This window comes from Boleophthalmus pectinirostris, unplaced genomic scaffold, assembly GCF_026225935.1.
Source record: "Boleophthalmus pectinirostris isolate CB_2022bp ecotype Guang Dong unplaced genomic scaffold, ASM2622593v1 HiC_scaffold_4, whole genome shotgun sequence".
NCBI classification, from domain to species: Eukaryota; Metazoa; Chordata; class Actinopteri; order Gobiiformes; family Gobiidae; genus Boleophthalmus; species Boleophthalmus pectinirostris.
In genome coordinates this window covers 3,186,104-3,307,001 of record NW_026571353.1, presented here as the reverse complement: position 1 = coordinate 3,307,001, position 120,898 = coordinate 3,186,104, and the positions used below count along the sequence as shown (strand labels likewise).

The following is a 120,898-nucleotide window of genomic DNA, read 5'->3' as shown; positions in this document are numbered from 1 at the left end:
AAATGTATTCCCCTACAGATTACAGATTACATACCCCAAAATGTAGTTTGTAACGTAATCCATTAAATTACTTAAAGTGAGTAACGTAATCTGATTACTTTGGATTATTTGATATTGTCCTGCTTTTTAAAACTACATGAATGTAACAACCACATCCTGAAAATTCTTGTTTGTTTTCTTCAAATTGTCTGTTGAGCCCAAGTCTCCATGAATAAGCAACTGTTTGTTGTAGAGAAGCAAAGACCAGGAAATCTTAACATAAGATGTTTTGTTTTGTCTGCTAAAAGAAAATATAAAGTCCAGTCTTTACTTAAGCATATAAAAAAAATATTATTGATAGAGAAATGATTTCTATATGAGATCACTGCTGCTTTAAATTATGTCCACCAACTGTTAGTGTCATATTGTTTAGTCTTGGTTTAGTCCTGGTTTAGTCCTGGATTTAGACCTGGTTTTAGACCTGGATTTAGTCCTAGTTTAGTCCTAGATTTAGTCCTAGTTTAGTCTTAGTTTAGTCCTGCTTTTAGCCCTGGTTTAGCCCTGGTTTAGTCCTGATTTAGCCCAAAATGTGAAAACAGGAAAATACCGCTGTGTAATCCATTTATTTCAACAAAGTAACTGTAATCTAATTACCACTCACTGAAACAGTAACTGTAACTGAATACAGTTACTCATAATTTGTACTCTGATTACGTAACTCCGTTACATGTAATCTGTTACTCCCCAACACTGTCCACAAATAAATCTAAACTATCCTCCCCATCTCTGTTGCACAGCAGCTGTGCTCAATGCAACAACACAGTCAAAATGGACCACTTTTTTCACCCTCACACTGGTAAGAAATTTCCCATAAAAAGTGTCATCACATGTGCATCTACACATGTAATCTACATGTGGAAAGGTCCATACGGCCTAGTTTATATTGGCAAGACCACAAGAAAACTCAAACAAAGAAAAGTGAGCACAAGAGCTCCATCAGAAGGAGCGACCGGGACTATCCAGTAGCAGTACATTTTAATGATCAGAGACACGATATTAGTTCTCTCTGTTTCTGTGGCATTGAGCATGTCCCCCCTCCACTCAGAGAAGGGGACCGTGACCGTATACTTAAACAAAGGGAAGCATTTTGGATTCACACTCTCCAAACTTTAGCTCCAAAAGGACTCAATGACAATTTTAATCTTAGCATTTTTTTGTAGACATTTGTTACATCATGAGGTCTAGAGCCATGCGTTGGTTCTGAACAAAATTTGAGCACAGAACAAGTCGACGATGAACAAACGAGCTTTAAAAACTGCGCAGGATGTCTGGAGTTTTGACTATGACGACACAATCCAGATAAAATGCAAACCGAGCATTTCCAAGAGCTCAGAGAAGACGGATGAGGACGGATGAACGAGCGTGGATGAAACAAAATACAACTCCAGGTTTGTTTTTGATGAAGTAACAGTGATATCTACAATTCAATCTTCAATTCAATCCAAACCAGACCAAGTTACAGGTCAGATCTGTGGAGAGGCAACCCCGCTCACAGTCAGAATGTCTGTTTTTCTAGGGATTTTTGAGTTATAAAACCTTAACGGGGTATAAACTGGGACTTAAACCAGGATTTAAACCAGAACAAAACCAGGACTAGACCAGAATTAAACTGAGAGCAACATGTGTCTAAACCAGAACCAAACTAGGACTAAACCTGGTCTAAACTGGGACTAAATTAGGACTAGACCAGAACTAAACTAGAACTGCACCTGGTCTAAACGGGGTCTAAACAGGGACTAAACTAGGACTAAACCAGAATTTAAACCAGGATTTAAACCAGGGCTAAACCAAAAGCAGGACTAGACCAGAATTAAACTGAGAGCAACCTGTGTCTAAACCAGAACCAAACTAGGACTAAACCTGGTCTAAACTGGGACTAGACCAGAACTATGCCAATTTTTTTGTTTTTGGTTTTGTTTTTTTGTTGTTGTTTTTTTTGTTTTTTTGAGCTATAAAAAAACACCTGGTCTAAACCGGGTCTAAACAGAATCTAAACGGGGACTAAACCAGGACTGAAGTAGGATTTAAACTAGGACTAGACCAAAACTAAACTAGGAGTAAGCCACATCAAAACCAGATCTAAACTAGAACTACACCTGGTCTAAACGGGATCTAAACCAGGACTAAACCAGGACTAACCCTACATTAAAACTAAACTAAATTATAGCATCACAATCAGAATGCAGAAGCAGGATTTAAACCAGGATTTAAATCAGGACTAAACCAGAACCAAACTAGGACTAAACCTGGTCTAAACTGGGACTAAACTAGGACTAGACCAAAACTAAACCAGAACTAAACTAGAACTACACCTGGTCTAAACGGGGACTAACCCAGGACTAAACCAGGACTAACCCTACATTAAAACTAAACGACACTATAACATAGATCAGAAAATAGTGTAGTACGACCCTTTAAAAGCAAACTAGACCAAGTTACAGGTCAGATCTGTGGAGAAGCGACCCCCCCAAACAGAAATGTTACATAGTGCAGCTTTAAACACGCATTATTTCCCTCTAAAATGAATCTAAGCAGCACTTTGCCCTCGGATGACTCTGCTCTGACTTGTGAACAGCAGACTTGTGGTTGCCGAGGGCCCCTGGCTTCGGTCCAGTGTTCAGACTCTTAAACACGGGGTAATTTAAAGTCTCTGTGTACACATGTTATAGGCCCAGTTCAAATCACTGTACTTATCTCGGCTCTAATCGTCTTATGTTCACTTGAATTTGCGTCACGTTTGTAGTAAAGCTGTTGATTCTGTGTAATGTAAAGCGGAGATATTGTTCCTTCTAAATGTATATTTGAGAAAAAAAAAGTGGTTTGATTGCGAAAACGTCTCTGTAAAGATGTTGTAATGTGCAATGTTGACCACACGAGGGGAGTGTTGCGTCAGAGCTGAAGTTCAAATTAGGTACTGAGAGATTGGGATTATATATGTATAAGGTTATGTTTTAATTACATATTACATAATTTTATGATCTGTTATAATGTTGTTTCCTCATCAAAAACAGACCCGGACATGAGTTTTGTTTTATTCACACGTTTAACACAAAAATTTCCACATATTTAGACTGAGTTCACTCTGTTCCACCTTGTGATGTCATGTGGTAATCTGGACCCATTTGTACTCGAAAACCCACAAATAAATAAAATAACCCCAAAATTCAAAAAAGCTGAATAGAAATTTGAATGAATTCTGTCCGTTTGCCTCATTCCAAGTCCCTGATTCTCATGTTTACTGAGATCATGTTTACTGAGATCATGTTTACTGAGATCATGTTTACTGAGATCATGTTTACTGAGATCATGTTTACTGAAATCTCCTTCAGCTGTGACCCAGTAAATGCTCTGTCGACGTCTCTCAAATCATCGACAGGGACACCACCGATTTTCTTACATTTACCCCCCAAAATTTTAGCTCGGCTGGCGTCACCTGGGGCCTCCGCTCAATTTCATTTCTCTCCAGTGATTAGGTCAGGAATCAAAATACACAAGACCAGGGGTGTCAAACTCATTTTGGTCCGGGGGCCGTATCCAACCGGATCAGAAATCTCATGTCATATAAACCCCAAAAATAACAATAAATTCAAATATTTGTGCAGAGAAACACAAATCTATTACAGAAATCTTTTTTAATTGATGAACTCTTTCTTTTACAAAATATTATAAAATTATGAAAAACCTGAAACTAAGAAAAATACAATTTCAATACAAAGTTTTAACATTAACTTGTATGTAAAGGAATAAGTGAATTTTTGTTGTAAAATCCTGCACTCGGCTCCACTTTTCTCATGTTGGACATTTTTCTGATGAGGGTGTCACGGTCAACAGTCAAAACGATCGTCCTTTAAGAGCGTTTGGAAAGAGACAAGTCTTCATTTGTGCTGCTCTGGTGGGAGGGGCCACGTACAGAGACACTGGAGACGCTGCTGTGATAAACACCACAGAAAATTACCAATATTTTAATAGAAAATATAATTAAAATATTTTAGTAGAAAATCAGCCGAGGGCCAGATTAAAGGTCTTGGAGGGCCGGATCCAGCCCCCGGGCCGTATGTTTGACACCCCTGCACTAGACGGTTTGCAAGAACCCTGGAAGTTGTAGACTGCACACCGGCCAATCAGCTGTGAGCTGTGAAGTCATAATGTCAAACTCGTGGCGTCTGTCTGTGTCCCTTTTGTGGAACAGCACAACAGTAAACAAAGCGTCGAGATGAATGTAGATGAAGAGAGACATTCTGTGTTGGCAACAATTCCCGAGATCAAAGATTTAAAGCCAGAACAAAGAGAATGTTTGGTGAATTTTATCAAGGGGAAAGACGTTATTGCCCTTCTTCCTGCAGGATTTGGTGCATTACATACGTCACCACCAAACAGCAGCGATTGGTTAGATTAAAAAAGTATCCGCCTACTGTCGAGCGAACAAATCCTAACACTGCGTGGTCAGACGGTTTGTACGAGGTGAAACCAGCTGATGAATCTGACTTTCCTTTGTGTAGAGCTTGTTCCACTTAGAAGTATAGTAAAGACAATTCGAGGACAACAGAGGCCAAATGTACAGAGCCTCAACTTCAGAGTCCAGCCATTCATCTGAGCTCCAGAAAGTTCACAAACAGATGCAGTTTGAATGGAGTCATCTTAGTCAGGCATTTTAGAAAAAATTGGCAGAAAAGATGAAGGGTTTTTAAAATGTAGACAGGCTAATAGTGCTGGATTACTCAAACATGTGTGAATGAAACAAAACACAACTCCAGGTCTGTTTTTGAGGAGATAACAACATTCCAACATGACTTAAAGCTCACAAGAGTCAACTTTGTGTAATGCAGGAACATTTTTAAAAAGACCAGAGACATCATTGCTCCATAGCTTTATTCCTCACTTCAAGTATAAAGAATATAATAAAAAGTACTGGCCCTCAGAAAACAGAGGGCCAGCTCCATAGCACCAGTAAAACATACAACAGATTCACAACAAATGTACAATTTGAACATTTATTTTTCAAATCACGTTTTGAAAGGTTTTGGCTCCTTGTGGAGTGAAGTGCCTTCCACAAATCGACTAGTTTCAAATTATTATATTTAAATATTATTCTAAAATGTGTTTACAATTACAAAATACTATGAAAGGCCCATAACATGAACTGACTGGTGGAAATGTGAAAGTGTCCATCTTGAAAACAAAAACACACGTGTGTCAGTTTGTCCGAGCGTAAGAACAGTTATGAACAGGAGCAAAAGCAGAAGCTGGTTTCATCAAAAAGGTCAAGTTTAAAGGTGCACTATGTCACTTTTCTGCTGGAGGGTTTGTCTTTACATAAATGTTTTGCTTTGCCTGAAATGTTCCACAGTATTGCTTTAAAACTACCATCTGTAAATTTATTAGATTTTTGTTTTTTCACCAGTAGATGTCAGATGTAAAAGCTTTTCCCTTTCCCCTCACCCTCCTCCTCTCCCCTCACCTGGCCCCTCCTCTCTCCTCACCTGGCCCCTCCTCCTCTCCCCTCACCTGGCCCCTCCTCTCTCCTCACCTGGCCCTCCTCCTCTCCCCTCACCTGGCCCCCTCCTCTCTCACCTGGCCCTCTCCTCTCCCTCACCTGGCCCCTCCTCCTCTCCCTCACCTGGCCCCTCCTCCTCTCCCCTCACCTGGCCCCTCCTCCTCTCCCCTCACCTGGCCCCTCCTCCTCTCCCCTCACCTGGCCTGACCTTTTTCCAGCCACATTTACATAAGAATAGTATTCATGTCTGAGCTGGAATCACAGGTTAATAAACACTGAGGCTACATCCACACAACAATGCTCCTGGATTTTTTTCCTTTGTAGGTTGAAAAAAATGTGCATCCACACACACGTGCCGGATCAGTAAATATTCACGTCCACACGACAATGGAGCACAGAGTGAAAACGATGTAATACATGTGCCACACCTGTATGTGGCGCTGTTAACAGTGATAATAATATTTAATAATGCAAATCTCATCACTGATTTTTAAAACTTTAAGGTAATTTAGCTGATGTTTAGATGTATCCCAGAAATACAGCTGTTTTGTTTTGCAAAAGTTAAACGTAAGTCACAGAAAGAACCCATATAATCCACTGAGTCGTGTCCTTTAGTCCGACAGAAGCTGAACTGCATCAGCGACACAACAGTGAACTGCTTTTTGAACGATTAGTTTATGCAAATTAGCCATGTGGTTTTATGTTTCGTTTCTGTAAAACATAAACAAATATGCTCAAAGCTGAAGATCATTTCTGATAAGCAGTGTTGGGGAGTAACAGATTACATGTACTGGAGTTACGTAATCAGAGTACAAATTATGAGTAACTGTATTCAGTTACAGTTACTGTTTCAATGAGTGGTAATTGGATTACAGTTACTTAGTTTTGTTTTTTTTCCTTGGTAATTCCACTCATTGCTTGAAACTAAACCAGAACTAAACCAGGTCTAAACCAGGACTAAACCAGGACTAAACCAGGACTAAAACAGGACTAAAACAGGATTTAACAGGACTAAATCCTGCTGCGCAGACGTGTCTCTTCTTCTATCAATAATATTTTAAATTTGGTTCTGTAAAGTCTGGGCTTTTTATTTTTTTTAGCAGACAAAACATCTTATGTGAAGATATCCTCGTCTTTGCTTCTCTACAGCAAATCGAGTAATCCAAAGTATTCAGATTACATTACTCACCTAAAGTAACTTAATGGATTCCCATTACAAACTACATTTTGGTGTATGTAATCTGTAATCTGCAGGGGGATACATTTGAAAAATAACCTTCCCAACACTGACGTAATCTGTGGTGTGTGTTGTTAGTGTGTCTCAGATGCTGGGTGACAGGAGCAGCTCTGTAGGCTACACCTGTCCCATTTTGACAAAGCTCTTGTGGTCTGTGGAGGAGAGTTCGAGGGCTGGGGGCTTCGCTGCATTGGAGGACTCTGGCGATGACGGGATCGTGACGTCATCGTTTTCCAAAAGCTGCGGTTTGCTCGTCCACACAACAACATCAGATTTCTCCACTCTGGAACCCGTTCTCAAAAAACTCTGGCTCCGTGTGGACGAAAGGCCAAAACGAATACAAACTTCTCCGTTTTGACCGTTTTGTCGCGTGGACGGCCCCTGATAATGATCTAGTGGAGCTATGTGAGAATGCGACAGGGGCGGGTCAGCCAGTTTAACTCCACATGGTGCCTTTAAACTGTTCTGATCTCCGATAAAACACCCGCAAATAAATAAGTGCTAGATGGCTACGTTTAATGCCGTACTGTGGAACCTCTACATGAGAACATACTGTACATAGTGCACCACAAACCTACTTTATTCAGACGTAAGTATCATTACTACATCTCTGCTTTGGTATTTACCTAAGAAGAATGACTCACGGTTTTATAAGAGTAAAATATTAAAATGCCAGAAGGGGGCGCCAGAATGCAATAAGCAAAAACATTCCATTCCTTTCCCTATTCACTATGCAACGTTTTGGAGTGAAAAAAAATCTGAGCTCAGCCAGAATCAATTGTACGAGTTTTATGAGTACTTTTAAATCACTTCTATTTTCTATCATGATTAATTTAACTGTAAAAGAGTGCTGACATGAGAACAAAGAGTATTTTTCTGGCCCGAACGACGCAGATTAAAACCGTGGACCTGAGGTAAGGCGAGAATGGCGACGTAGCAGCGTTTTGTCAGAGGAAGAAAAGTATGAATGCAGATAGACACACGTGAGGGGCTTTTCAAACTGCACTGAAAACATCTTAAGTTATCCACGATCTCCACGGCGACGAAAGGGTCTAATAATAACCCAGTCTCTTTGCAACAGGCAGGAAACCCAAATGAAGTCCAGTGAGAAGAGAGTGAAGTGTAGCTGTTGGTTTGTTTTGTTCTGTTGGAGTCCCCCTTTAAGTTGCTTCAGATGCTTCAGTCCTGGGTTCTGGAGACTTGGACCCAGCAGATTCCTCTCCTCTCCGGTCCGGTTCTGTGGTTCTCTGGGTCCATGGATGTGTGGATCTGGTTGAGTTCTGCTGTGGTCTTTACCTGTGTGTGACCTGGTTATTGAGGAGACCGGGGAATGTCTGCTCGGTCTCCTCGCTCAAGGAACCGCCTGCAAAAAAGATTAAGAATAAAATAAATAAAATTAGAACCTAAACCTGACTAACATCCCACTCGGCTAATGGGCTGAAATGTCTTGCCCAAGGACACAAGGTAGTATCTGAGCAAACATGACAAAACTCTGACAGGTGAGACTACTCATTTAACTAACACAAATTTCGTTATATTTAAGATTTATGCAAAAACATTCACACTGGTTTTCCCAATTTGGCGTTTTTAGAGATTTTAAATTTTACATCCTGGTTTGGGAATCGTGAAATCACACTAGGGAAATTAATAATTATCTAACAAAGATAAGAAAACACCTTTATTTTGTTTAAATCGTGTTAAAAATGTGTTTCTTGTGTGTAAACTGTGCCGAACTTTAGGACAAAATTCTCCTAGTGTGATGTCAGGGATTCTCTGAAATAGAACTCTCTTCTTCCTGTAGTTTTCAACATTTTTTTGTTTGTTTTTTTTGTTAACTAACTAAAATGTATTTGTACAATGGTTATTATCTACGGTGACCAGCAAGTGCAAAACCCTTTTACTTTATTTCACAACACACATTAACAAGTTTGAAAACAAAATTACATTTAAAATACACAGTTACATCTTGAAAACAAATTCCAAGTTTCATAAAACACATTTGCAAATGAGTAAACACATTTACAAAACACTAAACATTTGTACAAGTGCCGAGACAAATTTACATGTGGCAAAAACACAAATACAAACCCCCGAAACAAATTAACAAGAAAGTTCTGGACGGAAAAGGAATGTCCTAAAGCGAATGCCGGAAATAACGAACGACTGTGATGTTAGTTTTGCTCAGTAGTTCACAAATGTGTCGTCGTTGTTCTCTTTTACGTTTTTCTTCCCTTGATAGTTGTGGATAAATTCTTCATGAACAGAATGTTTATCCTTTGTGGATCTTGTTGGATGAGGATTTGGTGATGGGGCAGATTTATGAAGCTGGTGGAAAATACCCCAGACAATTGCACAGATATTTTGCCAAAGAAAAGCATTAACCTGAAGTGATGTTTACCCGACATCGCGGCACTTCCGGCCGTTGGGAAAAAGGTCTATGTGTTTCGGGGGTTTGGATTTGTGTTTTGGCCACATGTAAATTTGTCTCTGTGCTTGTACAAATGTTTCGTGTTTTGTAAATGTGTTTGCTCATTTGCAAAAGTGTTTATGAAACGTAAATTTATTTTCAAGATGTAAATGCATATTTTAAATGTAATTTTGTTTTCAAACTTGTTAATGTGTGTTGTCATATGTAAAAGGGTTTTGCACTTGCTGGTAAACGGAATGGTCCAACCAAATTAAGCAGAAATGAGAGAATCATAAAAAACGTAAAGACGCATTATGTAACTTTTTTGTTGGGGTTCTGTCACCTGCTTGTTTCTATGGTTACATCATTGCTCTGTCTGGAATGTTCCAAAGTATGACTTAAAACAGCTCTACTTTACATTTATTCAATTACAGGTGGTTTTATTACTCAAGGATATCTTAAAAATCATACATTCTGACTGAGAGAGGGGTCGCCTCTCCACAGATCTGACCTCTAACTTCTGGTTTGGTTTAGAAAGGTTTAATGCCATATTGCAAAACATCCAGACAAAATAATAACAAATCCACAGAGAAAAGTGTTTGACGGAGCCTCCACCAGAAAAGTTACACAGTGCACCTGTAAATAAAGGTCAGTAATAATAATCCCTGTAGCCTAGAGTTACATTTCTAGAAGATTCTGTCTCACCGTTGTGACAGTTGTACATCCAGATCCTATGTCCGTCATATCGACACCTGCACTTCACGATGTTATTGGAGTAATCTGACTCGGGAACCTCGTAGTTTGGGTTTATCACGATCTATAAAAGAAAAAAAGAGACAATAATTTACACCAAAAAAGTACACAGTGAAATACTTGAAATACTAAAAGAGAAAAACAGTGAGAGATACAAGACTACATCCATATCCTGTAACAGATAATACTCCCTACAACTGTAAAACTCACCCTTATGTAACAGATAATACTCCCTACAACTGTACAACAACTCACCCTGATGTAACAGATAATACTCCCTACAACTATACAACAACTCACCCTGATGGAAAAGATAATACTCCCTACAACTGTACAACAACTCACCCTGTTGTAACAGATAATACTCCCTACAACTGTACAACAACCCGCCCTCATGTAACAGATAATACTCCCTACAACTGTACAACAACTCACCTTTATGTAACAGATAATACTCCCTACAACTGTTCAACAACTCACCTCTATGTAACAGATAATACTCCCTACAACTGTACAACAACTCACCCTGATGGAAAAGATAATACTCCTGTAACCCTAAAATGTTGTTGTTACCAGTCTCTTAAGGCTGTGGGTGTGTCGGGTTACACTGAGATGTTATAATTGTAAGTTCTTGTAGGTTTCCTTGCTACAAAAAACCAACACGGCAGGACAGTGTCCTATATGCTTTATTGAGCAACACTTCTCTCTCTCTGCGCGCAGTGCACGTTCTCTTCTATCCACACCGGTGCGCTCCCCAAAAACGCTCCACTGAAACAACTAAACAACATAAAAGAACCCAACACAATGCAACAATGAACTGTTAATAAAATAAATGCTAAATAATATTAATTAATTATCCAAGCAATATATAAAATAATAATCACACAAATTTATATTAATAAATAAAATAATATGCATCAAAATAAATCAAAGGTTACACTCCCTACAACTATACAACAACTCACCCTGATGGAAAAGATAATACTCCCTACAACTGTACAACAACTCACCCTGATGGAAAAGATAATACTCCCTACAACTGTACAACAACTCACCCTGATGGAAAAGATAATACTCCCTACAACTGTACAACAACTCACCCTGATGGAACAGATAATACTCCCTACAACTGTACAACAACTGACCCTTCATTCAGTCGGGTTGTGTCCAGTTAAACACCTGTCGCCGTACGCCGTTGTTTTCCCAACTCTCCCAGTGCATTGTGGGAAATTTTGAGTGCACTACTTTTTCACCAACTGGACATTTAGACACCCCTGAAAATGTTGTCACCCCTAAACTGTGCACTAAGTAGAGAGTAGTGTGAATATTCGGACACACCCTCAGTCTAAGTGTAAAAACAGCGCAGTCCAAGTGAGATTACCTGGAAGATGTAGTCTCCGGGTTTGACGTCAGTGATGTCCACCCACTGACAGTCGATATCGTGTCTGTACGTGTCCCAGCAGCCCACCGTGATCCCCTGGTCCCCGAAGTTTGCACATTCATAGCGCTTCTCAATACCTGGAACATGCAACAAGCAACAGAGCTACAGTTAACAATTGAACACAAATGCAGTGTTCCCTCATTTATCACGGGGGTTACATTCTAAAAATAACCCATGATAAGTGAAAACATCAAAGTAGTCAATTTAATATTTTACAATGATTATATCTGTGTTAAGTCTGTAAAAGCCCTCAGCACAAACTTTATACACTTTGAAATTCATACACAACTTTATACACAATTGAAATTCATTGTGTGTATAGTGAGTGTGTTGTGTGTATAGTGTGTGTGTTGTATGTACAGTGTGTGTGTTGTGTGTATAGTGTGTGTGTGTATGTGTGTGTATGTATAGTGTGTGTTGTGTGTATAGTGTGTGTGTTGTGTGTATAGTGTGTGTGTTGTGTGTATAGTGTGTGTTGTGTGTATAGTGTGTGTGTGTGTATGTGTATAGTGTGTGTGTTGTGTGTATAGTGTGTGTGTTGTGTGTGTGTGTGTGTGTGTGTGTGTGTGTGTATAGTGTGTGTTGTGTGTGTATAGTGTGTGTGTTGTGTGTATAGTGTGTGTGTTGTATGTACAGTGTGTGTGTTGTGTGTATAGTGTATGTGTGTGTGTGTATGTGTGTGTGTGTGTGATGTGTGTGTGTGTGTGTATGTATAGTGTGTGTGTGTGTATGTATAGTGTGTGTGTTGTGTGTATAGTGTGTGTGTGTTGTGTGTGTATGTGTGTGAGTGTGTGTTGTGTGTATAGTGTGTGTGTGTGTGTATGTATAGTGTGTGTGTGTGTGTATAGTGTGTGTGTTGTATGTATAGTGTGTGTGTTGTATGTATAGTGTGTGTTGTGTGTATAGTGTGTGTGTTGTGTGTATAGTGTGTGTTGTGTGTATAGTGATGTAGTGTGTGTGTTGTGTATGTATAGTGTGTGTGTTGTATGTATAGTGTGTGTTGTTGTATGTATAGTGTGTGTGTTGTATGTATAGTGTGTGTGTTGTGTGTATATGTGTGTGTGTTGTGTGTATAGTGTGTGTTGTGTGTATAGTGAGTGTGTTGTGTGTATAGTGTGTGTGTTGTATGTATAGTGTGTGTGTTGTGTGTATAGTGTGTGTGTGTTGTGTGTATAGTGTGTGTGTTGTGTGTATAGTGTGTGTGTTGTGTGTATAGTGTGTGTGTTGTGTGTATAGTGTGTGTGTTGTGTGTATAGTGTGTGTGTGTTGTGTGTATAGTGTGTGTGTTGTGTGTATAGTGTGTGTGTTGTGTGTATAGTGTGTGTGTTGTGTGTGTATAGTGTGTGTGTGTTGTGTGTGTATACAGTGTGTGTGTTGTGTGTACAGTGTGTGTGTTGTGTGTACAGTGTGTGTGTTGTGTGTACAGTGTGTGTGTTGTGTGTATAGTGTGTGTGTTGTGTGTATAGTGTGTGTGCTGTGTGTACAGTGTGTGTGTTGTGTGTATAGTGTGTGTGCTGTGTGTATAGTGTGTGTGTTGTATGTATAGTGTGTGTGTTGTGTGTACAGTGTGTGTGTTGTATGTATAGAAGTGTACTGGTGTTGTGTACTTTTGTGTGATTGTTGCTGTACTTTTCCTTGTCCTATAGATGATTTTACTCAACCTGCCGAGGGACTGAAGATGGAAATTAGCCACGCTGACTATAATCTTTATGTTCATTAATATGTACTGTCCCTTTACAAATACATAAGTAAGAAATAAGAAATATTCTGTAATGAAACCCTACAGCGCAGAGTCCTGCATGGGTCCATTTTTGGAGACCGGGTCCATTTCTGGAACTGATGCTGAGTCTGAAGACAGAGACACAGAAGAGGAAGCGGAGCTCTGTTTACCTCCAGAGGCTGAGGCAGAGTTGTTCAGAAGTGACACCGAGGATGAAGAATTCAATGGATTTAGAGATTTGGAGTGAGATGGAGAGTTTGGTAAACTTATATTGTTTATGCTATAATTATTATATTATAATTATCAGAATAACTGTTAATAACTATTCAGTCTGTTGTTCTCTGTTCTGTTGTTATTACTAGAACTTGCCTTTCAAGATGAAATGTCAGTTCATGGTTTCTGATTTTATAAAATACATTTCCCCAAAAAGTGCGACTTATAGTCCAGTGCAACTTTTGTTTTTTTCTTCTTCGTTGTGCATTTTTTGGCTTGTGCGACTTTTACTCCAGAGTCACTTATAATCCTGAAAATACAGTATTTTTATTTTGTGTATAGTTCCCTTGTCTTTCTTTGTGTGTTTCTGTGTGTCCTGAAAAGAACAATACATGTAGCTATTTCAGCACTTCTCCTTTTACTACATAATTCCATACAGCTTACTTTATATGTTTGATCTCTTCTGTTTGTATATCGACTGTAGATATACAGACATTGAATGAGTCCAAACTTTTGACTGGTAGTGTATGCATTATAAATTATGAGAAAATCTGTTCTCATCTCGTGTCTCATTGTCAGGTTTGGTTTGTACCTTCGTCGCACTCGGAGTCCTCCAGGCAGAAGCTGGCCTTGTGTCCCTCAGCCACTTTGGTCCCGTTGAGGCTGTACAGGTCGTAGAGCGTGAACACCTCCATGCTGTGGTAGTGTCTGCACACACACAAAAACACATCTTTAGATCTGCACACAAACACAACTACAGGATTAGACACCACACTCTGATTAGGCATGAATGGATGAACCTTTCTTCGACCAGGAGAGTCTCAGTGAGGTTTCTGGTCCAGAGGAGAGGAGCCTTCTGGACATGTTTTTAGTGGAAAGGGAAACCGGAGCACTGAGGTAAATCCTTAAGAGAAATAACATTGCATATATGTATATACAAAACAAATAGCGAGGAATTTCCAACTAATTTCCAAGCAATTTCTGGATACCAATTCTCTCTGCACATTTTATTGTTCTCTAAAAACTATAAATACCTTCAAAACTGCATTAAAATCCCTATCAGTGCTTCAAAAAAGAGAAATAAGAGTAATCCACAAAGTTGGATATTTGGCTGTCGCAGTTAGGGAATTTCTCCTGTGGTGTGGTTTAGTGGATCAACAGTGCGGTATGAGGTGATCATCTATCCTCTTCACCACAACGGTCCAGTACAGTGACTGCTGCACACCGCTGCACTGATCCACTTGTCAATCCTATATATCCTGGGAGGTATTCCGGGCACGTCCCACCGGAAGGAGACCCTGGAAAGACCCAGGACACGCTGGAGGGACTATGTCTCTGGGCTGACCTGGGAATGCCCTGGGGTCCCCCCGGAGGAGCTGGAGGAAGTGTCCAGGGTGTAGCATGTCTGGGAGTCCCTGCTTAGACTGCTGTCTCCATGACCCGGCTCCGGATAAGCAGAAGAAAATGGATGGATGGACAGTTCTTTATACTGAATTAAACTGAATGGTCTTCTCCAATTTTCCACAGCCAAACTCAACTCAATACACATAAAACTGAAATAAACACATAACTTCTTCTGTTTAATTGAACTTATAAACTGACAGTTGAATAAAATTGTACAGAGCAGTTTTCAGACATCATTATTTTACTGCTTCTTCTGTAATATATTTGACAATGTAACAGTAGTGCTACTCGAGTAAAGGTTTTGTTTTTCTCACACCGCTCCTTCAGATATGATCTAATTTACTATTTTTGAGAAATTTCTTGGACCATGACTTCATATACATATACTTTAAAATGTGCATTGTATAACTTCTCCGAGGAGATGTTATTGCTTTGACTGGAATGTTTCACAGTATGGACCAAGTTACCGGTCAGATCTGTGGAGAGGCGACCCCGCACACAGTCAGAATGTTGTTTTTCCTAGGTATTTTTGAGCTCTAAACCATCTGTAATTGAATAAATGTAAAGTAGAGCTGTTTAATGCCATACTGTGGAACATTCCAGACAGAGCAAAGACAAATCCATAGAAACAAGGAGGTGACGAACCCCCAAACCGAAAAGCTACACAATGCACACCTGCTTTTGGCGTCTGGATTTTCATTTCCTTAGTTGGACATGATAAGACCACAAACCAAATTATTGTTTTATTGTTGCATAACTAAACTTAAAACATCGTAAAGAAGCATTGTTCTCGCTCTGAACATTTGTGAGCTTGTTTAGTCTGCGTCTGCTGCCATTCCAATCATATAAAGAGCTCCGGTTGCTATAGTAACCTGCCAAACCTCACTTAATCTCCATCCTTGACCCAGACCACAGACGCAAGGGAGGTGATTACAGCCCGGCCAAATGAATGGAGCCTCTTCAGGAGCGGGCGGAGTCAGCAAATCTTAAATTATATCTTAGGTTAAAAAAGAAATTCAAAAAGGGGAAAGCACTAATAATCTGGAAATAATACTTTTATCATTCTCCACACGAGCACATTTGGTTTGTGAGTGCATGGGATAAAACACCTCTTTATAATAATTGAGTTACACCTCGTGAGAAGTTCCAAAATGCAGTGGTACAATTTGAGCAGTACTGGATAAGTTCTGATGACTTTTCTGGACCAATACATGCGTCACGAATTTTGGACTATGGTCATTGTGCAATACATACTGGGATGGATTTTCCAAAAAAGTGAGTATCAAACTGCCATGTTTGTTTTCCCAGTGGGATGCGTCTATTGACGAAAGCCAGTCTTTTCAAGACTTTTGAACCATATCACGTTTGTTTCTGGTTCTGATATTGTCATAGTTTAGTTTTTGGATTTGGACATCGTAATTGTGTGGTTGTTGGATGTTGGAACAGCTGAAAACAGCTCGAGAAATTTGTTTGCGAACTCCATAAATGCAAAAGGGAATTAGATGTGTGTGACTCAAACCTCTGTTTAAACTGTTTCCCTTCCCAATGGAATTGAAAAATAGTGAAAGGTGAAGGTGATGGGCAGGGCTTAAATCATCCCGAGTTTACAGTGAACATTTTGTATGTTTAACATTATGACAATGTCTTTTTATACTTTATAAATGAAAGAAATAGTGGAGAGTTTCATCCACTTTTATTCTCTGGCTTTTAACACCACATGAGATGTGTGCTCCTCTGTGTTTTTTATTTCATTTTTATGTTTTTTTACCTTTTTATTATTTATTGGTGTTCTTATTTGATTTTATTAGTTTTAGTTTTATTAGCTTTTAACGAGGTCTAGTGGAGTTAAGTAGAGCTTTGTTTTATACTTCTATTGGATATGTTTTATTTCTATTGTGCAGCACTTTGGAAATGGTTTTGTTAAATGTGCTATAGAAATAAAGTGGATTGGACTGGATAAATAAACAAATAAAATAAAGTAAATACAATTTACAGCCCCCTCTCTCTAGGTACATGTAGCAGCTTTAGCAGAGCCCCTCACCTGTGACAGTCGTGCCAGACCCAGCTCTCGCGGTGGGCTTTGGGCCTGAAGTCGGACTGTCCGTTGTTGTGGATCTGTGAGGAGAACCGTAGCAGGCGGCGGTAGGAGTTGGCGGGCACAGAGCTGGAGGTGGAGGCCAGGCAGTTCTCCTCATAGGCACACTGCAGCATGAACATGGGTCTGTCCTCCATGTACGTGCTCTGCTCCACCACCTGAGGGTTAAGCACCAGGTCTGGGGCCGCTGGGCACAGAGAGAGAGAGAGGGCACCGTTAACATGACACTGTTAATGGAGAGAGTAGAACATTTATTATTTGTATATTGAGTAAGTCAGTACACAAGTACACAGTTTCAAAGGCACAGTTGTTTCCACACTGTCACTAGTTCAGGAGATGTAAAAGAGCAGCGTGAACATGTCAGTCACATTCTGATTCACATTAAAGAGCTGCACTGAGAGAGCTTCTAACACAAGGTCTCAGAGTGGCTCCTCTCACTCTCTGGAGCGGGGTGAGTGCAGTGTGAACGTGGTTGAATCGGGCCAATCTATGCAGTCTGTGCTGACAGTAACAGTGCTTGGAATTAGATCAAATAAAGCTTGGTTCATGTATATTTGAATGAATGAGAACTGCAGAGCTGCTGTTTGACATGTTCGTCTAACAAGAAAATGATGAGTTTGTCTGTGCAGATGAGTCTGGTTCTGTCTGAGCAGGTGAGTCTGTCTGAGCAGGTGAGTCTGACTGCGCAGGTGAGTCTGACTGCGCAGGTGAGTCTGTGTCTGTCTGCGTGTCTTTAAAAAGCTTTCCTCTGCTGTCATGTGTAGAGTTCTCATGGTGTATTTAGCCAGAAATGAAAGAAAGGACCCTGGTGTAGGCTCGAGGGGAAGTGTGCGTGTGCATATTCACAGGGCTCTGCTTACTTGAAGCACATTGTCATGGAGATACGTTCTGCAGTCAGCTGATGGCTTCTCATGTGGCTCACGGTGCGTGTTTGGGGTGAATGATGCACCGTGTATGTGAACAAGACTGATCCAAAAGTAAAGTAAACAGAACTAAACCTAGTGCCACTGGAGTCAGTCCAGACATGTGTGATAATGACCTTAGACGGACTGGCTCGTCAGTGCTCAGTCTGTAATTGTCACAGGTGAAAATGTTGATTATAAAACATTTTTAACACTTGCCTGATAAAAAAACACAAACCAATCAGAGTAAAGCTACTGAGCCCACATCACCCCAGTTTATTTGTATTATTTTAAAAATGTGATAAAAGGAAAGTTGGCTTCTTCAAGACAACCTTGTGTGTCTTACTCTCTGAGCAGGAGACCCCGGCTGAATAGCGCCCCCCTCCTCTGGGACACTGCAGGTGCGCTCCGTGGTGCAGACAGTGGGACAGGGACATCTCTGTACCGGAGCATTTGACTCCACTCATCACCACAGCGTCTGCGCTCACCTGCCCCGCCCAGTACCACGTCTCCTGTGGAACCAAAAGCACATATCAGCCTCAGGCCCGGGCACAAACACGATCTAACTGTGGCTGTACGAGAGCAGTTAGATTCTCCTCAGGGCAAGTCAATGTTTCCCCACTGTTGTCTTTGTATATGAACTAAATTAACTTAAAGGTGCTGCCACAGACCAAGTTACATGCCTGATCTGTGGAGAGGTGATCCCACTGTGAGAAGGCACATTTTTAGGGTATTTTTGGGCAATAAAACACAGATATATGATGTAGATATATAGTTAACTAATGACATGTCCAGGCAAATGTTCTCAAAACTATTATGGTACTTATCTCTATGTATCTGACCCAAACTGCACTCACAAGACTACCCCCTGTGATCTTTTTTTTAACATATATCTTTTTTTTTTTACATTTAAATACATACCAAATCTTCATCTAACTCTCTGACCAGCTTCTCCTTTCTGATGTTGTCTCATAAATCCTTTAATACATTTGACTTGCTTCATGAATTGAGGTTAAAACATGAAAGCCCAACTCCAGATGTTTTACAGTTTATGGTTAAAAAATAGGACCATTAATCATTCATCTCATCCAATTTCACTTTTCACTGTCCAGGTTCACCCGCAGAATTGCAGTAAAAGTCCCTGTGCTCCTATAAACAGCAGTCTGGGCCTGTGGGCAGAACATCACTGTCATCAGAAGAACCATGATTTCCTGTACAAGACCCACTATTACCACACAGTTTAAGGTGCACTGTGAAACTTTTCTGGTGGAGGGTCCGTCAAATGCTTTTCTCCATGGAGATGTTATTGCTTTGTCTGGAATGTTGCACACTATGGCATTAAACCTTTCTATCTTTATGGAAACCAAGCCAGACCACGTTACAGGTCAGATTTGTTTAGAAGCAACGCCGTTCACAATCAGAATGTCTGTTTTTCTAGGTACCGTATTTTCTGGACTATCAAGCGCAGCTGAATATAAGCCGCAGCTGTCCACGTCTTCAAGAACGTTATGAAGTTTGGGCCGTCTGCTTTTATCGCCTCAAAGCTTTGGTCGTCTTTTTGAGTTGATTCAGTTCATCACGCTGTTGTCGCCAAAATCTCACCATCGAATCACTAATGTCGAGCTCACGTGCAGCAGCTCTGCTTCCTTCTTCGACAGACACATCATTCGCCTTTAACTTAAAAGCTGCATCATCTTCATTTGTGTGTTTTCCATGAGGAGGGTGTGTGCATGAAACACAAAATAACTGTTCAAAACCAGTGTTGAGAGTAACACGTTATAAAAGTAACAAATTACTGTAATGCATTACTTTTTGCTGTAAAGCAGTAATGTGGCATTACAGGGATAAAAATTGTAATATTGTCACCAATGCAAGTTACACTGCTGTGGTGAAACGCCAGAGACACGCCCGCTTAGACCGTCAGGTAACCGTGGGCGAAAGGACCAACGTAGAACTCCACACTGTTTAGCCCTAGTTTAGTCCTGGGTCAGTTCTGGTTTAGTCCTGGTTTAGTCCTGGTTCAGTCCATATACGGTGTAAGAGTTCAGCATCTTTACAGTTATTTTGGTGAGAGTAACTTAAAAGTAATGCAATAGTAATGTAATGTTTTACATTTTAAACACAGTGAAATTGTAATGTAACGAATGACTCTGAAATGACAGTAACAAGTCATAAATAACACATTACAGTTTTAAAGTCACTTGCCCAACAGTGTTCAAAACACAATCAAACAAGCATCTTCCTTTGCGCATCACCCCCGTCTCTCCCTGCGCTCTACTGCGCATGTCTCCTGCTCGAGCCGCTGTCCTGTCTGTATCATGACAGAGTCTCTCAGCAGATTTCAGGCTCTCCTGGGGGCGGGGCTAGTTGTGTCGATCAGGTGTGAGTGGATGTTCGGCTACTGAAGTTTCTTCTCGTCATTTACGCTCACGGGTAAAACGTATCCCCCTCACTAATGCTAAATAATCTATTTGAGTGCACTGACAATATCACTAGCTAGTGTAGCAACTTCATGTGAACCCTAGATCCCTGTGTTACCTGCACAAACAGTGACGTTTTCTGCACCATAGACCGTTTATATGAATGTGCCAAACAAAGAATCTGTCCATATATTTGCCACATTGTTTTATTAACTGCAGGGTTCTAAATGTGAGAAAAAAAGTAGCGGCTTGGACTTTAAGGTATTTTTGAGCAGTAAAATCACTTGTGATTTGTGTAAAGTCATATCGTGGAACATTCCAGGCAGAGCAATGACATATCTACAGAAACAAGCAGGTGACAGAACCCCAAATTAAAAGTGACCACTTTAAGTTTATTGCCATATTGTGTAAAGTGATACTGACATCTCCATGGATACAAGAAGGTGATGTTAGTAGTGCAACTTTAATTTAAAATATTCATTAATGCCATCTTTTGTAATGTTTTGGTTATAAAAATAGTTCTCAGTAGCCACATTTTTTTAAACCTCATAATATTGTTTTCTCTTCAAAAACATACCTGGGCTTTTGTGTTCTTTCATTTGGAGTTCATTTGGGGTGCAGATGGAATCCTTGGACTCTCTGCTTGTATTTTAAGATACTAAGACCAAAGCCAAGTACTAAAAGCCAGAATATTGCATAATATATTGTATTTTGCATTCTTGTCTTTTTTAAAGGTCCTATATTATGCAAAGTTGACTCTTGTGAGCTTTAAGCCACGTTAGAAACACCCAAAGTTGTGCTCTGTTTCATTCAAACATATGTAATGAGACTGAACATGCATCTCTATGGGAGAATGTTCAGCAGTTACCATGGAGACACAATGTCCACCTAAGCAAACACTGTCAAAAAGTTTTAAAGGGACAGTTCAGAATTTTGGACATAGGGCCTCATTTCCTAGTGAGCCACAGTGTTGGAGACGTGTGGAGACACTTTTTAATATTCCATCCAGTCCTTGTATTTGCAGAGGTCACTGGTGCTAGACTAGTGCATGTCAATGGTCATAGTCCTGCCACTAAAAACAGTTTTACCCACTCCACAAAACACCCAAAGAAAATCTATTATTACTCCAGACTGTCCATGTGAATGTCTGAGTCAACAGAATAATTTTAGAAGTAAAACCAAACTTGTATTTGAAGGATTTCTGTGTGAGCAGCAGTGAGTTGTACTTCCTGATAGAAAGTTTGGCAGAGGCGGACTAATATCACCTAACACCAACTGGCTCTGGAATAGTTTGTTTACCTGCAGTTGCAATAGCGACACATAAAGCACAGGAAGAAGCCTGTTCCAGATATGGCCATGTTCATATATCACAGCTCACTAGAGCAAAAGAGTAAAACTCAGCTGCTGCTGAGAGAATAGTCCCTCAATGTGCAAAGATTCATGCAATACAAGGTTAGTTTTACTTCTAAAATGATTCTATCGACACAGACATTTACATGGACAGTTTGATGTAATAATAGATTTGTTGTTCAAAAAAGTTGAGTGACTAAGCTAACACTAGGCTAAGACTAAATAGTTTTGTGTGAGAGAGTTGTTTCACATGACCTGATGAAGATCCACTGATCAAAACACTGTCATTCATTAAAAGCAATTTGGGAGTAAGTGTGCAGGCTTTGTCTCACTTTCTAAACTTGTTTAACAGCACAAACCATCTCACCTGTTGTAGTTCCAACTAAGTCAGCTCTTTCTCAGATAAAAGTCTAACCTGAGTAACAGAGCTCCAGACAGAGTAATACCTTCAGTTAACATCACACCTGCAGGAAGTGAGTGAGTGAGTGCACCCTCACCTGGAAGGCGTTGCTGGCGAAGCCCAGTCCGAGCTGTCTGCAGACCACCATGGCCTCCATGACTCCCCAGCCCTGACTGCACACTGTGCCCCAGACCAGAGAGCCGTTCTTCTCCGTCAGCACCTCCACCCGGCCCTCGTACGGAGACCGGCCCCCGCTCAGACGCAGCTGCAACACACACAAGGCTTCCCATTTCATTTGCAGTTTAGACACAGGCCGTAGAGTTATTGGTGGTTTTCAGAAAGTGTAACATCGCATACACAAGCTTAGAAACAGGATAAATGCACTGTGGATCTGGCCCCTGTAACCTTACACTCCAATGAGTTTAAAAAGCCCTTTGTGTAAATCTGCCTAAGTCTTTTGTTTGGAGTACAGTGTGCACAGCCCCAGTGGCCTAATGGATAAGGCACTGGCCTCCTAAGCCAGGGATTGTGGGTTCGAGTCCCATCTGGGGTGTCTTTCAGCAGAGTGGCGCAGCGGAAGCGTGCTGGGCCCATAACCCAGAGGTCGATGGAAACCATCCTCTGCTAAACTCAGTTTGTAAAGGCTAATTTAAGTTTATTTTTACTGCAATGAGGTGATCACAGCCCCAGTTGCCTCAGGGATAATGCATCTCATTTCATTTGCAGTTTAGACACTGGCTGTAGAGTTATTGGTGGTTTTCAGATTCTCTTCATCCAGTTTTTCCTACTGATTACATGCTACTTTCATGACAAATATCTAAAAAAGTATATTTACAAATGTTAAACCTGATTATTTCTATTAGTGACTAGACCCAAGAACTCACTGTATGACAACAAAAATCTGTACTGTGTTTTTTGGACTATAAGTCAGGCTGTTTTTCATGGTTTAGGTGTTTCCTGCAACTTATACTCCGAAACGACTTATATATTAACATTTTCAGACTGACAGCAGCGAGAGGCTCTAGGCTCGTGTGTCAGTATCTAGTACTACTATTACTCCTGTACCACTGTCACTTCACTCTCTACTGTGCATGTCTCCTGTAGAAATAGCTGCTGTCTCACTGCAATTAGTGAAATATTCACCTGAAAACGGTAATCGAGCAACAGAAAGAAAGTTTGGAGTGAGCGAGAAACTTCTGATTGACTGGCGGAAAGCGGGAATGGAGAACACAGCTTCATGGGAAACAGGAGGATGCGCCATGTAACTTTTCTGAAGTCATTGGATGAATGGATAAAGCCTGGACTTCAGTGACACCGAAACCATCCTGTCGGGATTCAGAAAGGCCGGAAGAATTCTAACTGGAACTGATGCTGAGTCTGACAACAGCGACACAGAAGAGGAAGCGGCGCTCTGTTTACCTCATGGATCTGTGGTTTATCTCAAGAGGTCGAGCAGAAGTGACACCGAGGATGAAGAATTGAATGGATTTAGTGATTTGGAGCGTGATCGTGAGTTTGGTAAACTTATAATCTGTTGTTTATGTTATAATTATCTGAAGAACTGTTCATATGTTACGTTAACATATTAATTTCTGTTCAGTCTGTTGTTCTCTGTTCTGTTGTTATTACTAGAACTTGACTTTCAAGATGAAATGTCGGTTCTTGGTCTCTGATTTTACAAAATACATTTCCCCAAAAAGTGTGACTTATAGTCTGGTGTGACTTATATATGTTTTTTCTTCTTCATTGTGCATTTTTTGGCTGATGTGACTTATACTCCGGAGCGACTTATAGTCCGGAAAATACAATAATTTAATAATAATAATTTTAGCTACCCCATCTCTAGTACATATTATTAACCTATAGACCATTATTCAGAGAAATGCAGCAAAAACAAGCATGGCGTCTTATGTGCATGTTAGAAATGTTAGAAAAAGGACAACATGACTAACAGTGTGGGCTTGTGTGGACTTCTGTAGTTAATCAGGTGAGGGAAGTTATTAAAAACTTCTGAAAAACATGAAAAACTGTTCATTTTAATTCCTAGTTCTAGTCAGACAAGCAGCAAATATTCCAAAGCAGAATACCAGTCCACTGCAATAAAAAACTGGAATATTGTGAAAAAGTTCCTTATTTTTTGTCACTCATTTCATAAAGTCAAACACATTATCAGTGTTCAGATTACATGTACTAGAGTTAGGTAATCAGAGTACAAATTATGAGTAACTGTATTCAGTTACAGTTACTGTTTCAATGAGTGGTAATTGGATTACAGTTACTTTGTTGAAATAAATGGATTACATTTTTTTTTTTTTTTCGGTAATTCCACTCATTGCTGGAAACTAAACCAGGTCTAAACTAGATTTAAACAAGGTCTAAACTAGATCTAAACCAGGTCTAAACTAGATCTAAACTAGTTCTGAACCAGGTCTAAAACCATGTCTAAACCAGGTCTAAACCAGGACTAAACCAGGTCTAAAACTGGACTAAAACAGGATTTAACAGGACTAAATCCTGCTGTGTGGACGTGTCTTCTCTTCTATCAGTAATATTTTTAACATGATTCAGTAAAGTCTGGGCTTTTTTATTTTCTTTTAACAGATACAAGATCTTATGTTACGATTTCCTCGTCTTTGCTTCTCTACAGCAAATCAAGTAATCCAAAGTATTCAGATTACATTACTCACTTTAAGTAATTTAATGGATTACGTTACAAACTACATTTTGGAGTATGTAATCTGTAATCTGTAGGGGAATACATTTTAAAAGTCACCTTCCCAACACTGCACATTATTATAGAGACCCGTGACACATAGAGTGACATATTTTTAGATGTTTTATGATTGTGGTTAATAGATAATGAAAAAATTAAATTCTGTATCTCAGAATATTACATAAAATGAATTTAAAAAGATATTTTAAACAGAAATGTTGCGCTTCTGAAAACTATGTTCATTTCTATGTACTCAGTACTTGGCTGGGTCTCTTTTGGAATGAATTACTAAATTAGACTAGTACACACAGCCCCCCCTTGTACGATAGGTGTTACTGACCCTCTCCTGAAAGCCCATGTGCGGTACGTTACAGCGGACTCCTGCGTCCTCCTCGTGGCTGCAGTCGGCCGTCTCTTTGTTAAAGGCACATTCTGTGATGGACTTTTCAAAGCCGGAGCACTGGACCTCGTTCATGTGCACCGGACCCATACCTGAAGACACACAATAAGACTGTTTTTAATACTCTTGAATAGCCCGCAAACAAAAAAGTAATGTATGTTTTGAGCAAAATCCATAGAATTACACTAGCCAGAATTACATTAAAAAAACAACTAAAGGGAAAATGGAACAACTCTTCTGGCTTAATGTGAGTAAATACATGTCATACACTTTAGGGCTGTCATTGACTAAACTAATTCTTGGTCAACTAAAAACATGTCCCACTGAACTGTATGTGTGGGGACGCTGGCCAAAGTGGTCAAAGTAGGAGGCAGATGCAACAACAAAAAAAGTGTCTTTACTCAGACAAAATTTATTTTAAATCTGACTTCTGGAGTTCACCAATAGACAAAAAATAAGTAACTCAAAGCAAAAACACCAAACACCTGCACAGAAATGACACCTGCTTTGCTTTTATACCCCGCCCCGCAGGAAATACCTCCCCCAGGTGAGTATCCAGGTAACTCCCAAAGCAAAGCAAGTCTCCTTTCAAAATAAAAATGGTTAACATAAACTAACGTGAATTTAAAATGAGACAAAGGCCCCACTTTGTCACACACCCCCTCTTAAAAACCATTACTCCTAGAGTCACGGGACAGGAAGTTCATCAATTTTCACAATAAATTTTAACAATACAAAACCCTCTTTCCCAATGAGACAATAGTCTACTTCAAAGTGTCCGAAACTCCTCTTGTTTCAAGAGCATCTTCTTCAATGACGGTACCTTCCTCTCAAAAGAGTTCAGTTCCACCCGGCTCCCAGTCTCACCAGCAGCCCATCACCGGTACTGCCACACCTCGAGCTGGTATCTTACCCACAGCGGGTTTCTGGAACTCCAACACTGACCAAAGATCCTCCAAACTTACGTTAACATATTCATTTCTATTCAGTCTGTTGTTCTCTGTTCTTTTGTTTTTACTAGAACTTGCCTTTCAAGATGAAATGTTGGTTCCTGGTCTCACATTTTATAAATACATTTCCCCAAACATTGCGACTTATAATCCGTTGCAACTTATAGATGTTTTTTTCTTCTTCATTGCACATTTTTTGGCTGGTATGACCAATACTCCAGAGCGACTTTTAGTCCAGAAAATACGGTTCTACTATTCCATGTGCTCTTTAGATTGATTTCTGTCCTGTGAAAGTGACTTTTTTAGTATCGAACCCTGCTCAAATAAGGATCTAGTTTCAGTAGTACTTTTGACAACCCTAACTTTCTGTGACACTGCACCTCAACCGGAACATTAGAACACACGGGGGATCTGTGTGGAGATCAGAGAGACAGCTCATGTTAGACATTTACAAAATAGAGTTTCCAAATGTACTGAGACGATGAGAGGGGACAGGTAGAGAATATACAGTCCAAAGCTCTGTGGGAACGACTCAAGATTTAAAATGTATTATGTAAGAAAGGAATCCAACCCAAAGATAACAAGAGGCCCCTGGAACATGATTTAGTACTAAGATGTAATAGAATCTACAGCCTAGTACTTCCAGATGTAAATGTCTTTTCTTTTCATTTCATGCTTCCTGCAAATTAGACCACTAAGTTAGATCAACCATTTTCTAATTTACAACCAAGTGATTCAGATTTTTGACTTTTATGGTTGGACTTTTATGATGTCGTGTGTTTATTACATATATACTGGCGACAGTAGCTCAGTTGGTAAGAGTTATGGGAGGGACGAAGCGCAATGTTCACAAGACGATACACACCCAGAGATCAGGTCCACGAGAACAAGACGAGATGACATTTTGATATAATTTGTAACAAATAAATCTTTATCTACTGTATTTTTTGGACTATAAGTTGCAGTTTTTTTCATGGTTTGGGTGTTTCCTGTGACTTATACTCCGGTGCGACTTATATATATATTAAAATGTTGACAGTGAAGTGGTGAGAGGTTCTAGTCTTGTGTGTGAGTATCTGCTGCTCCTGTTCCTCCTGTACCACTGTCACTTCACTCTACTGCACATGTCTCCTGCAGAAAGAGCCTCTGTTCTGCTGCAAGTCGTGAAATATTCAGCTGAAAATGGTAAACGAGCAGCAGAAAGCAAGTTTGGAGTGAGGGAGAAATTTGTGAGGGACTGGTGGAAAGCGGGGATGGAGAACACAACTTTGTGGCAACAGGGAGGATGCAGCATGCAACTTTCCTGAAGTCACTGGATGAATGGACAAGGCCTAAACTTTACTGACGACCGAAACCATCCTGTCGAGATTCAGAAAGGCCGGAATAATTGTAACTGGAACTGATGCTGAGTCTGACGACAGCGACACAGAAGAGGAAGCGACGCTCTGTTTACCTCCGGAGGTCACGCAGAAGTGACACCGAGGATGAAGAATTCAATGGATTTAGTGATTTGGAGTGAGATGGAGAGTTTCATATGTTCATATGTGACGTTAACTGCCTGTTGTTCTCTGTTCTGTTGTTATTAGTATAACTCACCTTTTAAGAGGAAATGTCTGTTCTTGGTCTCTGATTTCATTAAAAAAATTTCCCCCAAAAAGTGCAACTTATAGTCCGGTGCGACTTATATATGTTTTTTTCTCCTTTGTTACACATTTTTTGGATGGTGCGACTTATACTCTGGAGCGACTTACAGTGTGGGGAAGTAACAGATTACATGTACCAGAGTTACGTAATCAGAGTACAAATTATGAGTAACTGTATTCAGTTACAGTTACTGTTTCAGTGAGTGGTAATTAGATTACAGTTACTTTGTTGAAATAAATGGATTACACGGCAGGATTTTACTGTTTTCCTATTTTTTTTTATTTTTATTTTTTTTTTGGTAATTCCACTCATTGTCGGAAACTAAACCAGTTCTAAACCAGGTGTAAAACCACGTCTAAACCAGGACTAAACCAGGACTAAACCAGGACTAAACCAGGACTAAACCAGGACTAAACCAGGACTAAAACCAGGACTAAACCAAGACTAAAACAGGACTAAAACAGGACTAAAATAGGACTAAACCAGGACTGAAACAGGATTTAACAGGACTAAACTGTGCTCTGTGGACGTGTCTCCTCCTCTTCTATCAATAATATTTTTAATTTGGTTCAGTAAAGTCTGGTCTTTTTATTTCCTTTTAACAGACAAAACATCTTATGTGAAGATTTCCTCATCTTTGCTTCTCTACAGCAAATCAAGTAATCCAAAGTATTCAGATTACATTACTCATTTTAAGTAACTTAATGGATTTTGTTACAAACTACATTCTGGGGTATGTAATCTGTAATCTAGGGGAATACATTTTAAAAGTCACCTTCCCAACACTGGCGATTTATAATCTGAAAAATACAGTAACTCTTTAGTGGTCTTGTTCTACTGCGTTTTGGAACTACAGCTTCTTAAAGTGTATAACTCACCAGCTCTTAACTCCCTTTTTATTCAAGAGAAAGGTAAGTTCAGCAGGAAAAAATATACAAATTCTTGTGGCAATTTTGTCTCGTGAGATCTTGTCTCCCATCCCTAGTAATAAGAGTGTTTGTCCGCTGATCAGAAGGTTGGCGGTACGAATCCCACTCCCACAGATGAATGCTGTCGTTGTGAACTTGGGCAAGACACTTAACCCTCCCTTGCCCCTAGTGTCTCTATAAACTGTTGTACGAATGTGTGAGTGAATGTGTGAGTGGTTCCTTGTTGTAAAACACCTGAAGATGGAAAAGTGCTGTATAAAAATGTGACTATTCACCTTTTATAACATTAGCCAAAAATTACACTATTGGCCATTCTTAGACTATTGATTGATATTAGAATATTCTTTGATACCGAAACTCTGCCAAATTTCACACTAAACTTGTTAAAAACCCCAATCAAAATGATAGAATAACCTCGTAAAATGTCCGTATCAACCTCAACCACCATTTTTCCTGTTTTGTTAATATTTTAATATGAAAATCTGGTAACACTTTATAATAACTACACCTTATTTAGCCTTAATAAAGCATGAACAAAGACTTAATTAATAATGATTCACGCTTAGTAACTACTTAATTACTATCTGAATTAGCACTTAACTTGCACTTAATTCGCCTGTGCTGTAAATAGTTACTCAATACTTCTTAATTACTCATAAACTAACCATTTGCATGTTTACAAATGTATATTTATATGTAAAATGTATATTTAAGTACACATTTGAGCATTTATTAATGATTAGTAAGCCATGAGAGAATGATTTACTAATAATACAATACAATGATCATTCAGGCAGCTGTTATCTGTTGGTTAAGTCTTTCTGAGAGCTTTTCTAAAGTGAAGACGAATGATGCTTTATTAAGCATTTGTTAAGGTTGGTCAAATTCCAGAGAAACAATAATGCATTACTAGTAAATCATTCTTTCATGGCTTATTAATCATTAATAAATGCTCAAATTTGTACTTAAATATACATTTACAAATGCACACACAAATGGTTAGTTCATGAGTAATTAAGTAAGAAATACTTATGAGTAACTATTTACAGCAGAGGTGAATTAAGTGCAAGTTAAGTGCTAATTCAGGTAGTAATTAAGTAGTTACTAAGCGTAAATCATTATTAATTAAGTCTTTGTTCATGCTTTATTAAGGCTAAATAAGGTGTAGTTATTATAAAGGCTTACCAAAAATCTCAATAAATACATTGTTTAAAAAAACGAATATTGTTTGATAGTGCTAGTACAACCAGGCCTTCACTACAGGCTAGATTAAGGTCTAAAATATAAAAAACAATACATCTAAGAGACTAAACCAGGTCCAAACCGAGACTAAACCAGGTCTAGACAGGACGAAACCAGGACCGACCACAATGAAAGTCCATATGACAGGTTAGATCACTCGTTTCACAAAAATATAGTTATCATCCTTTAAGTCTTGTCTAGGTCTTTCCACCTTTTTAATTTGCGACCACCAACGAGCAGAAGATATGAGGCAGACAATTCCAGAACTTTTATCGATAAAACCATAACGTTAATGACCAAACATTAACCTGGGATCCAGAATACACTTCTTCAACACTTAAAAGGTGCACTGTGTTACTTTTTGCTGCTTGTTTCTATGGATATGTCATTGCACCACCTAGAATGTTCCACAGTATGACATTAAACAGCTCTACCTTATATTTATTCAAATACAGGTGGTTTTAAAGATGAAAATATCTAGAAAAACATGTATTGTCTGGTGAATCTCCCTAAATTCAGATGGACGTGATTGACAGGTGGATTAGCCAGTCAGTTATACGCACGGTTCATTTGTATTGGAAAATAAATATGAGCTCCTTCTTTTCACATGTCAGTGAAAAAAAAAAATGTGATTGGACAGTGGGGTTTGGCCACGTTTGAGATGCAGCAGAGGGAGTGGGGAGCAGACTGATCCCAATCTGTATAAAAAAACAGAGATATATCAGTCTGGATTTGCCTAGTAACCAAAACATGTCAAAGTTACACAAGATATTAGACTATCTAGACAAAACAAGAGCTTTATTCTGTTATCGCTGCACTGTGTAACTTTGGATACGCCATCGTGCTGCCTGGAATGTTCCACAGTATGACATTAAACAAATCTACTTTACATTTATTCAGTTACAAGTGGTTTTATAGCTCAAAAATACCTAGAAAAACAGACATTCTGACTGTGAGCGGGGTCGCCTCTCCACAGATCTGAACTGTCCTTGGTCTGGTTTGGTCTCCATGATGATAGAAATTCCTAGTCTGAAACCGTCTGACCTCGCAGCATTAGATTTTGTTCGCTCGACGGTAGGTGGGTACTTTTTTTATTTAACAAATCGCTGCTATTTGGTCGTGTCCAGTGTTGGGAAGGTGACTTTTAAAATTTATTCCCCTACAGATTACAGATTACATACACCAAAATGTAGTTTATAACGTAATCCATTAAATTACTTAAGGTGAGTAACGTAATCTGAATACTTTGGATTACTTGATATTGTCATGCTTTTTAAAACTACATGAATGTAACATGTCTCAGGTCAATATAGAACAGTAGTGCAGACATCATGAGTCTATGCAGGTTGTTTTCATCAGCGCCAGTAGCTCCAGTTTGACATTTAACTTGTAGGCGATTTTATATTTGTTATTTTTATATACAGTGTTGGGGAGTAACAGATTACATGTACCAGAGTTATGTAATCAGAGTTCAAATTATGAGTAACTGTATTCAGTTACAGTTACTGTTTCAGTGAGTGGTAATTGGATTACAGTTACTTTGTTGAAATAAATGGATTACACAGAGGTATTTTCCTGTTTTCACATTTTGGGCTATATCCCTTTTTTTTTTCCTGTAATTCCACTCATTGCCGGACACTAAACCAGGTCTAAACCAAGTCTAAAACCAAGTCTAAAACCAGGTCTAAACCAGGTCTAAAACCAGGACTAAACCAAGACAAAAAATATGTATAAACTATGTCTCAAACAGGATTTAACTGGACTAAATCCTGCTGTGTGGACGTGTCTCCTCGTCTTCTATCAATAATATTTTTAATTTGGTTCAGTAAAGTCTGGGCTTTTTATTTTCTTTTAGCAGACAAAACTTCTCATGTGAAGATTTCCTCGTCTTTGTTTCTCTACAGCAAATCAAGTAATCCAAAGTATTCAGATTACGTTACAAACTACATTTTGATGTATGTAATCTGTAAACTGTAGGGGAATACATTTTAAAAGTCACCTTCCCAACACTGTTTATATCTCACCTTTGGAGAAGTGGATGGATGGTGAACACCCGCTTATCGCGCCCACCACACCGTCCCTCTCTTCTTTAAATACAAAGTGATGTCTGAATTTACAAGATACAAATGTGTTTTTGCCCGTGCACTGCTGCCTCTGTTCTACTGACTCCTCGACCTCGTCCACTGTGTGACTGACGCCACCAACAAGACGTTTACACAGCTCTGTTTGTGCACGTTCTGTTTTGGTTTCTGGCAGGGAGTGGAATTAAAAATGGGATATAGCTCAAAATGTGAAAACAGGAAAATACCGCCATGTAATTCATTTATTTCAACAAAGTAACTGTATTCCAATTACCACTCATTGAAACATAATTTCTAGTCTGATTATGTAAATCCGGTACATGTAATCCGTTACTCCCCAATACCGGTCGTGACATATGTAATGCACCAAATCCTGTAGGAAGAAGGACAATAACGTCTTTCCCCCTAAAATTCACCAAACATTCTCTTTGTCTGTCTTCGTCTACATCCATCTCAACACTTTGTTTACTTTAACTTCTTGGGTTCTTTTTTAAAGACAATGTGTATTTACCTTGTTGACATGTTTCAGCTGCTGCTGCATCTTCAGAACTTTCCCCGGTGTTGGTGGTGACGTGTCGTATATCAGCTGTTGTTACTTCCTGTAGGCGTGGTCAGACTCAGACTGACCACGCCTCCCGTCGCCCGGTGTTCTCTGGAGGAGGGTGTCCCAGGTGTGTGAAAGGAGGAACGCGCCGTCATCACGGTTAATGCTGTCTGTGCCTCGTTTCCTGATTTCACCGTCCTCCTTGATCCAGAGTTTGAACTTGTTGTTCTCTGATCCAATGACCCGAGCCCCGTCCCAATCCAGAATGTGGTTGTTCCTTTTACAGTGTCTGATATGGAGGATTTTAGGTTTTCCTGATCTGCTTTATCTTTTTAACCACGTCTACAGGAAGTAACAACAGCTGATATACGACATGTCACCACCAACACCAGGTGACAGTTCTGAAGATGCAGCAGCAGCCCAAACATGTCAACAAGGTAAATACACTTTACTGCATTGTCTTTAAAAAGAACAAGAAGTTAAAGTATATAAGAAGACAAAATGAACATCTTTTGCTTTGTTTACTGTTGTGCTGTTCCACAAAAGGGACCCAGACAGACGTGACGAGTTTGACGTCATGACTTCACAGCTCACAGCTGATTGGTCGATGTGCGGTCTACAACTTCCAGGGTTCTTGCAAACCGTCTAGTGTATTCTGATTCCTGACCTAGTCACTCGAGAGAAATGAAATTGAGTGGAGGAACTAGGTGGCGCCAGCTTGGTTAAGAAGTTACACAATACACTTTTAAATACTGGCTGCCCTTCCGTGTAAATTGAATAGAACTTTGTTAAATACGTAGGTAGAGTGATTCCATTATAAAACCCAGTGTGACTTCCTGTATTTATGTACTTTTCTTCTCAACCTTTATCCACAAATTGCCACTTACCTGATATAAAACTATTATAAATATTTATTACAGCTACTACACCATCAAACCAATTGTAATAATTAGAAAATATTTCTGTCATATACACTTTAAGTACTAGAAAAATGTAAAATAACAATGTAGCAATAACACAATAAGAACTTAAAAGTGAATTGTGTAACTTTTCTGGAGGAGGGTCTGTCAAATGCTTTTCTTCATGGAGATGTTATCGCTTTGTCTGAAATGTTTCACAGTACGACATTAAACCTTTCAATCTTCAGACCAACCCAAAGAAGTTACAGGCCAGATCTGTGGAGAGGCGACCCCGCTCACAGTCAGAATATCTGTTTTTGTAGGTATTTTTGAGTTATAAAACCACCTGTAATTGAATAAATGTAAGTTAGAGGTGTTTAATGTCACACTGTGGAGCATTCCAGGCAGAGCAATGACATTTTCAACCCAAAAAGTTACACAATGCACCTTAAAACTGCAAAAGGTTCCAAAGTTTCACAGAGATTCATAAAGTTTCAAGTTTTAGCAGGCCTCTCAGACAGGACAGCGCTCAGACCTGGCCTCGCTTGGGTCACTGAGGTCGGTTAATTTTAGGTGAAATTGCTGGATAAAATGTTTAGATGTGCAATTCTGCTGGACAGTTATAATTTCGTAGAGTTGTGCAGACATTACCAGAGCTACAAGGCCAGTCTATCATTACAGAGAGCTCATTCACAAGGCTATTCCCGGTTCATCGAGCTGCTCCGTACCACAGATATGGACTTAAAGAGCATATGACAGGTTTTCATGTTTTTCTAATTATGACTTGGTTTGGTGAGGTAGTACCTGTGGTAAATATTTATCATAGTTGTACAGCAGTTTAAAAAGTGGCAGTTTGTGGGGAATAAAGTGGAGAAGAAAAGTACAGAAATACAGGAAGCAGTGGTGAGTTCTAAAACAGAATCCCTCTACCTACAGTATGTCATCAGCACAGAAAATTCCATCCTACGCACAAGGAAGACATTTTTCAGGTCAGTTTAAACACTGATTTAACAAAATATACAATTTGGAAAAATATTGGCCCTTGTTTGACCCACATTATGGTCGCTAGGTAACAGTTATGGAATCAACTCTACATATCTATGGGATGTAACGATATCCAAATTTCCTGGTATGATATTTTCACAGTTTGCATCTCATGGTACAATACTGATCGCGATAAAAAATTGTGAATATGCTACTTTGCCCTTTAAAAATGCCTTGATAAGCCTTTGGTTCTGTCATAAACCAAAGAGTTAAGATTTAAAAGTGCTTAAAAGATTATTTCATCACATAAATACATGCATCACGAATGTCGGACTTCCGGTCACGGCGCAATCCATACTGCGAAGGATTTTCCGAAAAAGGGAGCATCAAACCGCCATGTTTGTTTTCCCAGTGGGATGCGTCTATTGACAAAGTCGATCTTTTCTAGTCTTTTGAACCATATCACTTTTGTTTCTGGTTCTGATATTGTCATATTTTAGTTTTGAGATTCGGACATCGTTAATTGTGTGGTTGTTGGATCCTAACAGCAAAAAATGGCTCGAGAAATTTGTTTGTGAACTCGATAAATGCAAAAGGGAATCAGATGTGTGTGACTGCAAACCTTCATTCAAGCTGTTTCTCTTAACAATGGAATTGCAAAATAGTGAAAAGCAAAGGCAATGGGGAGGACCAAAAAGGAAATCTTTAGCTGCCTAAGAAATCATCCTGAGTTTGCAGCGAACATTTTGTATGTGCACATGTATATGTATATGTATATGTATATGTATATGTATATGTATATGTATATGTATATGTATGGGCGGCAGTAGCTCAGTTGGTAGAGCATTTGCCCACTCATCTGAAGGTTGGCGGTTTGAATCCAGCTCTTGACATAAACATCACAGGTTGACTGGTCAGATCCACTGACCCACAGGTTGGCTGGTGTGATTCCAGCTCCCACAGATGTTGTGTCCTTGGGCAAGACACTTGCTCAAAGTGTCCGCGTACACTGGTGTGTGAATGCCTGTGTGAATGGGTGAGTGTTTCCTTGTTGTAAAGTGCTTTGAGTGCCTTGAAGGTGGAAAAGCACTATAGAAAAATGTGGCTGATGTCCAAAAGCTTTTTTTTCAAATCACATTTTGGCAAAAAGGCCTTCATCAGATCATTTTTCTTGTTTTGGAGCACAGTATATCTCGAATAAACTTAACCATCTGTTAGTTGATTTGTTTGTGAACGCCTCTGGAGGTGAGTGGAGCCCTGTGCAAGTTGAGTATTTGTTTTATTTAGAAACAAATGTATTAATTTTAGGATACTCGCTGAACTCAAAGCGACGGCATGTACTTGTAGGTGACATGTCATCTTGAGTCCATGGAAATAGAAAGTTAAAACCATATTTATATTTGATCAGCTCCAATTTCAATACACATGAGTTTAAACAACTTTCAGTCAGAATCATCAATCGTCATCTTGTAAACCAGACAACATTCTAAATAAATCCGATCTTCCTGTGCCCCTGGTTGAACGACACAAAGCTAAAGCACAAACACAGCCCTGGTCCTGACCTTGTCCCAGCCTCCCTCCGGACAGGGCCTCTTTGGCGGTGCCGTAGCCCAGCTCTCTGCACACCACAGTGGCGGAGCTCAGGTCCCAGCGGTCGTCACAGATGGTGCCCCACTCCCCGTTCTTCAGCACCTCCACGCGGCCCTCTCCCACGATGGCCCCTCCTCGCAGACGTACCAGGGGCTGCTGATGGAGAGAACACAGATACAGCACGTGAGAAACTAGGAACATTTCTAAACTCCGTGAGTTTGTTTACTTCAGGTCTTAAAAGAGGGACTTGCGTAATTTGCTTATTTGTCCCAAACCTTCTGTTCTCCATGGAGATGTTATTCTATCCAAAAACAAGTTCATGTCATTTTGTTTGTATTTGAGACCTTCTTTACCATGTGAATAAATATCATGAGAAATATTGAGTCCAAAATTTATCTTTGACCCTTATTTGTCAGTTCCCGTGCTCTGCCTTTGTATCATGAGCCAAAAATAAGGAGTCGTGCAAAGACAAAAGCAGTAACAGTGTAGGTTTTGTTTGTGATTTAGTTCATAAATATATTTTATTTTAAAATCTAACCTCTCGCTAGAGCCATGCACACACAAAACAGGATTAAAACCAGGACAAAAGCAGGACTAAAACCAGGACTACAACAGGACTAAAAGATTAAAACCCGGACCACCCACCGCGCCTCCTCCCATATGCAGCCACAACCCCCCAACTCCTTCCGGTCAGCGAAATATTGTCTGATATAAACCGATCTGTGGTGCAAAAAAGGTTAGGGACCACTGTTTTAGACAATTTCTTTCCACTTCTCCATGTTTGATAGAGCTTAAGAAAGTGAAGATCCCCATCTTGCGGGACTTACAGGTGGGAGAGGGACCAAATATCGCAGATGCGGGCGGGAGCGGGACTGAAAATTACAATTCTTTGCAGGAGCAGGACTGCACAGTGCGGGAACTGAAAATTCTGTCCCGTGCAGACCTCTACCTCTCACCTCCTTTTTGTTGCGGCCTTGACACAGGGTCTTAACACATTAAATAAATCTTAACACATTCAATAAATATACCTTTGTATTCAATTTTACTTAAATGATCTTTAATATGTAAGTATTTGGTGTATTTCTTCATACTGTACACGCAACGTGGGTCGCAAGAGATGTTTTTTGAGTCGCCTTGTCACGATCTGCATGTAGGCTGAAATGTTAAGACATGTTTGGAATAATTTTTAATCTTTTTGTAAATATTTTACTGACTATTTTGTTCCAATATTGCTGGTTCAATTGTTGAAAAGATTTTATCCCTCTCCAGGCAGGCGTTGCAGATTTGCAACAGCTAAATGCCAATTACCTACTTACTCCAAATGCATATTTTATGAGCTTTTTTTACTCAGGAGCCTTTTTTCCCATCCATGCTGATAAACGTGGACGATGCAGACTGTGCAAGAATAACTACACACAAACGGCCTGCCAGAAGTGCAAAGTACTTTTGTTGTTTACAAAGGATAACAATTGTTTCTTGGAGAACCACATGAAAAAGTGATGTTGTTCTGCCACAGTAAAGCTGTTACACTGTGCTTTATGTTTTCATTGTTATGAAAACTGGCATACACATAAAGTTAGCGTTCATATTAGGGACGGGCATTCGATGATCATTAACATTTTTATATTAAAATGATCATCATTATTATTATTATCTGCACTACTAATCTGCATAAATAAATTCAACTTTACGACATATAAACCGTAACCACTCTAGAGCCACATCAGCCCATTTTAGATTATAATATTAATTCAGTTTTGCGCAGCTCTCACAGAAACGAAACTTAAAACCGCATCGCTAATTTGCATAAAATAAGCGAAGATAAAAAAAACAGCTCTTGCGCGCTGATGTGGTTCAATTTCTATCGGATTAAAAGACATGACTCAGGTGAATACAGGTTAGTGTGACCAGATTTGTGTTTGTTAAAACCAGGACACCGTACGGGGGGAGGGAGGCGGGGACTCGTCATCGACATTGCACTACTCTCACCTGGCAAAACTTTTTCCCTCTGGACACCGAAACACTGTGCGCATGGCCTCCCGCTTGTCCCGAACGGAACGAAAAGCGTGTAATTTCTTGTACAAATCATCGTTGCACATCGTTCGCATTTGCACTTCAGTACGTTGCAGACTGACCCACTGTTTGTGTCTCACTCCTTCTGAGTGCAGAGACACATGTACACACCTGTTTGGTCACGACACACACAGCAACCTACATTCGGTTTGTCGATTAAAATTAACGTAATCGATGAAATTCTTAATGATCAATTATCGATTAATCGACTAATCATGCCCATCCCTAGTTCATATCATTTTCAGTCTTCAGTGTTAATTTATCACACCGGGCCAATGCTGCAAATCTGCAACATCCCAGAACACACTGGATGTGAAGGTCTCTCTCAAAAAAAAAGTCAGGATTGTATATTATTAACCCATATGATCATTTTCCCCATATATCAGATTTTTTCATGTTACTAAAATTTTATTTGAGCCTGAGAGGGTTAATGTCCAAATTCTTATAATGGATGGAAGTCTGGGGAAAATCAAGCAAATAATGATCATTTCAGTTTCTGCCTTTTGCCTTTTGTCTTTGCACGACTCCTTATTTTTGACTCATGATACAAAGGCAGAGCACAGGAACTGACAAATAAGAGTCAAATTTGAGTTCAATATTCTGTTCTACCAAAATCTAATCTCTAAACCTGTCCCAAAGCCCTCAGAGATATTGTATAAGCAGCTCTTGGTATGTGCTCTGTACGGTCTGCAGTACCACTTGAATCGTAAAGTGGTACGGCAAAACTCCATTCTGGTCTGTAGGGATTTTGAAAAGCGCTTATAAACTCATCACGGTGTTTTATTAGGACGCTCTGAATGCATAAGGTAAGCAGCGTTGGGAAGGTTACTTTTAAAATGTATTCCCCTACAGATTACAGATTACAGACCCCAAAATGTAGTTTGTAACATAATCCATTAAATTACTTAAAGTGAGTAACGTAATCTGAATACTTTGGATTACTTGGTTTGCTGTAGAGAAGCAAAGACGAGGAAATCCTAACATAAGATGTTTTGTCTGCTAAAAGAAAATAAAAAGTCCAGTCTTTACTTAACCAAATTTAAAATATTATTGATAGAAGAGGAGACACGGTCCATGCAGCATGGTTTAGTCCTGTTAAATCCTGTTTGAGACATATTTTAGACCTGGATTTAGTCCTGGTTTAATCCTAGTTTAGTCCTGGTTTAGTCCTAGCTTAGTCCTGGTTTAGATCTGGTTTAGTCTTGGTTTAGTCTTGGTTTAGTCCTGGTTTAGATCTGGTTTTAGACCTGGTTTAGTCCTGGTTTAGTCCTGGTTAATCCTGGTTTAGTCCTAGTTTAGACCTTGTTTAGACCTGGTTTTAGACCTGGTTTGGACCTGAGTTTAGACTTGGTTTAGACCGGGTTTAGACCTGGTGTAGTGTCCAGCAATGAGTGGAATTACTGAAAAAAAAGTGTGAAAAAATACCTTTGTGTAATCCATTTATTTCAACCAAGTAACTGTAATCCAATTACCACTCACTTAAACAGTAACTGTAACTGAATACAGTTACTCATAATGTGTACTCTGATTACGTAACTCCGGTACATGTAATCTGTTAGTCTCCAACACTGAAGGTAAGTGAGGAATAACTTTGGACTGCAGCAAACTGTTTCAAATATTAGTTTGTTTTTCCCTTTTTGAAGACTGTAAAAATCAGGTACAGGTTCCATTAACTAAAATTACCCAACCACTTCACTTGATTATGAAACAGTGTGTTATCGAAAATGAGTATTTGTTAGTACAGCACCAATGCAGAGAGACTGTTGTAGTTCTTTGGCGTAACCGCAGTGGAAAAAGAACTGTGCAGATGAAGCCAATAAACAAAGCACTTTTTGGCGATGAAGACACTAGTAACTGAATAGATTTTTATTGTTTAAGCAGCTCCTGAGGTCAAAACAAGTCTGCTGAGTACTGTGTTTTATCGTCCGATATTTAGGAAGCTCTCTATTAGCATGCTAGTTGTTGTTACTTTGACGGCAAACTCTGCTCTGTCATGAAAAGTGCTTAAAAACTCATCTTGGTGAATAATTAGGATGCTCTGAATGCATAAGGTGAGTGAGGAACAACTTTGGACCACTGCAAACTACCGTAATTTCTGGACTATTGAGCGCACCTGAATATAAGCCAACTAAATTTCAAAATAATTGTTTTTTTTACATATGTAGGCCGCACTTGTCTATAAGCCGCAGGTGTCCACGTTTTCAAGAACGTTTTCAAATTCAGGTAATCTGCCTTTATCGCTTCTGAAAGATTTTGTCATCTTGTTGCATTGAGTCAGTTCGTCACGCTGCCGTCGCCAACGTCTCACCATCGACTCACTGATGTCGAGTTCACCTGCAGCAGCTCGATTTCCTACTTCGACAGCCACATTAATCACCTTTAACTTAAAGCTGTTTCATCTGCATTTCTTTGTGTGTTTTCCATGAGGAGGGTGTGTGTATGAAGCGTAAAATAACTGTTCAAAACACAATCTAATGCTCATCTTCCTTGATGAATCAGCTCTTCCACCTGTCTGTCTTGCTCTTTCACCCTCCCCAGAGGCCTTAGCCCATAAAAATCTATAGAGTAGTGATGGGCAAATGAGTCGGAGCTCTGGAGCACGTCTCGTTCTTTCTGAAACAAATCACTCTGAAGCACTGCCTCGGAGCTCGTCTCGCAGCAGTCGGTCCCTCCCCCTACTGCTTCACTCTGTGGCAATCGCTTCAGTGTATCGAAGCATTTCATTGGCTCGGCGAATGTTCCGCTCTGCGATTGGTTCAGAGTGTTCAGCGCACTTCCGTGGTTTGACAAGCGCTAAACTGCTACAGTATAAAAGATGCATCAATATTTCCTAAAAATGTTGGGTAGTGAGGAGGATTGTGTGACGTTAGTGGTGATTTTGGCGACTTTTGGCATTTGTTTCATTTTCGATGGCATCTACAAGTGGAAAAAAGCGATCCATGGTTTGGGATCACTTTGATCTAATTCCACCATTATTTACATCATGTTATTTATGTTGCTCTTTACATATTGTTTTAAATCATCATTATTATTGTTGTTGTTACGTTGTGTATGCTCTGCACACAAGTATTGTCTTACACTAACAATACTTCATAGACACCTGTGTGCCAATGGTTAAATTTGTCCACTAGAGGTCAGTGTTTCTCCGAGGTCTCAGACACGTCCAACCATTTGAGACAATATTGCGACTGAGGTGTCAATGCTTCACGAGGCTCCATTCGCCCATCACTACCTTTAACTTAAAAGCTGCTTCATCTGCATTCCTTCATGCGTTTTCCATGAGGATGGTGTGTGCAGGAAGCGCAAAATAACTGGTCCAACATAATCAAACCGGCATCTTCCATGACCATCTGCACTTCCACCAGTCTGTCTCGCTCTTGCACCCTCCCCAGAGGCCTTAGCCTGTGAAAATCTATAGAGGGATTATCAGACTACGTCACTTCCGCTCGACTGCGTATGTCTCCTGCAGAAAGAGCCACTGTCCTGTCTGTAACATGTCAGTGTCTTGTAGGATTTCAGCAGATTTCAGACTCTCCTGGGGGCGGGGATAGGTGTATGGATAAGGTATGAGTGAATGTCCGACTACTGAAGTTTGAGCCATTTCTTCGAACTCACCTGCATTTACCGTGTATGGATCATTAAGACGTGTCCCACTCTCTAATGTTCATTTAGCATCAGATCTTATTTTATCAGACGACGATAAACAGTTTTAGTGCTGACAACGCTGCAACTTCATGTTAACTGCACAGACAGCGGCGCTTTCTGTTCTCATTTAAACTAATAATCTGTCAATAAATTTACCGCATCGCTGTTTTAACCACAGGGTTCAAAGAGTGAGAAAAAATAGTGGTTTATAGTCCGGAAATTACAATAGTTCTTTTAAAGGCAGTAAAAATCAGATAGAGCTCCTTTAATATAAACTGTTGACTTTACAGAGTTCAGTTGAGGTGAGGTGTGAGAGGCTGAGGCTGCGCTCTGGGTGGTTTGGCCTTTACCAAAATGAGTTAAGCATTAAGTGTTTAGACCAAAGTGTTTCATTTTACACTGAAGTAATCCTGGACTTATACACAAACTCACCCGGCAGCACCAGAGGCCTGGTCTGTGAAAACTTACAGGATGATTCAGCGTTTTCACTTCAGAAATCACTATAAATGCTTTTGATTTAACAGATACCAGAGCAGTGACTGAAAATAGCAGTGATTTCCGTAAAGTGTCCATCTCATGCAAAATAACTCTCTTCACATTGTATCTTCTGCACATAAACAAACACAATTTGGGTTTTGGAACATCCATTACACAATAGTTATGAAATGAATGAATGAATGAATGTTTATTCAGACAGTAATACATAGAACATACAAAAAAAAATGTAAATACATAGATATAACACAAAAAGTAAATATTTCTATTCTATAATAATAGGCAAAAATAAATGTTACGCTGATTTTCCTTGTGTTCGAAAAAGGAGTGGGAGGAAGTAAATACTTATTTAACCCCACTCTTCTTGGAGGCGTCACAGACCAGGAACTATGAAAGGCCAACTATTGCTCCTCCCCCCGCCCGTCCTGAGAAAGCACAGGCTCCGCCCTCCAAACGTGACGTAGGCGACAAGTGAGCCGCCCTTCCTCCGCCATCTCAGGGAGGGAGGGGGAGACAGACGTGCACCCTGATAGCAGCAGGAATAAACTTTTATTCATCATGGAGATACAGCGCGTTCAGCCGCATGTGTTGGACCCAGAATCGGACTTTGAGGTGCACGAAGCTCAAGCACCGCGTCGACATCAGCTGAACATTACTGATTGGTGAAGTATTAATAAACAGTAGTAGATCAACTTATTATATCATGTACACTGCAGTCGGGGCGGAGGAGGTGGAGTGGGGGAGGGGGGCAGGTGCAAAGCGCTTTCTGCTACGTCAAACGCGTCATAGGTGTAGCTGCCGCATCATCGTTGTAGCAGCTTTAGTTCGTTGTCACGTGGGAGAGTGGCAGAGATACGCTGCAATTTGTTTAAAAAATAAAACGCCAAATCAATCTAAAAAACACTTTGACTACATATACATGGCCCACACATCACTCTTAGAAGGTAGAAAGCTCTGAAAAGTTGATTTTGCATGAGATGGGCCCTTTAAAAAAAACAAAACAAAACATAAGATAAAACTGATTGCAATGCATTACTGACTGCTAATTATCCACAAAGAGCTTGTTACACTATTTTCTAATCCATGTGCTAATGTTTCTAATGTTTCTAATGTTTAAAACACAAACCCTGCACTTTTAGGCTGAGTTAGAAACACTCTCTTCCACCTTGTGATGTCATGTGGTAATACAGGAAGTGCTCCACTGTGTTTTTAAACTCCATAAACTTTCACTAGAATCATTTCAGTACTGTGCAACCCTGGATTGCCAATCTTTACTGAAAGATAACAAAAAAAGACAAAAGGTAGCTGTTAATTTGCAAACTACCACTACATGACATCATAAGGTGGAACAGAGCATTTGAGCTTTGACCTTTATCCAAATCCATTTTATTTCTATCGGACATCTGACAAACAAAGCAGTTTCCAAAGTGCTGTACAGAGATCAGAACATAAAGACAAGGAAAAAGATAAATTGCTAAAAAACTGGATCATTTACACACATTTATGCAGAGTTATTCAGTAGTTACTGTATTTTACACACTATAAGGTGCACTTAAAAGCCGAAAATTTCATCAAATAAAGACTGTGTGCCTTATAATCCATAGCGCCTTATATATGAATTTATTGGGGTGTCTTAGTACGACTTTAGTAAACTACAAAGCCACACCACTTGCAGCATTACAGCTCCCGTAGTCAGGAGCATCAGGAGTAAAACATACTATGATTCCTTTTAATATCAAAATGAACCTGTCAAGAGACACGCTCACAACGCCCACTTTAAACTCAAGACTATGTTACAGCCCCAGGTCTTTTGTTCTAATTTGTTTTGTGTCTTCTAAATTATTTTGCTGAGGTCTCCTGATTGCTGCTGTGGGACTCCTGGCCCATGATTGGTGGGGCATGTCTACGCCCACCTCACCTCCAGACTCCGCCCCCTATTTAATAAGATTGCCAGCACCTGTTTGGGGCTGCTGGCCTTGGTGACCAGTCTGCCATTTTGTGTTTGTGTGAAGTTCTGTAGTTTAGTTCTTTTATTTGGTCACTCGATTCTGTTTGTGGGCTTACGTGGTTTAATTTGGGGAACTTGTGCTTTAGTTCGTGTGTGTCCCTTAGTTTTACCACTCGTTTTGTGTTAGCCTGGGTGACCCCTTGTGTGGCACAAAACTTATTGTCTGTTGTTTTCTTAGTTTAGAGTATTTTCTGTGTATTTTAGCCTGTTTTGTTAATTTATCTTTACATTCCTGTTAATTAAACATGATTTAATTTATTCCATTTTACATCTTGGTTTTATATTTTGTTACTTCCCCTGTCCCTAGCAGAGCTGGGTTGTAACACGCTATTATAAAGTGAAAGTGTGAGCTGGGTGGGAGCAGTGGACGAGAGAAGGAGAACACACATTCACCAAGACAGGGAGACAGCGCCGAGCGACTTACGCCACGATCTGCCAACGGATCGTGGACGCCCAGACTAAGGATCAGTATCAACTGTGGTCCGAGCTTTCACCAAGACCAGAATCATCACTGAACTGCCAGGGAACAGTAACCACACTGACTCGGATCATGACGAGAGGGATGCGGGCTACTGGACGCTATAATCGCAAACAATTTAGCGTCTCAGACAGTATTTTTTTATGCTTTACAATTGAATAAAGTTGAGAGTTATTGTGAACGCGTTAAATAAAGTTTGACTGACTTATCTAACTGTTGTGTTTCGTTTAATGTGCCTTATAGTCCGGTGCGGTTTATATGTGAAAAAGGTTTGAAAATAGACCATTCAATGACAGTGCACTTTATAATCCAGAGAGCCCTATATAGTGCAGAAAATACAGTACATGAGGAATAAATGAAATGAAATAAATGCAGTTTTCAGTCTCTGCTCTGGGATCAGTTGGTATTTTAAAGCCATAGCACTGAAATCAGTCTCAGAAGTGAAAAATCTGCTTTGGTGCGTCCCTGTTGAAACCACACTAGATGAGCTGTTGTAAGCTGCTGATGTGAAGAGATGACGAGGACAGAGGGATGTGGGAGCAGTCACGTCCTCATGTGGTTGCACCATTACTGTTTAGGCTGAGCTCCAAAGGTCTGTGCTCGTAAACTTTTACTCTTAAACACATTTCCTCTGATTTTTATGGAAACAGTCACTACTGCGTGAGTCTGGGTGTGAAGAAGAACACTGCATAAGAGTCGCCATTGTTTCGTATCATCTATCAAAATATAATCAAATATTTTAGGTTAGGAAATTAAAAAGAACTGTCTTTGTAGTAAGAAATAAAAATTAAAAGGGAAGGTGCATCATTTTCAATAGCCCTTTTTCACCAGAAGTCCCGCCCTGCAGGGTGCAGGAAACTTGCTCGCCTCTCCATAAATCTGACCTGTAACTCTGCCTGGAGGCATTGCAGGCTTGTCTCCGTGGAAATAGATATATTTAATGCCATAATGTGGGACATTCTAGACAAAACAATAATATCTCCAGGAAGGCAAACCCTCTGGACCCTTAAGTGCACCTTGAAGTACAGTACAGTACTTAAGAAAATACAGCAGTGTTATAGACAAAAATATTAATAAAAAATACTGAAGTCTCTGCACTGGCTTCCTGTGAGTTTCAGGAGAGATTTTAATGGTTTATAAAGCTCTTAATGGTCACAGTCTTGTTTATGTATCTGATCTGCTTTTATCATATGAGCCTCTTGGACTCTCAGGTCCTCAGGTGCTCATCTTTTAACTGTCCCAAAAGTTCAAACTAAAACTCACGGTGAAGCGTCTTTTAGCTTTTACGCTCCCCGTTTGTGGAACAGTCGACCTGAGGAGCTAAGGTCCACTGCAAGTGTTCATACTGTTAAAAGTAAACTCAAAACATATCTTTTTAATTTACATTTTAATTGAAACCTTTACTTGTTTTAACTTAAATTATTATTATTATTGTTATTATATTTGTTTTAAATTAAATTACCATTACTATTTTACTTAGCTCTCCATTTTTAGTTTTACTCTAACCTTTAGGAGCTTTATATTTCTGTTTTATGTTTCTGTTTAATTTGTTGTATATATGGATGAAACATAGGGAGGGGTGGGGTTGCTGTTGTTTTTAATTATTGTAATGTTTCTGTTGCATGTGAAGCTCTTTGTGCTCCATTTCAAATGTATGAAAAGTGCTATACAAATAAAGTTTGATTGATTGATGAAATGTGGTGACACAGACAGAGCTCCCTGGTTTATTAGGACCAAAATACATTATATATGACTTTAATCCAAGAGTGGGCAATTCTTTTTTCCATGGGGCCACATGAGAAACAAAAAATACTGTGGAGGGCCAAAATGCTTAACTCAATTCAGCATGATATGAATTGTATTTATTTATAAAAATCTGTAAATATCATTGTTTTGATGAGCTGCTCAGACTGGGAAGAGTTTATGTTCTGACTAAGCAATGAAAAAATGAGGCTGCCTTATAGAAAATGTCACAAAAACACCTCTAAAACAAAAGCAATGCAGCTTTAGTCCATGCATGAGGTAAAATTATAAAATATGTTTATTTTGTGATTCCAAATTACCTTAAAGGGGCCGGTCAGAGTCAACCAAAGGACCATATGTGGCCCTGATGCTGTATAACGTCCAGGTCTGATCTAATCAATGAATATGGAAGAGAATTTGTTTCATTCCATTTTTTATTTTAAATACAGCTGAATTTCTCACTTTGATTTTTTAACTCTGAAAAAAGATGTTTGAATTCTTTAAAAAATGTTCTAAAGCTGTATTGCTTTTATTTTAGAGGTGTTTTTTTAAATAACATTTTTTGTAAGACAACCTCACTTTTTCATTGCTTAGTCATAACATAAACTCTTATCAGTCTGTCCAGCTCATCTAAACAATGATATTTACTGCTTTTTATAAAGAAACACAATTCATATTATGCAGAATTGAGTTAAGCATTTTGGCACATTATTTTCTGTTTCTCATGTGGCCCCATGGAAAAAAGAATTGCCCGGCCCTGTTCTTACAATCACAAGATGGCCTCTTCAGCTACAACAACAGCAACAGAATCCCTCCTCTCTCTCTAGTCCGCTTTAAACCTGAATGATAACAGTTTTCCCCTTCACTTGAAAACCTTGAAATGCTTTCCAGTCCTATGTATTTTCCATCTCTGCAGTTTTACTACGTGGGCCGTGTTGTGTCAGATCCCAGGGTAATCATTACTCAACGTGAGCGCGCAGTGTCCTGAAGCTCCAGCTGTTGCACCATGACAGAGGAGCTGGATCACACTGATTTTATTTTCCACCCGCGTCCTCAGATGAACCAGGAGCGCGAGCTGTTTACGCTGTTTGTGAATGCTTGACATATTTGAGGAGGTGACCAATTTGAGTCCTGTTTCTTTATTTGGGAAAGATATTTTGAAAGTAGTAAGTATGGTTTGTGTATGTTTTTGTTGTAAGAGGTTTAAAACACAAAGCTATTTCTGAAGGGGAAAATGGCAGCGATTGGTTTAGCTTGGGAAAAAAAGCTCTATAGTTCAATAGAGGAGAAAAAGATATTGTTTTAGATGTGTTTAAAGCAGTGGTGTGTGGTCAGAGCAATCAAGGCAAACAGTGGTTGCCCAGTAAAACTTAAAATCATCACGTGTAATACTTTCAAATTAGATCCAAACAATCCTGTTTTCCCTTCACTTCTGTTGTTGTAGTTGTAGTGGTGATGCCCTTTACTACACTCTTCTGATCACTGAGCAAACTGCAACAACCGCGGTTCTGAGCGTCTCATTAACTCAGGGGTGTCAAACTCAAATTCCCAGAGGGCCAAAATGTAAAGTCCTGGACCAAACTAAATAGTTATTGAAGAAATTCAACCACATCTGCATGTTTTCTCTTCTTTCCAGATATGTAACGTTAAACCTTTCCTTATAAAATAAATGTTTAATAATAGTTTTGCTTAAACACTGAATCCAGAACAAGCAGAATATAAAATAATAACATTTTAAATAAATCATGTCTCTATAGTCTGTCTGTAGCCGGTGAGCAGCTCTAAAGGGCCGTTCACACCAAAGCGTCAAAAAACGCCTTGACGCCTCTATTTGGACGCCTTTGCATTTGAGTTTAGACGCCCCTGACGCGCATCTTTGACGCCGTGAACGAACGGGACAAAAATACTTGACACGCGTCCGTTGCCCTGGAAACAAGAGCCTGGTCCCGTTCTTTTCCTGAAACAATGTCAGACCAGACTGAGAGAGACTTTAGTGTTTTTATGACATAAAACATCAGCGGAGGAGATCGGGTTGACGACTGGGACGTATATATATTTATACTCCGCTAATAACACTGGATCAGTCCTCGTCTAGTCCTGGTCTAATCACGGTCTAGTCCAGGTCTATTCAGGGTCTAGTCCTTGTTTAGTCCCGGTCTAGTCCTGGTTTGGTCCCGGTCTAGTCTCGGTCTAGTCTCGGTCTACTCCCGGTCTAGTCCTCCGCTCATGTTTGTGGTTCTCGCTCTGGTTCTCGGGTCTTGCTTCCTGATAATAACGTCGCTGCGTCACTGGATACTCGTCCCTGATTGGTTGATCTGATGACGTCTGATGCGAAAAGTTCAGCATTTTCAACTTCGTCGATGCCAGATTCGCGAAAATGAGCCGCAAAAACGCAGGACGCTCTAGTCGCGCGTCCACATAGACTTTACATTGAAACTGGACGCTTTGACGCCTTGGTGTGAACGGCCCTAAATACAGATTTGATATGATCTCGCGGGTCAAATATAATTATATCGTGGGCAAAATTTGGCCCCCGGGCTTGAGTTTGACATGTCTGTATTAACTTGTGTTGGTTTGCCTTTCTACGGAGGCCTGGAGGCACATGTCGAGAGCGCGGCTTTCTACGTGAGCTTTTAAATAATCCTCAGAATACCTGAGTTCATTTTGTCTGTATCACCTTCTTGTTAGACACAATAAGTTATGAAAGGGATACCTGTGTTTGATGTTTGTAGATGAATTCAGAGAAACCAGATAAGTCACGGACGGGGTGATGTAATCTGCCATGTAAAATAGAATTAGAGTTTAACTAAACAGACTCAACTTTTACAAATTGTTTATTTCAGCTCAGTCGCCTTCTTCATCAAACTTTTAAATCCTCCGGTTTTAAATCCTCTGGTGGTTTTAGTCGGGCTTCAGCTGTGGTCTGGCCCTCTGCCTTCTTTGACCAGAAAATCACACAACTTCTGGTTACTTTTAGGAAACAAAATTGTGTATTCAGATCAGGGAATGAGATTAGGAATAACATTGTGAAGTTAGGGAACTCAAAGGGATGCAGTGGCGTGTCAAGACTTTTTTCACTGGGGTGGTACAGAGTTAGGGTGCCCTCAGTCAAGAAGCACTAGCATTTCAGCTTTTTGGTAAACATTTTCAGCTTTTACTATTTTAACCCTTCCAGACCTAAAGGCATTTTAGTACATTTATCCTCATCTGTATTTCTTTCTTAATTTGGCTATTAAAACTTTTTTTATTCAGTACAATCTGTTATTTCACAATCTGCTGCTGTAGTTGTGTCATATGGCTGTAATAAAAGCTAGAAATTTTTTGGACAAAAAAAAAATGCTTAATTTAGGGCCTTGGCGACAAAAATGCAAAATATCAAGTCTGTATGTAAACTCAAAATATCCTTATTGCCTCAAAACAAAACAAAAATGCAATGGCCTCATGACTTTCCTGGTGCCAGTCATGGAACCAGCTCGAGTCAGGTCCGGGCAAGCCCCGGCCTTTTAAAATGTCTGTCCATTCAAGTCAGTGGGTTGAGCTCAATGGCGCATGATCTCAGATTAGCCTAACCCGGCTAGGTACTTCCGGTGGCTGTGGGCCAAATGAGCATGCGCAGTAGTGCTGTTTTCACCCACAGGCGCACGTGAATGCACGCGAACACACACACGGAGCACGGGCTCATGTATCGTGATTGCTTTGATCAATCAGAGTGAGAGGACCCAGAGCGTAGCCAGAGCTAACAATTATAAAATGTTTTTTAAGAGAACTGAAAGATTTTGAGCTGAGAAAAAGTTCATAATCTAAAAATAGGTAAAAATCACCACAAAATCCAACATTTTTGAAAGTTGTAGTTCCCTGTCAGCCGAACATGAGTAGTTTGTGATTACATTGCCTCTATGAGAAAAATGTTGTCTCGGCCCATGGGATTTTTTTCTGCTGTAGCACCAGTGAGTGTCACTACGTCAACTGGAGGCAGATACAAGCAATAACACCCTCCAGTTATTTTAATAGATCCACGGGTCCAGGTCACAGAGCCACATCACTTCCTGCATTTCCATGGTCTTTATTACATTTGGATTTGTACATTTACACTGAACTAAACCTTTCAAATAAAAATAGCAAGGGATGCACAATTACTCAAACCAAGATGTGTAATTTTCCATTTATTTGAGAAATAACTGCACTTAGAGCGACTTTTTCAATTGTTACGAACACCGAAGCTCAGAGCATCGACCATTTTGACTCACTACACTTTTTGGCAAAGATTGGACCAATCAAAATGGATGGAGCGCATGCGTTTGGCAGAAAACAAGTTCCTATTGGACACTCGTTTTCTCTACGTCGTCACACAGTGTGTGTGTGATGTAGGATAATGCCAGAAATATGCTTGGAAAGCCAAAACTGTGAACTTTCCAAGTAAAAAAAGTAAGTTTCTACCTTTTATGGTTGGAAAGTTATGTGCAGTTATGTAAAACATGTCCGCCAGTATCATATATGATGCAGTCGATCTGAAAGGGCTAACCCTTTATTGTTGTGAAAATGCTATAATCACTGAAAACATCACTTTTTTTTACTAGTTTAAGTTTCATTTTTGACACCTCCTTTTGCTCTTCCGTGCTAAGTTACATCTCCTTCAGAGCTCTATCACAACACAATCAGCATACATCCTGCTAATGAAACTACTGCACATCGCATCAGGTTTGTGAAGTTGTAGTATATTGTTTTAATACATAAAATTAAAACAATATGAAATAAAATATATGTGATTACATTACAGTTACTAATTAAATACTTAACTACTGTGTGTGTGTGTGTGGATGTGGAATGTTCTAAGTACAGAAACATTAATAACTGTCTGTGACTACCTGTGGTTAAGAAAGCTGACGTGTTTTCATATAGTTTCACCATACTCAGTGCATGTCCTTACCTCCTGCCTGAAGGCCTTCCTGAAGCCCGTCATGGGGGTGGGTGCAAAGGCTCGCCCGGGAACACAGCTCACCACCACGGGCAGCCCCCCCGCACACGTCCCATTGGCCTTCACCAGCGGCGTCTGCTGTGTGCCCAGTTTACAGCTGGACAGGTGCGCCTCCGTGCCCGTGCAGTTCACCGCGTAGTCCCAGAACGTGGGCTTCCTCCTGCGCGCGAACATCCTGCACACAAGGGGGCGCGGATCAGTTAAACAAGAGCATATGTGTGAAGTTATGGAGGGTCATCTATGTTCATCTATCTTTGTTAGCCCTTAGCGACGAGGCTGTGCACATCTATCTCCAGTTCAGAGGTTTTGATGGAGCACTGTGATTAACCTCTGACCTCAGCCACATGTCTGCTCATGTACTGTACTCTCACTGAACATGTGACTTTATGAGGATACAGTTTATGAGGACACACTAGCACACATTATAGGTCAATTCAGTCTGTTATTGTGACGAAAAGGGTCCCAAAAAATAAGTCATGAGTGATTTTTGTCTGTTATTATAGTTTATATTTTGTCACTTGTGTGACAGGTGAGGCTGCTCAGTGTCACTACAAAACCAGCAACATAATGTAACTGCAGTTTGGAAAACAGGGTCAAAAGTCCTACACACTTCCTGTAAAGTGCCAGTGGAGTTTGGCTTAAAGAAGGGGTTCTCAAACTGTGGGTAAGGCTCCAAAAAAGGGACGCAGTGTTTCAGTGCAGTACAGTTTGCTTGTCTTATTTTAAGCTTAAAAACATTTATCAGATAAAATGGAGATAGATTTTTATGCTGTATATGTTCCCCAAATAACTGTAAAATACAAATAAATGACTAAAATAACAAAGATGGTCTTGATTTGGTCTTGAGGGGCCGTGATCTTGGTCTTGTCTTGGTCTTGACCTTTAAAAGTCTTGGTCTTGTTTCGGTCTTGGTCTTGTCTCAGTCTCGGGACCCTGTGGTCTCGGCCTGGTCTTGGTCTTGATGAGTGCGGTCTTCACTACAACAACATTCTATTTTTACTGCATGCGTGCGACAAAAACAAAATCACTTTCGCTATGAAGTTTTAACTCTTTGATACAACTGTAAAATTGAAGCTTACTTGTATTTCCTTCTTTTAAACTTGGTGGTTAAGTAACAGTGCAACAAAACAGCACCATATTCAGAGCTTTTATGCATCTAGGATATGTGTCTCTGCATGTTTCCACTTTCGATGCTTCGCTGCCTCTCTTCTGGTTCTCCATAATTTTTAAACTTTGTGCTAACAATGCCGGACGACAAAAGTTACAAATGTAACTACGGTTCTATGAATCCCAGATGACTACCAGAGGGCAGTGATGAAAGAACTGAACTAAGACCCATCTCTCCATTCTTAAGGAAAACTGGAGTACATGTAGAAAACCCCCAGAACAACATGGGAGAAGATGTAAACTCTAAACAGGCAGGCTCCACTCACAGCACGAGTCAAACCTGGGAACCTCTTGCTTATTTTTCCAACCACTGTTCTCTACGTTTTACACCAGAAAAGAGGAAATTCCAAATGGTACGACCTAATTCTTTATTCGTGAATTTCTGGGACAGGTTTAAGCCATACAACCACTAAAGAGAGAATAAAAGGAAAAGTTAAATGTGTAAATGATGCGGTATTGAGTGCAAGCCCAGCCTCCAGCCTTCCTAACCTCCACACGCTCAGATTTAAGACGCTGTGGACGTGTTGAGCCCAGTCAGGTCTATGCGTGATCGCTCCTGACCATAATGACACTCTGCACTCAAATAATCTGACCCAAACACAGCTGCATTTCCAATAACATTTCTGAAGAGTTATCCAAAACGTTTGACTCTAAATCGCACTTCATGGTTTGGGTTTGTTAATTCTCACTTGTACATTTCCGTCACCACTTTTACATCAACTTTGGGTTCAGTAAATTATGACGGTGGTAAGAATGTTCAGTTAATTACTATGGAAAATACATCAGTAGTCATTTGGAGTACTTTTAATCATAACCTTGAGTAGTTTATGTACAATAACTTCAAATAATGTATGTGTCTACAGAATACACAAAAGCATAAAGGGCTGGGGAAAAAATGACAAGTTCAAAAGATACATTTTTGGAAGTTGATTAAACAGTAGTGTCACAATACTAACATCCAGAGGTGGGGACTTGCAGGTCGTGACTTGGGCTCGAGTCAGACTTGAGTCACTATTTTTAGGACATGAGACTTGAGTTGATCAAATGGACTAAGATTTAGAACTCGATTTGAACTTGAAGATCAGTGACTTGGGGCTTGACTCGGTCTTGAAGCCTGTGACTTGAAGACTCGATTCTTCTCCTAAAAATATATATGTTTTGAGGAAATACTTTTCTCTTTACAGTTGATAAATGCAGTGTTTAATTTTATAGGAACAAACTGGAACATGTCCATCCATAAAAAATAATTTCTACAACTCTTATATAAATACTTCTATACAAATATACCATGACTTTTTATGTACAATTTAGTTTAAAATTCATATAAAGTGCAAAAATCTAAGTTCTTTGGTTTAAAGACTTGAAATGACTTGAAGCTCAAAGCAGATGATTTGGACTTGACTTGGACTTATGGGCCAGCAGTGTTGGGAAGGTGACTTTTCAAATGTATTCCCCTACAGATTACAGATTACATACTCCAAAATGTAGTTTGTAACGTAATCCATTAAATTACTTAAAGTGAGTAATGTAATCTGAATACTTTGGATTACTTGATTTGCTGTAGAGAAGCAAAGACTCAGATATCGTAACATAAGATGTTTTATCTGCTAAAAGAAAATAAAAGCCCAGACTTTACTGAACCAGATAAAAAATATTATTGATAGAAGACGAGGAGACACGTCCACACAGCAGGATTTAGTCCTGTTTTAATCCTGTTTTAGTCCTGGTTTACACCTGGTTTAGATCTAGTTTGGATCTAGTTTAGACCTGGTTTTAGTCTTGGTTTAGACCTGGTTTAGAGCTGGTTTAGTCTTGGTTTAATCTTGGTTTAGACCTGGGTTAGATCTAGTGTAGACCTAGTTTAGACCTGATTTATATCTAGTTTATACCTGGTTTAGACCTGGTTTAGACCTGGTTTAGATCTAGTTTAGACCTGGTTTATATCTAGTTTAGACCTAGTTTAGATCTAGTTTAGACCTGGTTTAGTCCTGGTTTTAGTCCTTATTTAGTCCTGGTTTAGCCCAAAATGTGAAAACGGGAAAATACCGCCATGTAATCCATTTATTTTAACAAAGTAATTGTAATGTAATTACATGGAATGGAATGGAAAATGGAAACAGTAACTGTAACTGAATACAGTTATTCATAATTTGTACTCTGATTACATAACTCCAGTACATGTAATCTGTTACTCCCCAACACTGTGGGCCAGTGACTCTAGACTCGACTTGGACTTGTCTGTATTTGACTTGGGACTTGACTCGGACTTGAGGTCAAAGACTGGAGAGTCATTTGAGGCTTGCAAAATAACGACTTGGTCCCACCTCTACTTACATTTAAAACTCGATTTCAGGACCATGATGACAATAAAGCTTTCCCTCAGTGGTCCAGTAGATTCCACAGGAGTATACTAGTCTATGTGCTCTTATACTTGTTCTGATTCAGCTCAAGATCATTCTAAAGATATTCAGGTATTGATTCCTGCTCAAATAAGTATCTACTTTCGATACTAGTTTTAGCATCGAAAAGTAAAGGTTCTTTATTACATAAAACAGATTTTTGTGAGCTTTTAGTCATGTTATAATGTTAGTGATGAGGAAACTACATTAGAACAGATCAGAAAACAATATGGGCCTTTTAAAAGTTTCACTGTGTAACTTTTCTGGCAGAGGGTTCACTTCACTACCTGTTATTGTTCAGGTTTGTGGAGAGGCGAGTCTGTTCAGTGTATTGTTGGGCAAAAAACACCTGAAATACAATGCTTAAAAGATCTTATGTGACGTATCTTCTACCAGTAAAGTCATTTATTCATTTTATGTGTTTTCTAATAATTTGTCACATTGTACTTTCGTTATGCAGATTTTACAGCTCATTAAGTTTTATTATTCATATTATGGGCCTATTGTTGGGCCATGGGTGGAGTACACACTGGATAATAGCCATTTAGTCACAGTGGTCTCTGTAGTATTTGATTAAAACCAGATTTTGTTTTCCTGTGTACAATTTGTGGTTAACATGTTGGGCCGATATCCTGCTTAAAGATGTATTGTGTAACTTTTCTGGCGGAGGGTCAATCAAATGCTGGAGATGTTGGAGATGTTATTGCTTTGTCTGGAATGTTTATGGTATTAAACCTTTCTATCTTCACGGAGACCAAACCAGACCAAGTTACAGGTCGGATCAGTCAGAACGTGTTTTTCAAAGTATTTTTGAGTTATAAAACCACCTGGAATACTGGCCACGTTACATTCTCCTTCGATTTTACATGGAAATAATAATTCCAAATTGAGGTTTTACATGGAAAACACGTTAAATCACCTTTATTTTCAACGTCTGGGGGTGGGGGAGAGTTCTGATTGGACAGAGACATGAACTTATTTACATTAGAAAGAAAACACACACTTCAGCTGCTAAAGGCTTTTCTGTCATCTCGGTTTATCGTTACGCCTCGGACACAAACACGATCCAAACTTTTCCTGCAGTGGTTCTGATAATAATTTCGCAGCAGCTGGAGGATTCTCTCATCACGCTTTACGTCTGTCAGCTGAAGAGGAGAAGGGAAGAGTGTTGGAGAAGGAGGAAGAAGACAAACTGAGTCAACGGCTGCTCTACCTCAGCCCACTCCCACATCCCGCTCACAAATCCAAAGAGACGTGGAGGAAAGTCCGAAGCCAGGACTGGTGGAGCTGGATCGTCTGGGTCGCGTCAGAAGGGCGACTCAACGAGCATTGACCGTATTTTCCGGGATATTAGTCGCTCTGGATTATAAGGAGCACTGTCATTAAATGGTCTATTTTCAAACTTTTTTCACAAATAAACCGCACCGGACTTTAAACGGAACACAACAGTTAGATGGGTCAGTGGGACTTTGTTTGGCCATGATGATGCATACCTCGATACAGTGAGCTTACGATATGATACAATATATTTCAAATTGATTCGATACGGTTCAATAAAACACAGTAGCAGGCTTCATCTACATCCATCTGGACGCTGTGTTTACTGTTGTGCTGTTCCACAAAAGGAACACAGACAGGTGCTTGAGTTTGACGTCATGGCTTCACAGCTCACAGCTGATTGGCCGGTGCGCTGTCTACAACTTCTGGGGTTCTTATAAACTGTCTAAAGCAGGGGTGTCCAAACTTTTTTCATCAAGGGCCATATCTTGAAACACAGATGAAGCAGAGGGCTGATCGAGGACCATAGACTGATGCTCAGTACAGTGAATAATTGAAATATGTGCAGGTTTAACACATTAGAATGAGCCATCAGTCTTTATTCCTGCTAAGATCCTTAAAACCAGACACAAAATACTAAATATTGGCATTATCAAGGCAGATTGTCAAAAAACTTGCAGTAAAAAGTACATTTTTCATTGATGCAAGGTAATTTGGGCCAATGCTCCTGGAAGCCTGAGGGCCAAAAAAAAATTGTTAGAGGGTCGCATTTGGCCCACAGGCCATAGTTTGGACATGCCTGGTCTAAAGTATTTTGATTCCTGAGTCGCTGGAAAGAAATATAATTGGGTGAAGGCACTAGGTGGTGCCAGACTGGCTATCTGTGTACATCAGGGGGTGCTAATGGTAATTTCATTGTTTGTTTACTTCATTCAAGGACAACAAATGAGTGGTGGAAGGTAACAAAGTAAAAGTAGTAAAATACTTAAGTACTTAAGTTAACTTAAAATGTTATGTGTATTTTATTTACTGTATTTTCTGCACTATTTGTCGCTCTGGATTATAAGGCGCACTGTCATTAAATGGTCCATTTTCAAACTTTTTTCACAAATAAACCGCACCAGACTTTAAAGGAAACACAACAGTGTGATGGGTGAGTGGTTTTGTTTGTTTGTTCGTTCACGGTGACTCTGGGCTTTGTTCAGTTGTGGCGTGTAGGGAGGGTGCTGTCTGGAAAATGATTCTGAATCATTTTCATTAGGAATTAAGTGTTTCCATGGTCTTTTTGAAGCAGAATTAATTTTAGTTCAGAATTAAATTATTTTTATTCAGAATTAAATCTCTCATGTAAACGTGGCGACTGTGGATCATGCGGACAGTGCAATCATATAGCTACAGAAACAAGTAGGTGACGAACTGCCAACTAGAAAGTTACATCATACTGCGTCTTTAACTGACTTTTATAACCATTATAATCGTATCTTCTTCAAAAACTGGAGTGTTTTGTTTCAGTTGTGCAAGTCTCAGTAATCCTTCACATGTAGACTCCTCTGCTCTAGGCCACCCTGGCGGATTGTAATCCATGTAGTTCTAGATATCTATATTCTAGAGTACTCGAAATTGCCCTCTCAAATTGCAGTTTAGCTCTTTTTTGACCGAGCCCTGGGGTTTGAACATGGCTGCCAGTTAGAATGAATGGGCTGAGCTCCGTGGTGCCCTGTCATTGCCCAGTTTGGAACCTTACCCGATTTGCCCAAACCCGTTTTACTCAGACGCCAAACTTTGCGAGAATAAAAATATGTCTATGTCATGTTTTATAAAAGGTACACTGTGTAACTTTTTGATTAGGGGTCTGTCACCTGCTTGTTTCTATGGAAAGGCCATTGCTCTGCCTGGAATGTTCCACAGTATGAAACAGCTTACTTGACATTTATTCAATTGCAGGTGGTTTTACAGCTCAAAATACCTACTAAAACAGCATTCTGACTGTGAGCGCGGTCGCCTCTCCACAGATCTGACCTGTAACTTGGTTTGATTACCTGATTTAGCATCGTTTTCAATCTGAACACGCTCAGATATGGCACAAGCGCTGAAATTGCAACAGTAACCAAACTTAGGACCAATGTCATTTTAGAGATTTGTTTGGTCAGATGTACTCTTTTTTCCCATTAAAGTTTATTGCTCATTTGGACCAAACACCAGGGACTCTTTTTGAACATGGTGGCGAATTTTTTGATCCAATGTGGCTGACTTCCTATTCGTCATAGAGGCATGCTCCGATTCATCTTTTGGCTTGTCTCATTGTTCTCTATCACTGTCCTGAATTTTGTTTCCGCGCTCCGAAATATGCTTTTCAGCTGCCCATAGAGTTTCAGTTTTTGCAATTTCCAGAGGGCACTGCTGAGTGGGTCACTTTGGGCAATGTCGTGATGAGTGGGGTCACTTTGGGCAATGTCGTGATGCCCATTTTATCAAATTTTTCACCAGACCGGTCAATCTGATACCCAGTTTGGGAACTTTTTGTCAACATTCAGGCCCTGAAAATCACAACCGTTTGCAAAATAAAAATGTTTGAAAATAATAAAAAGAAACTGAGGAAGAACAATACCCCTCACCAGTAACAAAGTCAACGGCGAGGAGTATTGGGATATTGCCAATAAACAATCTACAGTTACTATGTTACTGGCTCAGGTCAATAATAACAAAACATGAAAAAATCCTCAAGGCAATGAACTTTATCACTAAGCCATCTTCTTGTAAGAGACTTCTTTCCAGCAGCCAATAGTATATTATAAATATATTTTACCTTATACCAAGGTAAAGTGTCTCAAAGTTGTGCAGTAAAGTAATAGAGAGAACTTCTTCAATACTGCTCCAAACTGTAAAAGTTCTGGGCATTCCCAAAAAATGTGATAATGGGTCATATGTACTCTTGGAATATAAACTGTTTTACTGATAAATACTTGCTCAAAGTCTGTGAAAATAAACGTTAGAAAACAGAGTGGAGTGCAGCAAAGTCTGACTTCATAAGCAAAACAGCTAACTTTTCAATTACTGCTGTAGGAAGTAAAATAGACTCTTATGAGCTTTAAGCTGTGTTACAATGTTGTTACTTCATCAAAAACAGACCTGGAATTGTGTTTTATTTCATGCACAATCATTTAAGCAACCCTGCATTATTAGTCTGTCTACATCTCCAAAGCTCAAAACGCTCTGTTCCACCTTGTGATGTCATGAAGTGGTCTTTTTTAAGTTCTCAGCAACGTTTTATCTTTAATTCAGCAGAGATTCAGCAATTCCAGAGCTGAAATTATCCAAATGATTCTACTGAAGATGCATGGAGTTTAAAAACGCAGTGCAGCCTAAATGTGCAGGGTTTGTGTGTTAAACGTGTGAATGAAAAAAAACACAACTCCTAATATGTTTGTGATGAAGAAACAACTTTATAACTTAGACACATCAGAAAATAGTGTAATATGGGCCCTTTAAGAAGAGCAATAAATGTGGCCAGAGCATCAGAACATATAATAAAAATGTTTAAAAGAGTTTAAATGGTTAAATTGGGTTTGTTTGAGCAAACCAATCTGTGTTTTGGTGTTTCAACTGGTCAAAAATACCTTGAAAAACCTGTATTCTACTGTGACTGGGCTCGTCTCTGATATAATGACCTTAAACTGTAAACTTTTGTGTTACTGACTTGTATACTCTGGCGTTGTACTTCCTCTCCCCTGGGAAACCGAACATGCCACAGATCACACGGCTGTTGTGTTGAGTCCACTCAGCGTCGCAGATCTGCTTCCAGCGGCCGCCATCTTTGACCTCCACGTAACCCTCGGTGACGGGCACCCTCTTCCTGTAGGACGACAGGATGGCTCGGATACGCACGTCCTCCACCTGGATGTCAAGGCTCTGCGGAGAATACAAAGACCTTTACTGTAAACTGGGACTTAAAGTACATATGACAGGTGATCATTCTCAAATTTGTATAATATAAATAATAGTTCTACACCAATTAAGAAGCAATTTGTGAAGAAAAGTTGAAAAAGTTGAAGTAAAGAGTTCTATTTTAGAGTGTTCCATACTGCTGACTAGCCAGGCTGGTGCCACCTAGTGCCTTCACTCTATTTCATTTCTCTCAAGCGACTAGGTCAGAAATCAGAATACACTAGACAGTTTGCAAGAACCCTGGAAGTTGTAGACCATGCACCGGCCAATCAGCTGTGAGCTGTGAAGCCACGACGTCAAACTCGTCGCGTTTGTCTGTGTTCCTTTTGTGGAACAACACAACAGTAAACAAAGTGTCGAGATGGATGTAGACAAAGACAGACATTCTGTGTTGGCAACGATTCTTAAGATCGAGGATTTAAAGCCAGAACACAGAGAATGTTTGGCGAGTTAAAAGTGTCCGTGTCATGTTTCAATCTCAGAATTACTCTGAAGCATGTCACAGTCTATTTGAGCGAAGTGGTGTGTTGGCCACAACCAACCTGAGTTGCGATAGCAGACTGCATACGCTCTCCTCCTTTGGACTTCCTTTGTCAAATACAAACTTTGCATTTTTTATTGCACCTTTAATTCACAAGTTCACCTCGCAGAAACAAAAATGATGGTTGACAGACATGTTCACTCTCTGCTTTGTTTGCTGCTGTGCTGGTAATTACTTGGACACCGTAGAGTGTTCCGGGGCATTACATACATCACCATCAAATAGCAGCGATTGGTTAAATAAAAAAAGTACCCGCCTACCGTCGAGTGAACAAATGCTAATGGTCAGATGGTCTAAAGATCAGACGGTTTCCACAAATTGAAACTGCCTGATGAATCAGGCTAACTGCTGACATCACACTGGGAGAAGTCTGTTTGACAAATGAAATAAAAATGTAAACCTAAAAAAATGGCCAAATTGGGGGAAAAAAAATATCTTTAGTAATATCTTAAATAAATACATGTGTTTTTTGTGAAGTAGTCTAACCTGTCATAGGCAGTTATCTACTGTATTTTCCGGGCTATTAGGCCTCTGGATTATATGGCGCACTGTCATTAAATGGTCTATTTTTGAACTTTTTTCACAAATAAACCACACTGGATTTTAAACGAAACACAACAGTTGGATGGGTCAGTCAGACATGGTTGTTTTTTGATGTGGTTAGAAGCTCAAGAGCACGTCTAATAGCCTGGAAAATACGGTACCTAAACTCTGCTCACAACCATATTTCAAACAGAAGAGTAGAACAGAATAATGAGTTCACGTGGTCCTTATTTCTAACTTTATCCTACACAAATCCAAAGCATTTACTTGAGGCTATAGAACCTATATAGTAAAAACAATAACAAACTTCTACTTTTGAAACACAGACTCTCATGAGCACTGTGAGCCTGTAGTTTTGCGAATGTAACCTTCAGACTCCACGAGGAAACTCTACTCTTCAACAAAACCCCAAATTCCTGCCCTTTTCACAAAATGTCAACAGTTCAGTGTGAATTACAAACAGATGCTAAGAGTGAGCTTCAGCATCTGCAGCTCACATACGGCTAATATGAGGCCAGTGTGAACGAAGGGCCCCGTCTCATTTGCACAGCTCAAACTTTGGCCACTTTCTACAGCCTCCCTCAGCTTGGACCAAAATATTCAACAACTACTTTTATATCAAGTTTTCTCAAGGCTTTGTGGGTAATAAGGGATTTCTCCTGTGGTAAATTCTGGGCTCACAGAAATAGGCATGAACTGGATGATTCAATGAAGCAACTACTGCTGATTTACAGTAAAAAAAATAAAAGAGAAGGCCATGTTCTAGTGTTTGAGTTAAGATTATTAGTTTAAGATTAGTTAAGATTAGTTATTTTTATCAAAATACAGGTTTAGGTTTGCAGAATTACACTGGACTGGATATTAACTGCTTATGAAGTGAAATCATAGACTGTATAATAAGTGGATTAAGTGAGTTTGACGTCACCCACAGTGTTCAGCTCCACTTCAATGAAGCTCGTGATTCTCACGGTAACAGGAGCAGATTTGGAGCCAGGCTCCTTATGAATTATTATGAATTTAGAAATAGGAATTAAGATTTTTTGAAACTAAAAAATCAGCAAAATAAAAACAGCGGATCATGTAGAGAGGGTTATTACAAACAATTTAAGACCAACATAACAAGGCTCACGGGAGCAGTCACAGAGAGAGGGACCCCAGAGTCAGAAGGAAGAGCTGCATGGGAACTTCCTGTTTGGAACATGATGACTGGCACGTTAGCTATGTCCATTTATATATTTATATATACAGTCTGAGTGAAAGTGTACTTGCCTGTATGCATGGTTATTCAGCCATTAGTTATAATGTGACTAAAAGCATATACAGGGCTTGACATTAAGCATTTACAAGTACTTGCCCGGGCAAGTGGCTATAATTTTTTTACTTGTCCGACACCCAGACTTACTTGCCCGGAAAAACAAAATGGTGCTCAGTTAATTATATAATTTTAAACATGTGCACAGGCTAGTGTCGTAGTACTCTAGACCTTTTTTTAGGGCCTGGCTCAGCACAACATGCTCCTGGGGCAGATCTGTGTCGATTGATTGATTGATAGCATTTATATAGCGTTTTTCAAGATACCCAAAGCGCTTTACAGTTCATTATTCATTCACTTCACACTCAGTGGTGGTAAACTACTACTGTAGCCACAGCTGCCCTGGGGCAGACTGACGGAAGCGAGGCTGCCAATCTGAGCCATCAGCCCCTCCGACCACCACCATCACTCACACTCACACCTCTTTCATACTAGGCAATGCAGGTGAAGTGTCTTGTCTAAGGACACAACGACCCACTGTGGCACCTGGAATTCCTAGCGGTTTCCCATTCAAGTACTACCCAGGCCCAGCCTGCTTAGCTTCTGAGATCTGACGGGATCAGGCTTTTACAAGCCGGTATGGCCACAGTGTCCTGTGAAAGAGCCCATGTCCAGAAATACTGTTAATTAGTGCTTTAAAATTTGCTTTTGAAATCCTCGCGTTTGCCCTGGTCAGCCTGTACAGAAGGTGAATACAAGTGTGTTCAGCTGTTAGGGCCTGGCTTGACTGCACGTACATTTCGCTCTATGCGAGCGTAAAAACTGCAACTTTTGGACGTTTAACTTTTAGAATGCATGGAAAGTGAATGAGGACGGCTTCACTGCAGGTGCTAGACGCACGTATGGAGCAACGTGTCCTGCACGCGTAGATTTCAGAAAATAGGATCCATCCTATTTTTTTGACACTCTACACGTATCCCCATCAAAAATACACAGAGCATGAATCTTTGGTTGTATTTGTGCCTTTACCGTCAGGACAACGTGCTCCTGGGGCAGATCTGTGTCATGTAAAAGGGCCCAGGTCCAGGAAAGACTGTTAATAAGAGCTTTAAAAATTTACTTTTTTAAATCATGGCTTTTGCCGTGGTCAGCCTGTACAGAAGGTAAATACAAGTGTGTTCAGCTGTTAGTTTAACTGTAGACCTGATACAAGCGGCTAAACGCGCCCAGTCAAATTTGATCGTCTTTCTCATTGAGAAACACAGAGTCAGAGCTGCGCGTGTACTTCCTGCTGCAAGCTGCCGGTAGAACCGCCTTTGCGTTGACGCACGGCTGTGGTTTCGCGAGGTTACACGAGTTACTGGTCTCGTCTCGGACTCGACCACGTTTGGACTCGGTCTTGAAGGCGCTTGGACTCGGTCTTGTCTCGGACTCGAGGTCTGACTTTAGACAGGTGCGATCATATTTCATTACGGCCACTGCTCTCAGCAATAAACTTGTACCGGTGTGCGGGGGCGTGCGGGGTGTCTCGCTGCAGCCTGTGCGTTTGTGTGGAGCGCCCCCAGCGCGCGTGCCTTGTCCGCAACAGCGTGTACCTCTCGTACCAGAATGTATCACAGGGCAGGATAAACTTTTTAAAACATTCTACCTGCCCATCTGCCTCACGTCATCTGCTCCTTCTTTTCGCGCTCTCGCTCCTCCCTGCATATAGCACAAACGGGCTCCCTCTTCAATGCCCACAGATTAGAAAAATAATACTAAAACGAATCCAAATTTATGTTACATTGTTGGCACAAAGCAGCACTACTGCTACATGTGGTTGAAGGTTTGCCTAATAAAAGTGCTCAAAATGCATCTATGTTTGTCACGACATGCGTTTGGTAAATGTGGTAAATCCCACTGCAAAACCAGCAAGTGAATGTAACTCCAGTTAGAAACTTGACAAAACGGGTTTAAAAATCCTACCCACTGCATTCACTTTGAAGCAGTTTTGTGTAAAATACCAATGGAAGTTTTCTTAAAGAAAGGGTTCTCAAACTGTGGGTGAGAGTCTAAAAAAGGGCAGTGTTCAGTACAGTACAGTTTGCTTGTCTTAATTTAATCTTAAATTAACATTTATCAGATAAAATGGAGATAGATTTCTAAAAACATTGATATATATGTGCCAAAATAACTGTAAAATCCAAATAAATGTCAAAAATGACAAAGATGGTCATGATTTGGTCTCGATGGGCTGTGGTCTTGGTCTCGACCCTCAGAGGTCTTGGTCTTGTCCTGGTCTCAGGACCCTGAGGTCTCGGACAGGTCTTGGCCTCAGTTAACGCAGTCTTGACTAGAACTCTAGCACAGGCATATAAAAACTTTTTTTCATATGAATACCAACATAACATGACCACAATGACTAAATGGTTTGAGAGAGTGGGGCAGAATCTCAAATATATAAAACAAGTTTAAATCATTTCATACTACATGAAAACGATTATCATTGGTCTTCTCATTAAATTGTTCTCTCTTGTATCCACTCAGAGATCTAAGAGTGCCTCAACGTGTCTCAGGTTGTCAGACCCATATGGGCAGGTGACAACTAGAACTAATGTGATTATAGATAAATATGACAGAACATTCTATAGTCCTGGTTGCTGTCATCTGGGACCAATGCTGGGACCAATGAGCAAGTTAATCTGAACTGTGATACATATTGCCTTTTGCAGTGTAACATTTTGTAATGCAGTATTGTCCCTCATATGTAATGGAGTTACACTACTTTGCATTACATCTGATTTACTTTCTGTATGTTTAAAGTTAATTTTGGCTTCATGAGCTTCACAAATATATAGCCTTATAAGTCCTTCCCTTGGACCCTCGCCCACAGGTTAAGAAACCGACTTTCACTTGCACATTTCACATTCCAAATATTTTAGTGCCAGTACACCATAGAACTGGACTTGCTTCGAGCCTATAGTCTGCGCAGATAGTGTTGGGTATCGAAACTCTGTTTCAAGTAGGCATCGACCGAAAAGGCCCGGTAAAGTACTGGTAAGTACAAAAAAACTGGTATTAAAAAAACAAAAGTTCGCTCGGTGCCCACTTTCGGTCCCTTTCATTAAATGCCCGCGTCAATAAGCCAACACACACTTTAATTTCACTTCAATTTATCAGTAGTGCAGGTGTTCACGCGTCAGTACTGCGCTCTGCGCAAATGTACTGCACAAACAGCGCTCATGTTTAACATGTTGAGCATGTCCTACATGTGTCTTAACTAAGTGCAGTGTGTCTTTTACCGGTAAAACAGATGAGCTGAAGAAACAAGGTGCAGCGTGAAACTTGTATCCACCCGAAAACACCCAGTCTCCAGTGCGGGGCGTTTATAGAGTCTCAAAGCCAAAGTGCGTAATAATAAATCCACAGCCTGCAGTGTCCGCGTCAAATTTAAGCCAAACATAATATTAACCAAAACTCCGCAAAAACCCTGCTCCTCATTGGTAAATATATCCAGCGTGGAGCGCGTGTGCGTAAAGATGTATCCAAACGAATCTGCCTAAAGTTCTCCATAATTCTCCTCCGTCCTCCTCCGAGTAGCAAAAGCGTAAAGTTATTAATCAAAGTAAGAGCACATGCTCCATGCGCTGCCTTTTATATAAAGTGCAGAAAACGAGAAACAAAAGCGAAACTTAAGCGCAGGTCAGTCTTCGTGACAATCAGTTGTGTGTTTATTTGCGTGCGCATTTGGAGTTATACCTGAACCGTGTATAGTAGCCTACTCTGTTTTAAAATATGAATTAACATAGATATAAAGTTATTCAATGACTGAAAAGTATTTTCTTAATAATATTGGCCATTAATTTGCATAAAAACATAAATTGTAACTATACCCTTTGCGCACTTATAAAGAAAAACAACTACATATCTCGGTCCTCTACTGTGGAGTTAGTTTGGACTGCTTAAATTTAGGTCCTTGTTCGCGCTTCTCGTCGTTGCGTAATAGGTTAAGAAAACACGGGATTACGCGCGTGGCACTGGAGCGACGCACTGGAGGCGCACAGGTAGGACTGTTCTCTATGAATGGATCTCAGTACGATGTGGGAGTGTGGCACGTACAGGGCTCCATGAGGACTGAAGTAGAGAAGCGGGTTTAATGTCACGCGGCGTGGTCCTCCGGTGACACACGCCCCGCTCACAGAGCGCACGTATCGCTTGGAGACGCCCCGGTACCGTCCCAGTGAATGTTATTCCCAAAAGCACGGGCTATAATAATAACCTATGCATTTTAACTAATTACTGAGATTAGTGAGTAGGCTTGATAAATATATGGCAATTTTTTGGAGTTGGGTTTAGCCCTGAGTTCGCTTTCATTCCGACGCGTCATGAAGTTTCCTACATATGTGAGATGTGACGGTAGAATGTGACGGTAGAATGAGAGACAAAACAAAAGGGGTGGAGTGGCGCGGTCCGCACTAAGGGACATTTTTGATTGACTGGGCAAAGATTTGTGGTGCAGGAGGCGCGTAATACTACGTCCGTTTTATTTAAGATGCCTACAGTCAGTGGGAAAGACAAAACATTGACTGTGATGCGCACAGCAGCGCGCATGAAGTGAGCACTTGTCACCGCGGCCGTTTTTCGTGGCAGTTCAAAAGGTTGGACTTATCTGTTCCTTTCACGGAAATGAAAAAAAATGCTTATGAACGGACAACCCGTCGCTTTGTTTATCAACCAAATAAATAGTTATTACTGGGGGACTAGATTTGTGTCGCTTTATTTTCACTTGCCCGCTCGGCAACTAGGCAGAGGAGAGTACTGCCCGGACAAAAGTTTTAGTTGCCCCGGACCAGCGGACAACCGTTAATGTCGAGCCCAGATATAATTCTTCTACTTAAGAACAGTTATTAATAGGAAGACAAGAGTTAATGCTGAATGTTTGTAAAAGATGGACTTGTTGGGTAAAGTAACCAAAACTTTACTCAGTACTAGTCTTGGTCTCAAGACCGGCTCGAGACTGCTTTTTTTACAGTCTTGGTCTCATCTCAGACTCGATCGCATTTGGTCTTGTCTTGGTCTTGAAGGCATTTGGACTCGGTCTTGTCTCGGTCTTGAAGGCATTTGGACTCGTCTTGTCTCGGTCTTGAAGGCATTTGGACTCGGTCTTGTCTCGGTCTTGAAGGCATTTGGACTCGGTCTTGTCTCGGTCTTTAAGGCATTTGGACTCGGTCTTGTCTCGGTCTTGAAGGCATTTGGTCTCGGTCTTGTCTCGGTCTTGAAGGCATTTGGACTCGGTCTTGTCTCGGTCTTGAAGGCATTTGGACTCGGTCTTGTCTCGGTCTTGAAGGCATTTGGACTCGGTCTTTCTCGTCTTGAAGGCATTTGGACTCGGTCTTGTCTCGGTCTTGAAGGCATTTGGACTCGGTCTTGTCTCGGTCTTGGACTCGGTCTGTCTCGGTCGATTTGGACTCGGTCTTGTCTCGGTCTTGAAGGCATTTGGACTCGGTCTTGTCTCGGTCTTGAAGGCATTTGGACTCGGTCTTGTCTCGGTCTTGAAGGCATTTGGACTCGGTCTTGTCTCGGTCTTGAAGGCATTTGGACTCGGTCTTGTCACAGACTCGAGGTCTGACACTTGACGGGTGTGATCATATTTCATTAGGGCCTTTACGGCTGCTCAATATCACTGCAAAACCAGTAAGAGAATGTAACTGCAAATGTAATGAATTTGAAAAAACCCACTTGATTCACTTTGAAGTTGTTTTGTGTAAAGTGCCAGTGGAAGTTCTCTTAAAGAAGGGTTTCTCAAACTGTGGGTGAAGGTCCAAAATCGGGGCGCAGAGAGTTTCAGTGCAGTGCAGTTTGCTTGGCTTATTTTAAGCCTAAATGAACATTAACCAGATCAAATGGAAATGGATTCATAAAAACATTGATGTAAATGTGCCAAAATAACAAAAGTAAAATACAAATACATGTAGGAAATGACAAAGATGGTCTTGATTTGGCCTCAATGGATCATGATCTTGGTCTTGTCTCAGTCTTGGGATCCTGTGGTCTTGGACTGGTCTTGGTCTCGATTGACTACAACACAACTCAAATGTAAAAGTACTGTAGTAATAGTAAATCAGTGCTGTGTTGTTACTACTACCAACCACTCCCTGGAAACATAGTGTTAGGTTTGGCAAATGTATTTAGACTACATGAAGATTAAATATACCTACAACAATGGATGATGGATGAATGGATGATGAATTGATAGATAAATGATGAATGGATAGATAAATGATGAATGGATGGATGAATGGATGGATGAATGATGCATGAATGGATGGATAAATGGATGGATGAATAGATGGATGGATGAATGGATAGATGAATGGATAGGTGAATGGATGCTGGATGGATGAATGGATGAATGAATGGATAAATGCATGGATGAATGAATGAACGGGTGAATGGATGATGAATGAATGGCTAAATGGATGGATGGATGAATGGATAGATAAATGGATGAATGGATGGATGAATAGATGGATGAATGATGAATGGATGGATGAATGGATGTTGGCTGGATGCTGGATGGATGAATGGATAAATGCATGGATGGATGAATGGATAGATAAATGGATGAATGGATGTATGGATGAATGCATGATGAATGGATGTATGGATGAATGGATAAATGGATGTTGGATGGATGAATGGATGTTGGATGGATGAATGGATGTTGGATGGATGAATGGATGTTGGATGGATGAATGGACGGATGATGATGACGATGACGATGATGAATTTAACACTAAATACATGAGTTGGATTCGTTTAAAAACACGTACGAGTGCTACGTGTGCTACTTGTTGTTTTGAAATAAAATGACTAAATGTTTCAAACGCGTTCTGCACAAGGGACCTCGGAGTAAGTGCCCGTGAAGGAGTTGAAGGACTTTGCACAAGCAGCTCACGTGTTCCATTGTGCAAGGCTCAGCTGGAGCTCCACAGATGGTCCGGCGGCCTGTCATTATCCACTCCAAACACATTTTAATAATCAGTGTAGAGGTTTTATAATCACCAGGATGTCTGTCTGCAGGGAACGAGACTACAAACCCGCCTCTGCCCTCTCATGGACTTTTTTTAAACCCAACTCACCACATAAATGACTTCATACCGGCTGTAAATGTAGAGCTGTAGGTCTGCTGCTGTGAAAGGAGCTATCAAAGTACACGGAAACACTGAGCTGAAGGAAAAGGAAAAGGTCAAGTAAGGACACTTGTTCAAATAATGTTAAATGTTATTAAAAATCTACATTGAACGCTTTTTGGAAGGGCAACGTTTCTCTTGGTGTACAATAAAAACAGCTCAGAGCTGCACCTACACAAGCTGCGTTCAGAATAAACGAACGAAAAATACTCAACAGATGCAACATTTCAAACTCTCACATTCACTGGAGCGATAAATACAAAGAGAAGTGAGTCTTTAAAAACAAAAAACATCAACTTACTACTACTACTACTACTACTACTACTACTACTACTACTACTACTACTACTACTGTAAATACTACTACTACAGGTACTACTACTACTGCAAATACTACTACTACTACTACTACTGTAAATACTACTCCTACAGGTACTACTACTACTACTGCAAATACTACTACTACTACTACTACTACTACTGCAAATACTACTACTAAATACTACTACTACTACTACTACTGTTAATACTACTACTACAGGTACTACTACTACTGCAAATACTACTTACTACTACTACTGTAAATACTACTACTGCAGGTACTACTACTACTGCAAATGCTACCACTACTACTGCAAATAATACTACTACAGGTACTACTACTACTACTACTACTACTACTACTACTACTACTACTACTACTACTACTACTGCAAATACTACTACTACCAGGTACTACTACTACTACTGCAAATGCTACTACTACTACTACTACTACTACTACTGTAAATACTACTACTACTACTACTACTACTACTGCAAATACTACTACTACTACTACTACTGTAAATACTACTCCTACAGGTACTACTACTACTACTACTACTACTAATACTACTACTACTACTACTACTACTACTACTACTACTACTACTGTTAATACTACTACTACAGGTACTACTACTACTGCAAATACTACTACTACTACTACTACTACTGTAAATACTACTACTGCAGCTACTACTACAGCAAATTCTACTACTGCTGTAAATACTACTACTGCAGGTACTACTGCTGTAAATACTACTACTGCAGGTACTACTGCTGTAAATACTACTACTGCAGGTACTACTGCTGTAAATACTGCTACTGCAGGTACTACTGCTGTAAATACTGCTACTACTGCAGGTACTACTGCTGTAAATACTACTACTGCAGGTACTACTGCTGTAAATACTACTACTGCAGGTACTACTGCTGTAAATACAACTACTGCTGTAAATACTACTACTGCAGGTACTACTGCTGTAAATACTGCTACTGCAGGTACTACTATAGCAAATACCACTACTACTACTGCAAATACTACTACTACTGCAAATACTACTACTACTACTACTACTACTGCAGGTAGTACTACTCCAAATACCACTACTGCAAATACTACCACTACTACTGCAAATACTACTACTGCAAATGCTACTACTGCAAATGCTACTACAGCAAATACTACTACTACTACTACTGCATCTACTACTACATCTGAGCACGTGCATCTGTACTTTCTACTCCACTACATTTTTGATCTGGTCTGAACTTAAATTATTATTAGTTTGTACGACCATAAACGAAAAAAAAAAAAAAAATCCTTAAATTTTTTCATTCTCATTCATAAATGATAAACTTCTGTGCCTTCTTTATTTATTATCATTAGTTTGTACGACCACAGTATAGTACAATACCAGAAAAAAAAAAAGAAATTGGGTTAAAATTGTATTTATTATGCATAGTATGTAATTTATTTTTCTGTATGTAAATATTTATAAAGTTTCGTCATCAATGTACATAAGAAATCACATAATTTTTGAATTTTTGAAACTATGTCATGAACAGAGGTAGGTTAATATAAATTTTTTCTTCTTCTCACTCCTTTTCGAGAAATGTGCTTTTCTGTTGTTTAGTATGTGTATGATTATTGTTTCTCTCTTGGCACAAACTCGAAATAAAAATGAATCAAATCAAATCAAAACTTTTCTGAAATGGCACAGCAAAGCAAATACACAAAAGAAATTAAATGAATATTAAAATCTACTCAGTTCTTTTTCCAAATCACCACATTTCATCATTTTATTGCTCTAAATCTAAATCTCTGCCAAATACTTACTCCTTTATCTTCAAGTACATTTTTAAACAGATACTTTAATACTTTTACTTAAGTTAATTTTTTCATGTGATACTTTTACTTGCTGGAAGACAGTAGGGCGGTTCCATTACATAACCAGGCACATGGCTCTAATGTTCTTGATGAACTTCCTGTTTATGGCTCAGATTGGACTCACGTGTGGCTGTACAAATCAGCAGGCCACATTTCCCAAAGTGTTGGAGGACTGAACACAGTAGGGCCCGTGCATGTTTACAGTGGAGTTCTAATAAAGAGATACAGGGGGGCCGCCAAGTGTGCCGTGGGGCAGGATTACAAAAGTGTGGCCCCCATTCTGTACCCGTGACTGCAGATAATCATGCGCAGTTAGGGATGGGACAATAAACAATATTATAATTTATCATGATGAAAAGAGTACGCAATAATCGTTCGTGGGACTTTTATATAATCGTGAAAATCGCCAACAAATATAATCGCCTTTTTATCACCAGAATGTGCAGAGAAAAGCTGCTTATCCTTCATGTTTTGTTCGAGATCATTGTTTTCACTCATAATAAAGTACAATTCTATAACCATGGGCTCTATTCACGCTTACGTCACGAAACCAGAAGACGTTTGGAAACATGCAGATGACAAGTTCCTTTGAGCTCTGTGGAGAAAGTACTGTATTTTCTGGGCTATAAGTCGCTCCAGAGTATAAGTCGCACCAAAAATGTGCAATGAAGAAGACAAAAAACATATGTAAGTTGCACTGGACTATAAGTTGCACTTTTTTTGGGAATCAAGTATTTTATAAAACCAGAGACCTGGACCCGACATTTCATCTTAAAAGTCAAGTTCTAATAATAACAACAGAAGAGAGAACAACAGACTGTTAATGTCACATATGAACAGTTCTTCAGATAAACTATAACATAAACAACAGGACAGAACAAGTTTAACAAACTCTCCATCTCACTCCAAATCACTAAATCCATTCAATTCTTCATCCTCAGAGTCACTTCTACGTGACCTCCGGAGATAAACCACAGATCCATGATGTAAACAGAGCGCCGCTTCCTCTGCTGTGTAGCTGTTGTCAGACTCAGCATCAGTTCCAGTTAGAATTATTCGGACCTTTCTGAATCCCGACAGGATGGTTTCGGTGTCACTGAAGTTCAGGCTTTGTCCATCCATCCAGTGACTTCAGGAAAGTTTCATGGTGCATCCTCCTGGTTGCCATGAAGCTGAAGTGTTCTCCATACCCGTTTTCCACCAGTCCCTCACAAGTTTCTCACTCATTCCAAACTTTCTTTCTGCTGCTCGATTACAGTTTTCAGCGGAATATTTCACTAATTGCAGCAGAACAACGGCTTTTCTACAGGAGACATGCGCAGTAGAGTGAAGTGACAGTGGTACAGGAGTAATAGATACTGACACAAGCCTAGAGCCTCTCACGGCTGTCAGTCTGAAAATTTTAATTTATAAGTTGCACTGGAGTATAAGTCGCAGGAAACACCCAAACCATGAAAAAAAGCATGACGTAGTCCGAAAAATACGGTAACTCTGAGAACTGAGAAAATGGTCTGGTTTGCTTCATTTAGATGTCATTGTATTTCTTTTTTCCTTTTATTGCCTATTAATTTGTGTATTGTAATTTGTCTAACTTAATTTTAAAAATAAAATTAAAATGGCATTGTGGCATTCCATTATGTTCGGCAGATCAACAGTTCCAACCAGCTGCCTGTAAGTGACATGAAAGTTACGATTAGAGTCGGTTGTGAAGATGCTGCTACTAAATTCATGGTTTTATCATATGTCGGTAACTACACTGGAACTTATTCATAATATTAAAAGTAATAATAGCATGAAGTACATGAAGACTTCAACATGAAGAAGTCTAAAGTCTAAAAAGTCTAAAAAAAAAGACAGCAGTGGTGGAAGGTAATGAAGTACAAAAGTAAAAATACAATGCTGAAGAATCAGTGTGTCATTCGTTTATTCGTGTGTGAAAATAAGACCAAATAAAAGCTATTTTCTTCATTATTTGTCTACAAAACCAAAATGGAAAAAAAAAATGATAATGATAAATGTTTTCAGTTTTTGATTTTATGTTTAAATTAATATTGGAAAAAATGGATAAGAGCTGTTTCCCGTTTCAAACTGCGATACCGTACTTTTGCGCCGCATACAGACTGAACCAGGACTGAATCAGGACTAAACCAGTCTCAGTCCTGGTCTCAGTCCCGGGCTCAGTCCTGGTCTTAGTCCCGGTCACAGTCCTGGTCTCGGTCCCGGTCTGGTCCCGGTCTCAGTCCTGATCACCCGACAGTCTACGTGGGCGCACCTCCGAGCCCGTCCTGACACTCAGTCCTGGTTTAGTCCTGGTTTAGTCCTGGTTTAGACCTGGTTTAGTCCTGTTTTAGTCCTGGTTGTGTTGCAGTTTCACTATTTTCATCAGAGGTTGCCATAGTGAAGACTTATTTTTTTTGTACCGTTTCAGTTTTTACACCAGATTTTTGACAATCTCTAAAAATGCAGTGCAACACATGACCATGATAATAAAGATGTACAAAAATATGAAATTACTGCAGTATTAGCATTATCACGAATTTTCCACTGATTCAGTAGTCGGCAGTGCAAATCCCATTTCCATTCTAAACACATAATTGTTTACGCCGGTGTTTGCGCACACTGGTGTATAAATGTGCGTGTGAACAGTGAGTGGTTCCTTGGTGTAAAGTGTTTTGAGCCTTGAAGGTAGAAAAGCACTGTATAAAACTACAACTATTTACCATTTACTGCATTACAGAGCACAACCTCCTACATGAGGTGGGAGACAGGATAACCACTCTGCCACACAGGGGATGTTGTAATGCTGATTGTAAGTCAGCTCGTTCCAGGAAACGCCGGAGCAGGTTCCACATGTTCGATCCATCAGAGGAATCAGAACACAGCAGAGAGGGGCCCTGCGTGGTGAGGTATGCAGCCCACACAAACCCGGGCCCCATGGAGCTCATGTTCACACTCAGTGTTGGGGAGTAACAGATTACATTATTATTATTTCTATCACAATAGAATCATATAAAACAGGACAAAGTTGAATTAGTCAGTCAGATCTGTGGCGAGGCGACTTAGCCAGGTTGGTACCACCTAGTGCCTCCGCTCTATTTCATTTGTCTCCAGCTACTACTAGGTCAGGAATTGGATTACACTAGACGGTTTGCAAGAACCCTGGAAGTTGTAGACTGCACACCGACCAATCCGCTGAAACCATGACGTCAACCTCGTCGCGTCTGTCTGTGTCCCTTTTGTGGAACAGCACAACAGTAAACAAAGCGGTCGAGATGGATGTAGATGAAGACACACATTCTGTGTTGACAACAATTCCTGAGATTGAGGATTTAAAGCCGGAACAAAGACAATTTTTCCTTCTTCCTATGGGATTTGGGAAAAGCTTAATATACCAGTTAGCCCTGTTAGCAGCACATTACATACGTCACAACCAAATAGCAGCCATTAGTTAAATTAAAAAGTACCTGCCTACTGTCGAGCGTATGAATCCTAATGCTGCGAGGTCAAACGGTTTCCACGAAGTGAAACCAGCTGATGAATCAGGCTAGAGGAGACCCCACTCACCGTCAGAATGTCTGTTTTTGAGCTATAAAACCACCTGTAATTGAATAAATGTAAGGTAGAGCTGTTTAATGTCATACCGTGGAACATTTGTAGAACACAGAGCTGTGGCATACTCATAGAAACAACAGGTGAAGGACCCCCAGCCAAAAAGTTACACGTTTAAACACATTTTTTCAGTACTGGGTAGTGTAAGTGTTTCCAGCAACAGGAGTCATCTGGTCAAATACTGAGCTGCCATGACTAATAGCAGTAAATGAGGTGCAGCAGAGGAAAGTGCCAAACAAGCCTGACTCACTTAAATGAAGGAATTCCCAAACGAGTGGATTTACAGTTTAAACTGTTTAAAATACTTCTTGTAACATGTGCATATGACATCTAGAGTCACAGAGAGGGTCAAAAGAAGGAATGAAAACTACTAAAAACTACTATGAAAACTTGTACAATACTTTTGAACAAAACATACTGTATGAACGTGTAACCCAACTGCCACCCTTTTATTTTATTTTATTTATTTATTTTGTATTTATTTACTTACTTTTTTTTTCTTCATGTTATTTAAATTATTGGTTCATTAATATTTCTTAAGATTATTATCAATATCATTAGTGCCATATTTTTCGGACTATAAGTGGCACTATTTTTCATGGTTTGGGTGTTTCCTGTGACTTACACTCCGGTGCGGCTTATATATTAAAATGTTGACAGTGAAGCGGTGAGAGGCTCTAGTCTTGTGTGTGAGTATCTGCTGCTCCTGTTGCTCCTGTACCACTGTCACCTCACTCTACTGCACATGTCTCCTGCAGAAAGAGCCTCTGTTCTGTCTGTATCATGTCAGTCGATCGCACCGTTACTTCTGTACCACTGAAAACTTAACATTTAAACAAACTTATAAAGACACTGAGAAGACTGAACACAAATGCAGATTGCAGATTCCAGGCTGCAAGTTGTGAAATCTGCAGCTGAAAACGATAATCGAGCAGCAGAAAGAAAGTTTGGAGTGACAGAGAAACTTGTGACACCAGGAGGATGCACCATGAAACTTTCCTGAAGTCACTGGATGGATGGACAAAGTCTGGACTTCAGTGACACTGAAACCATCCTGTCGGGATTCAGAAAGACCCGAATAATTCTAACTGGAACTGATGCTGAGTCTGACGACAGCGACACAGAAGAGGAAGCGGTGCTCTGTTTACCTCCAGAGATCGAGGCCAAGTTACTCAGAAGTGACACTGAGGATGAATATTTGCATGGATTTAGTGATTTGGAGTGAGATGGAGAGTTTGTTAAACTTGTTCTGTTTTTTATGTTATAGTTTATCTGAAGAAATGTTCATATGTGACGTTAACAGTCTGTTGTTCTCTCTTCTGTTGTTATTACCAAAACTTGACTTTACACAGGAAATGTCAGTTTCTGGTCTCTGATTTTATAAAACCTCCAAAAAATTCCCCCAAAAAGTGCAACTTATAGTCCGGTGCGACTTATATATGTTTGTGTCTTCTTCATTACACATTTTTTAGCTGGTGTGACTCCAGAGAGACTTATAGTCCGAAAAATACTGTATTTATATTTCTTTTCGTGTATTCTTGTAATTGTATGTGGAAAAAATACTCATATATACTGTGGCTAATGTGAAAAAAAGTATTGAATATATTGCAAATAAAAAAAAGAAGAAAGAATGAGTCTATGATTTGAAGACCTCGTGTGAGATGTTTTCTGGGTATGTGTTCTGTCAGAAGTGTTTGGCAATGTTCTGATCTTTCTTTATCAGACACATTCCTGGAGTTGTGTTTTATTTAGATATTCCTGCATGTTTAGTCTGTCACGTCTCTAACGCTCCGTTCCACCCTTTGACATCATTAGGTGAAGAACCAGATGCAAAACCAGCTCAGCAAAACCAAACTGATATCTCTGTATTTTTATACAGAGCTCATTGGTCATCCATAATTTTGAACAAAATAAAATTTCTCTCACCTTAGATTTTTTTGTGATTCTGCAGAAATATGAGATGTTTTGCTGCCCCTTTTCTTATATTTTATTTTTACTTTTTTCCTCGTAAGAAACCATAATTGCTTTGATATAGACAGAAGATAAGTGTCCCTGATTGGCTAATCCAGGGGTGTCAACCATACGGCCCAGGGGCTGGATTCAGCCCTCCAAGACCTTTAATCTGGCCCTCAGATGATTTTCTACTAAAATATTTTCATTATATTTTCTATTAAAATATTGTTAATTTTCTGTGGTGTTTATCACAGCAGCGTCTCCAGCGTCTCTGTACGTGGCCCCTCCCACCAGAGCAGCACAAATGAAGACTTGTCTCTTTCCAAACGCTCTTAAAGGACGATCGTTTTGACTGTTGACCGTGACACCCTCATCAGAAAAATGTCCAACATGAGAAAAGTGGAGCCAAGTGCAGGATTTTACAAGAAAAACGGACTTATTCCTATTTACATACAAGTTCATGTTAAAACATTGTGTTGAAATTACATTTTTCTTAAAGTTTCAGGTCGTTCATAATATTGTAATATTTAGTAAAAGAAAGAGTTCATCAATTAAAAAAGATTTCTGTAATAGATTTGTGTTTCTCTGCACAAATATTTGAACTTATTGTTATTTTTGGGGTTTATATGTCATGAGTTTTCTGATCCGGTCCCTTTGGGATCAAAGTAGGTTGAATACGGCCCCCGGACCAAAATGAGTTTGACACCCCATCTGTCAATCACTCCCATCTGAACTCACCGGCAGTGAGCACATACCAGACTCACATCTTATTAGAGTATTGAAGAAGTGTGAATTCTGGATCCCAGACAAATCCACACCCCCTCCTTCCCCCCTTCTGATCATTTCCCCTCAATGTTAACTTAACAGCTATTGTTTTTGGCCTGTTTTGAACTGCTTCACTCCTCAGTACTGCAGTAAAAGGTGTCTATGAAGTCTACTGTACTAAAGCATTTCTGAACAGTCTACATAGGGGCAGAGGCAGCACGGGCCAAGACAAACAAAGCGAACAGAGGAAACATGTGGTTTTAATAGACTCCAATCTGCCAGCCGCCTGCGATACATACAACACTACAGCGGTCCAGAGATTCAGACGAGATAGTTAGAAATGTGCCGTTTGAGGGGCCGCTGAGTGGGACGACACCAGAAATGAAAAACTGGTTGAGAAAATACAGTGTAAATTACATCTACAGGACTGACAGATTTTTTAAAAAAAGATCTCAGAAGTGAAGCAGGCCAGTGGGGCAATAGTGGCAAAACTGTTGTTGTGTCCTTAGGCAAGACACTTCATTCACATTGCCTAGTATGAATGCGGTGAGTGTGAGTGTTGGCGGTAGTCAGAGGGGTCGATGGCACAGATTGGCAGCCTCATTTAGCTCAGCTAACCCCAGGGCAGATGTGGCAACAATGCACCAGAAGAGACTTCGAGCACCAAGACAAATTATTTTAACAATTTACATACATAATACACATATTATTTTATACAAAAAAAAATTGCGCACAAGGAGGGGGTATTTAAAAAAAATAATAATATTGTTTTGAACATACACAATTAGAATAATCAATAAAAAATGGATCAAAATATCAGATATCATGTAAGGTATTCCTGCATTTTTTTAATAGCGTCTCTTCATATTTTTGTGGATATTTGGACTAACTAAGACAACAATTGGATTTCCATAATATGCTCTATTCACGCTTACATCACAATCCAGGAAGACTTTTGGAAAGATGCAATTACAACTTCCAGTGAAGTTCCCAACTGTGATCAAACCCACTGAAGTAAATTTGATCAGCGGTAAAATGCAAACTGCATACATATGTGCTGTTTGGAATCATCTGGACTTTGGCGCCTGCATGTACCCAGTGCGCTCGGACTTGTGCGTCAGTGGGGAAATGATAAAAACTGAGGTATGGTTGTAACTTTTAATCAACCGAACATAACGGAATGACATGCACATGAAGAAAACTGGGACTTTTTCCAATTTTTCCTAGATTTTGCCAGACTTACTACTGCGAACAGAGCCCCACCGGAAGATGTCATCGCATCTTTCCAAACGTCTTCCTGGTTTGTGATGTAAGTGTGAATAAAGCCTATCACGCATCACAAATTTCGGACGTCCAGTCATCGCCCAATGCGTACTCAGAAGGATTTCCTGAAAAAGTGAGCATCAAACCGCCATGTTTGTTTTCCCAGTGGGATGTGTCTATTGACAAAGCCGATCTTTTCTAGTTTTTTTAACCATATCACTTTTGTTTCTGGTTCTGATACTGTTGTATTTTAGTTTTGGGATTCGGACATCGTAATTGTGTGGTTGTTGGATCCTAACAGTGGAAAACAGCTGGAGAAATTTGATTGCGAACTCCATAACTGCAAAAGGACTTTGAGAAATAGTGAAAGGCGAAGGCGATGAGCAGTATTGACAGGAAAGACGAAAAAGGAAACCTTTGACTGCCTAAATCATCCCGAGTTTGTAGTAAGCATTTTGTATCTGGAGCACCATCAAAGCAGGATCCTGTTTGTTAAGAGAGAGGTACAGATACAAACAGACTGAGCTGCACTTTCTTGTTCTTGTGACTTTACAGCAACATCACGTCTTGGTCTATTTGCAGTGGAAGGTGTTTCTTGGTGAACAGCTGGTGCCTTTCACTTTGGCGTTGACTTTTTAAATTTGTAACCAAGGTGGATTTTTTCTTTTGTTGGCGCGCCACATACAAAATGTTCACAGCAAACTCGGGATGATTTAGGTAGTCAAAGGTTTCCTTTTTGGTCCTTCCTGTGGATCACTTCTGCCCATCACCTTCACCTTTCACTATTTTTCAATTCCGTTGGGAAGGGAAACAGTTTGAACAGAGTAGTTTGAGCAGAGAAGTTTGCAAACAAATTTCTCGAGCTGTTTTCCGCTGTTAGGATCCAACAACCACACAATTACGATGTCCATCCATCCATTTTCGTCCGCTTATCCGGGGCCGGGTCGCGGGGGCAGCAGTCTAAGCAGGGACTCCCAGACTTCCTTCAGCCCAGACACATCCTCCAGCTCTTCCGGGGGAACCCCGAGGCGTTCCCAGGCCAGTCGAGAGACATAGTCCCTCCAGCGTGTCCTGGGTCTTCCCCGGGGCCTCCTCGGGTGGGACATGCCCAAAACACCTCCCAAGGGAGGCGCCCAGGAGGCATCCAGAACAGATGCCTGAGCCACATCACCTGGCTCCTCTCGACGTGGAGGAGCAGCGGCTCTACTCCGAGCAATTACGATGTCCGAATCCCAAAACTAAAATATAACAATATCAGAACCAGAAACAAAAGTGATATGGTTCAAAAGACTAGAAAAGATCGACTTTGACAACAGACACATCCCACTGGGAAATCAAAGATGGCAGTTTGATGCTCACTTTTACGGAAAATCCTTCCCAGTATGCATTGCGCAATGACAAGAAGTCCGAAATTCGTGATGCATGTTTTGTCACAGGATTAAAATAATTTGAATCAATAACGCCCACCCCGATCACAATCAACTTTCAACATATGCTATACGTCACCAACATCCAAACTTTTATTTTGAAGTCGATTGCCCTGCGTTGCTTTTACTCCTATTCTAAATTTGGTCTGGTGCTCCAGTTTAAACCCCAGTCTGGCAGTTTGCTGAATTGGCCCCACGCGCCGTATAATTATGGCGCTCTTTTAAAAATGACCTAATCCTACACGCCATATAAACGCATTCATTTCCATGCATTCACTGCGCCTCAGACATCTGCTTCCATTTCGCCGTCTCGTAAAGTTAAAGTATGGAAACAACATCCTCTTAATTCGTTAAGTACTAATTGTACAATGTCTGTAATTTGTCAAAAATGTCCTGCTCAAAGGCGAAAGTGGCTATTAATTAGCTGTAGTGTTGATTCCTCTTTGTGGTTTTATACGCAGTACAAAAACATACCTGGGTGTTATAGGGATTTGGGGAGAATAAATACAATCAGACATTAGTTAAATTAGTTAAAGATGCACTGTGCAACTTTTCTAGAGGAGGATTTGCCAATAACTTGTTTCCATGGAGAAGTTATTGCTTTACTTGGAATTAAACCTGCCTATCTTGCATTGGTATTGTCATTACTTAGAAATACAGTTTAAAAATTGTATTCTTGCTGTGTGCGTGGTCACCTCTCCAGAGATCTGACCTGTAACTTTTCATGCTTGTCTCTATTCTATGAAGTTAGAAAATTGTATGTGTCAATGTCATACTGTGAAATATTTGTAGTAAAGATTTATAGTGAACCATTAAAGAGTATTGTTCTGGTGTTGTAACTTTGAATTTCCAAGCAATATTTACATGCTGTTGTTTTTTAGTGTTGCACAATCTTACGCAAAATTGAGCTTTCTACCATCTTATAATGTTGTTCTCTCATCAAAAACATGTCAGAAGAGGTTTTAGATGCCATCCATGCATGTCTGAGTATTTTTGTGATCTCTCCCATAGTGTAGTAGTACTCAAAACTGACCTTAAGACCACTTTTTTAGGGTGTTGGTCTCGTCTCGGACTCGGAAGCGTGTTTGGACTCAGTCTTGTCTCGGCCTTGATGTCTCGGTCATCGAGTACGATCGTATTTCATTACGGCCAGAAAATGTGCAGAGGCTGCTCAATATCACTGCAAAACCAGTAAAATGATCTAACTGTGCCCATGGAAGGTCTCTTAAAGAACTGTGGGTGAGGGTCCAAAAAAGTAACACAAAGTGTTTAAGCGCTGTGCAGTTTGTTTGTCTTATTTTAAGCCTAAATGAACATTAACCAGATCAAATGGAGATAGATTCATAAAAACATTGATATTAATGTGCCAAAATAACTGTAAAATACAAATACATGTAGGAAATGACAAAGATGGTCTTGATTTGGTCTCGAGGGGCCGTGGTCTTGGTCTTGTCTCGGTCTTGACCCTCAGAGGTCTTGTTCTTGTCCTAGTCTTGGGACCCTGTGGTTTTGATCTTGTTTTGGTCTTGGCCTTTAAAAGTCTTGGTCTTGTCTCGGTCTCGACCCTCAGAGGTCTTGGTCTTGTCTTAGTGTCGGGACCCTGTGGTCTCGAACTGCTCTTGGTCTCATTTAGTGTGGTCTTGGCTACAACACTACTCACTCAGACCCTATGCAAACAATACAGCAAAAATTAGCTGTAAGATTCCGCCCACAAGCCTAAGTCACCCATGGTGCCACACGACAATTCTTCATAAATATATCAAAGCATGGCTCAAAATAATACACTACAACGTGATGTGCTGTAGTTTCATTAGCGAAAGGGGAGTGGGGACTTAGATCATCAAAAATCAAAGTGAACACATTGTTTTTGGCAAATACAGCATCTTTTGAAAGAATAAAAATGTAATGATCTAAATAAGTTATGTTAGCAGCTTTTCAAATGAATGGTGCTTTGTACTTGTGGGTCAGTCTTAAAGTGCCCTGTGTAACTTTTCGGTAGTGGGTCCTTCATCTTCTTGTTTCTATGGAGATGTTATTGCTCTGCTTAGAATGTTCCACAGTATGACATTAAACAGCTCTACTTGACATGTATCCGATTACAGGTGGTTTTATAGCTCAAAAATACTTAAAGTGTCCATCTCATGCAAAATAACTCTTTTCACATTGTATCTTCTGCACATAAACAAGCACAATTTGGGTTTTGGAACATCCATTACACAATAGTTCTGAAATCTTACTGATTTCTTGGAGGCGTCACAGACCAGGAACTATGAAAGGTCCGACTATTACTCCTCCCCCCGCCCGTCCTGAGAAAGCACAGGCTCCGCCCTCCAAACGTGATGAAGGCGACGAGTGAGCCGCCCTTCCTCTGCCCATCTCAGGAAGGAAGGGGGAGACAGGCGTGACCCTGATAGCAGCAGGAATAAACTTTTATTCATCATGGAGAGACAGCGCGTTCAGCTGCATGTGTTGGACCCGGAATCAGACGAGGACTTTGAGATGCATGAAGCTCAAGCACCATGTCCACATCAGCTGAACATTACTGATTGGTAAAGTATTAATAAACACTAGTAGATCAACTTATTATATCATGTTCACTGCAGTGTAAAACAATGAGCTTATGCTGTCACTTTTGTTTAGGTGTTCATGTGGGAATTGTCAGAGGATGCGGGATAAAGCGCTTTCTGCTACATCAAACATGTCATAGGTGTATCTGCCGCGTCATCGTTGTAGCAGCTTTAGTTTGTTGTCACGTGGGAGAGTGGCAGAAATACGCTGCAATTTGTTTTAAAAAAAACACAGAATCAATCTAAAAAACACTTCAGCGACATATACAAGGCCCACACATCACTCTTAGAAGGTAGAAAGCTCTGAAAAGTTGATTTTGCATGAGATGGGCCCTTTTAAAAAAACGAACATTCTAACTGTAAGCAGGAGCATCTCTCCACAGATCTGACCTGTAACTTGGTCTGGTTTGGCCTCCATGAAGATAGAAAGGTTTAATAATACCAAATTGTTAAACATTCCAGAAAAAGCAGTAACATCTCCATGGAGAAAAGCTTTTGATGGACCAGAAAACGCACCTTTAATATGAGGTGTTCAAGTTACAAAAGTGAAATCATTGCCTAGGAAATGTTTTGCCATGGCAGATTGTGAACTAAAACAAAATATAATAAATCTAGCGTGAATTTTCCAATGCAATGTAATAAGGAAACTGGTAATTATATTTTAAACAGCCAATGCTACAGGAAAGTCATAACAATGGAACTGCAGACATCACATAACTCACTTTACAGCATATAAAAAGATAAAAGTATATTACCGTTATAGAAAACACAGTACACAATAAAGTACAAAAGAACAGCTGTATACAATGAGACACTATAAGTCTTTTGTCAAGCCACATGTGGAAGTGATTTGCGACAGTCCACGACGACGTTTTTCAAACCATACTAAGGCTATTTGAAATCTGAAAGACAATGGATTTTATTACAATCGGCTATAAACTTTACAATATGCAACATGTTTAAATATGAAAATCTGACTCCCCCAGGCCAAGTAAGAGTCAGGTTTGTGGAGATGCAAGCCCGCTCACAGTAAGGACCCATGTTTTGTATGTTTTGCAGTGCAATAAAACCATCCAGATTGAAAAAAAAAACAAAAAAACTTGTATACTTTTGCTGCAGATAAAAAGTTGCGTAGTGAGGCTTTAAACAATTAATCAAATCTTTGTTTGAGGTTTACTATAACAACATTTCATTTCACAAAACTGGGTCAAAACATGCTTCATCTTCTGGTTGATTTGTAATTGTGGGATTGCTAACTGAAGGCGCCACTTTGTCAGATATTACACTTCTATGGGCTCTTAATTGTTAACACATAAAATAGTTAAATCACCAAGTTACGGTTTATTGTTTTGAAAAAATTTTGACAAATTTGCCAATATTTGCCAAAAATCTGATTAGACAAAAAAAAAAAAAAAAAAAAAAAAAAAAGAAAACACACACCAGTTCTTGTAGTGGTGCAAATGCAAGAAACAACAAAATAAAAGTAAAAAAAAAAATGCATAGGTCACTCAGATGGCCAGTGTCCAAAAGCATTTGTTATAATTATTATTATAAATAACGTTTCGGTAAAAAAGCCTTCATCAACTAATTTTTCTTGCTTTGGACCACAGTACACAAAATGGATACCAGCTCAGGTGCCCATATCCCTACCAACGAATGTGAGATCCCAAAGACATTTACAAAAGAAACATTCTCATAAAATACAAGAATCTTAGGCCCCGTCCACAATAGTTCGTATTCGAGACGTTTTCGTTGTGGATGCAGAGTTCATCTACACTAATCCAATTGAAAACGGCTCCAGAGATGGAACGATCTGGTGCCGCCAGCTCCCACAAATTCATCTGAGCTGAGATCTGATCCGGCACTGTGTGGACGCCTGAAAACGCTGATGTAGTTCTATGCACCGCGAAGTAGCTTATTCACGGCTAGAACGGTAAGAGACCATATATATTCATATATAAGGTCTATGTGTATGACCGGCAGACATATAATCTCTGAAAAGTTTAACCTGAACCATCTCCAACGCGAGAAGCACAGAACAGACTCACCATCAGCAGAACACCCCTATGTCAAGAAAAAACACTCATATTCCACTGAGTCGTGTCCTTTAGTCCGACAGAAGCTGAACCGCATCAGCACTTATACAAAACCAGTGATCTGTCCCAGTTTTATACAAGAAATGTCCCAATCTGATACCAAGAGTAAAGAGAGGCATAAATTTAGAGTGACCATATTTCCATTTGTGAAAACTCGGACACCTTACCGTGGTGTGGGGCCTCGACATTGAGCTACACTCACCTCGTGAACTGTGCGCACAGCCTCCCACTTGTCTCAACCGGAAAACAGGGAATTTCTTGTCCACGTCATTGTTAAATGTGCATTTGCACTTCGGCATGTCGCAGACTGACTGTTTGTGTCTGCTCGCTCCTTCTGAGTTGCAGAGAGCTACGAGAGACGCTCAGTTTAATGGCCCAATGAAAGGTAATGAAAACCCAGACATTTACATCACTTTATGAAAAAAACCCCAGATACCCTGGACAGGACGCAAAAAACTGATATGACAGGGGGAAAACGGACGTTTGGTCACCCTACATAAACTGTCATTTCTTTAGGTAAAATACAAAAAGCTGTTTAAAAATGACAAAAACATAACAAAAATGTGACTATACTAACTCATATTAGGGCAGAGTGCAGAACAATTTTCCTTCATTACGCACTCATTTCACAATTTTATTATTACCAACCACCACAAACCAGGGGTGTCGTAGTTTTTTATTTGAAAATCTGCTCACTCTACTCTGTGGGAATGTTCTCTCTGTACATCCAATGGTCCAGTGTCATGTAAACCTATGGGGAGCTGACATGCACTTTCTCAGTCAACAAAACCACAAAATATTCAACCGTTCGACCTCAAGAGGAAAAAATTACCCCGGAGAAGGATGGAGGGGTTTCATTATAGCGAGCGGAAAAACTGGAACATGAGTCAGCGATGAAGTCAACGCATAGAATACCACTAGTTGTTGAAATCGGAAACGTGACAAATCATAAAATGAGTATAATTGTACAAATGTTATTGGAAAAGTGATGGAAAACAGTGAAACATACTTTGGCTACTACTGCGTTATTTAGCTGCTAAGTACTAAGCTATGTCAACAAGCTGCTGTTACTTTCTTTGCTGGTTTAGTTACTACTGCTACTTAAGTAAAAGTACAGATACAAGGGCAAAAAGTAAAGGTATGACATGAAAAAAATCTAAAATATATTAAAGTACCTGTTCAAAAATATACTTTTTTTTTTTTAGAACAATTGATGAAATGTAGTGATTTTGAAGAAGAATTTATTTGATTTTAAGAGCGTCAATTGATTTCAGATTTTTATGTGTTTTTATGTATTGTCTTTCTCAAACTTAGGAAACTTAAACTAAATGTTATTTCCTTAAAAAGCCATTTCTGCAGATCTCAAACGATTAAGAAAAGTACTTTTTACTTTCCAGTCTGGATTTAAAATGTAGTGGAGCAGAACGTACAGATACCTGTTCTCAAACAAAGTGAAGTAAAACTAAAAAGCAAAAGTGAGGACTTGTGAGTCGTGACTTGAACTTGAGACAGACTTGAGTCACTATTATTACGACTTGAGACTTGACTTGATAAAATGGACTAAGACTTCGGATTTGAAGGTGAGTGACTCGGGACTTAACTCGGACTTGAGGTCTGTGACTTGAGAAGACTTGATGCTTCTCCTAAAAAAATATATTGTTATATGTTTTTTTGAAAAAACTTTACTCTTTACAGTTGATACATGTGGCACTTCATTTTAAAGCAACAAACTGGAACATGTCCCTCCCACTTCTCTGTCACTTTGGATGTAACTGAAGTACTGTGATATGGTATCCATAAATGTACTACAGTAATACACAGTACAAAACAGTAAAATGGAGAGAACTACATAGAACATGATCTTTTATGACAAAATAACTGTAGCACTTCTGTTCTGAGTGTAATGATTCACAATAAGATCTTGACATTTAAAAAGGAAAAATTACTACACCTCTTATATTAATACTCATGTATAAGTATACCATAACTTTTTAAGTACAATTTAGTTTAAGTCATATAAATTGCAAAAACCAAAGCTATATTTGGTACTTTGATTTAAAGACTTGAAATGACTTGAAGCTCAAAGCAGACGACTTGGAATTGACTTGGACTTATGGGCCAGTGACTCGAGACTCGACTTGGACTTGCCTGTATTTGACTTGGGACTTGACTCGGACTTGAGGTCAAAGACTTGAGACTTTCTTTAGACTTGCAAAACAACGACTTGGTCCCACCTCTGCTAAAAATTGTCCACTATAAAACTGACTTAAGTAAAGTACAGCTACCTAAAATTTGTACTTAAGTATTGTACTTTTACTTTTGTGCTTCATGACCTTCCAGCACTGCTAACAACTAATGTCCAAGTTGTGTCAAATAGCTGTCTGTCCTTTTTTGTAAACACATTTAAGAGAAACAAGTGTGAACTGTACACAGCTCTGTCCGGATGGAGGAAATGAAGCATGGAAACTGCACATTATAGAAACCTCAGAATGACCTCATGTTCCACCATTTTTGTTTGGTTGCAAAGTTCAGTATTTATGCAGAAAACGTGTAGGTTACAAAACAATTATTAAGAATATTATAAATTAAATCAGGGTGCTTTGCTTTATTGTCATTTTCAAGCTCAGTATTTCAGGTAAACAAATGACAACACATGCCTCTCTTTACTGTTGGTGTTTACCAGATTGGTCCAAAATAGGAACACCTGGGACATTTCATGTATAAAACTAGGACACATCACTGGTTTTGGATAAGTCTGCTGGGACAGGGGACGCAGGGTTCAAAACTGGAACTGTCCCGAGTAAATAGGGATGTTTCAACACCCTAGATCAGACCAGGGCATTGTACAGCTCAGGGACCACATACGGCCCTTTGGTTGACTCAGTTCGGACCGGACCGGCTTATTTGGAATTACAAAATAAACATATTTTATAATTCTACCTCATGCATGAACTAAAGCTGCATTACTTTTATTTTAGAGGTGTTTTTTAAATGATTTTTTGTAAGGCAGCCTCACTTTTTCATTGCTTACTCATGACATAAACTCTCACCAGTCTGAGCAGCTCGTCAAAACAATTATATTTACTGCTTTTTATAAAGAAATACAATTCATATTATGCATAATTGAGTTTAGAGCATTTTGGCACAGCCCTCCACAATATTTTCTGTTTCTCATGTGGCCCCATGGGAAAAAATAATTGCTCACTCCTGCCCTAGATTAAGTCTTATAACCAGATCTGTGGAAAATACAGTCCCAGAGTTCATTTCAAACTATTTCACACTGATAATAGTTAACTCACAACAAGGGTTCAATCACTGAGCAAAACCAATCAGTCTCACCCTCAACTTTAGTCTTTTTTACATCATTTTACACCCAAAAGTAGTTTTTGTAAACTTGTCAAACATGGTTTATATTTTAGTTCACTTGCAGAGAATACATTTTTTAGATCAGTTTAACCTTCAGTGAGGCAAAGATCTCACTTTTTTGTTGAAAATCAAATACCTATTGATCACAGGCTCCTAAAAACGTGCTGTTTAAATCCATTTTGTTTTTGTTTTTTTCGTGCGTTTCCAAATGATCTTAAAACTTTTTTTAACAGGGTTTGTTAATGTGTGCACTGTGTCACTATGGTTAACTGCTGAACATTCCACCAATAGAGATACATTTAGAACACCCCCAGCAAGATGTCACTGGAAAGTATCAATGTCAGCCACGCTGGATTTTGATGATGTAAAAATAGAATAAAAAATCCTATGATGAACTAAACACAAACTGAAACTGCAGCTTCAGCCTCCACATATGCTGTCAACCTGGTCTGTTTACTGGCCACAAGAAAGAGAAGGGAGAGGAGGCTGAGCGTTCACATCTGCAGCCCATACAAAAGCCCTGAAATGTGTCTGACCACAACAGAACAAACTCAGGATACACAACAGCATGTTTGTTTTCAGAACTGCAAATTCCCACAGGGCCACTGGGCTCTGAATACAACACCCCCGCTTGAACTGAGAGGGTCAAAAGCCATGAAGAAGAAATTGTCCAAGTGACCTTAAGGTCAGGTAATTACCTGACAGGGTTCATTTTAACAGCAGGAGTAATTTGGAGGGATGTGTTAGTGACTTTCTGCAAGTGAATTACTTGTATTTTTTATAATCTAACAACAATAAGAAATGTATCATGTAACTTGTTTGATGGAGGATCCATCACCACCTCGTCACCATCAAGCCCCGCTGTTTGAACATGGCCGTCAGTGTGAGTGAATGGGCCAAGCCCAGTGGCACGTGGCACTAGTTTAGGCAAAGCTTCTTTATTTATACAAAACAAACTCAATGCAACTCAGTGAGCTAGTTTAGCCTTTGTTGACTCGTGACAGGGGCTGTGCAGCCACCGACTATAAGCAAGTGCTCTGACCAATCACAGTGATCACAGAATAGCTAAAGCTGTTTTTACGACGTGATTTTGAACAAGAAAAATGTGTAATTCATCATCCAAAAATAGGCAAAAATCAGCACACATCCAGCCTATACCTGTCAGCCAAACATGAGCAGTTCTTGCACTGGGCTGTGGAGGATTTCACTGCTGCAGTACAATGGACTGGCCACTAGTTTAACTCAAAACAGGTTTGACAGAGCAACAGCCTATGCAGATTGTATGGTCATAATGGAGGTGGCATTACTTTACTTTAGTGTTGCACTCAATGAAATTAAACTTATCTATCCTCATGAAGACAACCAGGTGACACCGTGAGGCCAGGTGAGGGGTTATCTGTTATATAATGTGAACCAAAGAGGATGAAGGCTTTCATCATCATTGTTTATTCTTGGTGTAATAATCTTGAGTGAACGTCTCTCATGGTCACACTAATAATGTGACATCCAGTAAAGTCATATAGACCCCGTACTGAGCCATGCCGTCACACTGCAGCCCACGGAGGGTGAGTGAGGCTGAGTCAGATTCTTCCACATGATAAGAGCAGCCACAGAGGAGGAGGAGGAGGAGGAGGAAGAGGAGGTGGTGGGCAGCTGGGTTTCCCATAGAGCAACACGAGAATCTTTACAGAATGGAAAAGCTGACTGAGGGCTTTGTGCTCAGCTTGAGTCCAGACGTCTAGACCACTCCACACACCTACATGTCCTGCTCAAAGGCACGTAAGCAGAGCCAGAAGATAATACAGCAGATAGTAGGGCCTTTGATGGATTTTCTTCACATTACTTTGTTCATTTTGCCTTAAAAACATACAAAGTTATCATGTGTCCTTATATGTGTGTAATCCCTGTGGTCCACGTAGGTTCCAGAGTGGTCTATGAGCATATACTAGTCTATGTGCTCTTATACTTGTTCTGATACAGCTCAAGATCACCTGTGGCTTATATTCAGGTGCAGCCTATATATGTACGATTTAAAAATTTTGTTAACATTTCGTTGATGAGGATAATATTCAGGTGCACTCAACAGTCCGGAAAATAGGGTATTACACCAGACAGTCAATGTAAATGTCTGAGTTGATAGAATAATGTTTGAAATAAAACTAACCTTGCATCGCATGACTGTCATGAAGCATATGCATGGGAGACGGCATATTTCCATACTATATGCCACACTTGTTTCTCATGACAAAGAATCCAGCATGGCTAGAATGAGAGCATGGAGTTTAGATATCAAGGAAAATATTGATGAAGCAGAGTGGGCAGCTGCCTGTTTAAAAGCTCAAACACATTCTATCAACACAAGATTGAAATAATTACAACACAAATGGGACATGCATAACCCCTGAAAAACTTAGTAAATTGTCTCCGGGTATTCCAGACACTTGGATTAAATGTTCAGCTGAGAGGGGCACCTTAATTCAGTGTGTGTGGGAATGTCCTAAATTGGTAACTTTTTGGAAAATGGTGGTTTGTACCTTAAGTAAAATTGTTGGCATTCGGGTGCCTCTCTCGGCAAAACTGTGTGTCCTCGGAATATACCCAGACAACTTCACTGTCAGCTCTAAAAATAAGACTCTGCAGACCAGGAGGATGGTTGCTTTAGCCTGGAGAGAGACTGAAGTTTCTTCTGAACAGTCCTGGATAAGAGAAATGTCTTTGTGTGTTACACTGGAAAAGCTGACCTGTATCATAGAGGTAAAGCACAGGAAATTTTAAGAAGTATGAACAATCTTAATGGTCTTTCTCAGAAAATTATAGTCGTGACAGAGTGTGACAGTTATTATTATTCTTTATTTATTATTTTATTTAATATTATTTTTTTGATTATTTTATTTATTTTTATTTATTTATTTTATTTTTGTTTTTAATTACTATTACTTTATATATATGAGGATTAAAAATGAGAAAATCTGAAACCACCCTCTAAGAGTTGAAAAGCTGAATATGCTCTGCAGTAGCATTTCCGTCTACACTGCCCAAGACGCAAAACTCTGGTCAGACCTCCTCACGTCACATACACGTTTACCCAATACCCAATACCCATTCGCTCAGCCAATCAAATTCCACACACTTTTGCGTCACCGTATGCACGTAGATTTCCTCCCGAAAACACTCGTCTAAATGTGGAATAAAAAATGAAAAAACAATGCCACTTTTTGCGCATTCACACCATCATCATACAAACATAGCCTTTGTCGGTAAGATAGGTGTTAGGTGATATCAGTCCACCGCTGCCAAGCTCTCTATCAGGAAATACAACTCGCTGCTGCTGCTGCTGCTCAAACATAAATCCTTCAAATGAAAGGTTGGATTTAGTTCTAAAATTATTCTATCGACACAGACATTTACATGGTCAGTCTGGTGTAATAGTAGATTTTCTTTGGGCGCTTTGAGCAAATACAAAGACTGGTTGGAATATTTTAAAAAGTGTCTCCACACGTCTCCAACACACTTCACTAGGAAATGATGTCCTATGTCCAAAATTCCAGACTGTCCCTTTAACAAGTAAACAAGAGAATATTTGGATTAGATCACTTGGAGAGCTGGATCTGGCCCATGGACTGTAAAATGAACTGGCCTTGAATACAGCAACAATAATGATGCCTGAAAACTTTCTTCCAAGAATACAGCGATGACTTGAATCACATCCAAACAAATGGAAATAAATCACTAAAGAAATATGAAAATACAAAACATTTGTACCCACATTTTACTTTAAAAAAAAAAAACAGTTCTCACCAACTGGATGTATTTTTTTTTTCTTCATTATTACAATTATTTGATCAAGGTGTACTGTGTAACTTTTCATCCTACTTGTCTCCACAACAAGACTACTACAGGAGTTATTTATGGTGGAAAAATATACAAAAAACATCCATTCTTACTGTAAGTGGAGTCGTCTCTTCACAAATCTAACTATAATTTGGCTTGTAAGTCTCCATGGAGATTCATAAGTTTATGGCCATATTGTGGAACATTCTAGACACATCTCCATGGAGACAAGCAGGTGCCGGACCCTCCAACAAACAATTTATACAATGCGTCTTTAATAGGGATAAGAAGGGATGTAAGAATAGCCGAAATATTGTGATATCGTATCGTTGTTCTCACAATATATCAAATTATACATCACTTTGCTTAAATGAAGAGTTATGGTGCAGCAATAGTTAAAAAAAAAGATATAAGGAACTACATAGACCATGATCCTTTGCTCCATTCCAGTGTAGACATGAAGAAATAACAGTTCTAATCACTTTTAAGTCTTAGTTCTTTGGATTAAATCTTGCCAATGTATTTTAAGAGGAAAATGTAGCATATTAACAGTTTTGTTAGTCTCCACAAAATATCACAATAAATATCGTACCGAGAGATGTGTATCGTGAAAATATTATACCAAGAGATTTGGATATTGTTACATCCCTAATCATGAGCCTCGCCATCATATCGTGAGCTTTCCCAAAAATATCGTACGCTGAGGTTCATACCGTGACGATATCGTATCATGAGACTTGGGTATCGTGTCACCCCTAGTCTTTAACTTCACCGTATTTTCCGGGCTATTAGGCGCTCTGGATTATAAGGAGCACTGTCATTGAATGGTCTATTTTCAAACTTTTTTCACAGATAAATCACACTGGACTTTAAAGGAAACCCAACAGTGTGATGGGTGAGTGGTTTTGTTTGTTTGTTCGTTCACGGTGACTCTGGGCTTTGTTCAGTTGTGGCGTGTAGGGAGGGTGCTGTCTGGGACCAACGGATTGTCGGCGTGTTCGCAGTGACTCAGTTGTTCAGTTGTGTCTAGAAGTGGCACATTGCACTTGCTTTTTCGGTTCGTTCCTCCATTCCGTTCCTCGTCGGTGTGGAGTGATGAGTGTGACTGTGGGTGTTTTTCGCTGTGTGGTCACTGTCTGCTCCATGTGTGTTTGTGTGTTCTGTGGGTGGTGCGGCTTTGTAGTTAACTGAAGTCGTGCTGGGACACCCGAGTGGATTCGTGTATAGGGTGCTCTGGATTGTGGGGCGTGCGGTCGTTTTTTGATGGGGTTGGAGGCTTAAAGGTTGTATAAAGGATTTTTTAAGGGATAAGAAATACAGCGACAGTCCTTTTTCAAATGTTGAGCATGCATGACACCACCGTCCTCCTCCACAGCTCCCTCAGTAGAAACACCTCCTCCCACCTCCTTACGCTAGAAATCACGTTTGTTTACAGCCAGTGCACGTTCAGAGTTACTGTTGAAGTGACCTGTCTAGAAATAATTTAGCAACCGACACGTCAGTTTTTAGACCCTTTGTCTGCTTCATTCACGCAATCGCTGGAAGGAATCTCCAAAAATCACCTCAGTTTTTTCTCCGCTTCTTTTCCCCTTCTCTTCTTCTTCTTTCAGCGACCTCAAAAACGGACTTTCTTTTGCGGCGAACTGGTCGTGGATTCTCGTCCGCCATCGCAACAAACTTTGTGCGAACTGCGAGGAAGCTACAGTTAGAAAAAAAAACTCTAAGAAGCACTGCATAAACCACGTAATCCCTGCGCACTGGTGAGTCAGTTACACTAGAAACGTAGGGAGTTTGATTGACAACCTAACAGCCAATAGAAAATGAGGGAGCCTCGTTATCTATTGGCTGATGTTTATCTGGACCTCACTACGTCCACAGTTGATAGATTTTCATTCTTTTTTCTTTTTTGTTGTTGTTGGTCATCATAACTACAAGGCTGCTGCATCACTGTAATGGTATTTTAAACTTTCAATGACAATTTGAAACAAAAAAAAAATCCTCCATACAACTTTAAGAGCGTGCCTAATAGCCCAGAAAATACGGTACTTTTTGTCTACAAAAACACATTATTACTTCAGAATTACCCCATATTGTACTTGTTACCAACTGTGAGCCTCACGCAGAACTTACACCATTAAACTATAACATTTGCTGAACGGCTTAGATCTACTGAACCTCGGCTGGACGACTGCTGGACGGACCATATGATGCAGTGAGGAGGGGAGGCAGTGTGGTTGGCTCATAACATTGGAATGTGCCTAACACGTTTAGCCCAAAGATAACAGAGCGCTCCCCGTCTCCGCACGTCATTGGTTTAACCCAGAAACTGAACCGTCAGGGAGGTTTTAAAGGGTTTAAACTACACAGCACTGACACTAATGAGTCTGACACCTCTGCTATAACTCTGCAGCTTCACTTTCAACTCACCTACAACTGAAGGGCATTCGAACAGACAACAGGGGAGGGAGGAGAGCAGAGGTTGTGAACTGTTAAAAGCAATAGAACCCCATGATGTAGAGCTGTACAATATCCATAAATGCAAATAAAACTATTTAAAAGAATCCGAAAGGGCTATTCACTGCCTTAAATTTGAAATGGTTTGCAGTTCAAACATATTTCTAATTTTTCTCATGCAATTTTAGCCACATTCTAGCCACATGGTTATAAGCACTTTTCACACCTTTCAGAGGCCAGAGTGGAGTTTCGTCATCACAGTAATGCTATCAATAACTAGCACGCTAATTTTGCACTCAAAATGTGTGTAAAATCCCTCAGTCATCCAGGTAGAATCGACGGCAAAAGGAGAAATTAAATTTGTCAACTGGACAAAAGCTATTTTTGACACTTAGACACCATCTACCTCCTATTTACAACTCCAGCCTCAAACCTAAATCAAAACAAACAAGAGAACAACAGGTGTAGCAGGTCTGGTCCAGAGGTGTGAAAGCTTCTTTATAGCCCTAAATGGTTATGCTAAAAAGAATCCACACTCAGAATAGGTTTAATAGGCTGAGCTAACTAACAGAAACTGTAAACAACTAGATGTGTTAGTTCAGAGTAGGTTCAGTGTAGTTAGCTCCTCTCTTCAGCCAGATATATGGAAGTGTCCACCAACATCTGACCAGAACTGAAGAAGCAGCTTGGATGAGCTGCGAAACATTTTCAACCAAACTAACTTTTGTCCAACTGACAAACTGAATTTCTTCTTTTGCCATTGCACGCACAAAATCTGAAACAATAAAATGTTTTGTATTTAGATGCAGACAGCACACAGTTGCCTAATTTTGACCCCAAGAGATGCTTAAATACAATAAGTGCAAGGGTAAAACAACTGTTGCTTAACATGGAAAAAATCTGGTCACATTGACTGTATATTTACAGTAATGTTCTGATATTACAGACACTGACTCATCATTCCACCCATTCACTTTAAGGCCTATAAGATATAATGGGTGGCTCCACAGCGTGTTTCACAACATTTTCCGCTTCCGTTGTCAAACAGTCGTAACTTAGTGTTTGACGCCAGGGCCAGCTTGTGAACCAGACCTTAAAGGCCCAGGTATTTGACATATGTAAAGTCACAACAGGATTTCATTGTTTCATTGTTGGCAGCCTGTTATCTTGAGGGCGATTTGAGTTTTGTATCCTCAACTTTACTAACTGCAGTTACCCAGATTACAGTAACACTCCAAGCTAATACACTATCAATGCACAACTTTGACACTTAAGCCCTGTGAGAAAATGCCTTTTAGACGTCAACATACAAATGCTCCTGGTACTGAATGGACTTGTGTTTTACAGGGCTATTGTAGATTTGAGGCATGATCTACATTTCCCACATGGCGTCCTTAGCAAATTCAGTAATGTGAGTTTAAGTGTTCAACCAGGAACTTACCTCTATGTGATTGGCCAGAGAGTTGATGAATTTGAACCCAGGTATCCTCTTGTCGCTGCAGACCACTCCCACATCCTCGGAGTGCTTACAGTCTGACACGCCGATGCCGTTGGAGGGGCACTGGGCCAGGGTCTTCTCCTGTCCTGTGCAGTGGAGGTTGTCAAACCAGATGGGCCCTAAAGGAACAAATGTAAACGTGAATCAAAGGAAGGTTCCACTGGAAAGAACTGCAATGGGGACTTTCCTAAAACTAGAGGAAAGTGTTTATTATAACAATTTAAACATGTAAAAGGTTATGTCAGGAGAGTAGAGATTTGACTCTTCCAGTGTCTGGGGATTTTCTAGTGATTTTAAAGGTGTAGTACCTTTCTGGAGGAGGGTACACCATACTTCTTGGAATGTTCCAAACTTTAGCATTAAACTCCTCCATGGAGACAAGCAGGTCACACAACCAGGCCAAGTTACAGGTCAGATTTTTTTTTTTCACTTAAAGGGCCCATCTCATGCAAAATCAACTTTTCAGAGCTTTCTACCTTCTAAGAGTGATGTGTGGGCCTTTTATATGTCGCCGAAGTGGTTTTTAGATTGATTCTGCAGTTTTTTTAACAAATTGCAGTGTATTTCTGCCACCCTCCCACGTGACAACGAACTAAAGCTGCTACAATGATGACGCGGCAGATACACCTATGACGAGTTTGACATAGCAGAAAACGCTTCGCACCCGCCCCCTAACCCCCTCCCCCGCTCCACCGTGACATAATAAGTTGATCTACTAGTGTTTATTAATACTTTACCAATCAGCAATGTTCAGCTGATGTGGACGCGGTGCTTGAGCTTCATGCATCTCAAAGTCCTCGTCCGATTCCGGGTCCAACACATGCTTCTGAACCATATCCTATCTCCATGATGAATAAAAGTTTATTCCTACCACTATCAGGGTGCACGTCTGTCTCCCCCTCCCTCCCTGAGATGGGCAGAGGAAGGGCGGCTCACTCGTCGTCTACGTCACGTTTGGAGGGCGGAGCCTGTGCTTTCTCAGGACGGGTGGGGGGATGAGTAATAGTCGGTCTTTCATAGTTCCTGGTCTGTGACTGTCTCCAAGAAATCAGTAAGATTTCAGAACTATTGTGTAATGGATGTTCCAAAACCCAAATTGTGCTTGTTCATGTGCAGAAGATACAATGTGAAAAGAGTTATTTTGCATGAGATGGACACTTTAAAACATCATAATGAATAATGCTACACTGTGGAACACTACAATCATACCAATAAAATCTCCATCGTTTATTATCATGATGTGACATTATGCATATGGAGGTTGAACATTTTGATAATAAATAGATATATTGTTTCTGTGTTAGCTTGATTAAAATAAAATCCAGTTAATATTAAGAGCATGTGGGAGAGCATTATTATTGCTTCAGCCTCACAGCAGGAGGGTCCAGGGTTCTAAACATCCTAAACAGGATGCAACCTTTCTGTGTGGACTTTGCATGTTTGTGTCTACGTAGGTTTCCTCCATGAGCTCAGGTTTCCCTTGTCATTAAAATATGGTACCCACTAGAGATGTAACAATAACAGAAATATCGTGATATCGTATTGTCAAAGTTCTCACGATAATATCATGGACCATCACGATATATCGAAGCACAAGTCTCTAAATGAAGAGTTAATGTGCAGCAATAATTAAGAAATGACAGAGGGAACTACATAGACCATGATCCTTTGCTCCATTTCAGTGCAGACTACAAGAAGAAATAACAGTTCTAACACTTTTAAGTCTTAGTTCTTTGGGTTAAGTCTTGTCAAGGCATTATAAGAGGAAAAAGCAGCATATTAACAGTTTTGTTAGCTTCACAAAATATTGAAATAAATATCGTACAGTGAGGTTCAAACCGTGAATATATCGTATCGTGACACTTGGATATCGTTACACCCCTAGTACCCACTGAGGTCACTACTCCCCTGAAAGAGATTCCAAATCTCAGTGGAACTCTCCAGGAATTAATGTGAAAAAAGCAAATCAGGAGCTATGAATGGACAGTGAGGCATACAAGAAAAAGGTTGGAGTGAGATTTTGACGAGGCCCGAGCTTGGTTAGGCCTCTATAGTACAGACACTATGTCATTTTACTTTATTACATGAACAAAAATATTGTTGCATTATTTGCCATCACCTACCTTCTCCTTTGCCATACTTTGAAGACGGGGACCACGAGACGGCGTCCATGTACCCCAGCTCCCTGCACACTACCTGGGCCGCGTGCTGGGTGAAATCGTCATCACACACCGTCCCCCACTGTCCGTCATAGAACACCTCCACGCGGCCCTCGTTGTGTTTACGCTTGTCCCCCGCCAAACGCAGCTGGATCCTGGGGACGTCCGGGGAGAGCTGGGGGGGCTGGTACTGCTCGTGCTGCGGGTCGGGGTAGTTGGCAGGGTAGCCCAGATATTCATACTGTCCGTAAACAAACCGGAGGACGGCGAGGAGGAGGAAGAGGAGGGAGGGCTGGGGGCGTCTGGGTTTCATCATGGTGGCTACGAGAAAACACAAATGAATGGGAGTCATATATGGTGTAATAACTTCAGAACTACACAATTTGCATTTTAAGTTTTGGATAGTTAATTGTTAATATAGGGTGACCACATTTTCAAAAGTCAAAACTGACTGGGACTCTTTATTGTTGGCTGGTATCAAACTGGTCAAACAAACGGACACATGGGACATTTCTTGTATAAAACTGGGACAAATTGCTGGTTTTGGGTAAATCTGATGGGATAGGGGACACAAGGCTCAAAACTGGGACTGTCCTGAGTAAATATGGATGCTCGGTCACCATAAGTTAATAGTGATTAGTAGTAATATTGTTTCACTTTGATTCAGTGGCTGCTTGTGTGTTTTAGAATCGAGTGTAAGATTTTACTGATCACTTTTAAAGCTCTTTTAGGTCTTACACCAAGTTACATTTCAGAAATGTTTAACCCTGTACAAGCCTCTGACAGCCACAGATCCTCAGGCAGGTCTCTTTGGCTGTTCCAAAGTCCAGGCTCTGGATGAAGGTGACGGAGTCTTTTCAGTCCAGGCACCTCGCCTTAGGCCTCTCCAAACGAGCTGTGAGACGCTGCAGAACATCAAAAACTCTGCAGCTCGGGTCCTTACTTGAACTAGGAATTACGAGCACTTAAGTCCTGTGCTCAGGTCTCTGCACTGGCTTCCTGTGGCTCAGAGAATAGACTTTAAAGCAGCTCTGCTTGTGTACAAGTCTCTCCATGGCTGAGCACCAAAGTCCATCTGTGACATGTTAGTGTCACATGAACCATCTCACACTCTGAGGAGCTCAGGGACCGACCTCCTGCTGGTGCCCAGAGTCACGACTAAACATGGGTAGTCAGAGTTTCAGGTTCATGCAGCTAAAACCTGGAACAGTCTTCCTGAATATGTGAAACAGACTATTCTTTGACGCTGATTAAATCCAGGCTCAAAACGGTTCTGTGCATATGACTGAAAGGTTTTCATTCTGCACTCTTCTCTCTAATTTATGTAATTAATGTCTCTCTCTCTTTTTTTTTTATTTTAGTCTTTAATTTTATGATGATTATTTATGTTTTGATTAGTTTTTATTGTGATTTTAATGTATTTTTTATTCTGTAAAGCACTTTGAATTACTTTGTGTGCGAATTGTGCTGTACAAATAAACGTGCCTTGCTTTGGAACGACCTGCCTGAGGAGATAAGGCTCGCACCATCAGTATCATCTTTTAAATCACTTTTTAAAACTCATTTTTATCAGTTGGCCTTCCTTTAGGTGGTTTTAGCTTGATTTTATTCCTTATTTAATTACTTTGATTCTATTTTATTAACTTATTTATTATAATTAATTGAACTGATTGCTTCATTGTCTGTTTTTGTATGCATTTGTATGTATGGATGCTATTTTTATTGTTCTTTGTTGCTTGCACAGCACTTTTAAACCCTGTCTTTAAAAGTACTTTATAAATAATAATAATAATAATAATAATATAAAAAATCTTTTTTATTATTATTATTACAAATGGACATATGGTCAGACCGGACATGCTACATAATAATAAGGTGACCATATTTCCGTTTGTGAAAACCCTTACCGGGGTGGGGCTTCGACATTGAGCGACTCTCACCTCGCAACCTGTGCACATGGCCTCCCACATGTCCTGACCGGGACGGAAAACGAAGAATTTCTTGTCCAGGTCATCGTTAAATGCACATTTGCACTTTGGCATGTTTTAGGCTGACAGAATGTTTGTGTCTGCTCGCTCCTTCTGAGTTACAGAGAGCTACAAGAGACGCTCAGTTTAATGGCACCAATGAAAGATCATGAAAACCTGGACATTTGCATCACTTAAAAAAAAAAAAAAAGGGACAGCCAGGACAGGACGCAAAAAACAGATATGTCCGGGGAAAATGGACATTTGGTCACCCTACATAACAATGCATTAGTCCCAACTAGGGATGGGCATGATTAATCGATTAATCGATAATTGATCATTAATTTCATCACATTAATTGTAAATTTAATTAAATGTAAATTGATTACATTAATTTTAATCGACAAACCAAATGTAGGTTGTTGTGTGTAGTGTGACCAAACAGGTGTGTACATGTGTCACTGCATCAGAAGGAGAGAGACACAAACAGTGGGTCAGTCTGTAACGAACCGAAGCACAAATGTGTATTTAACGATGATTTGTACAAGAAATTCCACACTTTCCGTTGCGTTGGGGACAAGTGTGAGTCCATGTACACAGTGTACAAAGCAGGAACATATGTTTCGGTGTCCAGTGGGAAAAAGCTTTACCGGGTGTGAGTCGCGCAATGTGGATGACGAGTCCCCGCCCCCCTCCCCCCGTACGGTGTCCTGGTTTTGACAAACGCAAATCTGGTCACACTAACCTGTATTCACCTGAGTCATGTCTTTTAATCCGACAGAAATTGAACCGCATCAGCGACACAAGAGCTGTAGTTTTATCTTCGCTTAGTTTATGCAAATTTGTGATGTGGTTTTAAGTTTAGTTTCTGTGAGAGTTGAACAAAACTGAATTAAACACATGATAATGTCAAATGGGCTGATGTGGCTCTAGAGTCATTACAGTTTATATGTCGTAAAGTTGAATTTATTTATGTAGATTAGTAGTACAGATAGTAATAATAATGATGATAATTTTAATATAAAAACGTTAATGATTAATCGATAATCGATCGTTAATTCTTCCGACGATCAATTAAGAAAATTTCATCGAATGCCCATCCCTAGTCCCAACAAGCATTTTCCCAGACTCTCAAAGTCGCTTTACAGTTTCGGGCATAATTCATTCATTCAGTACTTGACAGTAGTAAGATACTATTGTAGCCACAGCAGCACTGGGGCAAACTGACGGAAGTGAGGCTGCCAATCTGCACCATCGCACCTTTCAACCACCACCAACACTCACACTCACACCACTTTCATACTACGGAATCATCAGTATTAATGACGCACTTGATTTATAGCCCCTTCCAGTGTAAAGTATAGAACATTTACATTACAAAAGCTGATACCCTTCCAGTGCATTTTCAATAAGAGTCCTTAAACATCATGAACTATAAAAATATAAGACTGACAACCACTCGAGCCCACATGAGTAACACCAGAGCACTGTTAGAAACCATTCCCATGTGCAGATGTGTTTTATATCTAACATTATGCACCAAAAATATACAGGGATACAACAGTTTGATAGTAAAATTTAACATTAATTTTGTCAAGCACCACAAATACACAAACTGGAGCAATACTGACTGTTGTTACTCTTTGCCAAATGTAACAGCAATGTCTGTGCTGGCTATAAATGTTGTACAAATGTTTTTATTTTGCTGTCCTGAATAAAAAGTCTGAAAGAATGCATGTTCAAGGTATCCGTTTAACAATCAAAACACATGCAAAATAGATAAGTTTAAAGCCATAATAATCTCAGGCGACTCCACAACATCCCACATTGTTCAGTGGCTGGAAAACCTCACTCAACACTTCAGTACAGAAGAGCTTTAGGTTTCAGATAAGTTCAAGGAAAACTCCAGTCAGTCCGACCTTAAGTGATGTAATTCCCAGTGGGACTATGGACTTCTGCTTAGTAATGTCTTTCCTGTCTCATCATTTCCTGCCCTAAAACTGCATTAAAACATCTTATGTCTTCTGGGAAAATTGTAAGCCCCACAAAAGCAGAAAAAGGGTCCAAAAGGGCTGAATAAGTTTGAGGAAAAACATCTAATTGCGATGATGCTTTTTAAAAATTGCAGCTTTTGTGATTTCCATTAGATGAATCTTGCAGTCCTACAGTAGGTTGTAGGTTTTTTAGTACAGATTAGGGATGGGTGATATCTTGATATTTTAAATATATCAAGATATTTTTTAAACTCGATATGGATTCTGACATATCGTATATATCGATATAATGCTTATATTCAAGTTCAGTTTTTACCTTTTTACCATTCCAAGCTTTTCACTGGACTTGCACGACTTGAATTGCAATAAATAACTGGAAAAATTAGAGTGTTTTAAAACTTTTGACCAGTAGTGTATAGGGATGGGCATTCGATTAAATTTTCTTAATAGATCGTCAGGAGAATTATTTTAATTTTCAATTATTAACATTTTATATTAACATTATCATCATTATTATTACTATCTGCACTACTAATCTGCATAAATAAACTCAACTTTATGACATATAAACCGTAACCACTCTAGAACCACATCAGCCCGTTTGACATTATCATGTGTTTAATGCAGATTTGCGCAAATCTCACAGAAACAAAACTTAAAACCACATGGCTAATTTACATAAACTAAGTTAAGAAAAAAATAGCTCTTGTGCACTGATGCGGTTCAACTTCTGTCAGACTAAAGGACACGACTCAGAGGAATACAGGTTAGTGTGACCATATTTCTGTTTGTCAAAACCAGGACACCATGCAAGCAACATTGAGCTACTTTCACCTGGCAAAGCTTTTAATGTTTTTAAGTGTCCTGGTCCTTTGAGGTCCCTGACACCCCCACTGGACACCGAAACATATGTGCCTGCTTTGTACACTGTGCACATGGCCTCCCGTTTGTCTCGACCAGGACGGAAAGCGGGGAATTTCTGGTACAAATTGCGGTTCGGCATGTTGCAGACTGATCGCTGTTTGTGTCTGCTCGCTCCTTCTGATGCACAGAGAGCTACGAGAGACGCTCAATTTAATGGCCCAATGAAAGACTCTGATTTCGCCACTTGGCTTGTTTGCCCTCGCTGTGCACGCCTCCGCCTCCCTGATTTTGCTTGAGTCTCATTCACTCCTCACTACCTCCATGAATGCCCGAAGTTGGTGCCAGTGAAAAGCTTCTAGCACCACAAACCTTTTCCACCATTTACAGGCAAAACCATCAGCAGCACATCCTCATATTCCACCGAGTCATGTCCTTTAGTCCGAAAGAAGCTGAACTGTATCCGCGGCACAAGAAGCGAGCTGTTTATGCAAATGAGTCATGTAGTTTTAAGTTTTGTTTCTGTAAAACATAAACATATGTGCGCAAAGCTGCATTAAACACATGATAATGTCAAACGGGCTGATGTGGCTCTAGAGTTGTTATGATTTATATGTTATAAAGTTTAGTAATGTAAAGTTTATTCATGTAGAAGGTTTTAATTAATAATCTGCTGCAGTGTCACTTGTACAATAGTGTTTGGAAACTTTGGGTTTGATCTGCAGTGGATTGTGGGAAACCTCAGAGCTCCATACTGCTGGATAGGAACATGGGTCTGTTAAAATAATGAACCTCGTTGTCCGTTCCAAGCTGTAAAATGTGGCTACGAGATCTTGTTAACATTTTACATCTAGAGAGAATACGATATTTGTTAAAGGATAAACTAGTATCATTTAAGAAAGTGTGGCAACCTCTTATTGATTTTTTGAATCGGTAACTATGTGAATAACATCTCCAAATTCACAGATATATGTACCTCTGCAGGCCGTTACTATGTTTGTTCTCAGTTTGTGAAATGTATTTTAATTTAAACTTTTATATACCAAAAAGTACTGAGCGCTGTTGATCCTGTACAACTTGAATTGTGCTCTGTTTTTGGCTCAATAAAAATATTATAATGACTAAAATAATGAACCTCCTGAGCTTCCTGTGCTAAAAGAGCTCATGGTTATTGTATGGTTAATGCAAAGATGAGCTTGAGTTGTTTAATTTATGAATGAAAAGAAGGAAATATGTATTATTTCTTTTATTTTACAGTTAAATTATTATTTATGTAATTAGGGATTTTTATAGTCTTAAATGTGGCAGAAGCACATTGTTCCTACATGAACTGCCAACCTTTTGCACCTCAATAAAAAAATACCATATTTGTTTTTGCAATAGTTTTGGAGGGTTATTTTTCCTTTACATATATCGACTTAGTATATATCGTTTATATCAAGATATGGCAAAATATATCGAGATATATTTTTTTGCTCCATATCGTCCAGCCCTAGTACACACCTGGATTTTACATTTTCAGTTCAGGACTTTATTCCATTCAAAAGAAATCTGTATTTATTTATTTTTATTCATTTATTTCATTCTGGACCCATGGATTTACAGATATTTGTAGACTGTGGCGTAAACATCACTCATTTGGATACAGAATGCACTAATTTACTTTTGCCTTATGAAACCAGCAAGATGAATTCTCACAAACTCTTGAGAATCCATCTTGTTTGGCTCCAGTGGAAGCGTTCACTTGTGATAGGCCCCGCACGAGGCTGACCAATCACAGAGCAGCATTGTGGTTTGAGCGGAAGCCTGCACTGAACAAACCAAAACAAACACGATGATGCCAAAAAATGCACTTCAGCCCATTTGAACAGAAATACAGACAATTATGTTTTGGAAAACCGTTCAGAGGGAAGTGCTTCTGTGGCCAGGGAACATATCTGTGCTTTTCTATCTTGATTTCTTGGCTTGTCCAAATCAGAAAGCTACAGATTTACACTCAGTCTGGGGAGAGCCAGGTTACAAGACTCTCACAAACACCACAACAACACATCAAACATGAGACTAGACCAAACCAACAACTAAACCTGGACTCGGCCAGGGCTAGAAAAAGACCAAACCAAATCTACAAATCAGGACTACATCACCAGGAGAAGTGTGAATGCCTGCAATTCTTTTAAAAATGTTGACTGTCAAAACTAGAGCAAACCAAAACTAGGGTTGCACAATTTGGGAAACAACAACTTAAAAAAAGGACTGGTCAGGACTGACAAAAACAGGGCCAAAAACCAATGATTACATATATGTCTTTGCACCCGAGTTTGAGAAGCCCTCATCTCTGCGTGTTCTCCAAACTCCGTACATCCCTTCAGTGTTGTAACGTGGCAGTTACACAAGGCTGAAGCGCCGCTCGCTCACTGCTCAACGAACAGAAAGAATGAAGAGCTCCGCCTTTGGGTTTCCAACAGATGTGTCATAACTAAGAAAAGCCTGATCACGTGCACTGCAAAACCCAAACCTCAAAGCTCAGATGAGGCAAGACCCACAACACTTAGAGGACTAATTAAGGGATTTAACTCAAGTTTTCCATCAAAACCTACTGTAGAACTGATCAGAATAAACACATTTTGCAACACTTGAAGGTGCATTGTGCAATTTTTCTGGTGGAGTGTCCATCACCTGCTGGTCTCCATGGACTAAAAAAACATATTGCTTTGTCAGGAATGTTCCAAAGTAAGACATTAAACACATCTCTACAGAAGCCGAGAGGGGGCACAACAAACGCAAACGGTGCAACAAATACAAATGCGACAACACAACAAAAAGCCACGACAAACCAAAAAAAGCCTCAACGGAAATGATCGCAGGACTCGATTTTAATACAAACGCCGCAACAAATACAAATGCCACAACACAAACGCAAATGCCGCAACACATCAAAAAGCCACAACACATTTTAAAAAGCCACAACACATTAAAAAGCCACAACACATCAAAAAGCCACAACGGAAGTGACCGCAGGACTCTATTTTCCGACGGACCGATCAAGCGACAAGTGAAGAAGAAGAACTACAACGCGAAAAGTAAAGGAACGGAGAAGTTGGAAATGTAAGTAAAAGTAATTTATTGTTTTATCATTCATTTCACGAATATTCACATTCGTTTCATATCACGGCCGATGTATCAAGGTTTGTATCATCTCAGCAACTTCTTAATGATACCCAGCTCTAGTTTCTATTGCTCAAAAATACACTCATTCTCTCTGTGAATAGTGTTGCCTCTCCACAGATCTGACCTGTAATGCAGCCTATAGTTGTCGCCTTTGAGACAGATAGGTTTAATCTCTACTGTGGAACATTCTAGACTAAGCAATATCTCCATGAAGATAAGCAGGTGACGGACGCTCCACCGGAAAAGTTTTAAAGACATATTGCACTTGTGTCAGCTGTGAAGTTCACGATCTATGTAGAAATGTTAGTAATTGACTTAATAAAAGAAACAAGTCCTCTGTTAGAAAATGTGGTGCTCAAACTGTGGAGCTGATGTCGAAATGAACGTCATCACAACAAAGAGACGTGCAGCTGTCAGCACCTCCGATGGATCGCTGCAGGTCACGCTCGCGAGTTATGATTTTATTTTATTTTTTATTGGATCATTTGCGGCAAACGAAAACAAAACATAAACCACGACTACACGGGTCATGACAGGAAGGGTCTGAGCGGAGACAAAGGTACCAAACGCGTGAACAACAAGTTTGCATTCACAACTCCACTCACTGGAAATACAAGAGACGAAATATAAATTAAAACAAACAAAACTCAATGCACAATCCATCAACTCCAGAACTCCGTATTTTCCAAAACCCAACACTCTATACTCTTTTTAAAAGGTTTCTACAGTGTTGGACTGTTTAAAGTTGTTGGGCATTTGATGAAATTTTCTTAATCGATCGTTGGAAGAATTAAAGATCGATTAATCATTAACATTTTTATATTAAAATGATCATCATTATTATTACTATCAGCAATGACGTCTTGAATACATGCAGGAGAACAAACATAACCCAAACATGCACGAATCACACGAAATATAACTTTGAGACACGCAAATGAGAAGGGGAAACAACTATAACATGGTTAAAACCCTCTCAAAATCGATTTGGCGTGATAGGTCCGCTGTAAAAACTTTCCTTGCTGCAAATACGGAATTCCAAGTAAAGCTTTGAGCCAAAAGGTTGAAATTTGAAACTGGCTCCAAGATTTTGCTTCAAACTAAATGACAGATGTTCTGACCTGTGGATATCACGCGCCCAGGGACGACTGGAAACACTTTGAACAAAAACAACAAAGGAAGTAGCCAGATTAATGGTACTAATAACAAGTTTAATATGCGTGGCTTTTCAAACTACTTTTCAACAACTTCGTGTACATATTGTGGTTTTGACAGCTTAAAATATTATAAAAATGACATAAAAGCAGTTCAAAACACAAGGGCCAGAGTAAAGCAGTTCAAATGAGGCTAAAACTACAGCTGGTAGCTTTGAAGTTGAGATGTGTCTGAAGTAATTCGGATGATGAAATGATGTTGAAGGTGCATAGAGTTTGCATTTCATTACATCACAAGGTGGAATCAAGCTTTTTTTAAAACGTACATGCATTATACTCAAACACTTTGTTGGCATTCTAGCATAATTAGGCTCCGTTCAGACTGCAGGGCTTAGTGCTCCATTCAGATTCTTTTGTGAAATCTGATTTTTTTTGTGAAGTTGTTCACCTTTCCAGTTAAATGTGACTTGTATGTGATTTCCAGGGTGAACTTTAAACGCCCCAAAAGTGTCTCGCATGCACATTGGAGGACACGACGACGTCACATTTAGTGAGCGTGCTCAGTGTTTATGGAAGTCGCCTAAACGCTGAGCTTGTCTCCCAAAACAGGGTCCAGTTCTTGGTCAAATGGACAGGTTTCACGTCCACGGCCACTTCATTTGTTTGAGGCAGGCTCTTTATTTTTCATTGACATTAGAGTCAGGACTAGGGATGGGCATGATTAGTCGACTAATCGATAATGGATCATTAAGAATTTCGTCGATTACGTTCATTTCTCATCAACAAAATGAATGTAGGTTTCTGGGCATAGATATGAAGCTGCGTCTGACAGCACAAACACTGAAATTGCAGCGTCAGTCCCACGTTTGGGCTCTGGCACCTTGAAGACACTGTACCACTCAGTGAGTGTGTTTACAGCACATCAGTGTCCTGGTTTCATCATGGTGCATGTATAAGCTGTATCCCGGTTACTGCAACATAAAGAGCTGTGCTAAACCTGCACACGTACGATCTTTGAAAACATCGCGACACACACAGAACAGACTCACCTTCAGCATCAACATCCCTCTGTCACAGAAACAACACTCATATTCCACTGAGCCGTGTTCTTTAGTCCGATAAATGCTGAACTGCATCAGCGCACAAGAACGTTTTTTTTTCTTAACTTAGTTTATGCAAATGAGTCATGTGGTTTTAAGTTTTGTTTCTGTGAGACTTACGCAAAGCTGCATTAAACACATGATAATGTCAAACGGGCTGATGTGGCTCTAGAGTCGTTATGGTTTATATGTTGTAAAGTTGAGTTTATTTATGCAAATTAGTAATAGTAATAATATAGATGATACTTATTATATAAAAACATTAATGATTAATCAAAAATGTATTGCTAATTCTCTCGACAATCGATTAATAAAATTTCATTGAATGCCCATCCCTAGTCAGGACGCCTGTAGCTGCGCTTGGACATTTTTTTGTCAATCATTTCAAAAAACGCCCGGTTCTGATAAGATCCCTCGAGTTTGGCCTGAATACAGCGACCCCCCCAAATATTAATGAACTCGCTAATGTCACTTTGCCTCCATTGACTAGACTCCGAGCCTGACGTGTAGGTGGATGAATGTGACCTGACCGTTCAAACTGAAGTCACATGTCAAAAGATCAGATATGTATCGGTTTTAGGAGCACATATCCAAGTGTCCTTTGAAAAATTGGATCTGTGTTGTTCAGACTGTCATTAAAAGATCAGATACAGGAGCACAGAGGCCAAAAAATCTGATTTGGGTCACTTCAGGCTGCAGTGTGAACGTAGATATGTTATTTTCAGGTTTTCAGGAAAGGAGGCCCTGAGGAAGACCCAGGACACGCTGGAGGAACTGTGTCTCTGGGCTGGCCTGGGAAACCTTGGAAGAGCTGGAGGAAGTTTCCGGGGTGAAGGAAGTCTGGAAGTCCCTGCTTAGACTGCTGCTACCACAGCCCAGCCCCGGGTAAGCGGAAGAAAATGGATGGATGGTTTACAGGAAAATAGAAAAATAAATAGTCTGTCAATAAGATGACGAGGTAGTATTTGTCCTTTGCATTTGACCCGTTCTTCAGTACCACCGGGGCAACCTGAAGCTGTCAGGAGCAGTGGGCGTGGCCAGTGAGCGAGGCTTGGGCTGATGGGGTAAACTGAAGTGCACAGAGAAAACAAGACATGGGGAGAAATACAGAAACTCAGCAGGGACAGGCCCGTTTGGTCTGGAAGTCAAACCCAGAACCTTCTTATTGTGAGGCGTGCAGTGTTGGGAGTAGCGCGTTATAAATGTAACGAATCACTGTAACGCGTTGCTTTTTGCAGTAATGCAGTAATGTAGTAATGTAAGGCATTACAGGGGAAAAAGTGTAACATTTTACTCGGTACAAATGTCAGTAACACCCGTCACAATGCTTTTTTTAACCTGGATTAAAGTGGAGGGTTTTTTGTTTTTTTTCATACAAATTCCGGCACAGAACTCCACGCTCCTCGGAGCTAAACGCAGCTGACGCCCGATCACGCTCGGAGGTTCTCTAAGGGGCGGTCCTAGATTCCAAGTTCTAGTCCAAGATTAGTCCTGGTTTGGTCCTGGTTTACTCTTGGTTTAGACATGGTTTAGACCTGGTTCAGTTCTGGTTGAGCTCTGGTTTAGTCCTCGTTTAGTCCTGGTTTACCTGGTTTAGACCTGGTTTAGTCCTGGTTTAGACCTGGTTTGGAGCTGGTTCAGTTCTGGTTTAGTCCTGGTTTACTCCTGGTTCATTTCTGGTTTAGACCTAGTTTAGTCTTGGTTTTGTCCTGGTTCAGTTCTGGTTCAGCTCTAGTTTAAATCTGGTTCAGTCCTGGTTCAATCCATATACGTCGCAAAAGTTCAGCACCTTCACAGTTATTTTGGTGAGAGTCACTTAAAGTGCTGCAGTAGTCGTGGAATGTTTTACATTTTAACTACAGTAATATTGTAATGTAACAAATGACTTTGTAATGACAGTAACAAGTCATAAATAACACATTACAGTTTTAAAGTCACTTGCCCAACAGTAGAGGCGTGCGTGTCAAAGTGCTGTGTGGAGATGAATGAGACAGAAAACTCAATTTGACTAAAAGATGACTTGGGCAGATAAGTTATAAGGGTAACAGTTTGTAAAAGAAACAAAACTGGCAAAGGCAAAGTACAGATCTTTAAAACTCTGTCCGTAGTAGAAACTAGGCCCCTCAAAGCAATAGAAAAATCATTACATCTTTGCCAAGTCTAGACTCAGAATAATTGGCTGCTTGTGTGTTAATGTGGCTGTAGAATGTACCACCTGCAGCTGAGGAACTTTGCATGAGCAGAACAGGTCAAAATGTCACTTTTTATTGCCCTCTCTTCAAGTCAAATTAGTCAAATATGATTTTTTTTCCTTCACTCGTTTATGCAGCGCTTCAAAATCCGCAAATCCGGCTCGCTTATGAAACTTTTGCAATCTTGATTTGGACTAAAACATAGCTTTGTCCAAACTGTAGCTCATTTTAAGTGAAATGTGTTGGGAAAGGCTATTAGAAAATCATGACTGAAACAAATGGAAAAAGTAGGCGAGAAGACACAACGACTCCTTTTGCGTTAGAACTGTCCAGTAGCAACTTAACGCAAATATGTCTTCAAAACTGACACGAAAAATACAGCTAAAAGTGTAAAATTTCATAACAGTAGAATAGATACACGTTAAAACACCTCAAATAAGTCACTATTTATCAACTTAACGCACCAAACAGAACTTTTTCTTGCGTAAAATGACGATACCAAACCAAATCGCAAAATGGTTCGTGCAAAAGTGTTTTATCTTACTTTTCTTCGGCCCCTGGTGAAGTTGCTGCTGCTGCTCTTGTCTCGAGTTAGAATCTCCACTTTCACTCGGGCTTTCTCATCCCATCTGTGCGCTGCGTCCTCCTGAACACGCCCCCTGACGCACGCCCACTCCGAAACCCTCCGAAAAAACCGATGACCTCAGCGCGCAGCGGCTGGACACGAGCGCACGGGACACGAGCGCACGGGACACGGGCGCATACGTGAGGAGCGGGACACGACTGCAGCCACGCTTCGGTATTTTTGGAATGAATTTGGTTAACTTCAAGAATACCAAGCTGTTTAAAGGTGTAGTGTGCCATTTTTCGGGTGGGACTGGAAGGTCTGACTTAAGGACATTGGGCAGAGTAACCAAAACTTGTACGCTGCAAATTTCTCTGATCTGGCCAAGATTTTAAAAGTTATATTGGGTTATTCATCTTGTTTTCAGGTTTAATATCTGCGTAGTAGCTCTTGAATTGGTTGTGTAATCTTAAAATCACATACACTACCAGTCAGAAGTTTTAGAACACCACACTTTTCCAGTTTTTTACTGTTGACAACTGTTGGGCAAGTGACTTTATGTAATGTGTTGTTTATGACTTGTTACTGTCATTTCAAAGTCATTTGTTACATTACAATATTACTGTATTTAAAATGTAAAACATTACATGACTATTGCAGCACTTTTAAGTGACTCTCACCAAAATAACTGCAAAGATGCTGAACTTTTGCACCGTATATGGACTGAACCAGGACTAAAGCAGGTCTAAACCAGGACTAAACCAGAGCTGAACCAGGACTGAACCAGGTCTAAACCAGGACTAAACCAGGACTAAACCAAAACTAAACCAGAACTAAACCAGGACTGAACCAGGTCTAAACCAGGATTAAACCAGAGCTGAACCAGGACTGAACCGAGGACTGGACCAGGACTAAACCAGAACTAAACCAGAGCTGAACCAGGACTGAGGACAGGGAGTGGAGAGAAAAAAAATATATATGGGATGTGTAGAAAACCTGTGCTTGAATTTCAATTGAAAGTCATTACAAAGCATCACAACAAAATATCTGTCTTTCTAAAACACTGGAAATTGAAATTAATAAAATCCTTTTTTTTTTTTTTTTTTTAATTTTACTAACAGTTTCTATTTTAAAGCACTGAAAGTTCTGTTCTCCTTCAGGATCTTATCATCATCACTCTCCTCCTGACTGTCTTTATTTCAAAAACGGTAGAAGATGCAGATCTACTTCTGTTCAATGTGCGTCCCCAAAACTCAACAACGACCAACGCAAAGACGCAACAGTGTCAGCGTGCCAGTCTGCGAGCAACGTGTTATATTTGATCTGGTGCATTGTTCATAATGAGTGTGTAAACATGGCCATCAGTATCCCAGTTACTATCAGGTTTTTTGAGTCATGCTGCATGTAAACGCACTAACCCAGTTACTGCAATGTAAAATTGAGTGCGAATGGGCCCAAAAGACAAATACTTCTGAAATACTTTCTGGGGCGCCATCTAGTTGTAGCCGCCACCATACGTTCTTTAGCCTACCTCCCTAACCTTGAATTTCCACTGACCAAAATGAGCGATTGCAACACACCCCTGTACGAAACTGGGCCTAAATGTTCCACAGTATGGCATTAAACAGCTCTACTTTCCATTTAATCAATTACAGGTGGTTTTAAAGAGCAAAAATACCTTGAAAAACAGACATTCTGACTGTGAGCGGGGTCGCCTCTGCACAGATCTGACCTGTACCTTGGTCTATTTTGGTCTCATGGTGATAGAAAGGTTTAATGCCATACTGTGAAACATTCCAGGTACAGCAATAACGTCTCCATGAAGAAAGGCGTTTGACCCTCCACCAGAAAAGTAACACAATGCACCATTGAGTAAGACCTACTGTTACTTCAAATATTACTCAAGTACAAGTAAAAGTATGCTCATAGAAAAATAAAAATGATTTAAAAAGTTGCTCAAGTGAATGTACATGCCATTGTCTGTAATGTTCCACAGTACGGCATTAAACATAGGCCGACCCATCTTGCATTAGTCATTATTATACTGATTTCCTATATGTGACTGTGAGCTGTTGCCTATCCCCAGATCTGAACAGTAACTTGGTCTGGTGGCGTCACCTAGGCTAATTGTCTTTATGATGTTAGATGAGTCTATCGCCTACTAAAAAATGTAGGAAAGACATTGTAGGAAAAGCAATTACCCTATAAGATGCTCCGGACTATAAGTTGCATCAGCCAAAAAATGCATAATGAAGAAGAAAAAAAACATATATAAGTCGCACTTTTTGGGAGAAATTTATGTTATAAAATCAGAGATCAGGAACCGACATTTCCTGTTGAAAGTGAAGTTGTTGTAATAACAACAGAAGAGAGAACAACAGACTGTTAACATCACATATGAACAGTTCTTCAGATAAATATAACAAACAACAGAACAGAACAAGTTTACCAAACTCTCCATCTCACTCCAAATCACTAAATCCATTCAATTCTTCATCCTCAGTGTCACTTCTGAGTAACTCCACACAACTTCAGTTATCACGGGAGTCCAGGCTTTGATTCCATCCAGTGACTTTCAGGAAAGTTACATGGCGCACCCTCCTGGTTACCGTGAGGCTGTGTTCTTCATCCTCCTCCAGTCCCTCACAAGTTTCTCTCTCAATCCAAACGTTCTTTCTGCTGTTCAATAACCGTTTTCAGCTGCAGATTTCACTACTTGCAGCAGGACAGCAGCTTTTTCTGCAGGAGACATGTGCAGAAAACTGATACAAAAGACTAGAGCGGCCATGTCCAAACTATGGCCCGTGGGCCAAATGTGGCCCTCAGACATATTTTTCTTGGCCCTCAGGCTTCCAGGAGAATTGGTCCAAATTACCTTGCATCATTGAAAAATGAACTTTTTACTGCAAGTTTTTTGAAAATCTACCTTGATAAAGCTGATGTTTAAAAATGTATCCAGTTTGTATCCCCTTTTGGGCTGATTTTGATTGACTTTTTGTAAATGTACCAGGTAATGGGATATGGATCCCCTGACTCCACCATGCTCACCGAATTTGTTTCTTGAAGGGTTGAAATGTCTGATAAATGCTTTCAAATTGGCCACCTCATATTATTGTTAGTTAGTTAGTTTGTTCCCTTTTTTATATTTTTTTATTTTTATTTTAAATTTTTATTATTATTATTTTTAATTTACTTTTTGTTTTTGTAAAAAAAAAAAAAAAAAAAAACATTTGAAAAGGAATCTGATCTTTCTGTAACACCACAGAGTGTAAAGATGTGAAACCTTTTCTAATAAAAACATAAATAAAAAAAAGATAAAGCTGATGTTTAACATTTACTTTGTGGTTTTAAGGATCTTAACATGAATAATATCTGACAGATCATTGTAACGTGTTAAACCTGCACATATTTTAATGAATCACTGTATTGAGCATCAGTCTGCTGCCCTCCATCGGCCCTCTGCTTCATCTGTGTTTATGTGGCCCTTGATGAAAAAAGTTTGGACACCCCTGGACTAGAGCCTCTCGTGGCTGTCAGTCTGAACATTTTAATATAGAAGTTGCACCACAGTATAAGTCGCAGGAAACACCCAAACCATGAAAAAAAAGTGCGACTTATGGTCTGAAAAAATACAGTATATTTCCATTGAAATAAGCAGGTGGCAGAGATGGAACCTCCAGAAAAGTTACATAGTGTCGTAGTCAAGACCGAACTAATCGAGACCAAAAACAGGGTCCCGAGACCAAGACGAGACCAAGACCAGTGAGGGTCGAGACTGAGACAAGAACGAGACTTTTAAAGGCCGAGACTGAAATCAGGGCCCATTGAGACCAAATCAAGACCAACTTTGTCATTTTCGATATTCATTTGTATTTTACTTTTATTTTGGTACACATATATTAATGTTTTTATAAATCTATCTAAATTTTTTATTTTAATTATTATTTTTTTGGATAAATGTTGATTTAAGCCTAAAATAAGTCAAACAAATGTACTGCACTGAAACACTAACCGTTTTTTGGACCCTCGCCCACAGTTTGAGAACCTCTTCTGAATATAATTTCCACTGGCACTTTACAGAAAACCGTGAAGAAAGTGAAAAAAGTGCAGGATTTCTAAACCTGTTTCAAAAAGGTACATTGGAAAGCCGTTTTATGTCACGTCACGTTTGGCTGGCACGTCGTTAAATGCGTGGAACAAACCGCAGTAAAAAAGCAAATAAAAGTGGTTACGGAGCGGGGTTCGCCACGGGAGGCCGAGGTGCCGGTCACTCCCTCGTGTACCGTGTGGCCCCGCGATTACGCACGGCCCACGTGTCGAGCATGGAAACCTACCTGAAGAATTCCGCTGACTGAGCTCAATCCCGCCTGTGAAAATATGTCCAGCTGCTGTGACTGCAGGATACTGAAGTCTGAGCCAGTTTGGATTTCACCGGAGGCGAATCAAACTTCAAGGTGTCGAACTTTTCTGGTGGAGGGTTCGTCAAACGCTTTTTTCTATGGAGATGTTTAAATCCAAATCCATTTAATTTATATAGCACATTTTACAAACAAAGCAGTATCCAAAGTGCTGCACACAAAATCAAGACAATGAAAAGATAAACTGTTAAAAATTGGTCATACCAGTCCTAAAACAATAAAACCAGTCAAATCAAATACAAACAAAACCATAAAAATGATAAAATAGCAGTAAATATTATTGATTGATTTGTTTTTATTTCGAGTTTGTGCCAAGAGAGAAACAATAATCAGGAAGGTGTGGGAAGAAGAAAAACTTATACTAACCCACTCCTATTCATGACATAGTTTCAAAAATGATGTGGTTGCTTCTGTACATTGATCACAGATTTTTATTTTTTTTTTAGATCACAGTGCTGTCACTCACCCTTACACCACAAAAGCAAAAAATCTTTATAATTCCTTTTGAAGCTATGAATATTTGGGCACTGCTTCACACACCCACACACACACCCACACCCACACACCCACACATCCACACACACTCACACACTCACACACACTCACCACACGCTGGTGCTTCTCACTGATTTTGTTTTAAATTGACCCCTTCCCCTTAATTCATAGTGTACTTCTTGTGTACTGAACAGTTTTTGGAGATTTTACGGCAGCATATTTTTGTTTGCTTTATACATAAGCAAAGCAGTGTAAAATTTCACTAAATCAAAAAATTTTAATCATTTTGATTTGTAAAATTAATCTTTTGTATGATCCAGGTAACCAACCTCATGCATTATTCTCACAGCACGTTTTTGCAATTTGAAAAGGTGAAGAAGTAGTTGTTTGGTAGTTGTTGCCCCAAATTTTAATACAATATGTCAAGTATGGAAGTATGACAGAGCAATACAATATGTAAAGAGCCTTTTGATTAAGAATGTGTTTCCCTTTGTTGATTACTGCAATACTTTTTGAGACCTTAGGTTGTATGTATCTGATGTGTGGTTTCCAGCTTAGCTTTTCATCTACTGTTATACCTAAAAATGTATTATTGGAAACCCAATCAACTTTAACCCCATCAAATGGATTGAAAAATCTGAGTTTCTTTTATAATTACCAAAAAATATAGCTTTTGTCTTCTTTAAATTTAGGGATAACTTATTGGAATCCATCCATAATTTGATTTTAGTTAACTAAGTATTCATCGTTGTATTCTTATTGTATTATCACTTTATCATGAGTGTTCCACAGTATGGCATTAAACATTTCCATCTTCATGGAGACCAAACCAGACCAAGTCACAGGTCAGATCTGTGGAGAAGCGACTCCGCTCACAGTCAGAATGCCTGTTTTTCTGGGGATTTTTCAGCTATAAAACCACCTGTAATTGAATAAATGTAAATTAGAGCTGTTTAATGTCACACTGTGGAACATTTCCAACAAAGCAATAACAGCTCTACAGAGAAAAGCATTCTGAATTCTTTCCAAAAACACACAGAGTCTGGGCACGTGCAAAATAAGTGAGAGGTGGTTTCATTTTTCAGTTCGCATAACGTACAGTTTGTGTCCATTGATGATTCTTTAGCGCTGGCATGTCCAAACTGTGGCCCGTGGGTCAAATGCGGCTCTCAGACAATTTTTTTCTTGGCCCTCAGGCTTCCAGGTGAAATTAAATGACCTTGCAGCAATTAAAAACTGACTTTTTACTTCAAGTTTTTTGAAAATCTACCTTGATAATGCTAATATTGATATTTAGTGTGTGGTTTTAAGGATCTTAGTATGAATAAAGACTGATGCCTCATTCTAATGTGTTAAACATGCACATATTTCTATTATTCACTGTAATAAGCTCCAGTCTATGGCCCTCGATTGGCCCTCTGCTTCATCTGTGTTTAGAGATGTGGCCCATGATTTAAAAAGGTTGGACACCCCAGCTTTAGCAGATAACAGTGATGTAGAAGTTTGTAGCAGATTTCTCTTTGCTTGTTGGTGAGGAGATATTTGTGAGGTCATGTCCATTTTTCCATGGAATATTGTCAGTAGAGTCAGGGTCTCACAGCGCACGAGTAGGGCTCCATTTGGGAGGGGCACTTATGGTGATAGTCACTCTTTGTCCGCGGCGACTCATTATAAGGCAAGTAAAAGTTTTTTAGAGTCTGGTGCAGCGTCTTCACTCACGCCTGCTCAAGACGCCATCTTCAGGTGCGGCCCTGTCCTAACAGGGGACTAACCCCCTAAAACTGTTCTGTACAGAGCCATAGCGCTTCAGAACATGCTTCCCCAAACCTTCACTGCTCACAAACATGAACCAAGTTTGAAGAAAATGTTAAACAAATATACTGAAGATTGTACATGATTATATTTAGTCACTAATTTACTGGTTATATTATAGTTAATGGTTTATCGGGATCCAATAAATAAATAAACTGTGTCTTGTTTTCATGATTATCATAGTATTTTGTTTAATGTTATATTCTATTGTCTTTAATAATAATAATAAAAAAGACCTGTGTATGAATTGCTCAAAAAACAAAAAAAACAAAAAACACACACAGATTGAAACACATGTAACTAGCTGTTATTGCTTGGACTGGGGGTGTTCCGCAGACCAGCATTAAACATCTCCATGGAGACAAACTGGGAGCACGAGCATACCAAGTCACAGTGTGTCCACAGTGTGGAACATTTCAGGACAGTCAGTAACATCTCATAGTGGAATAAAAGAACATTGCACCGTGAAGCTTTTAATTACAAAGAGGTAAAGTGAATAGCCCCAAAAATCTAACTAAAACATACTAAAATATACTACAGTATACTTGGTATGTTCAGGCTTTCTCCATGAAGAGGTGCTTAGAGCCTGTCTCCAAATAATTTCCCTCATGGATCAATAAAGTTTGTCTAAGTCTAAGCCTGGTTTAGTCTTGTTAGAGCCTGGTTTAATCCTGATTTAGTCCTGGGTAACTCCAGCTGTGGAGGGGTACCTGCTGTGGTCAGTATTATAAAAAAAAAAAAAAAAAAAAAACTCCAAAGAGGGAAGAAGTTTGGAAAAGGTGAATTACATGATCCACATAATTTATTGAAAAGAAATTATTTCATTGATATCAAATAAATAGACTTTTAATTCATACAAATGTGCGTTTTAACATCATTTCAGTGCTGTGACTTTACTTGGATAATCTCAGGACGGCCAGTTAGTCGTTTTCTTCTTGATTCAAAGGCTGTGGAGAAATAAATATTTTATTATTGTTAACTTCTTTGTTTATTTATGTTTTCTCACATGTTTCTTAATTATGCACCATTTTGTAAAGGTTCAATATGTAACTTTTCCGATGCAAGGTTAACCACTGACACTGATAAACGTGCATTCTTAACTGTAACTTCACCTGCTTGTTTGCATGGAGATAGACACATTTTATGGCATAGTGTAGATAATATCTAGCCTGATTCATCAGACGGTTTCACTTCATGGAAAAAGTCATTAGGATTCATTTGCTCGGCGGGAGGTGGGTACTTTTTTCATTTATTTAACCAATTGCTGCTATTTGGTTGTGATGTATGTAATGGGCCAAATCCCGAAGGAAGAAGAACAATAATGTCTTTCCCCTTGATAAAATTCACCAAACATTCTCTTTGTTCCAGCTTTAAATCCTCGATCTTGGGAATTGTTGCAAACGTAGAATGTCTGTCTTCGTCTACATTCATCTCGACGTTTTGTTTACTGTTGTGCTGTTCCACAAAAGTGACCCAGACAGACGTGACGAGTTTGACGTCATGACTTCACAGCTCACAGCTGATTGGCCGGTGTGCAGTATACAACTTCCAGGGTTCTTGCAAACCGTCTAATGTATTCTGATTCCTGACCTAGTCGCTGGAGAGAAATGAAATTGAGCAGAGGCACTAGGTGGCGCCAGCCTGGATAGACAATATCAGGCAAAGCAATCAAATCTCCATGGAGACAAGCAGGTGTAACTTTTCCTTAGAGTAAATACACAAACAAATAAGTCAACTTACAAGTAGTTATGACATAGACATGGAATTACTAAACAGGGACTATTGCTCAATCACAGTACAGCAGGGGTCTCCTACCTGTAGCTCGGGAGCTACCAGTAGCGCTACACCACCTTTCAAGTAGCTCACCAAAGGGTTTCTGAATTATACATATTGGGCTCAAATCTGATGAACTGCCATTGTAAATGTATAATTTTATACCCAACGTGGTTAGGGTGACCAGACATCCCTATTTACCTGGGACAGTCTCAGTTTTGAGCCCTGTGTCCCCTGTCTCAGCAGATTTATCCAAAACCAGTGATTTGTCCCAGTTTTTTATAAAAGAAATGTCCCAGGTGTCACTATTTTTGACCAATCTGATCCCTGCCAACAGCAAAGAAAGACATACATTGTTATTTGTAGGTAAAATACGGAAAGCTGCTTAAAAATGATCAAAACACAAAGAAAATATGACTAACAATTTTCCAAAATTACACAACTCGTTTCACAATTTTATTAATCCCAACCACCACAAAAAGGGGGATGTCCCAGTTTTTAAATTTTGAAAATCTGGTCACCTTAAACTTTGTGCACAAACAAATGGATAAAGGTTTATGTTTTATAGGTACTGAGCTGTTCCCCATCTCATGTCTTCCTTTGCTCAATTTCTTGTGACTGCTAAAATAAG

The 120,898-nt window shown here is 39.7% G+C and overlaps 2 protein-coding genes, 1 non-coding gene and 1 pseudogene across 5 annotated transcripts in view; 1 reads left to right on the top strand and 3 right to left on the bottom strand.

The window, feature by feature from the left end:
- Positions 1–6,757: 6,757 nt before the first annotated feature.
- loxl2b (lysyl oxidase-like 2b) lies at positions 6,758–111,794 on the bottom strand. Its single transcript, XM_055161895.1, has 14 exons — positions 111,749–111,794; positions 98,733–99,089; positions 96,553–96,728; positions 59,810–60,021; positions 51,221–51,443; positions 35,824–36,007; positions 24,929–25,080; positions 21,973–22,140; positions 18,052–18,217; positions 16,750–16,990; positions 13,897–14,012; positions 11,312–11,448; positions 9,883–9,994; positions 6,758–8,133 (listed from the first exon to the last, which is right to left on the bottom strand). The coding sequence occupies exons 2-14, from the start codon at positions 99,082–99,084 to the stop codon at positions 8,063–8,065; spliced, it is 2,310 nt and encodes a 769-aa protein (XP_055017870.1). The 5' UTR covers positions 99,085–99,089; positions 111,749–111,794; the 3' UTR covers positions 6,758–8,062.
- Positions 22,356–22,428, top strand: trnar-ccu (transfer RNA arginine (anticodon CCU)). Its single transcript has one exon. It is a non-coding gene; the product is annotated as a tRNA-Arg (tRNA).
- Positions 62,928–63,044, bottom strand: LOC129411381 (5S ribosomal RNA; annotated as a pseudogene).
- Positions 111,795–119,263: 7,469 nt separating the features above from the next.
- LOC110172492 (lysosomal membrane ascorbate-dependent ferrireductase CYB561A3) overlaps positions 119,264–120,898 on the bottom strand; it is an 11,532-nt gene continuing 9,897 nt past the window's right edge. For all 3 annotated transcript variants that reach the window (XM_020938374.2, XM_020938373.2, XM_020938375.2), the window contains exon 7: positions 119,264–119,441. In XM_020938374.2, coding sequence (XP_020794033.1) covers positions 119,415–119,441 — 27 coding nt within the window. In that variant the 3' untranslated portion in view covers positions 119,264–119,414. The remainder of the gene's footprint in view (positions 119,442–120,898) is intronic.

Coding starts and splice junctions, on each gene's coding strand:
- loxl2b (XM_055161895.1), bottom strand. CDS start 99,084: ATGATGAAACCCAGACGCCCCCAGCCCTCCCTCCTCTTCCTCCTCCTC. Junction 18,218..21,972: donor TCGCCAGCAACGCCTTCCAG/GTGAGGGTGCAC, acceptor TTGGTTCCACAG/GAGACGTGGTACTGGGCGGG. Junction 16,991..18,051: donor CGGGGTCTCCTGCTCAGAGA/GTAAGACACACA, acceptor CTCTGTGCCCAG/CGGCCCCAGACCTGGTGCTT.